General features: G+C 33.0%; 15 protein-coding genes and 1 long non-coding RNA gene across 30 annotated transcripts in view; 5 read left to right on the top strand and 11 right to left on the bottom strand.

Annotated features, from left to right (window-relative positions):
• Positions 1-7,511: 7,511 nt before the first annotated feature.
• On the top strand, positions 7,512-12,017 carry LOC109599284 (structural maintenance of chromosomes protein 1A). The gene is made up of 9 exons (XM_020015255.2): positions 7,512-7,682; positions 7,740-7,860; positions 7,913-8,012; positions 8,233-8,550; positions 8,607-9,500; positions 9,557-9,742; positions 9,801-10,871; positions 10,933-11,736; positions 11,794-12,017. Exons 1-9 carry the CDS (start codon positions 7,571-7,573, stop codon positions 11,857-11,859), a joined length of 3,672 nt encoding a protein of 1,223 aa, XP_019870814.1. The 5' UTR covers positions 7,512-7,570; the 3' UTR covers positions 11,860-12,017.
• A 738-nt stretch (positions 12,018-12,755) lies between these two features.
• On the bottom strand, positions 12,756-20,699 carry LOC109599279 (F-box/WD repeat-containing protein 7). 2 transcript variants are annotated; one of them, XM_020015251.2, is made up of 10 exons: positions 20,385-20,699; positions 19,815-19,976; positions 19,106-19,293; positions 18,936-19,052; positions 18,394-18,672; positions 17,899-18,336; positions 17,443-17,624; positions 17,156-17,381; positions 15,504-15,714; positions 12,756-15,449 (listed from the first exon to the last, which is right to left on the bottom strand). In XM_020015251.2, the coding sequence occupies exons 2-10, from the start codon at positions 19,957-19,959 to the stop codon at positions 15,073-15,075; spliced, it is 2,163 nt and encodes a 720-aa protein (XP_019870810.2). In that variant the 5' UTR covers positions 19,960-19,976; positions 20,385-20,699; the 3' UTR covers positions 12,756-15,072. The 2 variants fall into 2 exon arrangements, with proteins under 2 accessions (XP_019870810.2, XP_049819517.1); XM_049963560.1 differs by lacking the exon at positions 20,385-20,699 and adding an exon at positions 20,128-20,158.
• Positions 20,700-20,774: 75 nt separating this feature from the next.
• Positions 20,775-22,146, top strand: LOC109599272 (methylosome protein 50). The gene is made up of 5 exons (XM_020015234.2): positions 20,775-20,971; positions 21,023-21,177; positions 21,228-21,427; positions 21,478-21,602; positions 21,655-22,146. The coding sequence occupies exons 1-5, from the start codon at positions 20,836-20,838 to the stop codon at positions 22,017-22,019; spliced, it is 981 nt and encodes a 326-aa protein (XP_019870793.1). The 5' UTR covers positions 20,775-20,835; the 3' UTR covers positions 22,020-22,146.
• Positions 22,147-22,217: 71 nt separating this feature from the next.
• LOC109599268 (exosome complex exonuclease RRP44) lies at positions 22,218-25,898 on the bottom strand. The gene is made up of 13 exons (XM_020015227.2): positions 25,774-25,898; positions 25,555-25,719; positions 25,341-25,498; positions 25,117-25,292; positions 24,833-25,059; positions 24,519-24,780; positions 24,303-24,463; positions 24,101-24,247; positions 23,553-24,049; positions 23,256-23,499; positions 22,815-23,204; positions 22,607-22,762; positions 22,218-22,556 (listed from the first exon to the last, which is right to left on the bottom strand). Exons 1-13 carry the CDS (start codon positions 25,825-25,827, stop codon positions 22,311-22,313), a joined length of 2,883 nt encoding a protein of 960 aa, XP_019870786.2. The 5' UTR covers positions 25,828-25,898; the 3' UTR covers positions 22,218-22,310.
• A 125-nt stretch (positions 25,899-26,023) lies between these two features.
• On the top strand, positions 26,024-26,756 carry LOC109599271 (protein LLP homolog). The gene is made up of 2 exons (XM_020015233.2): positions 26,024-26,115; positions 26,269-26,756. Exon 2 carries the CDS (start codon positions 26,272-26,274, stop codon positions 26,647-26,649), a length of 378 nt encoding a protein of 125 aa, XP_019870792.1. The 5' UTR covers positions 26,024-26,115; positions 26,269-26,271; the 3' UTR covers positions 26,650-26,756.
• Positions 26,757-26,891: 135 nt separating this feature from the next.
• Positions 26,892-52,117, bottom strand: LOC109599265 (neurogenic locus notch homolog protein 1). The gene is made up of 9 exons (XM_020015225.2): positions 51,114-52,117; positions 28,614-28,742; positions 28,442-28,560; positions 27,959-28,066; positions 27,799-27,906; positions 27,525-27,746; positions 27,389-27,462; positions 27,218-27,334; positions 26,892-27,161 (listed from the first exon to the last, which is right to left on the bottom strand). Exons 1-9 carry the CDS (start codon positions 51,308-51,310, stop codon positions 27,030-27,032), a joined length of 1,206 nt encoding a protein of 401 aa, XP_019870784.2. The 5' UTR covers positions 51,311-52,117; the 3' UTR covers positions 26,892-27,029.
• Positions 52,118-56,774: 4,657 nt separating this feature from the next.
• Positions 56,775-60,845, bottom strand: LOC109599285 (protein artichoke-like). The gene is made up of 3 exons (XM_020015257.2): positions 60,662-60,845; positions 58,501-60,012; positions 56,775-58,338 (listed from the first exon to the last, which is right to left on the bottom strand). Exons 1-3 carry the CDS (start codon positions 60,674-60,676, stop codon positions 56,833-56,835), a joined length of 3,033 nt encoding a protein of 1,010 aa, XP_019870816.2. The 5' UTR covers positions 60,677-60,845; the 3' UTR covers positions 56,775-56,832.
• A 1,582-nt stretch (positions 60,846-62,427) lies between these two features.
• Positions 62,428-63,030, bottom strand: LOC126264684 (uncharacterized). Its single transcript, XR_007547349.1, has 3 exons — positions 62,849-63,030; positions 62,614-62,768; positions 62,428-62,551 (listed from the first exon to the last, which is right to left on the bottom strand). It is a non-coding gene; the product is annotated as an uncharacterized LOC126264684 (long non-coding RNA).
• Positions 63,031-63,133: 103 nt separating this feature from the next.
• On the bottom strand, positions 63,134-70,132 carry LOC109608056 (toll-like receptor 13). Of its 2 annotated transcripts, XR_007547344.1 has the most exons (3): positions 69,993-70,132; positions 67,967-69,377; positions 63,134-63,341 (listed from the first exon to the last, which is right to left on the bottom strand). XR_007547344.1 is itself a non-coding variant. In XM_020024497.2 (2 exons), the coding sequence occupies exons 1-2, from the start codon at positions 70,005-70,007 to the stop codon at positions 68,106-68,108; spliced, it is 1,287 nt and encodes a 428-aa protein (XP_019880056.2). In that variant the 5' UTR covers positions 70,008-70,132; the 3' UTR covers positions 67,759-68,105. The 2 variants fall into 2 exon arrangements, 1 of the variants encoding a protein (XP_019880056.2); XM_020024497.2 differs by lacking the exon at positions 63,134-63,341 and having other exon boundaries at positions 67,759-69,377.
• LOC126264682 (insulin-like growth factor-binding protein complex acid labile subunit) lies at positions 63,134-70,148 on the bottom strand. The gene is made up of 3 exons (XM_049963563.1): positions 70,033-70,148; positions 65,279-65,318; positions 63,134-64,742 (listed from the first exon to the last, which is right to left on the bottom strand). Exons 2-3 carry the CDS (start codon positions 65,291-65,293, stop codon positions 63,474-63,476), a joined length of 1,284 nt encoding a protein of 427 aa, XP_049819520.1. The 5' UTR covers positions 65,294-65,318; positions 70,033-70,148; the 3' UTR covers positions 63,134-63,473.
• Positions 65,746-78,571, bottom strand: LOC109604848 (lysosomal alpha-mannosidase-like). 7 transcript variants are annotated; one of them, XR_007547342.1, is made up of 10 exons: positions 78,330-78,570; positions 78,146-78,248; positions 77,483-78,093; positions 76,877-77,424; positions 76,629-76,813; positions 76,045-76,576; positions 75,655-75,980; positions 66,253-66,464; positions 66,051-66,175; positions 65,746-65,998 (listed from the first exon to the last, which is right to left on the bottom strand). XR_007547342.1 is itself a non-coding variant. In XM_049963555.1 (9 exons), the coding sequence occupies exons 1-9, from the start codon at positions 78,438-78,440 to the stop codon at positions 65,903-65,905; spliced, it is 2,865 nt and encodes a 954-aa protein (XP_049819512.1). In that variant the 5' UTR covers positions 78,441-78,570; the 3' UTR covers positions 65,746-65,902. The 7 variants fall into 7 exon arrangements, 4 of the variants coding, with proteins under 4 accessions (XP_049819512.1, XP_049819513.1, XP_049819511.1 ...); XR_007547340.1 differs by having other exon boundaries at positions 66,051-66,190; positions 78,330-78,569; XR_007547341.1 differs by lacking the exon at positions 66,253-66,464 and having other exon boundaries at positions 66,051-66,190; positions 75,443-75,980; positions 78,330-78,571.
• LOC126264681 (insulin-like growth factor-binding protein complex acid labile subunit) lies at positions 72,208-74,494 on the bottom strand. Its single transcript, XM_049963562.1, has 2 exons — positions 74,431-74,494; positions 72,208-73,770 (listed from the first exon to the last, which is right to left on the bottom strand). The coding sequence occupies exons 1-2, from the start codon at positions 74,443-74,445 to the stop codon at positions 72,484-72,486; spliced, it is 1,302 nt and encodes a 433-aa protein (XP_049819519.1). The 5' UTR covers positions 74,446-74,494; the 3' UTR covers positions 72,208-72,483.
• Positions 78,572-83,240: 4,669 nt separating the features above from the next.
• Positions 83,241-121,505, top strand: LOC109604852 (G-protein coupled receptor 52). Its single transcript, XM_020021398.2, has 7 exons — positions 83,241-83,251; positions 114,280-114,443; positions 114,537-114,782; positions 118,706-118,964; positions 119,022-119,337; positions 119,398-119,638; positions 121,244-121,505. The coding sequence occupies exons 3-7, from the start codon at positions 114,611-114,613 to the stop codon at positions 121,261-121,263; spliced, it is 1,008 nt and encodes a 335-aa protein (XP_019876957.1). The 5' UTR covers positions 83,241-83,251; positions 114,280-114,443; positions 114,537-114,610; the 3' UTR covers positions 121,264-121,505.
• On the bottom strand, positions 101,325-102,864 carry LOC109604847 (probable citrate synthase 2, mitochondrial). Its single transcript, XM_020021391.2, has 2 exons — positions 102,491-102,864; positions 101,325-102,438 (listed from the first exon to the last, which is right to left on the bottom strand). The coding sequence occupies exons 1-2, from the start codon at positions 102,834-102,836 to the stop codon at positions 101,369-101,371; spliced, it is 1,416 nt and encodes a 471-aa protein (XP_019876950.2). The 5' UTR covers positions 102,837-102,864; the 3' UTR covers positions 101,325-101,368.
• A 5,927-nt stretch (positions 121,506-127,432) lies between the features above and the next one.
• LOC109604851 (protein UXT) lies at positions 127,433-128,280 on the bottom strand. Its single transcript, XM_020021397.2, has one exon. The coding sequence runs from the start codon at positions 128,046-128,048 to the stop codon at positions 127,545-127,547; it is 504 nt and encodes a 167-aa protein (XP_019876956.1). The 5' UTR covers positions 128,049-128,280; the 3' UTR covers positions 127,433-127,544.
• Positions 128,281-128,369: 89 nt separating this feature from the next.
• LOC109604845 (roquin-1) overlaps positions 128,370-132,882 on the top strand; it is a 7,863-nt gene continuing 3,350 nt past the window's right edge. For 3 of the 7 annotated variants that reach the window (XM_049962484.1, XM_049962485.1, XM_049962486.1), the window contains exons 1-6: positions 129,959-130,387; positions 130,842-131,141; positions 131,200-131,709; positions 131,804-132,035; positions 132,097-132,544; positions 132,602-132,882. The exon at positions 132,602-132,882 is cut by the window's right edge and continues 136 nt beyond it. In XM_049962484.1, coding sequence (XP_049818441.1) covers positions 130,042-130,387; positions 130,842-131,141; positions 131,200-131,709; positions 131,804-132,035; positions 132,097-132,544; positions 132,602-132,882 — 2,117 coding nt within the window. In that variant the 5' untranslated portion in view covers positions 129,959-130,041. Of the gene's footprint in view, positions 128,436-129,957; positions 130,388-130,841; positions 131,142-131,199; positions 131,710-131,803; positions 132,036-132,096; positions 132,545-132,601 lie in introns of those variants that run through there. The other 4 variants (XM_049962482.1, XM_049962480.1, XM_049962481.1 and 1 more) reach the window with 4 other exon arrangements.

Below are 132,882 nucleotides of genomic sequence, written 5' to 3' on the forward strand. Positions count from 1 at the left end.
TGTCTGTACGTAAGTTTTCATTTTTATTTAATGCGGAAATTTCATTATGTTAACAAACGAAAATGTTTTAATAAGGATTTTGTTTTTAACGCGTAAAACGGGCGTAAAATTAATGACTCTAACAGAGGAAAATATGAAAAAGTAAGTTCGGTTTACGATCTGTACACAAGAGGAAACTGGCGTATAATAAAAAAAATTTATGTTGTTTAACTGGGAGAAATTTCCGCCCAAAAACAAAAATCATTACGAAGAATATCTCATAAATGTGTCCGATGTTTTCACCATCATTTTACATACGGTGTAATTCATGGATTCTTAGTGATTACTTAGTTCCATCAACTTCTGCGAACCGACAAGGCCAAATTCAGATGCACTATTCAGTAATTATATATACTAATTTTTTTCTTCTGATGAGAAAAATCAAGAAATGAAATGTCAGAAATATTTAAGAATATTAAACTTAGTTCTTACAAATAGTTTCAGTTTTAGTATCAACAAAATCATAAATTCAATTTTTTATTTTCTTCTCATCAACTTAATCATGAAATTAAATGTTAGTGTCCGTAAATATTAAATAGTTTTATTTTTGGTAGCAACATGATCACAACTTCAATTTTGGTGGAAACTCTATATTAATTTATCATAACAGTTGGACTGAAAAGTTCGTAGGCTAGCATAGAAAAAAATTGATAAAATTTGATTTTGTTATTCAATATAGTCTTCGAGGGCGTTCTTTCAGATCGATACAATTATTCCAGCGAATTTTCAACTTTTTGATTCTGTCCGAAAATTAAAAAAATAAGTCTGCATATTACTCCTCCGCGAGCTGAATTTTTTATTGATGAACCATCTTTTGAGGTTTGAGAAGAGATTATAGTCCGATGGAGCTAAATCTGACGAATAAGGTGGATGGGGAAGCAACTGGAACCTTAAACCGATGCTCTTGTGTGCCGGCGCATTGTCTTGTAAAAACAATTTTTTTTCGCATTATGTGAGGCCGTTTTGCAGCGATTTCGAACTTCAATCGCTCCAATAATGCACAATAATACTCGCTGTTTATGGTTTTTCCATTTTCGAGGTAGTCCACGAAGAGTATACCATGACAACCTCATCGAAGGGTCTACAGCTTCGGACTTCATTGGCAGTGGAGTTTTCGGCCACCATGAAACTTTCGAAACCAATATTTCACGGTGTAATCTGACGGAGCATTAACCCAATAATATTTTTCCAACTTTTCTTTTGTTTCCTTCGCTGTTTTGCCTCTCAAGAAATAATGTTTTATGAGAGAACGAAAATCATGACAAACACGTCGATCGAAAATCAACTGTCAAAACAAAACTAAGGGCTGTATGGCGCTGAAATTTGACCATGTCGACCTAAATATGAATGAGCTATAAGGCATCTTTTTCGCGATAGCAGCGCATTTTGGTGGTCAAGGTGGTTACTTTTCAGCCCACATGTTAAATACAACTTTGTACCCTCTATTCTCAAAAACCACCGAATAAAATATCAAATATTGACTTAAAATTAATTCACACAAACAGTATATTTATAAAAACCATAAATTCAATTTTACAGGGTCATTTATATTCACCAATTACAAATATCAAATTTTACCAGTCCTTCTGATTAAGTAAACTGTGAAATTAAATGTTAGAAATATCAAGGAATATCAAATATTGACTTAGTTGTTACAAATAGTTTTATTTTCAATAATAATAAGATCAAGATAAGATTAAGTTTCTTCTTTACCAGATTCTCTATATTCACTAATTAAATTATAAATATTAAAATATGCACTTTCTTAATTATGTAATTAAATGATAGAAATGTTCATAAACAGTGAAACACAGATACACAAATAATTTTATTTTTAGTACCAACCAGATTACAACTTCAATTCTGCTGGGTTCCCTATGTTTATTTAATATAAATACTATTTTTTTATACTTTTTTCTGATAAACTATAAAATAAAATATCAGAATTATCTTAAAATAACAAATACTAACTTATAATAGGTTCACACAAATAGTTTATTTTTAATGCCACTTAACTGATTTGATTTTTTTGAATATATTTGATACTTATTCCATGTGTTAGTTGTTCAGTAGAAATAAATACATTAGAAGAAGGTGATTTTTATCTGTCTATCATAATATTCATTAAAATTTAATTGTTTAAAACAACGTATATCATAAACAGACCACACTATAAAACCGGCGCATCCACCATCGTTGTAGATATAAAATACATGTGCCAAAATTTTCGATAACAGTAAAACAACCTGACTAAAACACGTCGACGATATTAAATTACAAATTTCAATTCGACAATTTAAATCAAGCGATGTGAATATTTCCTGGCGAAGGCTCGATTTCCGCAATAGAGTCAAACTCAGGAGACGGGGGCAAATTGAAATCAAAGCGCAGCAAATGTCACTGCGACTTTAATTAATAATTTAATGCACACGTAAAACGTAACTCCGAAAAGAAATCTTTGAAACGTTACGATGAAACCGTGGTATCGTGCCGGCTCACTTTAAACTGTATTTAGGTCATGTAATAATAATAATTTTTGCATAGTGAAACATTATGCACGCTACATACTTAAATCTACTTTTGCTACACGCCGAAATAAATTGAAATATTGCATTTGCTTTTGCGGAGATTTTAATGGGTTGCGCCGGAACGGCATGAAACGGGACGCAAAATTCCATTCGGACGAAATTCGAATCCACTTTGGCGAGAGTTTTAATATTAAAACGTTACCACTGCCAGGGTGGTGGGGCGGAGGTCGTGTGCCACCGGATTTGTCACTTATTCACCAGTTTTTGAATGGATGATTACGACATCGAGGTCTGATTTCCTGATTTAACCCGGAGGAAAGAAATTGATCAAGGACCAGGGAACGCTCTCGACAACGGGGGGAAGAATATTTGGAAGTCGGGACAGAAAATGGTGGAAAATCAACTTAATCTGAGCAAAAATGACACAAGGGTGGAGAACTATTTCGCAGAAAATGCTGAAGAGGTCAAGTGGAAATTGTGGAAATGGTTTAAATAATAGTGCTAAAATTGTTAACCATACTATATTTATATAAAAATTTTATTAATTTTAAATTAGTTATTTGTATAAACGGTTTATAAAATAGAATATTTCCACATAAAAGAAGCATACAACAATTACAAATTCTTGTTCAATATTTAATTATATTGTTAGTTATTGTTTATGTTTATTTTTTTATTATTTTGGTAATGTGCAGTAATCCAATCACGAACATTGTTTAGACAAGACAAGATTAACCAAATTATATAAAAATAAGTTTTTCAAATTTAATAATAAATATTACGTACAAAACGTAAGTTGAAATAAGTTAATAAAGTAGAATTATACATGAACAAAAATATATTGGTGGTATTTTCGTTTACCACATAATATTCTATATCTATATTAGTTAGGAAGTATACAGCATGTGTTAAAGTTAGTCTAGTTTGTGGAACCAATTAAAAGCTTAATTGCCGAAATATTAGTGGCACAATTTAACAATTCCAGCGACTAAAATCGTTAGTGCCGAGACGAGAATGTATACAAAGTGCACAAAACTACAATGTTGTCGGTTAAAGTGTGCAGCTGCGTGGACAACCCCATGAACCGAATGCACCCCCAAACCCACCGCCGTCCGCCGCCCCAAGAACAAAATCAAGACATAACCACCGAGTCTCTGTACTCACCTATTCGGACGACGTTTCGTAGGACCGGGGTCCACCCAGATCCTGAGCCTCGAGTTCCCGTGGTCCGGGGTAGGAGGGGGCGGCTCACATCCTCCGCGGCGGGACACAGAGCACACGACGCACCAAAAAAAAATTTAATTTCAAACAAAATTTTTTTTTCCTTTTACAAATTATGTCGGCAATTCGTCCGTCTGGTCGCACGTACGACGGTCCAGTGCGTCGCACACGGCTTCCCGGACACCGTGTCACCTGAGTTGAGTGTGTGTATGTTGTGGTGACGCCCCAAGTGAACGCCACAGTCACACAGGAGAGACACACACAGGTACGGGCTGTGGCTCTCTGTGCGCACTACTGCAATCAATAGCCCGCCGGGGCACACTGAGAGAGGGACCGGAGCGCGCCCGCTCCTTGCGACCGTTGCGGCGGCGGCTGTCGCGCCCTTCGTCTCGTTCGGGGGCGGTTGGTGAGAGGGCGCCACCGGCCGGGGATGTTTTAAAGGAAATCTTTAAGTGCAGATGCAATGGGGGATGACGAATATTGGACACCTGGAAGTCGGAAGCGGTAGATGGAGAAGGGTTCTTGTTTTTCAAAAATGTTTATTTCAATACTATTTTTTTAACCAATCAATTACTAACCGTTTTATTTATGTCCACTGATAAGAAAACTATTTAGCAAAATTACAATTAAACTGTAAATTAAATTTTAATTTTTTACGACAAAATTTAATTTTTAATTTATTTCTTGATCTTGAACTTCTTTCTTATTTACGTAATATTAACATAAGTCATATACAAACTACTATTAAAACCACACAATAAAATAAAAGTTATATACACCCCAACAATTGTGACGCATGAAATATATGGTTATAGACAAAATGTCAAGTTTTTCAGCCAAAAAGCAAAACCTACAAGATCATTTTTTAAACATGAAAATGAAGAAATCATACTAGCCATTTTTTATACCATATCTATGTAGTTACACCACTGGATTAAAAAAACTGTAAAAATAGGACAAATTATCTTATTCTTCAACAATATTATGTTATATAGAATATTATACTAAACTTTTTAATACTATTTTATTTACTTCCAACAATCCACCGTTCTATTTTATTTAATGCATTTAATTCGTGAGTACCTTTCTCAGTAGTTCTGGGATATACGTCAGTTGGTCATTGGATCATCCGGTCACTAGGTTATTTCATAATTTTGTCATTTATTTGTTTTGCTATTTTGTATTTTAATGATATTGTAGTACCTTTTTACGTTTTTAGTAACTTTTTATGTTTTTAGTGTTTTTTTTACTTTCCCAAATGATCAAATTACCTCATGATCTAACGACCAAATTAACTTATGTCCAATTTACCTGATGATCAAATTTACTTATGACCAAATTGTCTAATTACCAAGTTACCTCAAACAAAATCTACTGACCCATTTATTTAACAATCCATTTACCTCATGATCAAATTACTTAATGACCAAACAATATACATTATATATCAACTGTTGAAGATATGTGAAAAATGTCAACTATTGGGTCCAGATTTTAGTTACTTTTAACACTTTGAGTGATTTTTTGGGATCTTAAAACTTTTACTTTTTTTAGTGATATTTTGCGTCTTTTAGTAACTTTTTTATTTTTAGTGTTTTTTTTACATTTTTAGGTTACGTGTAGTGTACTGACTTTCAATATCTTCACCATCTTCACTACATTCACTATCTTCACTATATTCATTATATTCACTATATTCACTATATTCACTATATTCACTATATTCACTATATTCACTATATTCACTTTATTCACTATATTCACTATATTCACTATATTCACTATATTCACTATATTCACTATATTCACTATATTCACTATATTCACTATATTCACTATATTCACTATATTCACTATATTCACTATATTCACTATATTCACTATATTCACTATATTCACTATATTCACTATATTCACTATATTCACTATATTCACTATGTTCACTATATTCACTATGTTCACTATATTCACTATATTCACTATATTCACTATGTTCACTATATTCACTATATTCACTATATTCTCTATATTCACTATATTCACTATATTCACTATATTCTCTATATTCTCTATATTCACTATGTTCTCTATATTCACTATGTTCACTATACTCACTATGTTCACTATATTCACTATATTCACTAAATTTCTTGTGAAAGCAAAATTGGAAAAAAATTTCGGTCCTCTCGAACAATTTAGTTTCAAAGAAAATTTCACGTATGAGTGTAGATACTAATGAGTCATACTTTCGAAATTTCTTAGTAGCCTTAGAGAAATATATATACATACAATATATATATAAATATACGAATATACGAAAAACGTAAAAATTTACTAAAAACGTAAAAAACTATCTCAAAAATTCATTAGAAACGTGAGAAATTACTAAAAACGTAAGATGACCTATTCCATACGATCAAAATCCATACGATCATTTTCCATACGATCAAAATCCATGCGATCATTTTCCATACGATCAAAATCCATACGATTAAAATCCATACAATTAAAATCCATACGATCATTTTCCATACGATTAAAATCCATACGATCAAAATCCATACGATCATTTTCCATACGATTAAAATCCATACGATCATTTTCCATACGATCAATTTCCATATGATCATTTTCCATGCGATCAATTTTCATGCAATTAAAATCATAGATAATCATTTTATTAAAAGAACAATTCTTTTTAATTTAAATTAATTTTATAATTAACCACCTGTACCCGTGACTTCTTCTGGTTTATTTTTCTAAAATAAAAGTAGCCTAAGTTACTCATTACATCAGCTACCTGCAATTAAAGTCCCGTGCCATTTCAGAGATTAGCCGGAACAAACCGAGAGACAAAAATTGTAAAAAATATTATTTTGATGTATGTACCGTATTTATATTCATATGCATGTAGTAAAAAACGGTTATTTCAATATTACAAACAGACACTCCAATTTTATTTATATGTATAGTATTCACTATTTTCCCTATATTCACTAGGTTCACTTTATTTACTATATTCACTATCTTCGGTTATGAGGTAATTCAGTCATAAAGTCATAACGTATTTCGGCCAAGGCAAATTGGTCATTAGGTAATTTGGTGATACCTAACACTAACAGCTGAAATCTTTCTCCAAAACTATTCAGTTTCTCCTTTTTACATTTTAGTACTTTTTAGAACTTTTGAAACTTTTTATATATTTAATAACTTTCTGGAATTTTAATATTTTATGTGATTTTCGGATATATAGTACATTTTTACGTTTTCAGTAAAATTTTACTGATTTTTTGTGTTATATTAATAAATGACTACATTTATTTGAATTCAAATAAATTATTACATTCTTAATGAATTTTGTTGGACATGTTTTTAGTTATTTTTTAGGATTCTAGTATCTTTTTGGAATTTTAATATTTTAATTTTTAATAATGATGTGCAACGATATGACATATTTCAGAAAAATTTAATCACATACTTGTTTTTGGAATACTTGTTAATTGGAAAGTTTTTAAAAATAAAACAACAATTACTTGATACCAAAATAATATATTAAATGCAATTGTAATCTGTAATATTTAAAGAGTAGAATGATTCGGTTACTTCGGATCTTAGATACTATCCGCAAACCACTAATACGTGCGCGCCCAAATGCGTAATTTCAAATAAACCGCCACTTTCGACCGCTTCTACTCCCTCTTTTTGATGTTTGTTTGAGTATACGGTTGTTTGGCTCTAGAAAAAGTGATCGTTCTGAATCAAAATAACGCGAAGCAGCGAAAATGCCGCCGCGTTTGAAGCTAATAGAAGTGGAGAACTTCAAGTCCTATAAGGGTAGACGTAGAATAGGACCATTGAAACCGTTCATTGCGGTTATCGGCCCCAATGGATCAGGTGAGAATGGGACAGTATATATTTGAATTGATTTTTACTTATCCGATTTATTTGAAGGAAAATCCAATTTCATGGACGCCATCAGTTTCGTTATGGGCGAGAAGACGCAAAGTTTACGTGTCAAGAGGTTAAGCGACTTGATACATGGAGCTGCTATCAGCAAACCCATATCCCGAAGGTATGTGACAATCAATTTGGATGTATGAAATTGCTAACTGGTTTTATTCTAGTGCGTCTGTTACTGCTGTGTTTGTCATGGATGATGGCACTGAAAAGAGTTTTCAAAGGTCTGTTCATGGGTCATCATCTGAATACAGAATTGATGGACATGTAAGTAAAATTTTGTAATTTTTTCAAGAATTCTAGTTGTGTTACACAGAACAGTCTTGCTAGAGTTATGCTGCACTGTTTAGGCTAACACATAGATTATATTACACCTATTATCCAATGTGATACTACAGTAAACATAGGTACAAGTTTATCAAAAAAAAAAAAAAAATGTTTTTAATTAACAATATATTATATGTTAATATATTTACCTTTTATGCAGATCGTGGCAAACAATGAGTATTTATCTGAATTGGAGAAACTCAGAATAAATGTAAAGGCCAAGAACTTCTTGGTATTCCAAGGTGCTGTGGAATCTGTTGCCATGAAAAATCCCAAAGAAATGACGGCTCTTTTTGAAGAAATCAGCGGATCTGGCGCATTGAAAGAGGAATACGAAAAACTGAAGCATCAAATGCAAAAAGCACAGGAAGATGTAAATTTCGCCTACCAAAAGAAAAAGGGCATTAACGCCGAGAAAAAGGAGGCCCGAATGGAAAAAGAGGAAGCAGACAAATACGCCAGATTGAAGGACGATTTGGTGAGTAAACCGAATATTGATGTACTTTTGTTCATCAACAAACATCCAATTTTCAGAACGACAAGTTAGTAGAACATCAACTGTACAAGCTGTACCACAATGAGAGGGAGATGAATCAATTGGAAGTAGAATTGAAGAGCAAACAAAAGGAAGTAGAGAAAATCGAGAAGAAAAAGGAAAAGGCTGAAGAAACGCTGAAGAACATAAAAAAAGAGCAGGGAAAGTTCAACCGCGAACTGGCTAAAATCGAACAGGACATCCGTGAAGTTGAAGTGGACATCTCTAAGAAGCGTCCGCAGTTCATCAAGGCGAAGGAACGCGTCACGCACATGCAAAAGAAACTGGACAGTGCGATTAAAACGTTGGAGCAGGCTCGTAAGGCACACGAAGCACATATGAACGACATTAGAAAGCTGGAGAACGAGCTCGAAGAAGTGGAAAAGGCAAAGGAGGAGTACGAGGCTCAGATTGCTGGAGAATCGCAGAGTCAGGGTAGAGACATCCATTTGGAAGACGCGCAGGTCAAGGAGTATCACCGATTGAAGGAGGAGGCCGCCAAAAGATCTGCCAGATACATGCAGGAGTTGGATTCTGTCAACAGAGAACAGAAGTCCGATCAAGATAGATTGGATAACGTGCAACATATGAGAACTGATGCAGAGAACAAGCACAGACAGAAGTGCCATGAGAAGGAAGAAATGGAAAAACGTATTGAAAAATTGGCCGAACACATCAGATCGAGTGAACAGGCCTTGAATGAACAGAATAAAAATTTAAATGACTTGCAGTCTGTAGTTGGTTCTTCCAAGGATCGCGTAACTGAGATCCAAAAGCAACTGGATGACGTACAGGAGCAGCTGGGAGATGCTCGTACCGACAAGCACGAAGATACTCGCAGGAAGAAAAAGCAAGAAATCGTTGAGCGATTCAAATCTTACTACCCTGGAGTTGTAAGTTATCCGGTAATGTTTGTTTGAATAAAATTATATTAAATGACTTGTTGCAGTATGATAGAATGATCAACATGTGTCAGCCCATACACAAACGGTACAACGTTGCCATCACCAAAGTTTTGGGTAAATACATGGAAGCCATAGTTGTTGACACAGAACACACTGGTAGGCAATGCATCAAGTACCTTAAAGAACAGCGTTTGGACCCAGAGACATTTTTACCTCTGGACTATCTCCAGGTATATATTTAGCTTAGCAAATTTTATAATTGCCAATCTTACTGATCGATTTCCACAGACAAAACCGTTGAAGGACCGTTTACGTAACATTACCGAACCAAAAGGTGTGAAACTTATTTACGATGTCCTTCAGTTTGAGCCAGCAGCTATCGCTAAAGCAGTAATGTTCGCCACAAACAATGCGCTGGTTTGCGAAACGCCAGAAGACGCCATGAAAGTCGCCTATGAACTCGGAAGCAGGTTCGACGCTGTCGCCTTGGACGGCACCTACTATCAAAAGTCCGGAATCATTTCCGGAGGTAGTTTAGATTTGGCCCGGAAGGCCAAGCGTTGGGACGAGAAGCACATGGCCCAATTGAAGAACCAGAAGGAAAAGCTGACCGAAGAGCTGCGTGAAGCGATGAAGAAGTCCAGAAAGGAGTCCGAGTTGAACACAGTGTTGTCTCAAATACGCGGTCTCGAAACCCGATTGAGGTACAACAAGACCGACATGGAGAGCACCAAGAAACACATTGCGAACGTCGAGAGTGAATTGCAGAAACTGTCGGACGAGATGACTCGTTACGGACCTCAGATAGAGGAAATCGAAAAGACCATGCAGACACGCGAGCTTCAAATCGAGGAAATCAAGCTGAAGATGAACAGCGTCGAGGACGTGGTGTTCTCTAAATTCTGTCAGGAAATCGGTGTTCGCAACATCAGACAGTACGAAGACCGTGAACTGCGTGCGCAAGAGGAACGCAAACAAAAACGCTTGGAATTCGAAAAGCAGATCAACAGGATCACCAGCAATTTGGAATTCGAGCGCAGTCGCGACACCCAAAACAATGTGGGACGTTGGGAGCGCACCGTCAACGATGAAGAAGAAAAACTCGAGACGGGCAAAAAGCAAGAACAAAAACAACGCGACGAAATCGAGAAGGATCAGCAGCAAGTGGAGATGCTGAAGGCTCAGAGATTGAGGAAGAAACAGGAGGTGGACGGTATGGAGGAAGACGTTGGAAAAGCCAGACGCGACGTCGGCGCCATAGCCAAGGATTTGCAGAGTTGCCAAAAGAATTTGGTTGCACTGGAAGGTAAAATTGAAAGCAAGAAGAGTGAACGTCACAACGTACTTATGACGTGCAAGGTATTTTCTTGTATTATTAATGTTTTAACAGTTACAATAATGCTTTATATTGTTCTCCTAGTTGGACAACATCGCTATTCCAATGATAGTGGGAAACATGGAGGATATAATGGCTTCAGATCCACAATCTCAGTCGTCCAGTGATACGAACAGTACCACAGTCCAGTACGAAAAAGAATCCCGCATTAAAATCGACTACAACATGTTGAGCGAGACTTACAGGGATCTGGATGACAAGGAGGATATTAAAAAATATGAAAATAAGCTCATCAAATCCATCAACCATCTACAAGACATCCTGATGAAATTCCAGGCGCCAAACATGAAAGCCATAGAAAAATTAGAGCTGGCCCAGGGTAAATTGCAATCAACCAACGAGGAATTTGAAGCTTTGAGAAAGCAAAACAAAAAAGCAAAGGCAGCGTTTGAAAAGATAAAGCAACAGCGCTACGACAGATTTAACAGATGTTTCGATCACGTTTCTAATGAGATCGATAATATTTACAAGTCACTGGCCCAAAATCAATCCGCCCAAGCCTTTTTAGGTGCCGAAAATCCCGAAGAACCGTACTTGGATGGCATCAATTACAATTGTGTGGCCCCTGGAAAACGTTTCCAGCCAATGTCCAACTTATCTGGTGGTGAAAAAACTGTGGCAGCTTTGGCTTTATTGTTTGCCATCCATAGTTATCAACCGGCCCCGTTCTTCGTGTTGGACGAAGTAGACGCGGCCTTGGACAATACAAATATTGGAAAGGTGGCCAAATACATAACTGAAAAAACCGATTCCCTTCAAACAATAGTAATTTCACTCAAGGAGGAGTTCTACTCCCATGCTGATGCCCTGATTGGAATTTGCCCAGAGGTTTGTACAATATTTACTTTAAAAGATGCTTTACTTATGTATTCATGTTTCTTTCAGCCGTCAGATTGTCTCGAAAGTCAAGTCATCATTTGCGACCTCAACAAATATGAAAATGTTGGATAGCAGAAGGCCAAGATTAAAAGGAAAAAGAAATAATTTTAAGTATGTGTAGTTAGTTCTTTTATTTAATGTTTTGACAATATATTTTTTAAAGATGTTAACATCTAAATGTATTTAATTGTACGTTAATTTTAAAATCAATAAAACTTTTCAGATTCTTACTATTTATTTTTATTTCCGTAAATTATACATTATTAAATTTTTAGTGCTATTTTAAATAGACTTGAACACACTATATTTTTGAATTATTAAATTCTACATATATTTGCAAATAAAATGTTTATACTATGTCCTGCACATTACTCTACAGTTATTCATTTTTTCCACAAATTTTGAGATTGATAATCCAACTAAAATCTCTGTGTTAAACCGCCAATTTCGATGCTGGCTGGTTTATTTTTGGCATACACATTTACCAAAGACCATTTTATAAGAATCCATATCAGTACTCCCAAATTTTATACAGGGTGTTCGATATTTTCGTTTAATTTTGGGCAAACTTATTAATGTTTTAACATTAATAAGTTTTTTATTTTCAATGGAAAACAATTTAGGTATATTTAGTATAATTAAATTGAATATTAAAAAACATTTTGATTGCTATAAACATTCCCTATTTATAAAATGAATATTAACAAAGATTTCATTAAAAATGTAATGTCAGATAAAAAACAAATGCCATCGATAGAACACTTAGTATATGTGGGTGGATCACTCTGTATATATTCAATTTAATAGTAAATTATAGTTCATTGATTTACCTAAAAATGAATCACCAAGTCACATCAAAATATTTCAATACATTGTGTAATCACCAGTTGTGTGCGATGTCCCGTGCAGTGCATTCTTTGATAGGATTTCATAGGTAAGACCTCTAAATAAATTAAATAAAACACAGATTGTTAGGAATATTCGTTTTTATAAAATAAATACAACAAATACAGATTAAGAAATGATAACATTAACAACACCAGACTTTCAAAAATAATACAGATAATCACCGAATAAACTTGACAATCACTGCTAATTTAAATAATTTGCTATATATTCTAAACGTTACTACATATTATTTCCAAGTGAATGTTTCCAAACAGAGATCAAACTATACAAAACAATACAATTTATTGGCAAAATAATTGAAAACAATTTACAGGCAAGAGCAACAAACTAAACTATTCAGGGGAATGTTTGAAATTTTGTATCCACTTTTTGATAATCTAATTGATAGCTTAGTGTGTTTTGAGGCACATCATAGTTTAAAACTCAAATATTCATCCTCGACATATCGAAAATACATTAATTACTAAGCGTTTTCGACTTTTTACTCGTATATCTGCATAAAAATAATTACTATAAAATGTTATATTTCTCATTCACATTGTACAATAATCACCAAGTGTACTAAACTATTGTCGTTTTAAAAATGTTGATGGCTAATTAAACAAAATATTAAAATAAAACAACTAGATGTGATGCATTTATGACATGGTTAGTTGACTATTCTAAGTTGAGCTATGACAAGAAGTTTGAGCATGAATTGGACTCCCATGTAATATAAAGTAAATAATATTAAATAAAATTGATGTGATAATAATTAACGATTCAAATGAATTTTTACTGTATTTTAAATTAAATCAAATTTAGTTAGTTCTTGAAAATCCCGAGGTTGGACTGTAATTGCCAATTACAAATATGTAGTGAGTATAAGCGAACAGTCGCAACTGATGGACAAAAATACTAAGCCAAAATTGTAAATCAGTTGCTACTGCTATATCATCTACATAAATAATCTCAAGAAAAACAGACCCCATCGAATGTTGACCACCATCAAATTTAAAAAAGCAGTAACAATGATTGTTAAGTCCGGATTTCTCAGTCAACATTCTACTAAGTCAAACATTTTCAACCTATATTTTTTCTAACTTAAACCTAACAATCAGTCTCATCTGGTGCAAAATATACAACTATAGGAACAGAGATTCACTTTGTAGATTTAAACTTAACTAATGAAGGCTGATTAAGCTGTTCCCTTTTCTAATGAATAATGTTTGTAAATTAAGCCTAAAATTTAGTATTTTGATTGGAATATTCTACATACTTATTATTATATAGAATCTGTCACAATAAGTTTTAACAGACAAACAAATCTATTTAATTTTTAAAGGAGAAATTACATTAATATCTTTTACTAGATGATACATAAATAATCTGATACTGCTTATTGTGACATTTCTTTACAGACTTATTGATTTTGCAGAAATGCAAAAATAATCTCATATGACACAATCTCGTAAAAAACAATGAGTTTGTACTAATAATTCATGAAATAAATTTCAGGTGGTAATTTTTTCGCAATTGTAAAGCACCAGATTTATTTTTAGTAGCATTTCGCAAAGGTATTGATAAAACTAGTAACGCGATTTTCTCCATTTATCAGTTTAAATGCTAATAAATCGATAATCCACTTTTCCGACAACAAAAGGTAAAATTACATATCACAGTTTATTTGACATACTAAAATTCTTATCTCTCTGTACATACGTCTGGAAGCGACGTGTGCAATTTCACTTCTTCCACGTTCATCAACAAAAGAAAGATAACATGTAAGTGCGAGTAAAGCCGTGACAAAAAGTTTCTGAATTAATAGACAGATTTTCAATTGATGTGGGTAACAATAAATTCATTCAATAAATGTTGAGAGTAAACTAACGATAAAACAGAAACCAATACAATAAATTAAAAGTGAATTATTCCAAGTATTACCACTGATTGCCGCAAAACGTCAAAAACCACGCCAGAGAACGTTCACAAACAAAACACACTCACGCAATCGCAACACACTATAGGACAGACGCAGGCACGCGCACATAATTTTTTGAGTCCTTCGAAATGAAAAGATCATCGGACCGGTTCGTCCACAATGAAACGTTACACGCCCTAAAGCTGCGTCTCTACGTGACATTCGATTAAAAATGTATTGTAAATCGGTGCGACGCTGAACTTGAACCATACAAAATTAATACATTTGTAAGTAAACGGGGGCTCAGACATTCTAAAAATTTCGTGGCACGTTACAATAAAATATCATTAACCACTTGTATCAAATTAATTGGTGACTGGCAATCGGTAAATCATAGATTCAGCGGCGCAACACGGACCGCAACGCGGACGTGGACGTGTTCAATCGGGAGAACGGGGTGGTCCCGTGGCGATCGATTACCTGGACACGAACGCCGAATTGGCCGGCGCCTGCTGGGGCGGCCCGGAGGACTGGCTACCGTTTCCCGGTGAAGTCGACGCGGTAGACGGCGACGAGCCGGACGGTGCCGAGGACTCGACGTCGAAGTCTAAGACAAGGAGTTTTGTCTCTTCGGTGCCGTTGCGGCTGCCTACCGCGCACACCAGCTTCGTGTCGCTGGCGCGTATGCGCCACACGACGCCCCCCGAGCCGCCACTGTCCAGGGCAACGAGGTTGCGTATGAACTCGCCGGTGCGCACATCCCACAACTTTACTGTGCCGTCGTCGGATGATGTTATTACAAAACGGCTGTTGAACTGCAAACAGGTGACGGCCGATTGATGCTTGAAAGGTCCTGAAACATAAACACGTTAATATCGGTTACACCACATCTTTCTAAACTACTAACCAGAGAGGGTTTGAAGACAATGCCCGGTCACAATGTCCCACACCTTCACCGTGGAGTCTGCATTGCCCGACACCAAAATGTTGTTGCGGAGTTCCATGCCAGAAGTGAGGCTTTGGTGACCCATCAGCATGTGCTTGCACTGTCCAGTTTCCACTTCCCAAACACGTATGCTGGTGTCCAATGATCCACTTACTACATGAACTCCGTCAAACTGCATAAAAATGTGCATTAATTAAAAGCGTAATTAAAAACTATTTTATATCTTTTTTAATTTTCATCACAATCATCTGGTTTTGATGTCATTTGTCTATCGGAATTCAACCCTCTCGGTAAAGGAGGGGAACTCAACAATAGAATCAAACCTTTTACTAAGTAATCATGTTGCGATAACTATAATAAGGATAAGCACTGTTGTTTTATTTTATTTCAAAAACTTTCATGTCAAATATTAAAGCAGATATGTGTACATTAAAATCATCAAATTACACTTAAACTTATCAATAACACTGAAGAAGTATGTAGCAGATGTTAGCTTAACCAGAATAAATAATAACCCAATTGTTGTTTATATTGCTTCTCAGTTGTTCATGTTTGAATATGTATTCCCTAGGTCATTAAAACATTTATCCGTTTTATCAGTGAATGTATATTTTATATTGTGTTATTTATTATATTATTTTTTGAAAACAGCACACTTAAAATGAATAACTGAAGAAATATTATTAATATTAATAACATGTAATTTCTGTTGCTCAAGTTGTTTTCTGGTTGCTCATTTGAATATTTCATTTTATATTATTATTTCAATTTTCTTGTTATAAATGTTTTACGTATCTCAATTTCTAGTCCAATTTTGAAATATTTAATATATTTATATGTGTATTACAAAAATTGGCATATTAATTTTCCAAAAAATTGCTGGAATATTGAACATTTGCTTATATTCTGGAACTTTTTAGGAAATTACTACTAACTTATACATGTAAGCTTTTAAATAACACAGAGTTTTATTGTTTCAGAGTGGCCGCTACTCAGATGAGGCAGGTGAGTCAGTGCCTCACCTATGACTCTAGACGCACTTTAAATATACCTCCTTGCGCCAATTCTTGTCATTATTGCATGAGTTTTAAGGATAGGCTCTTGTGTCAATGATAGGGGAACTGAGGCGTGGATTCAGTTGTGGAAAGATTTTTAATACTGCACCTTTTTTTATTACAACATCAACCAGTAATAACACGAAGGAAATGCCGCTAACGTGGTGTTTTTTTATATTAAATACATGTGTATTTCCAGTTTAATTATGACAACAGTCCAATTCAATAATTTAAATACTTTTACAAAAATTCCGAATTTATTATATATTGGTACGTTAAATTTGATTGGCTAACGGAAAGTACAGAAATAAATTAATTATTTTGCTGGCCATGTCTTTTATTTTCAAAGGATAGTGAAGACATTTGCTATAAAAGTTTTTTTGTGTTTTGAAAATTCTATCTTGCCGACTAAATTTACACGACAAAAGATCTGATCATTCGAATTATGCGTAGATAAAAATATTGTTTTTTTGCTCTATATTTAATGGGCCTCCCAGGCTCAAATCTCACAAGTCACCACTGTTTTTTTATATGATAGTAATCTGACAAAAGACTTACCTGCAGAGAATACACCCTGTTAGTATGACCTTGCAATGTGTGCAAACATTCCTCGGTCTCAGGGTTCCACACCTTGACCGTGTAATCGTACGCCCCTGACACAACTAATCGCCCATCGTACTGCACGCATCGTACGGCCGCCAAATGCCCTACTAACACATGCAAGAAGCTGCCCGTCTCGATGTCCCATACACGAAGAGTCGCATCTCTTGAACCGCTCACCACCCTAAATTTAAACATTGGTAAATAAAACTTGAATTAATAGAAGAGTGGGGGAAGCAACTTACGTTTTTCCATGTAAATGCATACACCTAACAGTGGATGTGTGCCCGTACAAGGTGTATATGCAGACGCCGGTGTCTGCGTCCCAAACTTTAAGCGTTCTGTCTGTGCTGCCACTGATAATGGTGCTGCCGGACATTTGTGATGACCAAACACCACCTGTGTGACCCACTAACGTACGCAAACACTGAAAAATGCATGCACCTTTTTAATAACAAATATTGAACTAAATACAACCATCAAATTATGCATTTGTATCAGGTTGAAGTTTTTAATCACAATGTGATCATTTGGCAACATCGAAAAATCATCATACAATAGGTCAAACATTAAATCCCAAAACAATTATATAAGGATGATAAGATATTAATGTGAAACGTTAGTGAACTTATTGTCATATTGTTCATAAACTTTCAAACTTAAAAATCTCGAAAACTGTAAAATATTTTATAAATACGTACCTTCCCCGTTGTCGCAGACCATACTTTTAACGTGTTATCGTCCGACCCACTCACGATCCTGTTGCCGCAGAACTGAAGGCACGTAATCACATGATCGTCGTGTCCCTTCAGCATCTTAGGCGGTCGGATCGGCTTGCTCCTCCAATTGGCCTCGATCAGATTCTGCCTCATATAAGCAGCCTTCCACGGCGACATATTCGAGGGGCAACGTGGCGAGCAACGTTTCCTCGGCACGTCCTCGATACCCGCCTGCTTACATTTCTCCTTCCACAACAGGTTGTCGTCGGCCAGGAAGCGCCAGCTTCTGCAGGTTTGGGCGGCGCGTAGCAAATCTTTAGGGTCGAGAAACGACAGCACGTTCAGAGCCAGTTCTTTGGGCAACAACGAAATGAAGTCCCGCTGGAACTGGGGCTCGATCACCGCCATCATGTGTCTCACCTGAAAACACATCGTTTAATAAACTACACTATTTTTAACGCACAAACCGGTAATTACTTGAGTCGGTTCACAGCGAGCGATTAACTCGTTGATGGCCATGATTCTTTCGGCGTTCGACCAGGCCTGGAACTGAGTGAGCCAATCGGACATTTCGGGTGGAGGATTGTCCTTTGTTGGGATAACGGCGCGCGTCTTAGGCGTGAGGGCGCCGCAGCTTGACGGCGTACCACGTGTTGAGGCGGAGCCCGTGGGCAGTGGACAACTCTCCGCCTTACGCTCCGCAACCAACTTCTTGCTAGGCTGACCATGTTGTAGATCTAGTTTGCGCTTCTTTTGCTGAAAATAATTCACGTACAGAAGTCTGATTGTTTTCTTAACGAGGTGATTAAAGATTAATTAAAAATTAATCAGAGAGAAGATTAGACTTGAATCATTTTTTAGTCAACACCAAAGTGATACTAATTCATTTGGCAACATCAGTCATCATTTGCTATCAATAACTGTTTTTAAAACATTGATAAATATTTTCAATCTAATAAATAAACAAATTTCTTACTTATTTAAAAAACACGTTCATTCCGTTAACTTTTGTAACTTACCCAAACTCGATCTGAAGTATCTGAAGTACTCCTCCTTAACAGACTGCTCTTTGGAGTGGTTTGGTGACTGCCACAAGGCGCAGCCGCTTCTATCAGCTCCTCACAACTGCTAACATCCTGAAACGTCCATAAAATTTATAACAGACCACTAGATAAAAGAATAAACGTACATCATCTTGGATCTCCTCGGAGACGTCTCTGTTTATACAGTCGTCCCAATTGGGTACGGCTTCTTCGTCGCACTCGAACAACCCGAGTTCGCCCAAGAAATCGGTCTTGGTGTTTCTACCATCCTCGTCAGTCTTCAATTCTCCTATATAAAACTCGGACTCCACTCCTGTATTATCTTGTGACATACCTAGTAGAACAAAAATGATTTGACTGTTTAATCCTCCCCAAAACTCGGAAACTTTTACCGAACAAATACAGCATACCTAGTGAATAAATCCCCAATTGTGTTGGGAAATTTATTTTTTAAACAATTATTTAGAAGCTTAATACAGTTGAAAATATGTTCTCAGCATTACCTGTTAAAAATAGTGGTTCTTAAAAATCTAGAATAACCAAAGAAACATAGATATTTTATTAGACACCATGATTCAAAATGTAAAGTCATTAAATATTGAACTGATAACATAATTCATCTGTACAGTGTAGCATTACAATCTTATCAATTAGTAAATTAAACAAAGCAACTAAAAACAATTGCACCAACAGTTATATATTTTCACCATACAAATAAAAATTTATACTTTTGTATTTCATGCAGTTTTCATTACATTAACACAATGTTTATCTTCAATTGTTTTAATATAAATGAATAAACATTTTTTGTACCTGATTATCAAGTTTTAGATATGAAAAATACAATTTGCTTACTTGGAACATTGTGGGAGCAGATCGAGTCTAAGCATACAGTTTCAGTGGGGCTGGGGCTGGAACAGTCTTGTTTAGGAAGTTCTGATTTTATACTACAAATTTGACTTAGATTATGTTCTTCTCCATTTGGATATGACTCTTCCATTCTACTTTGTTTACAGTCTGCAACAGATATTATAACACATGTTAGACAGATGAATCATAACTATCTCTTATTTATAAGCAGTTGCACTTGAACAGATGTGTTAGATTTTATGAAACTTTCGTGTGCGTTTAAATATTAATGTGATAGAACAGCCAGTTTAATAATTACTTTGCATTTTAATCCGTCACGTTTTCTTTAAAATATAGGTAAAATGGATGCGTACTACGTTCGTGTGATTACAATACAAGGAGCGTCTAGATTTTTGTGTGTGAAAAAAACAAAAAAAAACTTTAGTTAATTACAGGTGCATTATAAAAATTGACCAAGCCTTCAGCAAAACAAACACACGAATTTCTGACGAAATTAATTTTGAGAATTCAGCAAAAACCTTTAATTCATAGTGGGAAGTAATGAAGGTGATTTACCTTTTCAGAAGCTATCGTTGATGTCCATTCTCGAATTAAAGCAAGTGTTTTATTGGCACCATTACAAATTTCTGGACGAGCTCGCAAATGAGGAAAAGAAATATTAAATTGAGTAGGTGAGGTTACGGCACCCAATTGGCCCACATAATTTTCGAATCGTTACACTTTTAAAACCACAACAAACAGCCACTCGCAAATAACCAGCATGTTTATCAATTATGCAATTGTTTGTATACACAATTGCAACAAATTGTCTGTTGAGTCGCAAAATATTTTTTGCGACTGACACGTGTGCCCGTAGCTTTAGACACGCGCACAAATTTATTGGGACTTTTACGAACATGCTCGGTGTACGTTGGTAATAGTTCATCGTTTCAGGAATTTTATATTTGTAACTAGGACATAACCTAAATTAAGATTTGAAATTTTTTGTATTTTTATATCATTCGAAATGACTCTGGAAAATAATTCCGAATTTGCGAATCTGTGCGTGTTCCCGCCGAACAAACCCATGGAGTCAATCGCGAATTTCTCTACAACTCCTGTCGTATACGATCATTTGACTTTCCTTGATAATAACGAGGCGGGTATGTAAAGAAATGAGGATTTTTTATGTTTTTAACATGGAATTATTACAGGAGAATGGATACTCGGCACGTCCTCTGTGACCGGCACGTTTTGGGAAGGAACTTTGATGTTTTTCAAAGACAGTGAAAAACTGCAAAAGTTTCAGCACTCAGCACATTATATTTATGCCACAACATCAGATGGTAGATTTATAAATGATAAAACTGTATGTTAAATATATAATATCACATACAAGTCTAACAATTTTGGTTGTAGATTGCACTGGCTGAAGACACAGGAGTATTATCCATTTTTAACATCACTGAGGACAAACTGGTTAGAGACCAACATTACAGACACAGTCAAAGAATTTCAGAAATTGCCCCGTGGAAAAACTCAAATAAGATTTTAACTTGCAGTGGATCAGTTTTGAGTATATGGGATATTAATACATCAGAAAATAACTTTCAATATAGGTAAATTTTAATAAAAATGTATGTATTTGATATTGTACATTTTATTTTAGTGATTATCATTTGGCTCCAGTAAATTCAGTGGATGTGATTCAAGGCAATGAAAACTTTTTTGCAAGTGCTTCTAATGATAGGAAAGCAGTTGTCTGGGATGTGAGAGCAGAACAACCTGCTTCAGGTAACTGAAAATGTAACAATTAAAAGAATAAATCAAAAATATTATTTTTTAGTGATTTACTCTAATGAATTCTCTTCATTAAAAAGTATCAGATGGAACCAAAATGATACAAACTATTTGTTTGTGGGTAGTCAAGCAGGAGACATTTATATAATAGACCAAAGGGAACCAAAGGAGTTTGTTTGTGTTCACCATTGTTTTGACAACAATATCCATAAAATATCTCTCAGTGATTCAAATAAAGTGGCAGTTTGTGGTGATACAAATGAGATCATTATTGCTGATTTGGAAGCAGCATCTTTCCAGAATGTTAAAAGTAACATAGAACATCAAGGATATGTTAGGGATTTAAAATGGAATAAAAATAGCTTGTATTCATGTGGACATGACAAACTTGTCTTAATTCACAATATGTAAAAAATAAAGTGTACATAAAAATAAATTTTATACAATCTAAACAATATGTATGAACATTTTCCAGATTTTTTATATGTGATAAAAACGAATCAATGTATTTCGAAATAAAAAATTAATGAATATTCAATCTATCTAGTTGTTATTTGGGAAGGGAAATCAATATATATATATATATATATATATATATATATATATATATATATATATATATATATATATATATATATACAATATTTTATTATTAAAATGAAAATCAATCAATATTTAAAAATACATAACTCTCAATTTCATTTATTTTCTCGTACGTTTTAGTTTCTTTTTTGGAACCTCATCAACCTCCATTTGTGCTTGTTCCTGTTCAGGATTCACCTCCATATTTGTATTGGAAAGGGGAGGTACACTGAAACCTTCCACAAAAGGTTCTACAAGTTCTAAGGCAAACTTCTCGTGTTGTATATTGCGTGAATTCAAGCTCACACGAACGATTACGCGGTCGAAACTGTGAATGACAATGTCACCTGCCTTTTGGGTTTGTGTCTGAAAAATTATTACTTGAAACTAATGTTTGATTGAATTAATGGACTTACATCTTCATCATATTCGAAAATATTCGAGGTTTCGCCTTTGGATGCCAGGAATAAGTTACATTCTAAACCATATTTCGGTATTAATATTTGCAAGGCGTTTTTCCTCACGTATAATACGTAACCTTCTTCGTCCTGTACCTTTCCTTTAAAGAACAACTACAAAAACAGTAATGTTAAATCAGTTTTTTGCATAAATAATCATCCTTACATGTGTGTTGAATGTGACGCTGGCTCTTCCTGCATACTGCGCCATTCTGTTCCTGTAATTCAAGTTTTGACACAGATTCAACGTTTTTTGTTTGTCCAGCAGATCTGGATAAGTACAATCAGCACCACATGTTACAGCTAATAATCTATGCACTATGATGTCCGCGTATCTTCTGATTGGAGATGTGAAATGGGTGTAAATGGGTACAGCCAATCCGTAGTGGAAGTACTCATCTCTTTGCATAGCACCACTTGGAAAATAGACTGCTTGCAACATACATCTTGTGGCGAGGATTCTCATCATAACGTTCAAGTACGGGTTTTCTTTGCACACGGCTTCGTCCAGAGATTTTGCAAGGTTTTTACCGCAGTCGATGTTGATTTCAAAGCCCTGAAAAGTTGAAATTACTAAACTGTGATAAGGAAATTTAAATAACTTTACTAAGTGCCGTCCAGCTTTGATTAGTGGATCGAAATTAGTACTAGGAGGAGTAGGATGTCTTCTAAGCATGGCACAATCGGGGAACTCCTCCAAAATTTTCGTTGCTACGCTAATATTGGCCAATAACATGAACTCTTCCACCATGGAGTTTGTTTCAAACAATTTTTTCACCTCTACATCCAGCGGTTCCATCGTTTCAGAGTCCATACGAATTTTGACTTCAGGTGAAGCCAAAACTAAAGCTCTGAAACAAATAAATGTTTAGTAAATTAAATAATTCAATGCTTAATTATTTACCCATTATCCATACGCCTTTTCTTAAGTATCTTTGCGAGCATATTAAGATTCCTTAACGACTGTGCTAACGCATCATTCTTTGATTTATCATCAATAGTTATCTGAGCCTCCTCATATGTCATAGCCCTTTTAGACTTGATTATACTTTTATGAAACCTAGTATTTAAAATATTTGCCTCCTTATCCATCTCCCAGACACAGGAAAATGCGAATCTTTCCTCTCCACCTCTCAAGGAACAAAGATTCGAACTCAAAAGTTCTGGAACCATGTCAATACGTTTGTTAATGAGATAAACGGTTGTGGCTCTTGACGCAGCTTCTAAGTCAAGTGCTGTGCCAGGTCTAATAAAGTGGGAAACGTCAGCAATGTGGACGCCCACTTCCAATTTATCACCATCAATTGGACGACAATGCAAAGCATCGTCGATATCGGTACAACCCGGAGGATCTACTGAACAAATATCCAAATGTCTTAGATCAACTCTCTTTTTCACGTCCTGAAATTAATTGAATTAGAACTAAAATTAGTGGTGAATGTAACAGCTTACCTCATCAGTTATTATCCAAGGAAGTTTGGGAAGACAATTCAGAACTTCCTGTGAGAACTGGCTATGAGGCACATCATGTTCAAGTAGTACTACCTCGTTTTCTGTTGCTTGCTTGCCAATTTCACCAAGTGCTCTAACAAAATGTCCCTAAAATGATCACAATGTAAATATAAAATAAATAAGAAAAAATATAAATACTTACATGTGGGTATCTGGAGTGTTGAGGCCAGGAATCAATTGTAACAATCAGTTTTTGTGTTCTTAAAAATGCTGCTTGACGAGTTTCAATTCGAATTTTTGGGATACAACTGTCTGCTGGTACAAATATTTGATACACACCATCATTGTTTCCTTGCAGAATTCCTATAATTAAAAAAATGACATAAAGGCTACAAAAAAAAAAAACATTTCACATTACCACAATATTGTCTCCATTTTCTCCTGATGATACCAACAACTTTCCCTGTAGGTTTAACCTCATCCTTTTTTTTCCTTTCCATTGCATTTTTTTTCATTTCAATTTCTTTTTTCCTAACATCATCAATGTTTTCTTCCAACTGACCCTCATCCTCCAGAATAATTTCACTAGGACAAATCCATTCAGACTGTTTGAAAATTTCCACAGTCACAACATCCCCATCAACTGCTCTGTTTAGACCTTCTCTGCCCTGTACTAAAACCTAACAACACCAAATAATCGAATGGTATTATAAATTACATACAAATTCTTACAGGTTCATCATATCCCTCCACACTAACAAATCCCTCCAAGAAATTGTCTCTGGATGCTCTAAATGTACCTTGATGTAGCACACCTTCTTTAATACCTATTAACATAGCACTTGTGGATAAATGTGGTGGGTATATAACTTGAGAATCTTTCTGAAACTCCACATCCTTTTTCTTTAGCTTATCTTGCAATGCCACATTTTCTTCCAAATGTTTAACATATTGTGTAACTAAAATATTTTATTCAAAATAATTAATAAAATCTATCAGATAGTTCATTCAAGTACTTGTAGTTGTAAGTATGTTGTCTTTAGAGGCCAGTTCTCTATTAGCATTGTCATCAGTTACCAGTACAAATTTTTTGTTTGGTAAATGCTTCATATACCACAAACATGCATTTCTGATTAAACGATCATTGTAATCATTCACCAATTCACCAGGATTTTGTTGAGCAAAAGTATCCCTGAAAGCTAACATAAACTATCTATACATTAAATCTTTAAATACATACTTGTGGTGGTCATTTGTGAATATGTAAAAGTGTCTGCTGGGATTATCAATAATGCTCATTAATCTTTTATAAGTGGGCAGACTTTGGTGTTTTACTTCTTTCAATACTGTATGCAAGATTATCACATTTCCAATAACTGCTTCTTCCAAAACATCAATCTAAATAATTAATTATTATAATTATTAAAGTTTGATTTATATTCTAAATCAATTACCTGGTCCAATATAATGTTTGTGTCCAAAATTAAGTAGTGATTGAACTTAAACAGCGAACATTTATTCACTTGAACTTCAGATAAATTTGAATCAATCAAGTAACATTTTTCGCATGAACTGAACCCACAAAATATATCATCTCTAATGTAATGTTCTCTGACATGCTACAATAAAATAATTTTAAATTATAAAAGAAAATTATTAAAAATATGTTATACCTTTAAAAAATTTCCAACTTTATTTTTTTTAATAAATGACTTTGTAGTAAACATTATTAATGAATATTTTAGTCATATGAATAGATAAAAACAAATTATTTTCAAACACGTTTGTTGAATAAAACGAGGTTAGGACACAAATTAATGAAAATTATGATACAAATATTATGATTAAATTGTGTTCTGTATTCCAACTATCCTTGGTGAAACTATCTGAAAACAGAGGACGCTTCTAGAAGCCTGATAATTTGATGTTGGTGGCACTGCTTTGATTTTGCGCCCTAACCTCAATTTTTGGTGTTTTTCTTTTAATTGTCATATCCAGCGTGTTAATAAACAAAAGTATGTTTCGCTATTGTTGAACATAAATTTTGAATAATATCAAATATTTTAATACTAGTATGGATTCAGAATTACATTATCAATTACTACTGTGTTAAATTAATATAAATCAACAGTTTTATTTAATTTTAACCTCACAATTTCGCGTTCCAGAAAATGGCAAAAAGTTTAAGGAGCAAGTGGAGGAGGAAATGCCGTGCCGTAAAACGAGAACGTTACGGTAAAAAGGAACTGGAGAGGCTAAAGAAAACTTTGGGCATTGATGACAAAGGTGAAGTGAAAGATGTTCAAATGGAAGAAGCAGAGCAAGTCATAAACTTCACAACTGCCGATGAAATAAAGAAGAAACAAAAAGAAGAGACAGCTGACGATGTGGTTACTGACGTTGATATGGAAGACATCAAAAAGAAATTTAATGCAAGATCTCTAAGAAATGCAAATGGAGCTTATCCAGTTTGGGTGCACCCCAGGAAAATTAAGAAAGCTAAGGCTAAGAAGGGAAAAGGCAAAGGAAAAGGTAAAAAGAAGAATTAGATAAACTTTCTTAGTTTTTAGTATAGGTGGAATTATATAAGATATATAATTTCAAATGTGTAATATAATAAATTTGTTATATTTCAATAAATATTGTTTTATTTTTATACATTTGTTTTAATGTTAAAAAAATGGTGTAATTTTCAATAGTATAGTTTCCTTTTGCATAAAATGTAATAAATTTGTGATAATAGTAAAGTATCTTTTCCATGTTAGGGGTTCAGTTAAAGAAAAAAAACTAATTTTATAAAATAGTTATATTTTATATATAAAACTTATGTTTTGTTGGCAGTGTAAATATTAAATAAAAACTAGCTTCTTAAAATTATTTTTTATAATTTACGTACATATACACAATGAGTTTGTTTTTCAGTCAAATTTTAAATAAACTTAGTTGCCCAATGTCTTGGTCCATCATAATGATACGAAACCATATCATTTACTTTATCAGCTTTTCTCTCTATATCATTCAATTTATTTTTAAAGGTATGCATGTCTCTTTTGTAATTCTCCTGAAAATAATGAATTAAGTTTTGATATATTTAATTATATTTTTAAGCAATTCTACCATGTCATCTACTTTGCTTTTTAATGCATATACGTCCTTTGACATTTCTTCAATGTCCTTATAGATATTTTGTATATCTGATTTGGAGACTTCATTTTTGTGGCTCTCATCCATCATCTAAAATATAAAAATGTGTAGTATCAAGTTTATTTTTAACAACAGTCATTTTACAGTTTCAAGTTTCGATAATCGTTTATCAAACTCCTCAAATTCCATTCCATTAGCCTCTATAGGGGTATCATTCTCTACAAACGATTAATTTTGACTTTTGGCATTTGACTCAATATATTACTGTATAATAGATTACCTTCTTTTCGACATGATTGCCCATCTGCCAATAACACAAAATCTTCCCTACATTGACAGTTATAACTTCCATAAGTATTATGGCAAATTTGATCACAAGGTTTCTCTTCTTTACATTCATCCATGTCGATTTCACAGTGACGACCTGTAAAGCCTTTGACACATTTACAGGTCTCATGTTTTACACAAGTACCCCCATTATGGCATCCCTTAGTGCAGTACGCTATAAAATACAAGAAAAATATAAAATAATGACCGATATTTGCGTTATTTACGTTTATTTAAGTTTATCTCGCATTGAGCGCCACCAAAGCCTCTGGGACAGCTGCAATGTTCGTTTTTGGTGCACCGTCCGCCGTTCTCACACCCCTTGCTGCAGACGGCTGGAAACATTAAAGAAAATTAAAGTTTCTTCTCTCATATAAAATTATTTACGTTTCCTATGTTCAATTTCGCATTGAACACCGCTGAATCCCTTCAGACATCCGCACAGCTCCGGCTTCACGCATTTTCCTCCGTTCAAGCATGGTTTCGTGCATTTCGCTGAAAACGATAATTTTTTTGAGTGTACAGCCGAAGCGTAATTATTTCGCATAAAAAACTAAGATTGTGAATGGCCTTGATGATTTCTTGTGGAATCCGTTGGAATCCGAGACAAAACGAACGAACACATTGCTTTGTCAGTGCCTGGTCTCACAGGCCGCAGAAATTTATGCACTTGCGTATGTTCGGCTTATGTGACAGTAATTTATGCAATTTGGAGGCAACATCTCGCCGTCTGCTGTGTTGATTGCTCCTTTCGGTTGACTTGAACTAAAGGTTAAACGCATCAACAGATTTTTATCCGGATCATTCTACCCTCAGGACAGTTGCCAAGTATGTTGAACTGGGTTTTAAAATAATGGGAAATTTGCTTACGTTTGTTGCAGCCGTGACTTCTGTTGCTGATTTGCGTCCAACCTGGACAACAGGAGTATGTGACTTCGTTGGTGTTTTGCGGGAGGTACACGTCCTTGTAATGGGTCTCATAGGACACTCTAGGAAAATATTTATTAAAATAATTTATTAAATCAAAGTACGACATATTTACTTGAGGGCTGTACAAAGTTGCGTGGTGCCACTGGCACAAGGAACAGTATACTTTTTATAAACAGGCTTGCAGAAGGCTTTCTGAGTTTTCATCGGCTGATTCTGTTTGTGATTGGGACACATGTGCCTCCTAAAAATAAAACAATCATTATTAACGTTTGATTCATCGTTAAATAACATGCAGATGAACGTTGGCAAAAATTCATGGGCAATGATTTATCGTGCCCACCTCCGTGATTTATCATCTGCTTACATAAATTTGTATAAATAACAGAACATCGATGCATGTCTTGCGTGCGGATGTGTGCATGTTCAAATATTAGAATCTTTATTTATGTCCGCCATTTCTCTTAAATGCTTACAAAAAGTTCATAAATCAGAACCGAAATAAGGCCAGCAAAACTTCGAGGCATTGCCATGTCTGAATTGAATTGTTTCGCTATAAATCATAAGGCAAAAAGTAAAAGGAGATAGTGTAAATTCGCCGAAAGGATGCCAGTACAAGGGTTAAAATCGCAGTTAGCCTTTTTAAATTACACGATATCCTGCAGGGAATGCACAGCAGGTAGTTGGTTTTGATAGAGACAAGATTATTATTATGGTGGGCTCGGAACTATCAATTATGATCTTGTTGATGTTTTGTCGGAATATACAATGTGAGGGAATGGCGAGACACAAAAACATTTTTTAAATGGTGACTCAAATTATGGACAAAGATTTCACGTATAGAAGCCACATAAGATCAGTCAGTTTGATGTGAGCGAAAATTTCTTTTTCTGCAGCTTGGAATCGTGGATTTCACAGTGGGGCTCGTCAATTAGATCATTATCGATAATTTATAGTCAAAAGGTTTCAATTATTCCCACATTAACCACTATAAAGTATATAATGGTACATAAGAAACGTTGCTTTAAGTGGCGCAATAAACATCTGTACGGTTAAAATGGCTTTATTGCGTGCACGATTAATGGATACCTGATACGATCTTACACCGAGGTAGAACTTTATCTATTTCCTAATGCTGTTTTGTCTCCTCATAGTTCATTTCGGTGCTTTAAAACGTGCCCGTGTGCCTATCCTATCTATTCGAGAAACACCCATTGTGCCAATATTCAATACAAAAAACCCAGTGCAAAAGGGAATCTTTCCACATTCAGTGATTGATAGACGTACTCTGTATGGCATGGAAGCACGAATGTGGTGTTGTGGAGTGAAAGTTAAATAGAGTTTCTTTGGTAAAATTACCACACGAGATCTCATCATAAAACATTAAAAATAGAATTCAATCAGGAAAGTCCGATGTAAATAAAATCACTAAGACAATCTACAAAAATAAATTAGAGTTTATTAACAAATCTATACGTGTCTCAACCATTGATATTCACATAAACCTGACTTGGAAATGTATTCAGTCCGTTCCCGTTCATAAAACCGTTGGTATGGAAGGAAACTCATGCTCTAATATTAAGTAACATTTATTCAAAGAGGCATTTACCCAAACTGGTCACGTATCTCTTTATTATAGCAGACCGACTTCAAGTTGACCAAAACTCGAATACATAATCTTCTCACGAAACTTAAAAGTCATTCGTACGAGTAATGGTACTCTATTACCTCTTATTTCAATCCACCAGTGCGAAACCATTAAGAAATAATAAACATTTCAGAGCATCGAATCGATATTCGTTCTGTTATTAGCAAGATGTATCGCTTTAGAGGCAAACTTGATCTTGACATTGGTTTGAGGCTATTCACACCCACTCGGGCACCTTTCCTAGGTCTTGTGTTTAACATAAAGTTTGTTAGCGCCGCGTTGTTTATATTGACTTTGTTTCTTCCATGCATCAAAACAAATAGCTTGTTGCAATGTGTTCCTAGCCGTGGCAAATTTGTTTGTGTTCGCAGCCTGGCGGCTATTTGTGTTGGGGCAAACAAAAACTCAATTCCCACATAATGAGGGAGGTTCAATTTTCTGATTATTTGCCTTAGCAATGCGGCTTTGTGGTTGGATTTCAATTTGAATAAATTTTTCGATTCACCATTAGGAGACGCCTCCGTGGAAGACAGTTAAGCCAGGTGGTCCATTCGCTGCCCACGTACATCCACCGGCTTCGTAGGTGACTGGATATTGATACTGCGGGATTCCGAACCGCCGTTGAACAGGTGAAATATCGCGATTAAATTACACTTAAACAGATTAGCCGAGCCGAGCCGTTCATTCATCAGATAACCATGTTGTGATGGCTCTAGGATTATTATTATGATTATTAATAGTGCCATTATCGAGTCAATTACCGTCACACGCTCACTTGGCACTGGCCACTCGAAGATGAATGTTTCCGGAAAACGAGAATCTTAATACTCCCAGTAATTTTATTTGTTTGACTAATCTGCATAAGCTTCGGAACTCAAGTTACGACGCATGAAAGAAATAGTAAGACAGCTCCAATAAAGTGCATAACTCGAGAAAGGTATTGTTAACCTTGTGTACGTCGGGCATGTGCACTTTATTAAAATTTATATCACGAATGTCAAGACCAGATGAGTGAGGACTGACGGTTAGTCATTTTTCCTGTCGGTCTGGTCGTGGTCGCGCCGCGCAATCAGATGCCGAGTGCATTTTATGGCCGCATCTCGTGAAACTTGCATTGTTAATTGAATGTGTCCATTAAACTAATTAGCCGGTCGTAAAGATAATATTCTGGAAAGAGGCGCGGACTCGTTAAGATTGAAATCTGCTCCGGTGTGAGGTAAATCAGATCGGACTTTTTTTGGCGAATTTGTTCCGGCATTTAATAAAACCGGATCCCGACGATGCCACCTTTGATTCACGATTAAATCGTCCGTTCTTTATGTATATTCATAACGGGGTTGGTTTTATGTAGTAAAAACAACAACAAAAAAAGTTAAGAAATTATCTGGTAATGGGCAAAAACTTCCTAATGCACCGAATTTAAATTTCTTTGTGTAATTTTTAATGACCAAACTTCGGCGGGTTACATTAGCAAAGTTTCTGCATTAAGTATTAATATTCCACGCTACATTTGTAAGTTGGCGGTCTGTCAAACAACTTTACTCAGCAAAATAAACAAAACCTTTTCAAAGTTTTTGAAACCTAAAACTACACTACGTTCATGTGACATGTTAAAACTTAATGATAAGAAAGTAATCGAATCTTTTGAAACAATCTTAGAGTTACGAATTGGAAACTTTAAAATTCTTCAAGTCACATCTCGTTCATGTTATGGATTTAAAATTTAACTAACAGAAAATAGTTAAACTTCTTGGAATTAGTTTAAAGTTGCAACGTAACTTTCTTTTAAATTGCACAAAATTAAAGAGCTTAAATTTATGCCATTGAGCTTAATGTGTGTGTCCTAAATTGTTGGTGACACACATCTTAATTAATAGGTACATAAAATCTTCGCCAAAGGCCACATGCATAAAAAGAGGAGTCTTTATGTGTACTCCAGTACTTTTTCCAATTTGTTACAATTTGCTTTACATGTGCTCGCTGACCATAAAAGCGACTTTAATGGTTCCCGGGATTGCAATCGCTAAAACTATATTAAGTTTATGGCCGCGGGTTTAATTAGCATAATAAGGCGGATCACTTCTTTAAACGCCACATTGAAATTAAGTCTGTAAAAATGTGCATTTGAACTATTCTTTGAACTTGACATTCGAACGATATGACCTCATAACATTCATAGTTTTAAGATGTTTATGACAATTGACTTTAATGGTATTGAATCTCGTTTAGATAAATGAAAGGATTGCCTTTTTATGAGGAACTATTAGCTCGGCGTGTGCAATTGTAAAACGCGTTTTATTGAATGTGCGATGTTTATCTTCCACATAGATAATCATTCATGAACTTGTTCAACGTCACATTAGAATCTCATTCAATAAATAATAAAGTAGAGATATATTTATGTAAATGTTGTACTTTAATAATAGGCTTGACATAATATGCACAAACATTCCATTGCCCGAATGAATTGTCTTGTTCAATTTGCATACAACAAATTTTAGATTTCCGTTCACCGTTACAGAAGAAATATTAGTGCAAGTGTTTCGTCGATGTTTAAGATATCCCAATGATTTTAGATAAAATACGTTACACACAATAACTCAAATATTTCAATAATTTGTGACGTAACCTTTGGATTATATCACAGTTTCTTTGGCATCTTTTCGGAATATATCAGTCTTACCAATGTGTCAACATGAATTTGTTGGTGTTCCTTCTATATGGTTTGAAAAAGTTCTTTTTTGCTTTAGATGAATTTTGTTGATGATACGACGGCCTTGTATTTCCCAAAGAAGCTCAATAGGATTTAGATCGGGGGACTGGGACGGCCATTCAAGCACAGTTGTCTGCACCGTTGTCTTGTCAAAGTATTAAAGGAAGTATGTATGTTCTTGTATTGAAAACGATCCATTTTAACCTCCACTTAAATCAAGAATCCTACTTTGGATCGTGAAAAGCATTCCCAACCATAATGCTTTCGCCACCATGACGCACGCACCCTTTTTATCTTTGATAGCATTGGTTTTATAACTGCAACACGGCAATAGAGTCTCTTCTCACTTTTCTGCTAACACCTAGATTAAATTGTGTCGAAATGTCCTCCATGATTTGTGTTGATGTTTTGCGAAGATTTTGGAGGGGAGCCTTTTATAATATTGTCTATATTGGAAATGTTTTTTTGTTGACGTCCTGGCTTGCGTCGATTTTCAACATCACCTTCAGTGCACAATTTACACAAAATCTTCGAAACAAATAAAATAATATTTAATGATATTGCCACGTCATATTGCGTTAGACCACTTTCACAAATTTCAACTACTCTTTTCCTAAAATGAAGTGAAAAGTACAACAGATATTAAATATCCGACAGTTCAAATTAGGTAAAATAGTTGGCCATTTAATTTAACATTTTAAAAAGTTGCATTATAATAACCACTGCTGTATATTTCAATAAGTAATCAACCATATTGTATATATAATACTTCATTTTCTTTCTGAGGAGGCTGGTGTGAGCTTTTTCAGCATCGGCGTTATAAATTACAGACAGTAGCAGGAATGTGGTAAATACCATAGGAGTCATAAGCAGAGTTTCACCTTCTCTTTCTCCAGCAAACGCTATTTTATTTGCTCAGTTAGTGAGTTCGACATGCGTTGTTTATTCGTCTGTTAGAGCTGGTCTTGAGACAATAAATTGCTTCGGTTTCATTATTTCCTCGGCAAAATTCATACACTAATCGTATATTATTTCTATTTGAAAATGCTCCTTGATGTTTTCCTTCCGTATATGTCGCCATAAAAAATGATAAATAATTAAATTTATATTGCTGAAAAGAAACATAGGTTATAAAGCAGACTGTTGATTTAATGGAGTCGTTACTTCTGAGCCACGTACATACGTCAAGACATAAACCGGGGAGCAGATCCTTTATTACGAACTTAAATGATGATTTATTTATTCAGGGCCGGTAAAAAAACCGTAAAGTTTTCTATTCAAAGTTGAAATTATCTTCACATACGTCCTCGTTGACGTTTTAATCTTTGCAAGAAAATGTATGCGACGACTGTCCTAAGAGGGCAATAAATAACGCATTTTTTTTATAAGAGTGTGCATTACAAAGGTCGAGTAAATATCGAGACGAAGTCGTAAATTCACGGCGTGACTTGAGGTTCAACCGTATTTTGTTTAGGAAATCAGTTTTCCAACACTCTAGTTTTTATTGACTGCATTCTTCCTTTTTGACGTGCTCATAAATCCTTCATGTTCTTATATTTTTGGACTAGTCATAAAAATCGTGTGTTACTTTCATGCTTTTATGGCATTAATTAAATAAGCTCCAACACTGAAGTAGCAGTAAAAATATTAGCAAATTACAACATCCAGTATCAGCCATGATCGCGCAATATTCATGTTCAATGGCAATAACTATATAAAGGATAATTATTTATATATCCCCAATAAACATCTCGAATTAACGAATCATAGGTCAGAGTCGTATATTTCATATGAAAGGCAGAACTTTAGCAATTATTTCCTTAATGCACCTTTCTAAACATGGACATAACGCGGATTGCGGAGAAATTAATGTGCGAAGGCCTTTAATTATAAATAATAATTATTAAATTTATGAATGCCTTACATTATTCGATAGGAATCGTAATGAGGCAATATTGTCTCAGGAACGATTAAAGTTTAATAGGTTGCCCGAGGTCGTTGATTCAACATCGGCTTTTGTAGGAATCAACTTTATTTTAATTAAAATGCTTTGTTTTATTATTGGCATTTATGAATTATTAACGTTTGCATTATCATTAGGTATTCATTTATTCTATTGACGTTTTTTTTATGAAGATGGCTCTTTACATGCGGATTATGGTACAAAGTGGGTGGTCTAATTAAAAGTGTTTGTTATCATGTATTCGTAGAATTGATCATTTTAATATTTTTTATTAATATTTTTATATTATATAGTTATTTAAGTGCAATTAATGTAATGAGTTGTTTATGAGAAGATGTTTTAGGGGATTAAATCACAAGATTTTAGTTTTGTCGTTTTAAAAGTGACAATTAATGCATTGAAGATGAATAATGTTATAGTCGTCTTTCCTGAAATCTGTACCAACAAAAAATTGAAGCAATATCTTCTACAAACTCCTCGGGCAACACCTCTAAAAATGAGTAACGTCTCGCCAAATAACTGAGGAAATTTTGGCAATGATGTAACGAATAAAACCGTGAGAAATCGACTAATGAATCGAGATCTTTATCCAAGAAACACCATCAAAAAACATTTGCCCTCAAAAATTGAAAGACCATAATGAATTTTGTAGAACATCTTAAGGAGACAATTATAAATGGAATACCGCCCTCTGAAGTGATGAATCGAAGTTCAACTTATTTGGTTCTGATGACCAACTGGACGAAAATACATATTTTTCACTGTAAACACTGGGGTTGTAGTCTAATGGTGTGAAGCCGTTTCTCCCGATGTGGCTTTGGTCTAATAGAACAAATAACATGTAGAATGGATCGTTTCTAATTTAAGACCATATTAGAAGACTCAAGATGGATTTATTAACAAGAAAGCACATCTCAAATAGGCTCATATTCCCCAAGAAACTCAAACTGGTTAATTCCATGCCAAGATGATACTAACCAGTCTAAATGGATATGCGACAAAATATTTAATTAAATAATTGTGTGTCCATACTTCAGACCTAAAAATATATTTACCTGCAGAACGTTGGCATTATGATAATGATGGTTATTTTGTTGAATAAAAGTTATTCTAGAGAAAGTTATGTTAATTTAAACATCACAGTTACTTTTGCCGGAACTTAATATTTTATGATGAGGTGGAGACATTTCTTGTCTTGCAGCTGACTCTGCTTGATCACCAGAAAAACCTTCGTATGACTGAATTTATGATAATTTATACAAAATCGTTGCCTTCAAAAACAATCACAAGCTCATGTTTTAGTGGCAATTGGTCAACTTAATATCTTAAAACAGGAAGAGTGTAAAAGTCTTGTTTACTTTTCTATATTTAACCTTAGCCTGAATAAAACCCATCAAACCAGCGAGTTATGGGAGTGTTAGTCATTGAAACAATTGTTGTATGTTCCTTTGTCGATTCGAATTTGATTCTGGAGTGGTTCTCAACAAGCTTTTACGAGTGTAGAATAATAACTCAGGTTTATTTAGTAACCTTACAACGGCCATTCCTGTAACGCAACAACGGCAGCCACATTAAATTATAATAGTCAAACGCAATAACCTATGTAACGTTTATCTCACCGTTTTATAAAAACGCTTATAACTTACGCCAGCCAACATTTCAAGTCGACGTCTATTGCCATATCCACGATCGTTTAGATAATTTTATAGGCAGTCAGAATAGGTGTAAATAACAAAGACCTTATACAAATGCAAATACAGGAAAGTATGTAGAATTTATTAAGCCGAAAAAATCAATCGTCTGGTAAGTTTGAATCGGCAGTTTCAGCCGCCCACTTACACCTGTTCCTCAATAATGTTATTCATGTATGCACGAACATCGTTTTTCCTAAATAAAAGAACCATAGCACACAATGCAATCTCGATCCAGGTGAGATTATATTACAGTAATCAAATGGCAATTTGCCAATAAATAATGTTATTTCGCGGCTCGTCCAGCATTATGTTTGTTAAAGAAATTACTGCTTTATCTGATGTTGAACTGTGTCTTTATTTTCTCTCTGACGTCGCGACCAATGATTGCACTTAGTTTTCTATAATTTCCCGGCAATTTCATAAATGATATCGGTAATTTCTCAACAAATTTAACAAGAGAAATGTCACGGATCAACTGACACTCGAAGAAATTTAACGGCAGCGCACATATAATATTGTTAAGGAAACAAAAGGATAAGTTTATAGGGTTGTTCAACTACTCGGCATCGTAAAGTTGCCGACGAGTAAACTAAATTTAATTTAGTGTGACTGCAGACGCGTCCGTGTTCAGAAATTCGCGGCAATGTGGATGCACCGGCGTCTTCGCCTCCTAAAGATCGTCCAGATCCAGACGAAATTCATACTTAGGGGCATGTGATGTGGAAAATTCGCATCTACAATGTGCCCATTTGGGGGTGAATGGGAGCATTTTCGAAATTGAAATTGAAGTGTGTTAAATTTACAATATTCGTTTGATGTTTCTTTGAATTTTGAAGCTTGACAATGATTGATGAGTCGGCCGAAGGCAAAAGAGCTGGACTCAACAAAATTCATTATGACTCGGGGAGACAGAAATAGATTAATTTGCAAAGGGCGTACTTAATTAAAATGCAACTTAAATGGGTCTCTTAAAAAAAGACGTCGGAGCTCCGCGTACTGGATAAAGATTATATGATGCATTGTAAATAATCAATCTTTCGAAATGGAAATGTTAGCCTGACATTCATTAATCAATTCGACTGAGAGGCATTGTGAGTTTGCACTGCCGATAATAAATATTAACCTTTCAAGCATTTATAAATCAATTTGTTAACATTTTAATCGTGAACCGATATCAAAACTTCATGTACTTGTAAGTGGATATTATATGTCGCTTAGTGCAGGCAAAAAAGGAAGCTTTTAGTGTTGGAAACTTTATCTGAACATTGTCCAACGGACGCGTCCTTTGTATTATCCGGCCGTCTTATGCAAATGGCTTAATTGAGCTGAATCACTGGACACACACCCACGAATTTGTTAAAGTGGTCGATTTTTTTTGATTAATGACTTGGGGAAATTTATTTTAGACAAACATCAGATTTTGTTATTTGGAAACGATGCCGAAACACATTAATCTCTTACTGTAAAATATCAAAAGTTTAATGCAATAATAAATTTACGTCTGTCACAATAAATTCTACTTTTAAGGAAGACAGCTTAAGATAAGCTTAATAATCTGAAACATAACCAACACAATACAGTCGGATGGTATTTTTTGTGTGACAAAAACTTGGAGTTATGAAGGCAAGTTAGAACAATGGCTGAAATAAAATCGTAGTGTACAAATAGGTCATTGAATAACTGTCTCCTTGCCGGCTCAATCCGATAAATATCACGAGTGGTCTGAGTGCTTCCACTTCGTCTACCACAACAGTATTCTTTATTCAAGACACGTTTGATTTGCCACAACGGACCAAAAGAATTCGCACAATGAGTCTGTTAAATGTTCACGAAATGTCACGCAGACCGCAGGAATATCTATGCGTTTATGTAGTTGTTGATTCTTGCGATTGGTTTATACACCTAAGATCGCAGCAACTGCGGATCTGTTTCTGATAGACATTCAATTTTCCTTTGGAGAATCGCCAAACTTTTCCCAGTCTCAAATATAATACGATTTTGGTATTTATTATGTGCTGCTTTTTGTACTGGAAGTTTAAGCAATTTGTTTTCTAATGGGATGTTTCTTGAAACTTTATGTGCAAAGTTTAATTCACAATGGACGACATGATTTATTGAAAATCAATTTAGACTTTAGTAAGACCATAAATTTGATTTTAAGGATTGGTAATAAATATACAGTACAGTCTAGCCATTTAAGATCAACACTCTTCTGAAGCTTTTTAATTTATAATTCTTCCAGGGTGTATTACTTTTTATAATTAAAAAATGAGAAAAACTTAATGTTCCACTCAAATTTGTATTCTTCAAAATGTTAAAATATTTTTCTTTTGGTCAACAATATCACAGAATAAAATTTTAAAAATCGGTAGCTTTTTAATCAATAACCCTACTTTGAGAAATAAAAGCTTAAAAGATTGACAATAAGATATTCTGTTAAAAAATGAGAAAAATTCTGAGAAAAATAAGTACTCCATTCAAAATGGCATAGTTAAAATTCACACTCTTCATCTGATCAACAATATCATAAAATAAAGTTTCAAAAAACTGTAGCTTTTTAATCCATAATCCTACTTTAACAATTACTAGCTCAAAAGATTGATAATAATATACTTTGTACAAAAGTTCAATCTTCTTCCAAAGTATGTTACCCTTTATGGTTAAAAAATTAGAAGAATTTTGATCAAATTAGCATTCTTCAAGATGGCACAGTTAAAACTCTTCTTCTTCTGATCAATAATATCATAGAATAAAGTGTCAAAAATCTGTAGCCTTTTAATCCATAACCCTACTTTAACAAAAAATAGCTTAAAAGATTGACATTAAGATACTCTGTATAAAACTTTAAAATTCTTTCAATGTCTGTTACTTTTTATGGTTAAAAAATGAGAAAAACACTGATCAATGGTATCCTTCAAATCACATTCTTATTCTGATGAACAATATCATAGAATAAAGTGTCAAAAATCTGTAGCTTTTTATTCCATAACCCTTCTTTAACGAATAATAGTTTAAATGATGCTCTGTATAAAAGTTAATCCCCCTTCCAAGGTTTGTTATTTTTTTGGTTACAAAATGAGAAAAACTCTGATTAAAATAAGTGCTCCATTCAAACTGGTATTTTTCAAAAAGGCATTGTCAAAATTCACATTTTTCATTTGATTAACATCATGGAATAAAGTGTCAAAAATCTATAGCTTTTTAGTCCATAACCCCACTATATAAAAGTGCATCCTCCTTCCAAGGTTTGTTAGTTTACCTTAAAAATATATTATCACCTTAAAATTTCAAGATATGTGTCATATTTTATATTAAATGGAAATTATAATTTACCTTTAATATGCAGAAAAAAAAAGTCAAATTTTTGAAATAAATAAGTATGTGATATATAAATTGTAATCAATTAAATTATTTTTTAACTAAGGTATGACGTTGTTTTTTCTGAAGATTCAAGACATATGTTATTAAGATCAATATACTCTTGAAGCTTTTTAATTTAGAACTCTTTTTAACGAACAATAGCACCAAAGATTAACAATAAACTGTATATAGAAATTCATCCCCCATCCAAGGAGTTTTACTTTTTATAATTAAAAAATTTAGTACTCCACTCAAATTGGCATTTTTCAAAATGTTAAAACACTTTTCTTCTGTAACAACTGTATCATAGTTTCAAAAATCTAAGTAAAATTAATAAGTATATAATATATAAACTGTAATCAATTAAATTAATTTTTAACTAAGGTATGACGTTTGCTGAAGACATTTAATATGGTTAAAATGCTTTACCCAAAAATATATGCCTCCCTAAAATTTCCAGATTATTATTTTTTTGTTTTATATGAAAATTATAATTTGTCTTTAAAACATGGGAAAGAAATCAAAATTTTTAAAAATATAAAATTTGTAATTTTTATGGTTAAAAAATGAGAAAAACTCTCTTTAAAACTCTCTTTAAAAAAAATCGGTGCCATTTTAATCCATAACCCTACTGTAACGAATAATAGCTCAAAAAAATGACAATAATGTACTCTGTTAAAATGTTAAAAATATGAATAAATGGTCATATATGTAAGAATTAAAATCAGATTGTTCATCACTTTTAAGGTGACAAACCCGTATAAATTTATATGACAGACAAAGGTTGCGTTCCAAATGTGTACGTTCTCCACACTTGTCCAGAAATTCATTTCTTTCCGCCGAGACCGATCGCACTTGAAACTATGTGTCGTTTCGCAGTCTTTAATGAAGCCTGTCCCTGACCAACGCACTAAATAACACTTTACGGCCCAGCTTTCGTCACCGTCACAGTCGACCGCAGAAATCTCATATTGCACGTTAAAAATAATTGCCTCGCTCGTAGGCGCTCTTTTGAAAAGGGCACCGAGAGCCGTATCAAGAAATTAATCATTTCGTAAAGGAAAAAAAAATCGAGAGAGTTTCAACTAGACCACAACAAGAAAGCATCACGGTGCTTTATCTTCCCATTTCCATGCGGCATTGTCCTGAAACGTTCATATGGAGGCAATAAAATGCCTGTACCTTGCTCAAGCAATGCCACGATATTAATCTCGGTTATTTGTTGGTTCATCTCGATACAGATACGCCCGCGATTCTGCAGCGACGAGAGACCGGGTAGAACAATGGCCCCGTGTGCACGAGATGCGCCTCCAGAAATTGCATAGTTAAAATTAACCGTCCCAAAGTCCGGCAAACCGGTCGCCTTAATTATTCCGCACGTAGGAATCGAGAATGAGAGAGAGGTTTCGTTGGTTAATTGGTTCGAGGTGGTTCTGATTATATGGGTGCAGGATCTTGATTGGTTTTCATCGGGGGGAAATTGGGAACCGTCGCTTCAGACGTTTCAGCTCGAACGTTATCTAATAATAATGCATTGCCTACACGTTGGTCTGTTTCATCGTGCCATAATCTGCATTCAGATCGCAGACAGTATCGATAAAACCGTCACTTCAGACGGTGCCATAATCATTTTTCCTTTGCACTAACGGGAACGTGTCCACATAATAAGAATGCAACGGGGTGACATGTCGGTGGAACACGAGATGGCAACGAGCCAAATGCAAAACTGCTTCCAACCGACGAAGAGATCGTTAAACGGTAAGAAACGTCTGGGGTGTCCGACGTTCTTAACTGGCCTAACAGGGAACATAGATTTAAGCCCACGGACGCTGTTGTCCTCCAAGCAGGACGAGATAAATCACACGCTTTTGTAGTGTTTTATTATGTGTCCTAAATTGGTTGATTGTTGTTGTTATGTATATTTCAACAACAAACAGAGAGTTATTGAAAATTAACCTTACCTTAAAAATATATTACCACCTTAAAATTTCGAGATAATAGGTGTCATTTTTTATATTAAATGGAAATTATAATTTAACTTTAACATGCAAAAAGAAAAGTAAAATTTTTGAAAAAAAATTATGAAGTATATAATATATAAATTATAATCAATTAAATTATTTTTTAATCAAGGTATGATGATATTTTTGCTGATTCAAGATGTACATTGTTAAGATCAACACTCTCTTTCAGCTTTTTAATTTATAACTCTCTTTTAAGGATCAATAGCTCCAAAGATAACATTAAACTCTATATAGACATTCATCCAAGGTGTATTACTTTTTATAATTAAAAAATGAAAAAAAAATAGTGCTCCTCTCAAATTGTATTCTTTAAAAATGTTAAAACATTTTTCTTCTGAACAATAGTATCATAGTTTCAAAAAAAGTAATATAATTATGGGTATGGGTATGACGTTATTTTTGCTGAAGATTCAAGACATTTATTATTGTTAAGATGTTTTACCCAAAAATAAATGCCTCCCAAAAATTTTCAGATTATAATTTTTTATTTCATATGAAAATATATAATTTGCGGTTAAAACATGGGAAAGAAATCAAAATTTCCAAAAATATAGTATTTGTATTTGTTATTAATTATTTTTAGTTAAGATGTAACAATATTCCTGAAAGAGAATCAAAATACTTGATATTCTTAATACTTTATTCCAAAAATTAATTTCCAAATATTAAAATTTTGAGATATATTTTATTTTAAATTGAAATCACTATGAAGGAAAAAAAATCAAACTTTCCAAAAATATATAAATTATATTAATTTAAATTATTTTTAGTTATATATAACAGTATTTCTGATAGAAATTTGTGACATTTAATATTATTAGGATACTTTACTCCAAAAATATATAGCTTGTTATTGAGATAATATATTTTATATTTTTTATATTTTAAATTGAAATCGTAATTTGCTTTTAAAATGAAGGGAAAAAATCAAACTTTCAAAAATATAATAATATTTATATTAATTTGAATTATTTTTGGTAATTTTGATAGAAATTTGAGACATTTAATATTATTAGGATATTTTATTCCAAAAATATATGCTTGTTAAAATTTTGAGATAATATGTTTAATTTTTATTATATAATTTTAAATTAAAATCATAATTTGCCTTTATAATGAAGGAATATATATATATATATATATATATATATATATATATATATATATATATATAAAAATAAACATTCCAAAAATATATGTAATTAATTAAATTATTTTTAACTAAGACATAACGATATTCCCGATATAGAATCAATATATTTAATATTATAGTTAAATATAATTATAGTTTTGAAAAAAAATTTGAGGCATATTATATTGTTGATACTTTACCTGAAACTTAACATTTTGATAAAAAGTATGCTATATATATATATAAAATATAGCAAAGAAGTCAATTAAAATTCTTATTTAATGATTTGCTAAAATTTAATTAATAGTAAGAATGTAATTTTAAATAAATAAATTAAATAAATTGTCAGTATCGCCATCTATATTTCATAGGCAACAATATTATCTCAAAATTTACCATAAATAACATTACATCTTAATTAATCGGAAATTATAATTTGCCTTTAATAAGTAGTAAAAAATTAAACATTCCAAAAGTATATGTAATTAATTAAATTATTTTTAGCTAAGATCTAACGATATTCCCGATATACAATCAAGATATTTAATATTATAGTAAAATATACCTAATTATATTTTTAATAAAGATTATATAACTATATAACTTCTTAACATTTTGATAAAAAATGTGCTATTTTTTATTTTAAATGGAAATTTAAAATTTACCTTTAAAATATAGCAAAGAAGTCAATTAAAACTCTTCTAATTCAACTAATACTATGTTACATTTAGTTAATATATCATAAATTTTACGCATATAAGTAAAAATATAATTTTAAATAAATAAATTAAATAAATTGTCAGTATCCCCATCTATACTTCATAGACAACAATATTATCTCAAAATTTACCACAAATAACATTATATCTTAGGTAAAGATACATAATTTTACTTTAAAGAAAATTCAACTAGAATTTTTATTAAAAAGAGTGTTACGTATATCTCTAAATTTTGAACAATATACTACGATACAATTATCTGTAGGTAGTTTTCATCAAAAAAATTAAATAAAAATCTGGAATGTTTTTTTTATGTTTTTTTAAATTTTTGATGTCCTATACAATGTATAAATCAATTAATTAATAATAGCTCAAAAAACTAGCAAGAAAATGATTATACTGAACATCCCCCGTAATAAACATTTATCTTAGATATCCTTTAAGGAACAACCCCTATTAAAAACATCTATTTGAACTCGAACGCGACAAGCCCCAAAATAAATAAAGCCCAATTACGTGGTGGCTGGGCTTGAGATTAAATTAGGCGTTGCAGCGGTGCACCAGAAGTCCCCGGAGTTCAGCCCTCGTGAACTTATCGTAAATAACGATGTGTTGTCGCTAATGCGAATTTAAGAATGTCGTACACATCGCATCTATCACAGTTAAAACGGACCAAAAGCAAGTTGCGCATTAAACGTCAGTTGTGTTTAATTAATATTTATTGGGCTTTTGAAATTTCACTTGCAAATAAGCCCTTGCCTGTCACGCGGTTTGAGAGGAAGACAACAAAATTGCCGTCCTTAAAATTAAGCGTTGCATGTGGATTCGCTTAATTAAGGTCGGCTAACGTGCGTCGAATTCGCCGCCGAAATGTAAATCCCATCAAAATTTTAAGCAGTTTGTTTTCTTTTTGAAATGTCCTGTGCTGGCTTAATTGACGGGTGCAGTTGATATGCTAATCGGAATCAGTAAGTGATTGTTTTATTTTAATTTTGTACGTGCCTCGACGCAGGTTATTTGTGTAGTTTCTTAATTAAATAAAAACGGCGAACTAATGGCGAGGGATGCAAATTAATTCAATTTGAGTAAGGGACAAGATAACATATTATGTTTGCATGCAGGTATGAGCATAATCCACGGGGTATTCGTGTCACTGTCGCTGTATGTTTACTTATTATGTGTTTATTGATTTACATTGTTGCTAATTGAAACATATTGCTAATGAGTGTTTGAACACCTGTTTACCGAAAGCAAATAATCAAAACCTGCAAATATTGGGCTCCGGAAAAAGTTATTTATGTTCTTGGTTGTCTTTTTATTCTATTTATTTTTTTCTACATTGTACTTACTTTTTTGGATTAAAAATGGTCAATTTTAAGGATTTGAAAATAATTAAAATTTAATTTCAGTTCATCTGGTCTCTATATTTATTTAACATGTAAAAAATAGTCTACAACATTACTTTTTCCAAACAATACAAACAGTATACAGTAATTTCAGAGCACAAGTTGAAAATTTAAGTGTTGTTTTAGATGCAATAAGGGATATTTTTATAGTTTTTCAACTAACACTTATACCTACAAGAAACTACAATGTGTGTTTTTAAGTTTAAAGATTTGAAAAGATTTAGAATCTAATTTCAAATCTTCTAGGCTCTGGTTACACTAATCAATATATATATATATATATATATATATATATATATATATATATATATATATATTATTTGTAAACAGTCTGCAATTTTCTTTTTCACTTTTTCCAAACAATATACAGCAATTTCAAAGTAGAAGTTGAAGATTTAAGGGCTATTATAGACGCAATAAGGGATATTTTTATAGTTCTTCAACTATTCTTTATACCTACATGGAACTTCAATTCGAATTTTCAGTTTTAAAGATTTGATAAGATTGGGAATTTATGTTTATGAAATGTTCTGATTTTTACTTGTAAATAATCTTCAATTTTCATTTTCACTTTTTTTAAACAATATACATCATTTTTAAAGCGCATGTTGAACTATGATGAATCAACCATTAGAAAGAGGTTTGATTCAACAAATTTGATCAAAAAGTTCATCAAAGCTTTTTATTTTTATTATAATTTTTAATTTTAATAATTCAACAAAATTTGGCGTTTGACATAATTATCAATTCTCTTTATCCTCGTAGGTACGGACAATGGGTTGAAGTTAATAAACCTAGTCGAAGACTTTTAACCCAAGAAGAATTTTGATAACTAGTGAACTACAGAAGAAATGTTGTTTAACTACCAAGAAACTAACTACTTTTTCCAATACCTATTTTATGAGGAGATTTTTGTTAAAATACAATTGGTTTAATTGTATTATTGTATCGCAGGTCTATTATTGAATTTATGATAATTTATACGACAAAGTTTGCTTCCCAAAAAAAATATGAGCTCAGTAAAAAGTTATAAATGTAAAGTAATGTTACTTTTTTTTGATTCTTATTTATATACCGTGCTACTTTTAAAGTGAATAATTTTGATTATTTTAAAAATCTGCATATCAATGGCATTATATTAGAACACATATATTATCAAAATAAGTTTTAATAAACAATGTAATCTCCTGCTTAAATAAAAAAAAGTGCACCAATAACAGAACTTTTAAACCAGGAATAGAACTATTATCACTAAATTTCTTAGAAGTTTAATAAATAAAAACTAATTGGAATTAAAAAGAAACATTTTTCTAATCAGTACTTTGTCGGTTTCCCTTGGCTTTCACTTTCTTTGACATACTCAAAATTAGTGAATTCTTGATCCATTGCTAGTCATCCTTGTCTAAGAGCATTAGCAGCCTCCTACAAATTTTTAGGCCATGTTTAACACAGTATGTTGAAAATATTTTTTAGCTCCAAGAGTAGGTTCATGCAATCTATATGAAGCTTGTATGTAGATAATGTTCAATTTTGTCTAACAGTGTCTTCTGAATGTAGTTCGTTATCGACCATCATGAAGTTTTCTGAAAACGATTTACTATACTTTGTGAGACATTATACATTTAGATTACTTAGATTACTTTAGATACTTGTTGTCACATTCCAAAATTGTATTTATAGTGGCAAAACCTTCAGAAGAAAGTCTTTTTTGATGCATTTTAAGAATGAACCGAATAAAATTTGTTCAAACTCACTAAATGCGTTCATTGCAAATAAATAATAAAATACTAACCGTCTAGAGCCGAAAATATTCAAATAATATTACATGTCACAATAACGCACATTGAAAATATTTTTAAATCAATTTAATCTACCAAATTGAAACCATTAACTTCAAAAGACTCGCAGTGTGTTTGAATTTCAAGATTTTAGCAACTATTTTATTAAGTTTTAAAAGTGTTGTATTTTATTTCAAATTATGACGTAATTTTTTACTGAAGTATCAAATTGCAGACTCCAACAGTAAAATCCCGGTGTGCATGTTGCTGTTATCTCCGCAGCAATAATGACTGATATCCCAGGAATTTTTTCGTAATTTCAAGATGAGATAGGACAAGGTTTTGGTCGTAACTTGAAATATTTAAATAAAAACGGCATAATTTATGCAAAATCCCACATCAAATGTTGTTTTTACGACCGAAAAGTGCACATAAAAGCCGAAGAAACTTTTAAATAAACGAAGTACCCCCATACGTTCGACGCGGGAGAACCAAATCGTATTTGCATGTTAATTTACCTTTGTCTGGAAATTCGGATTCTAAATAAAGAAAACTGAAATTTTATCCGGGTGTCTATTTATGTTTGGCATCCAGGTGAATGGGAAGTTAAATTTGACGAAATCAGGCTTCTGGGGCAAATTTAATCGTCTGTTTATTCAAGAAGATTGTTGCGATACCATTAGATTTTGGTTAAAATGTTATAAACTGCAATTAATTAAAGTGTTAAATGTACAGAACGAAATTGAACAGTAGATCAGTGCCGGTTATTCATATGCGACCAAACATTAATTACTTTGCCGTTTGACCTTTTGATCCCGAATTTAATTTGAACCGTGACAGACTCATATATTACCTCGGTTAAAATATTTGCCAACCAGGTAGACATGTCCCATTACTAATTTACATCACGCCAGTTTTAGTTTACCCAGTTTGCGGAATCCGACCGATTCGAAACATCATTCCCGATATCGATTATAATCGTATCCAGGATGGGGAATTGTTTCCGCTTGTTTTCCAAGAATATTAATCAAAATTTAACATTATTGACTAGAATCGTTCGTTTTAAGTGCGGACAAACCCATTAATTATCTATTAGCAATGCAAGTATTGATCTCGTTGGCCCCAGACAAGACAATTATTGCAAATAATTAATATTTACATGTAAACTGAGATAACCTCCATCCCGCAAACGTTTTATCGTTTCTCGCTAAACCATTAAAACCACGGAGTTAGTGACCCAGACATTGTGCATGGCAAATTCGTTCTGTTTTTATAAAAAAAAAACAGCGTTTCCGAGTTGGCCGGTCAACGGATTCGGTCCGGGTGGAAATTAACGGACCGGGCCACCCTCGCAACTGGAATAAACACAATGGAATTTACGTTTTGTGTGGCATGCACACGGACTCGTGATATATTGCAAATTGGAATCGTGGAATTACCAGATGCTGGAGCAAATCGGCGACGATCCAAAAGTTTCCATTCTGCAAACGTTTAATGGGCCAGGATTAATTATTATATACTGCCACCTGAGGAGGTGTTAACAACCCAGTTGGTTCTCAGGGAAAAAGCTACAATAAATAATGTATATTTCGAATGTCAAGAATTAATTAAACCAACTTGGAGAAAATTTAGTTAGATTAATTGAAATTTAGTTTAAGCACTGTGAGAAAAAGGGATGGGGGTTGGCCAGAGACCTGAAAAGAAATCCCTGCTTTCTAGTAAGAATGTGAAGGCCCAATTTCCATTTGCATAACCAATTGTGGTATTTAATAAAATATAATAAAAAAAATATAAAATAATAGCCATAATTATAATAACTAAATCAAATGTTTTAAAAATATGAGCTGTATTACTTGAATTGAATTCCATTATATCTAATGTTTATTGTTTTTTCTGTTATTTTTTTGTCCTATTGTTTCATTAAACAAAATTATAGCAATTTTTTACTTTATAGTATTTCAATGAACCGTATCAGATACTTTTTGCTTGAAGTCAAACTGTATCATGAGCTACAAGAAAAATTATAATTTTGCTTTATCAAGACCGAGGGAAACAAGTAGAGATGCTAATAGTTTAGAGCTAAATAAGTTAGCTCTTTCCTATTATTAATGTGATTAAGTGATGGGTCTTCATTTAATTTATTTAAAAATGGTGGTTAGATGTCTTACAGTGACAAAACTACACAAAATATTTGTTATAATGACTGTGAAACAGAATGGTGGTGTCACAATAATTTGCTTCCATATATTGAAGAAACGATGGTGTTAAATAATAATTTTCAACAAATACAAAATTGTGACGGATTGGTTAAAAGACCAAATCATCACTGTTTAGCAGTGGCCAATGCAATCTCGAGATATGAGTCCTTTAGAAAATATGTAGGATCATGTTAATAACCAATTCGTATACAAATTTAAACGCACTATTCACAGCAGTTCAAGAAGCTTGGAGAAATATAGGTCATATATTTAGAAATTGGTCGAGTCTACGCTTCGGTGATGTGTTGAATTTATTGAGCAAAAAGGATGTTGTACATCACATCAAGTTGGAGTACTTTAAGATCACTGAAACGCTTTAACCAATTTGGAACCTTGGCGTAACTTTTTTCGGGGTTTATTAGATCAGTAAGCTCATCATTAAACGGTAGTTCAGTGAACGTCACGACGTAAATCATCAACGTCGGTAGCAGGATCTGTTCACATCGAGCACGATTGATCTTGCAATTTTTATTATTCAGTGCTGCCAATATGCGGCAATAAAAACAGCCTCTGGGAGTGGTGCTACCTTCGAACACTGAATAAGGAATCGTATCGTATCATGTTTATGGCTTCAATGAAAAATTACTGTCGCCGTGATTTATTTAGGTTTGACACCTGTATATTCGAAAATGCCATGGAACTGTTATCAATGTACAATATTCATATCTAGACAACGAATTAATGATGCTTTTTATCTTGTTACGTCGTCTCGGGAGACATTTTTAGAACTGGTACACTGAGAAATGCAAAATATTATCTACAACGTTCCGGGAATTAAATTAATTAAATCCGTGGCGATTTCGAAACTGCTAAATCAGAGTAAGATTGATATCTTTACGAAGAAATAAAATTAATTTCCAGTGTCCGAGATAAATTGAAATTGTCTGTTTATGTCAATATTAAGATTTTTACATGACTATAATAGAGTGGTCTGGTCACAACCTAGTTTATTTATGACGCACCTTTCTGTGATAAAATGCGTGGGCAAAACGTAGATATTTGTTTATATTATACTCCGAACTACAAAAGGGAAATAAAAATCCGGTTTCGGTCAAATTTGGGAAAATCAATGCACTGATAAATTAAATTTTAAAATTCCAGTTTACGATTTATTAAATTTGCATTGTGTTCCACATCAGAGAACGTTATTTATTGCATGTCATCACACATTTATAAATAACTAAAATTAATATCCCCTCGGAGATAAATTTATTAAAACGTTTTTATCATCACCCACCATCATCACGCATTGGAAAAAAGCTCGATGTTACACAACGACTGATCTTCTGCCGTTTTATGAAAACTCCGCTCACCCAATTACTTTCAGAGAAACTTCAATTAAAAAAAAAAGCTCTTGTAATAGGTCGGTTGGGTAAACCGTACACGCCATTGTCGTCTACTTTTGCAAGATCGCATTAGATAAATTGCCCCGGGCATGTCTCCAAAAGTGACCTAAATCCAAACAGTCCTTATCGGGCGACACGGCCGATGTTGAAGGCGGTGCAAAATTTAATTGTTTCGCCAACTTTACACATTACACCCCGTTTTATTAGCAATTCAATTGAAAATGTCGTGATAAAATCTTTTAATGGGTTTTTACGGCGAGTCATATTAGTTGTGGCTGAGTCTGGGCTAAATTGAAATTCTATATTCTGTTGCATGAGAATTTTTTAATGGGCTGTTGTTAAGGGATGTCAACTGTGGGGGGGAAGTTTTTATCATTCATAGGGGTTATTAGCCCAAAATCATGTTGGACTGTTTGGCATATTTTCTCATAAAAGATTTTGGTACCGAATAATGAACAATTATCACTTATATTTTTAGAATGAGGAAGTCAAACTCGAGGAGTGTATTTTAAGAATAAATATAACGTCCTACTTGACGGTTACGGTACTTCAAGAGTGCTCACTGATTACCTACCCCGGATGATGTTTACTGTACGGATTGTACTGGATCCCCGTCTTCGCATCGACCACCACGTACTTGTCAATGTCCTGCACCCCCTGCGCCACTTCCCTGTAGCCGTGGCGATGCTGGCCGGCGTAATGTCTCCTGCACCCACCCTCGGCGACGGTCAAACACGCGACCACACCGATCAGCAGCCACCTTCGATGCATGGTGTCGCGCGTGCACCAGAAACGAGAGAGCGTCGCGTACTGATCGCACCACGTGGTACTTTCGCTCTCGACGAAGAGGCCGCTTCTTCGACCGATGCTTGACCGACCGCGGATCCTCGACTGCACCAAGCCTGCGATGGGACGATGAATGAGTGCCGCCGTTTCTTGTTGTTTGGAGACGTGGGCAAATACTGCATCGGGTTTATTTATATAATGGGTTACTTTTGGCGCGGTCCTTTAATTAGATGCGACGTACGCGTTGCACTAATTGAGCGTCTCGACCGGAGCGCATCATTAAGAATTATGGAACGACTGTTTTGCATAAAGTGGATGGTTACTTTTATAATGAGCATGGCTTTAACAATGCTTTCACTTTCCGTTTCAAATTTATATTTTTAACCTCCCTTGTGTGCACTCTTATGTAACGTTTTTAGTGCACCATATACCCGATGTAATATATATTTATAACTGGACTCAATTGAACGTAACTGTAAAATTTATCATTTATTACATACAGTTCAAGCTTCCTCCTGAATTATTCTCCATACGAAACAACTCAAACGGCCAAATAAGAACAGTACCATTATAAAAATACGAATACGTATTTTGTGACCAATAAATAACAGATATCCCATTCCTTTTGCAATCCGTGGTGCATTCCACGTAATTTATGGCTCAAATTTAAAACTTGTATCCGTAATTCTGATAAATATCTCCATAAACAAATTCCTGCTAATTCTAAAATATTATCTTCTAATGCATTCGTAACTCCATTCTCGCTACCTTTGAATTTATGGACGGTGACACGAACAGTGCTGAAGTTGCGCAATATTTCCAAGACCATTTTTGTGTCCTGGTAAATTTTAATTGGACTGGACAGAAAATAATAATTTGTCTGGACCGCTGAAATCAACCAATAATTATGGAGTTGAAAATTATAGGTTGTGTTTTTTTTTTAAAAAATATATGAGACATAATTTGGCTATTTAATCTGATGATCTCAGGTACAAAAATAATAAACTACAACACTGGCATTGATAAACTTTTTAGTGATACTGAGATTAGATAGAGTGTCTTCAATAAATCTCACAAACGATTCTCTAATTGGAGTTTAAGATAGGCGTTTTCACTTTTCCCAGTTGTTTATGGCCGTTTAACAAAACGGTGTCTGGAAAATACAAACATCTGTAGTGCATTGAATGGTCACACCCACAGGTTTCTTGATAATGATAAATAGTTAATAGTAAGAATTTGAAATGAACTGGTGGTAAATTGGGATTACTTACATAATCACCATCAATTTAATTGTACTATTATTTATACACAATAGGGATGTTATATCTGATGGTATGTAAGGTTACCTAGTAACCATACAGAATTACCCTTTAGTTGTAAATTTGTAAAGTAACCTATTGTTTTACATTATGTCCTTTCCTTTAGAATTTCTTCAAAATTACATTATATTTCATCTTAATATAAGTTAGTTTATATAATATATAAAAGTACTACTCATAGATATTGTCACCATTCAGCACTTGATTTTAAAATATTTATTTAAATAGAGACAAAGGTATAGTAATCTTGTATTGAATGATAATAGTCATCTAATGTAATGAAGGTTGTACAGTAATTATGATGTAAATTAAGTAATACTTAATAATATAGTATAAAATAATAAATATATACATTTATAACCATAATTATAGTAACTTATTAAAATGTGATAAAAAATATGAGCTGCACTATTTGAGTTGGATTCCAGTTTGTGTAATGTTGATTGTTTCTTCAGTTATTGTTGTGCCCACTATGCAGCAGGTCAATTTTTATTTTTATTCTTTAATGAAAACGTACAATTTTTATTTTTATTTAGACAAAATTATTTACTAATTAAAATTTAGATTTATTAAGACCGAGAGAAACAAGTAGAGATGCTAAGAGTCTATAGCTAAGCCTATCATTTTCTGTTTTAATACAAAATTAGAGAAACAGGGTAAGTGATAGAAATAAAAAATATTCAGGGATTTCGAAAAACTTGATAAGTAGATAAATAAATAAAATATTAAAAAAGAATCTAGTCTTATCGTTAATTCAAGTTAAAGCCAACCTGGAAAAAATTGGACTTGCTGAAATTTAGTTTAAGGAGTGTAAGAAAAAGGTTAGATGATGGGGGAATTGTTTGGCTAGAGTTCTGTAAAGAAAATCCAGCTTCCTACTAAGAACGTGAAGTGTCAATTTCGATTTACTCAGGATCACGTGCACTCAACCATAAAACAATGGTGATGGGTAATTTCTATGACATTAAATTTATTTAAACATGGTGGTTTAGCTTATGTCCTATAGGCACAAAACTAAACAAAACGTTTGTTTTACCCACTGCGAAATGGTTGCTTCTGATGTAAGCCTCCTTGATCATATAGAAGGACACATGAACCGATTTATGCACAGGGATATATTAAACAACAATTTACTTCGTTATATTGAAGAAACGATGCCACTAAATAACGTGTTTCAATACAAACACAAATTCAAAATTGTGAAGAATTGGTTAAAACATGAAATCATCAATGTTTTGCCTCTTCAGACGCAATCTCCAAGTACCAACATGAGAAGACATGTTGTTAACCAAATTTGACATACAAATTATATAAATTTAAACAAACTCTTCACAGCAATTCAAACTTATAGAAATCTAGACTCGTCATATATTCGGAAATTGGTCGAGTCTATTCCCCGGAGATGTGCTGAGATTATAAAACAGAAAGGATATTACTCTCCAAATTAAAATTGCTTTATTTATGTCCAGCTCAATTCAATAAAATAAATGTAACATATCATAGAATAAGATAATATTAGTTTTTAGAATAGAGTATGAAACAAATTTAACTAAAATAGTTATGGCCATAATACTTAATATGTAGTTTTATCCATAAAAAATCATAATTATTAAGGAAAAATAAGTAGTTTCAACAGAAGCAAACGTTAGTCATGTTTTTCTTGTCACACTAAATAATAAATAAAACGGTTTAACTTAATTTATAAGCGCTGTATTCTCTCATCTACAAGAAATCGTAATTAAAATCTTACGTCAACCGGGAATGTGTCACAGCAATAACAATGTTGAAGGATTGACGATGAACGATTGCGGATTAAAGACGATTCATCATCAAAACGAAAATCCCACAAAACAAACGGCCTGTGTCGTCGACGCTAACCGCATTAATTAGTTCGATGAATCAAACGCAACAATTATTAAATGATGTTCAGTTTGCGGTAACCACTCGGGACCGGGTTGTTATTGTTCCGGGTATCGAGTCAATCATTGATTACGAATTCTGCATTATTCGGATATTTCATTGAGTTGATTTTACGCTATTGCTTTTCACAGGAAATTTAATTTGACGGCTATGATTTCGATAGGTTTAAAGGGACTCTCCTCAATGAGATAATCCATCTAGATAATGGCAATCCTTTATTAATCGCTTCAAATACAAACATTTCAAGCTATGGTGGACTAGAAGATCGGATAAGAAATGAAAATCTTTTGATGGAAAGATAAATAAACTAATATTTAAATTTAGAAGAAACCAATAGTAGTCTGATATCATTCTTGTAAATTTGATAACTTCTTTCTTCTTCATTTATGTGTTGATGAAACCTTTCATCTTGTGCATCGTTTTAACTACCTATACTTTCTATAAGTAAACAATTATCTGAAGAAATAGTGATTCTCCTTCATTATACATCTTTTTAAATATATAAAAAGTAAAATAAATTAAATTTTTTAGCTTAGAATTGCAACTATTCCGATGGTATTACTGGTCAATATAAAATATGTTTACATCAATTTAATTTAAGAAATTCAAATTATCCACTTCAAATGTGTATATTAATCATAGAGTTGAAATTACAAAAAATTTCAATCAGCCAAAAATGTCAAGATTCAGCAGCATAACCGTCCTCTTATATATTCAATAGTAACATTTTTTTCATCCAATTTTGGTCTGCTTGGGGTTGAAATGTAAAATTATTATTATTAAATGGAAATTATTTATTGTTGAACATAAAATTGACAAAAATTACATGAAAGTTGAACTTTGAAATACATGAATGATTTCTATTTTCAGTACACGAATTACCTGAAAAAATATTAAAAAAATATATATTTCAAAAGTTAATTGTAAGCCAGTATTGCTTATTCGATTAAATAAATAATAATTAATATTTGTATAAATTATAATTGATATTGGTTCCATCTAGTGGTCGATAGATATATCTTAATATTCACAAGAAGGCAGCTCCTTAATCGTTAGAATCGATTAAACTGATCTATGTGTAAAAACGGATGTCGGTATAATTAGAAAATCCGACAGAAGGATATATAATACCAAATAAGGCTAACTAATTTAATTTAGGTATTTTCTAGCATTCACGTTCTTTATACAAAGTTGTCGGGTAAAACCTAATCTTTACTTTAGAGAAACGAAAACATAAATTTCCAAAAGAAAAGGGTTGAGTTCTTGACTGAAAATTAACAACCTCCCTTGTTCAACATCAGTTTTTCGTTCCCGTGGATGCAGTAATCTAATTAGGAAATTACAAAACAGTAATTATCTACTGCAAAGGACCCAAATTCCGCTGATACACAATGAAAATTCTCTTGTTTAATTAAAAAAGGCAAAGATAAGTAGCTAATGTAATTAGCTTGGCTGTATTCACGTATTTATATCAAAATATGGATTACGCGATGCATGTAGAGTAAATCAGCGATTTGTTTAACACTTCTTAAAACATTATTAATTATCTTTCTGGTTATCTTATCTCATTGTAAATACACACTTGCGTTACTAAGAAAGCTGTATACTTGATATTTCTGTATATCTTAATATATTCGCAAAGTTTAAAGACCCTACTTGACATATTTTTTTGTAGACTTTTATAAATAGAAAGTTTGCAATATAAATTTCTTTATATCTCTATCTGAGTAATTAATAACTGGAATCGTTTTTGAATAAACATAATTTAGAGATTAGTTCGCAGCGCCCCAGGTACCGGAAGATAAAACCAGTACGAAGTTAAGCCCGGGAGATCCGGCAGTGTAAAAATCCAATTTGTCATCCGGCCACTACCTGTGGGAGAGAGCCTTTGGTAACCGGGGCCGCCGGGACACCCTCTTAAGTCGCTCCCCGAATCCGGGTCAGGACGTATCGCACTTTCGTGGTGGAATTGGAACGCGCCGCCCTTGACCCGATTCGGTTGTGTCGACCAACCGCTCCCGACGTGAGGCAGTGGCGGCGTCCCATGCGAGGGCCCCTCTTGCACCTCTATCGATCGGGACCTGCACCCGCCGCGGCCCGATGCCGGATCCCGAACGACAACCGCCAATTTACATGTGATACTGGAACAACTCGTCGCATGTGATGTCATTTTTTTGTTTAACTATTCACCTGCAGTAATAAAAGTGGTGTTCGTTATAAAATATTTATTTAAATAAGCGTATACAATCTTTGAATCAACAAAAAAAATTAGTCTTTTAGTGAACTATTCGAAACTCCTGAGCTTCTAACCAAATTTATCGTTGACGTCGTTAAACCACGAATTCGTAGATGGCCTAAAATTCTGTTGTTCCTGTACTGCATGAACATGATCGCTGCAAGGAGCAACATCATTATAGAAATTAGCACGAATGCGGAAGTTTCTGCTGTGGTACTACCAGCTTCTGCGGTAGATTTATCTACCAGTATCTGAGTAATATCTTCCAAACTAGGTTTCCGTTGTTTTTCGTTAAAGCACATATCCGTTTCACCATCTTTTTTCCAAACAATATGGAAGTTATCATTGTTAAATTCAAGAAGTGACATTATTTCATTATCTTCTTTGCATGGAAATCGATTACCCTGTAGATCTAAGTAGGACAATCGGGGCATACGTGAAATTATGTTAAAGTACAGTATATCGTCCAACGAATTATAAGAAAGATCTAATGAGTGCAAATTGTGTAAACTCATGGTACCGGTGACTAAAACTTCATCGATTAAGTTATGAGATAAGTTAAGTTCACGTAAATGTGGAAGACCTGAGTATATGCCTGTTCGGAACAACGTTAGTTTATTGTAAGTTATATCCAACTTTACAAGATTAAACAAGCCAAAGAAAGTTCTTAGGAGTATGTCGTTTATGTAATTGTAACTCAAATTTAATTCCTGCAGATTGCTCAAACTGCTAAACATGTTTGGTATCAGAATGTCGATGGCATTTCTGGAGAGATCTAAGTGGGCAAGCGAATTACCCGGTTTCATGGTCAACATGGTTAAAGGACACTTCAGCTTGTTCCACGACAAATCCAGGTACCTCAACGATGTTAAATTGTAAAAAACATTATTGGGTAGACACATCAGATGATTTTGCCTGAGTCTCAAAACTTCTAAGTTGGGTAAATCAACCGATAAACCTGAGAGTTTAATTATTTCATTGAAACCTAAATCTAATTCTACGAGACTTTCAAGACCGTCAAATGACAATTCGTGCACGTTACTTATAGAGTTATTTGTGAGGTTTAACACCTTCAAATCTCTCAGACCCGTAAACGCGTTTTCTGATAGATTGGCAATTTTATTGTTGCTCAAATTCAACGTCTTAATTTTTTTTACTCCGAAGAAAGTACCAGTCACCACGTTCTTCAATTCATTGTTTGACAGATCCAAATGTTCCATGAAAAGCAATCCAACGAACGCCTGAGCTCTTATGGCTTCAATCATGCTCTTCTGCAGAATAAGATTTTTTATTTGATTTCCAGATAAATCGAAGGTGCCTGCTTCTAATACTGTTAATGTGCAATTTTTACAAACTAATGTTTCGTCTAGGTGGTCAAATGAGTACGAAGTAGTTTTGAAGAGGCTGGGGTTGGCATTCACACACGTGGCAGTCAAGGAACCTCTTACTCCGTAGGAACATCTTGGTATATCCATTGAGGTGGTTGCTGATATAAGAGTTGATATTGCCAGGACGGGGAACCATTTTAAAATAATTTCCTGTCAACAACAACAATATTAATTTTCTGTCTAGATCTGTTTTTATGTTCAGTACCAAGTAAAGCATTTATAATTAATACAATACATTTTATTTTATCAATTTTATTAAAATTAAATACAAATAATCAACCTTATCATTAGAAATATAATACATCATTCTTTAAGAAAATCACTATCTCCAACCTCAACATCAGAAGTCACTAAATTGACTCTGGACGTTGCAAATTCACTAGAAGGTCTATATTTTAATGCTTGGTATGTTCTATATTCTAAATAAAACAAACCACCAATCATCAACATCATGAGTGAGATCAAAACGAAAATCCAAATTTCGGCAGACCTGCTTCCCGTATTAGCGTTTTGTTCTTCCAAAGTGTCAATTACATTCTTCATTGCCTTTGGTATGTATTCCTTGTCAACACATTTCACTCCACCCTCCGACCAAAGGACGTATTTGAAGTTGTCTTCCATAAAATATTCATCCATGTCCTTTTCTAAATCACAAGGAAGTAAATTGTCTTGAAGTTCAAGATACGATAACCTCGGTAAACTTGACACCAACGAAATGTAGTCCAAATCCTCTAGTTTGTTGTACGACAAATCCAAAGCGTGGAGACTGTGCATGCCCAAAATTCCAGTTACCTCAGATTTGTTAATGCTGTTGTGGGACAAATTCAAATATCTCAGCTGTGACAAACCCGAAAACAAACCAGTTCGGAACGTTGTTAGGTTGTTGTATGAAAAACTTATGTTGACAACATTGTGCAAACCCTGCAAACTTTTTTGTGGAATTTCTTGAATGCTGTTGAAACTGAAATCCAAATTTTCAAGTTTTTTTAATGTATTATACATTAACGGGGTTAGATCACGTATGCTGTTATGAGACAGATCCAAATACAACAAACTATTTCCCGGAGATTCCACGTTCAATGTAATCGAAGGAACAGTAATTTGATTCCAAGATAAATCCAATTTTCTCAGTGTCGATATATTAAAAAATTCATCGCCGGCCAGTTTAGTAAGTTCGTTGTGTTGTAAATTCAAAACTTCCAATTTTGTCAAGTTAGTCCACGTCTCGTTATTAAAAGTTTTAATTTTATTGTAACTCAAGTCCAGTTCCAGTAACTCACTAAGACCATTAAACGAATTCTTTGCGAGGAACGAAATTGAATTTTCTCTAAGGTTTAGTTTTTTAAGGTTGATTAATTCCAAAAATCCATTTTCATTTAAACTTTCGATTTCGTTGTTTTGTAGCTCTAGTTCCTGGACCTTTTTTACACCAATAAAAGTTGTAGGATAAATGGACTTGATATGATTATTTGACAACTGTAGATGTTCCATAAATATCAAACCAACGAAAGCTTTAGTTTTAATGTTTTCTATCGAACTGTTCCTGAGGTCTAGAAATTTGATTTGATTTCCGGACAAATCGAATGTTGACGTTTCTAAGGTGGTCAAAGTACAATTAATACATCTTAAGGTTTCATCCAGGTGATCGAATCTGTATGGAGTGTTTTTGAAGTAACTGGAAGTGGCGTTTACGCATGTCGCAGTTAAGGAACCTCTTTCACCGTAGGTGCATTTCATCGATTCTAAAAAGGTGGTTCTTATAAACGATGTGCAACCAACGTTGATGATGATTGTGAAAATAACCAGGCATTGTAGTTTCAATGTCTGAAACAAGAGAAAAATACGTTTTTATTTTTTATAATTTTGGATTATGTTTTTAATGTTGCTCAACGTAATCAAATTTGTACAAAAGTGCAAGAAATATTATACTAGGTATTTTTGCAAAATCATCAAACTTGATATAATTAAAATGTGAAATGTATAAAACAACTTTGACGCTACATGTTTATAATCAAATAATGTTAATGAATTGTACACATTATAACAAATCTTTATTCAACACATAAAATATGAACTTTTGATCTGTGATTAAAACCTTATCGTTGCATGTATTTGTAAATACTAAACAAAATAATAATATAAAAATATGTTTGTTTAATAAATAAATCGATATCAAAACTAGAATTCATAAATGGTAAATTATATAATTTAAATTTATAATTAATTAAACTCACCATTTATGTAGTAAATTTAAATCACCCTTGTGCACCTTCCACTAACAGTCACAACAATCACTGCTCACTGAATTTTGAACATTAATAATCCTAAATTTGCATAAAAATTGTTTTATGCTGTTTCAATTAATATAAATATATATATACAAATGGTTTCTTGCATTTTCGTATATGAGTACTGAACATAAAATTTGTATTGGTTTATAATGAAAACAGGAAAAGTTTTATTAAATACTCACTTTATATCGATGCATATTGTAAGTGACTGATTAAACTTGCGCACCCTTGAGTTCACAAACGTTCTAATTAAAACAACAATAGATATGGTAACCGGATGAATGTTTCGGTATTGTCTTGATAGCACTCACGGACTGTGGAACCTATTTGAGCTGCTGCCCATCACTTAATAATTATGCATCTCGAAGAGCGCTTATCGACATTGGCTGTTATCTGTTTGTGTGTTGGCCAAACACATTTAAAGTTTCCAGGGTTTATCAATTTCATTGCAGTGAGACAAGGAGAATATTAAAAAATCTAATGTCAAGGGTCAATCTGGTACCATTCAGTACCTATCACGGTTATTAATTGTAAGAAATTATTTTGGACCACGCATATCTGTTTCTCTGGAAGAGTGCCATAATAAGAAAATATTAGCAACACTTTGAAATTTATTACGTTCGTAAATTTACCAAAACAACATTAAATTGTATAGTAACTAGATATATTTATTTAATTATTAGTTAAACATGATGGAAAAAGGTAAATAACATTAAACTTCACATTGGTTGTTAACATAAATATTATCTAATGTTATACCTAACCTCCCACCATTGCTGTTGTTGCCTAATTTTTTATATTTATACTGAATAATGTATTTTAGGTGATAAATTAACGATGTGTTGATCATGTATTAATTTAAAATATATTTTGAAGTATATATTTGTGTGTGACGTTGAACAATCATAAAACTTATTAAAAAGTTATTAGTTGTAAAAGTATTGTTGAAAAATATCACATTAAAATTAATATTATAGCTTCTTCTTTTAAAAAAGTATACAATATTTTAAACTCTATTTATGAAGGTACTACACATTTATAATTTCCTTTATGTAAATATGTAGTGCCTAAAACACTTAATATTGCTGCATGTGATAGTTATTGGAAAGAGAGTCTTTTTCCAGTTTCCATTTTTTGAAGTATTCTGTTATTGTGTGAAGATGTTTCTGAGTTATTTGTCTGTTTTTTTGGAATTGTGTCCTGGCGAAATTATGACAGTGTCAACTACGAATTGAGTTAATACGGTTTTTGGGTGGTTTGGAAAGTAAAGTTTGGGGTGGTTTTGCTAGGCTTGACATATTTATCATTGTGTGCTGCTCTCAAAAATGGTAAGAGTGGGCATAACCACAGTCGTTATTCAATTGATGACATCTTACCTTGGAAATACACCCTTCTGGGTCAGAATAGTTCTGGGGCCAATTCTGTTCAATATTTATTCGGCTGACGTTCCAAAGAACGGGGAAGCTGAATTTGAACTACGTTAGACAGACTACTCGTCTCATTTATTGTTGTTGCTTAGGTTTTCAATGATTTCGTTTGTATCTGGGTCCGGATATCCTTATAAGCCCTTCCTTTTTTCATTTTGTTTTGTTAATAATTTCTGGAGTTAACTGTGGGTAGTGTTGTTTTTTATTGGTTTCATTACTGTGTTTGAAAGTGATTTTAATATTGTCGTTTGCTTCTTCCGTGTGGTTAACCATGCTATCCAAGAAGGGGGCCGATTTCAGTACCAGTTTTTTAATTTTTTTTCCGCTCTCAGCTTAAGTGTAAAAGCCAAATTCCAGTCTTTTTAATTGTTTGGCACTGCTTTCTTGTTGAGCTGGTTTGTTGTATTAATTAATTAATTCTTTTGGTCATATTTTATTGAAGCTCTGTTTTCCGTAATTCTTGTTACTTTTGTATGAAATTCCTTGTAGTTGGTTATTTCGGTCATTATTTTGAATGGCTTGTTTTGGACTGTTGTCAGCACAACAGCAGTGCTAAAAAACATTATGGAACGTCATCCATTGAAAGTAGATTTCAGGTCTTCTTACAAGCTCCTGTGGGAGCTTTACAATCAGCCTAGAAAATCCCTACAAATCACCGTACTATGCACAAAAAACTATTTCAAGTAGTATGCTTTATTCGTTCTTACCTATAAATAAAACATCTACAAAAAGCCAACAACACGGATTACACCATCAACTCAACGAGGACGTAAAGTTCAACTAGGATAGGCGGCGTCCAAAAGTATTACACAAATATGGAACAAGCCACAGACAGTTGCCATGAACAACAGTATCGTCGAGTCTGTAGTGATTTGAAAATGTATAAAATTTAGCAAATAAATAATTATAATAAACATATGTTTTTTCCATCTATTCTCTTACTTTTTGCTTTTGAGTACTTTTACTCTTTGAGTACTTTATCGGCGTTCTTCACTTACGCAAACTCGTTTCTACAATTCTTCGGGTCGCGTTCTCTCATCAGGTCCATCATCCCGAAGTCCTCACTTTAAGTAAACACCGCGACGCAGACCCAGTACCTTTTTTCAGTATTGACGTTAACGAAACCAAACACATTATTTGTCACGTTTCGAGACACACGCATTACCCAAATCACCAAAAATACTAAATAATCGCAGTTGTCATTGGTAAACAAATAAAAAACGAAAATAAAAGTAAGAATGTTTATTTAATATAAAAATATGAAATTCATATAAACAGATGTTAATCTATAATGCTGCCACTATTTTTGTTCATATCATCATTCCAGCCCTTTGTTTTTTCGTACATCAAATATCCAAGAAAAGTTGTTTCTTGAATTTTACTAAACTATATTCTAAAGTCTATTTATAAAAGTACTACATGTTTATAATTTTACCTAACGTAAATATTATAAATAATCGCAGTTTTTTAAAACTTCTAAACAAATATAAAACCAAAAAAAAAAAAAATTAAAAAAGTTGCTGACGAATATTTACGAAAATCTAAATGTTAGTTACACTATTCCTTATTATTTCCTTTCTGCGCATTTCTCTCCACTTTTTGACCAAATATGGTATCTGAAGTCGTCATACATAAAATATTCATCCATGTTCCTTTTTAATTCACAAGGAAATAAATTGTCTCGAAGATTAAGATACGTTAACCACTGATGACTTGATATGAACGAAATGTAGTTAAGATCCTTTAGTTTGTTGTTTGATAAATCTAAAACGTGGAGGTAATATATGGAAGAAAATTCATCTATCTTACATTTCCTTATGCTGTTGTGGGACATATTCAAATACTGCAGTCCTGACAAGTCCGAAAACGTACGAATTCGGAACGTTGTTAGGTTGTTGTATGAAATATTTATTTTCTCAATATTGTCTAAACCTTGCAAACTTTTTTGTGGAATTACTTGAATATTATTGAAACTTAAATCCAAATTTCTAAGTGATTTTAAAGTTTTATACATAAACGGGGTTAGAACACTTATGCTATTATGAGACAAATCCAAATACAACGAAACATTTCGCAAAAATTCCACGTTCATTGTAAAGGCGGGAACAGTAATTTTATTCCAAGATAAATCTAAAAATCTCAGGGCCGACATATTAAAAAATTCATCGCCGGACAGTTTAGTAAGTTCGTTGTGTTGTAGTTTCAAAATTTCCAAATTTATTAAGTTAGCCCACGTCTCGTTATTAGAAGTTTTAATTTTATTGTAACTCAAGTCCAGTTTAAATAATTTACCAAGACCATTAAACGAATTCTTTTCTATAAATGAAATTGAATTTTCTCTGAGGTTAAGTCTTTTAAGATTGATTAATTCCAAAAATCCATTTTCCTTTAAACCTTCGATTTTGTTGTTTTGTAGTTCCAATTCTTGGACATTTTCTACACCAAAAAAAGTTAGAGGATAAATCAACTTAATGTGGTTATTTGCTAACAGTAGATTTTCCACAGTTGAACAACCAACGAAAGCTTTAATTTCAACATATTCTATCGCACTGTTCCTGAGATCTAGATTCTTGAAACAATTTCCGGTGGAATTGAATGTTCCTGTTTCTAAGGTGGTCAATGTACAATTAACACATCTTAAGCTTACGGTCTTGTTATCGAACATGTATGGAGTAATTTTGAAGTAACTGGGAATGGCATTTATGCATGTCGCACTAAAAGTTCCGTTTCCATCGTAGATGCATTTCATCGAACCTGAAGTATTTGGTTTTATAAAAGATGTACAATCAACGTTGATGATGATTGTGAAAATAAGGAAACATTGTAATTTAAATGTCTGAAACAATAGAAAAACATATTATGTATTTGAAAGATAATAATATTTTAAAAATGATAATAATTAATAATTAATTAAGCGAGTTTGATAGAGATAGAATAGTCGGCCTGGATAAGCAGACATTTCGTTTCGAGAAATAGCGCAGCATTTTAACAGAAATATGAGTATTGTAATACTGTTGGCAGAAGAGATAGAGCAAGAGGTTCCAGAAGATCAAGAGCTATTAGACAACACCGTCGTCTTAAATTACGTGCCCGTCCACATTTTACCAGGAAACATTAAACTTCCTAGAAGCCTTCCATATGTGTTTACTGCTTTGGACAGCCAGATCTTGGGACGATGCTTAAGGAATTTACAGCGCCCTCCACCGACTCTTAATGAACTAAGACGTCAGATTCAGATCCTTTAAGATTTATGTTTAATTTTTTAATCAACTATTATTCTGTGATAGGTTAGATTTTTCTAAAAAAAATTGGAAAAACCCAATTATATCACGGCTTTGTAATGAAACAGAAAATAAATTATAAAATACTCACTTTATATGTATACATATTGTAGGTAAATGATAAAATGCACCTTTGCGTTCGCAAACTGTCTAAGTAGAACACCAATAGATATAGTAGTAACTGGATGAACGTTCGGTATTGTCTTGATAACACTCACGGACTGTGGAACCTATATGAGCTGCTCCCCTACATTACTGTTTGTGGTCAAAAACATTGAAGATTTATCAATTTTAATGCACTGAATCAAGAAGAATATTAAAAATCGATATATCAAAAGTCAAATTGGTACTATTCAATATCTATCAAGGTTATTAATTGCAGGAAAATATTTTGGATCATACATATGCAAAAGCAAAAGCAACATAACAAGAAAATCTTAGTAAAAATGTAAAATTTAATACGTTTATAAATTCATCAAAACAATATATACTTACTTCATGTAAATATTATTAATGATAAGAGCTATTTAAGTCTTGTGAACAAAAGAAAAAGAAGAATAAAAATAAAACATTTTATTTGTCATAAAAATATAAAATTCATTTAAACTTCTACAATGAAAGTTCTAATTTGCATAGGTGCCAATGTTATAGTGCTGCCACTATCTTTGCTGGTGTCAACATTCCATCCTTTCGTTTTACGTACATCAGATGCCCACTAGAATTTAGGAATTTCAGAGAACTCGTCCAACCATTGGTTAGCAGCCAAAGTTGTTTCTGGAATTTTGATAAACTGTATTTTTTCAAAAATATGCTAAAAATGACGCAATTAGTAAATGTGTAATTGTTAATTTTACTACACTTACATTTAGATCAACAGTTGCTACATTCGAATTCTCATCGCTTTTTTAAATATTTTCAAGCCTCAAAATGTAGCTGTTATTTTTCATGGTTCCAGAGTCAAAACGTTCACATTATCAGGAAGACTTTTCTTGATAGAAACATACTAAACCAAAACATTTAACAAATAAGACATAGACTCTTGATGAACCTTATCTCAGTACTTACTTCGAAATTTATTTCATTTACTTCATTCTTCGTTTTATCGGTCGACCCAACAAGCACCAAAGGTGCCAGGAGTTTTCTCAAAGCCAACTCCCTTTCAATAACCGCCGCAGAATTTCCCTCTTTTGGAGAGATTTCCCCAAGTGTAAGGTAGTGCGATCCCCTAACCACAACACCTTGTCCAAATTCGGTTTCGTTCAAGTTCTCGTCGACACCTTTGTAGTCGTCATGGAACAAATGTCTGTGCACCGTTCCAATTCTCCGTTGTCCAAGCTTGAACCAGCTTGGGAACGATCGTTCAAAACGGCCACTTCTAAATTCTTGGCTTCATCTCGCATTAAAATTGTGGAAGTAACCGAGTAGTAATTGCTGGCGATCGGTTCATAAGATGGGTCGTAGATGTAATCGGTTTGTTAATTTCACGTCTAATCAATTCCCTGCCATTGGAGTCGGTGTAGAAAACTTGGTCGTTGTCGAAATCTGAAACTGTGAACCTTGAAATAAATTATATAAATTATGTTAACTAAGCAATATAATATAATATAAACCATGCTATCTAAGAAGGGGGCCGATTTCAGTACCAGTTTTTTAATTTCTTCTCCGTCCTCAGCTTACGTGTAAAAGCCAAATTTCAGTCTTTTTAATTGTTTCTGCACTGCTTTCTTGTTGAGTTGGTTTGTTGTATAAATTAATTAATCCTTTTGGCCATATTTTATTGTAGCTCTGTTTTCCGTTATTCTTGTTAATTTTGTATGAAATTCCTTGTTGTTGGTTGGTTATTTCGGTCATTATTTTGAATGGATTGTTTTGGACTGTTGTCAGCATAACATCAGTGCATGACATCAGTGCTAAAAAATATTATGAAACATCATCCACTGAAAGTAGATTTCAGGTTTTCTTACAAGCTTCTGTGGGGTCTGTACAATCAGCGAAGAAAATTCCTACAAATCACCGTACTATGCATAAAAAACTGCTGCAAGTAGTATGTTTTATTCCTTCTTACCTATAAATAAAACGTCTACAAAAAGCCAACAACACCGATCACACCATCAACTCAACGAGGACGTAAAGTTCAACTAGGATAGGCGACGTCCAAAAGTATTACACAAATATGGAACAAGCCACAGACAGTTGCCATGAACAGTATCGTCGACTCTGTAGTAATTTGCAAATGTATAAAATTTAGAAAATAAATAATTATAATAAACATAAGTTTTTTTCCTTCTATTCTCTTACTTACCTTTTGTTCTTTGAGTACTTTATCGACGTTCTTCACTTACGAAAACTCGTTTCTACAATTCTTCGGGTCGCGTTCTCTCATCAGGTCCATCATCCCGAAGTCCTCACTTTAAGTAAACACCGCGACGCAGACCCAGTACTTTTTTTCAGTATAGACCTTAACGAAACCAAACACATTATTTATCAAGGTTCGAGGCACACGCATTACCTAAATCACCAAAAATACTAAATAATCGCAGTTGACATTTGTAAACAAATAAAAAACGAAAATAAAAGTAAGAACGTTTATTTGATATAAAAATATGAAATTCATGTAAACAGATGTTAATCTATAATGCTGCCACTATTTTTGTTCATATCATCATTCCAGCCCTTTGTTTTTTCGTACATCAGAAATCCAAGAAAAGTTAATTCTTGAATTTTACTAAACTATATTCTAAAGTCTATTTATAAAAGTATTACATGTTTATACATTTACTCAACGTAAATATTATTACGTAATCGCAGTTTTTTAAAACTTCTAAACAAATATAAAACAAGAAAAAAATTAAAAAAGTTGCTGACGAATATTTACGAAAATTTAAATGATAGTTACACTCTTCCTTATTATTTCTTTATTATGTTATCTTTCTCGCACATTTCTCTCCACTTTTTGACCAAATGGCGTATCTGAAGTCGTCTTTCTTAAAATAGTCATCCATGTCCTTTTTTAATTCACAAGGAAATAAATTGTCTCGAAGATTAAGATACGATAACCACGGATGACTTGATACGAATGAAATGTAGTCTAGATCCTTTAGTTTGTTGTATGATAAATCCAAATCGTGGAGGTAAAATATGCGAAAGAATAAATCTATCTTACATTTCCTTATGTTGTTGTGGGACATATTCAAATACTTCAGTCCTGACAACCCCGAAAACGTACGAATTCGGAATGTTGTTAGGTTGTTGTGTGAGATACTTATGTTGTCAATATTTTCTAAACCATGCAAACTTTTTTGTGGAATTTCTTGAATATTGTTGAAACTTAAATCCAAATTACTAAGTGAATTTAAAGTCTTATACATAAACGGGGATAGAACACTTATGCTATTATGAGACAAATCCAAATACAACAAAACATTTCGCGGAAATTCCACGTTCAGTGTAAATGCGGGAACAGTAATTTTATTCCAAGATAAATCCAACTTTCTCAGTGCCGACATATTAAAAAATTCATCGCCGGACAGTTTAGTAAGTTCGTTGTGTTGTAGATTCAAAATTTCCAAATTTATTAAGTTAGTCCACGTCTCGTTATTAGAAGTTTTAATTTTATTGTAACTCAAGTCCAGCTCCAGTAATTCACCAAGACCATTAAACGAATTTTTTTCTATAAAAGAAATTGAATTTTCTCTGAGGTTAAGTTTTTTAAGATTGATTAATTCCAAAAATCCATTTTCCTTTAAACCTTCGATTTTGTTGTTTTGTAGTTCCAATTGTTGAACATTTTCTACACCAAAAAAAGTTAGAGGATAAATCAACTTAATGTGGTTATTTACTAACAGTAGATTTTCCACAGTTGAACAACCAACGAAAGCTTTAATTTCAACATATTCTATCGCACTGTTGCTGAGATCTAGATTCTTGAAATAATTTCCGGTGAAATTGAATGTTCCTGTTTCTAAGGTGGTCAATGTACAATTAACACATCTTAAGCTTACGGTCTTGTTATCGAACATGTATGGAGTAATTTTGAAGTAACTGGGAATCGCGTTTATGCATGTCGCACTAAAGGTACCATTTCCATCGTAGATGCATTTCATCGAATCTGAAGTATTGGGTTTTATAAAAGATGTACAATCAACGTTAATGATGAGTGTGAAAATAAGGAGGCATTGTAATTTAAATATCTGAAACAATAGAAAAATATATTATGTATATGAAAAATAATAATAATTAATAAGCGAGTTTGATATAGATAGAATAGTCGGCCTCGATAAGCAGAAATTTCGTTTCGAAAAATAGTGCGGCATTTTAACACAAATATGAGTATTGTAATACTATGTTGACAGTCATGGAGAGAAAGGGGCAGAAGAGATAGAGCAAGAGGTTCCAGAAGGTCAAGAGCTACTACAGAGTCACGACATCGTCGTCTTAAATTATGTGCCCGTCCACATATTACCAGGAATACATTAAACTTCCTAGAAGCCTTCCAACTGTGTTTACTGTCTTAGCCAGCCAGATCTTCAGACCTGCCCCCAATCGAACATGTGTGAGATATTATGGGGCGATGTTTAAGGAATTTACAGCGCCCTCCACCGACCACGGTAAATTGATGAGTATCTTAATTAAAAAAGTGGTCCGACACATTAATAGTTTCCGACAATTTATGCTTTAAGATTTCTGTTTAATTTTTTAATCAATTATTATTGTGTGATAGGTTAATACTTTTCTAAAAAAATTGGAAAAACTCAATTATATCACGGCTTTGTAATGAAATAGAAAATAAATTATAAAATACTCACTTTATATCTATACATATTGTAGGTAAAGGTTAAAACGCACCTTTGCGTTCACAAACTGTCTAAGTAAAACACCAATAGATATAGTAACTGGATGAACGTTCGGTATTGTCTTGATAACACTCACGGACTGTGGAATCTATATGAGCTGCTCCCCTACATTACTGTTTGTGGTCAAAAACATTGAAGATTTATCAATTTTAATGCACTGAATCAAGAAGAATATTAAAAATTCAGATATCAAAAGTCAAATTGGTACCATTCGGTATCTATCAAGGTTATTAATTGCAGGAAAATATTTTGGGCCAGACATATCTTTCTTCAAAAGCGGCATAACAAGAAAATGTTAGTAAAAATGTAAAATTTAATACGTTTATAAATTTATCAAAACAAGATATACTTAATTATTAGTTAAACACGATGGAAAAGTCTATTTATAATAGTGTTATAATGTTTATGATTTTACTGCATGTAAATGTTATTAATAATAACAGTTATTTAAATATTGTGAACAAATGAAAAAGAAGAATAAAAATAAAACATTTTATTTGTCATAAAAATATGAAATTCATTTAAACTTCTACAATGAAGGTTCTAATTTGCATAGGTGCCAATGTTATAGTGCTGCCACTCTCTTTGCTGGTGTCAACATTCCATCCTTTCATTTTACGTACATCAGATGTCCACGAGAATTTAGGAATTTCAGAGAACTCGTCCAACCATTGGTTAGCTGCCAAAGTTGTTTCTTGAATATTGCTAAACTGTATTTTTTCAAAAATATGCTAAAAATGACGCAATTAGTAAATGTGTAATTGTTAATTTTACTACACTTACATTTAGATCAACAGTTGCTACATTCGAATTCTCATCGCTTTCATAAATATTTTCAAGCCTCAAGATGTAACTGTTATCTTTCCATGGTTCCAGAGTCAAAACGTTCACATTATCAGGAAGACTTTTCTTGATAGAAACATACTAAAACAAAACATTTTACAAATAATACATAGACTCTTGATGAACCTTATCTCAGGCCACGTTTAAATTCTTAGCTTCATCAAAATTGTGGAAGTAACCGGGTAGTGAGTGCTGGCGATCGGTTCATAGGATGGGTCGTAGGTGTAATCGGGACGTTTGTTAATTTTACGTCTAATCAATTCCCTGCCATTGGAGTCGGTGTAGAAAACTTGATCGTTGTCGAAATCTGAGACTGTGAACCTTGAAATAATCTCATTACCCATGCCAGCCTGTTCACCATTGAAAATTATATAAATTATGTTAATTAAGCAATATAATATAATATAAACCATGCTATCCAAGAAGGGGGCCGATTTCAGTACCAGTTTTTTTAATTTCTTCTCCGTTCTCAGCTTACATGTAACTGCTTTCTTGTTGAGTTGGTTTGTTGTATTAATTAATTAATCCTTTTGGCCATATTTTATTGTAGCTCTGTTTTCCGTTATTCTTGTTACTTTTGTATGAAATTCCTTGTTGTTGGTTATTTCGGACATTATTTTGGAAGGATTGTTTTGGACTCTTGTCAGCATAACATCAGTGCTAAAAAACATTATGAAACATCATCCACTGAAAGTAGATTTCAGGTCTTCTTACAAGCTCCTGTAGGAGCTGTACAATCAGCCAAGAAAATTCCTACAAATCACCGTACTATGCATTAAAAAATTGCTGCAAGAAGTATGTTTTATTCCTTCTTACCTATAAATAAAACGTCTACAAAAAGCCAACAACACCGATCACTCCATCAACTCAACGAGGACGTAAAGTTCAACTAGGATAGGCGGCGTCCAAAAGTATTACACAAATATGGAACAAGCCACAGACAGTTGCCATGAACAACAGTATTGTCGATTCTGTAGTGATTTGAAAATGTATAAAATTTAGCAAATAAATAATTATAATAAAAATATGTTTTTTTCCTTCTTTTCTCTTACCTACCTTTTGCTCTTTGAGTACTTTATCGGCGTTCTTCACTTACGAAAACTCGTTTCTACAATTCTTCGGGTCGCGTTCTCTCATCAGGTCCATCATTCCGAATTCCTCACTCTAAGTAAACACCGCAACGCAGACCCAGTACCTCTTTTCAGTATAGACGTTAACAAACCAAACACATTATTTATCTCGGTTCGAGACACACGCATTACCCAAATCACCAAAAATACTAAATAATCGCAGTTGACATTTGCAAACAAATAAAAAACAAAAATAAAAGTAAGAATGTTTATTTGATATAAAAATATGAAATTCATATAAACAGATGTTAATCTATAATGCTGCCACTATTTTTGTTCAACAATATCAAATATCCAAGTTAAGTTGTATCTTGAATTGTACTAAACTATATTCTAAAGTCTAACGTAAATATTATTAAGTAATCGCAGTTTATTAAAACTTCTACATAAACATAAAACCAGAAAAAAAAAATAAAGAAGTTGTTGACGAATATCTACAAAAATCTAAATGTTAGTTACACTCTTCCTTATTATTTTTTTATTATGTTATCTTTCTCTGCACATTTATCTCCACTTTTTGACCAAATGGCGTATCTGAAGTCGTCTCTCTTAATAAAATATTTATCCATGTCTTTTTTTAATTCACAAGGAAATAAATTGTCTCGAAGATTAAGATACGATAACCACGGATGACTTGATACGAACGAAATGTAGTCTAGATCCTTTAATTTGTTGTATGATAAATCTAAATCGTGGAGGTAAAATATGCGAAAGAATAAATCTACCTTACATTTGCTAATGCTGTTGTGGGACATATTCAAATACTTCAGTCCTGACAACCCCGAAAACGTACGAATTCGGAACGTTGTTAGGTTGTTGTATGAAATACTTATGTTGACAATATTTTCTAAACCCTGCAAACTTTTTTGTGGAATTTCTTGAATATTGTTGAAACTTAAATCCAAATTTCTAAGGGAATTTAAAGTCTTATACATAAACGGGGTTAGAACACTTATGCTATTATGAGACAAATCCAAATACAACAAAACATTTTGAGGAAATTTCATGTTCAGGGTAAAGGCGGGAACAGTAATTTTATTCCAAGATAAATCCAATTTTCTCAGTGCCGACATATTAAAAAATTCATCTCCGGACAGTTTAGTAAGTTCGTTGTGTTGTAGATTCAAAATTTCCAAATTTATTAAGTTAGTCCACGTCTCGTTATTAGAAGTTTTAATTTTATTGTAACTTAAGTCCAGTTCCAGTAATTCACCAAGACCATTAAACGAATTCTTTTCTATAAATGAAATTGAATTTTCTCTGAGGTTAAGTTTTTTAAGATTGATTAATTCCAAAAATCCATTTTCCTTTAAACCTTCGATTTTGTTGTTTTGTAGTTTCAATTGTTGGACATTTTCTACACCAAAAAAAGTTTGAGGATAAATAAACTTAATATGGTTATTTGCTAACAGTAGATGTTCCACAGTTGAACAACCAACGAAAGCTTTAGTATCAATATTTTCTATCGCACTGTTCCTGAGATCTAGATTCTTGAAATAATTTCCGGTGAAATTGAATGTTCCTGTTTCTAAGGTGGCCAATGTACAATTAACACATCTTAAGCTTACGGTCTTGTTGTCGAAGATGAATGGGGTAATTTTGAAGTAACTGGGAATGGCGTTTATGCATGTTGCACTAAAGATACCGTTTCCATCGTAGATGCATTTCATCGAACCTGAAGTATTGGGTTTTATAAAAGATGTACAATCAACGTTGATGATGATTGTGAAAATAAGGAAACATTGTAATTTAAATGTCTGAAACAATAGAAAAACATATTATGTATTTGAAAGATAATGATAATAATTAATAATTAATTAAGCGAGTTTGATAGAGATAGAATAGTCGGCCTGGATAAGCAGACATTTCGTTTCGAGAAATAGCGCAGCATTTTAACAGAAATATGAGTATTTGCAATACTTTGTTGGCAGTCATGGAGAGAAAGGAGCAGAAGAGATAGAGCAAGAGGTTCCAGAAGATGAAGAGCTAGTACAGAGTCACAACACCGTCGTCTTAAATTATGTGCCCGTCCACATATTACCAGAAATACATTAAACTTCCTAGAAGCTTTCCATATGTGTTTCCTGCCTTGGCCCGCCAGATTTTCAGAGCTATCCCCAATCGAACATAGAGATATGATGAGGCGATGCTTAAGGAATTTACAGCGACTCTTAATGAACTAAGACGTCAGATTCAGTTCGTGTGGGATGAAAAAATGTTGATAATCTCTTTAGATCGACGCTACAGCAAGTCGATGAGTGTCTTAATCAAAGAGATGGTCCGAACTTCTTACAATTTATGCTTTAAGATTTATGTTTAATTTTTTAATCAATTATTATTAATATTAAAAAAAATGGAAAAACCCAATTGTATCACGGCTTTGTAATGTAACAGAAAATAAATTATAACATACTCACTCTATATCTATACATATTGTAGGTAAATGATAAAACGCGCCTTTGCGTTCGCAAACTGTCTATGTAGAACACCAATAGATATAGTAACTGGATGAACATTCGGTATTGTCTTGATAACACTCACGGACTGTGGAACCTATTTGAGCTGCTCCCCTACATCACTGTTTGCAGTCAAAAACATTGAAGATTTATCAATTTTAATGCACTGAATCAAGAAGAATATTAAAAATTGAGATATCAAAAGTCAAATTGGTACTATTCAATATCTATCAAGGTTATTAATTGCAGGAAAATATTTTGGACCAAACATATCTTTCTACAAAACCGGCATAACAAGAAAATGTTAGTAAAAATGTAAAATTTAATACGTTTATAAATTTATCAAAACAAGATATACTTAATTATTAGTTAAACACGATGGAAAAGTCTATTTATAATAGTGTTATATGTTTATGATTTTACTTCATGTAAATGTTATTAATAATAACAAATGAAAAAGAAGAATAAAAATAAAACATTTTATTTGTCATAAAAATATGAAATTCATTTAAACTTCTACAATGAAGGTTCTAATTTGCATAGGTGCCAATGTTATAGTGCTGCCACTATCTTTGCTGGTGTCAACATTCCATCCTTTCGTTTTACGTACATCAGATGTCCACGAGAATTTAGGAATTTCAGAGAACTCGTCCAACCATTGGTTAGCAGCCAAAGTTGTTTCTTGAATTTTGCTAAACTGTATTTTTTCAAAAATATCCTAAAAACGACGCAATCAGGAAATAAGTAATTGTTAATTTTCCTACACTTACATTTAGATCAACAGTTGCTACATTCGAATTCTCATCGCTTTCATAAATATTTTCAAGCCTCAAAATGTAGCTGTTATCTTTCCATGGTTCCAGAGTCAAAACGTTCACATTATCAGGAAGACTTTTCTTGATAGAAACATACTAAAACAAAACATTTAACAAATAATACATAGGCTCTTGATGAACCTTATCCCAATACTTACTTCGAAATTTATTTCATTTACTTCATTCTTCGTTTTATCGGTCGACCCAACAAGCACCAAAGGTGCCAGCAGTTTTCTCAAAGCCAACTCTCTTTCAATAACCGCCGCAGAATTTCCCTCCTTTGGAGAAATTTCCCCAAGTGTAAGGTAGTGTGATCCCCTAACCACAACACCTTGTCCAAATTCGGTTTCGTTTAAGTTCTCGTCGACACCTTTGTAGTCGTCATGGAACAAACGCCTGTGCACCATAAGTTCCAATTCTCCATTGTCCAAGCTCGAACCTGCTTGGGAACGATCGTTCAAAACGGCCACTTCTAAATTCTTGGCTTCATCTCGGATCAAAATTCTAGAAGTAACAGGATAGTAATTGCTGGCGATCGGTTCGTAGGATGGGTCGTAGGTGTAATCGGGACGTTTGTTAATTTCACGTCTAATCAATTCCCTGCCATTGGAGTCAGTGTAGAAAACTTGATCGTTGTCGAAATCTGAAACTGTGAACCTCGAAATAATCTCATTGCCCATGCCAGCCTGTTCACCACTGAAAATTAAATAAATTATGTTAATTATACAATATAATATATTTAGTTTTGTATATCTCTTACATTGGTAATGGTCCAACAAGCCAGTCAAACTCAATGTAGCTATGCTCAACGTTTTTGTAGACACGGATGATTTGTGTAATGTAATCATTGAATACTTGAACAACCTCATCTACATTATCAGTGCTCCTGACAGATTTAATTTTAACAGATTCAGAGAGTGATTTAGCTGTTGTGTTAACTTTTGGGCGGAATAGATATGCGCCAGACCAAATGCCGCTTTCAGCACTTTCGTAGTATAAAAATTCTTGTGTAATTTCAACAGTTTTTCCTTGGATGGTGACAGAACTCAGCAAACCTGTCGTAGAGTTGATTGTGAATCCGTTGACATTATCTCCGTAAGTATATTTTAATTGTTTATTTTCAGATTTTGGTGTGGTTTCACCAGATTTTTCCAAATAGTACACTTGGAGACCAAAAGCAGGAATGCTTTCAGCTAGAAAAACTAATTCATTTGGAAGTGGAGTACCGACTTCATTTGGGATATAATCGAAACTTGAGATGGCTGGCACAATGTTTGACTTAATTTGAGTAGCTAAAAAAATGGTATTAAAATCACCATAATTTAGTAATTAACTAATATTTACAGTCAGATCCAGTTACTATGTAATCTCCGTCGGCAACTGGGACACGTACATAATGAGATACTGGTCTAGATAGAGGATTGTAAACAACAATAACATTGTTTCCTTTTTCAGTACTGCAGATACTAACATTAGCAAGAAGGCAAGATTGAAGATTAACCCCATCCAATTTAGCTTCCAAAAGTGTTCTAAAACAAACAAAAAATAAAAAAATAAAGTTGGAAATTCATCTTGAAGGCTGCTCTACTTACCCAATAACTTCATCCAAATGTTCTTCAGCATTTCTAATTCCTTTGGTTAATCTTCTAACGTAGTCGGAAGTTACGTGTTGCTTTTCAGTACCAGTAATAGCATCGTGATGTTGCATAATGCCCATTTCTTCGCGCAAATCGTTAACATCATCAGTGTAATCCTTTCCACCAGAAAGTTTTGCTAATGCAGTGAGTTGTTTTGTCGCTTGCAAGATATTGTTTCCTGTCCTTTCAAATCTCTTGGAATTGGGTCTTGATGTGAAGTATCCCGCCCAATATTCATGGTCGCTGTTGCCATATGGGAAGAAGTCATCAGTTTTCAATTTAAGAGTCGGGTTAGCATCATATACTGCCTTCAAGTAACACGATGGTGTGGAATAGATGACATTGATATCAGAATTGTTTTCAAAAATCTTGATGAGTTTGTCCATGTTCAAAAACTGCATTTCAGCAGCCTGATATTGGAAATCACCTCCCATTGGGAAAATGATGTTGTTCGTTGGGAACCAGTTTTTGTACTCATCGATCGTTTTTTTGACGCTAGTAAGCTGAAGGCATACAATAATTATTTAATTATTAATATTAGTTCTCTAATAGTTCACTTACGAATTTAGGAACATTGTAGTCAGGACTTTCCGGATCATCGATGACCGGATCATCGGTAGCACCAACATCCCAGTTAAGATCATTGGGAGGGAAATATAGGCTAGTAGGGAAGATGCTTCCGAAAATCTCGTTGTTTTCCAAACTGGAACTGCCTTGCCACAAGAAATCGAGTCTTCTGTTCTCCTTCCTGTTCTTCCTGTCGTTCTCGTCAAGTCTCGAGAAGAAGAATCCGTTGAAACCGAACTGCGTGAACAAGGAGGCCTGCTCCCTGCTGTGTCCGAAGGGATCGATTTGCCAGCCGATCTTCGGGATACCGCAACGTCCCAAAGTGTCGTTCAAGAACCTCAAACCCCAGGTGAACTGATCGATGGTCGACATGTAGTTGGTGCAAGCCTCATCGTTCATGGCGATGGCGCCGTTGATCATTTCGATCTGGCCGTTGTTTACCAGATCTCTGAAGTCCTGGCGAAGGCTGTCCGACGCTTCTTCCCACCATTTTTTAAAGAACTCCGTCTCCACCTGGATGAACCTTCTGTTTGGATTCGCTTTCAGTGATTGAACTGTGTTGGTTATGATGTAGTTGACTCCGGCACTTTGGATGTTAGTTTTGGCTGTGATGGAAACGGATTAATTGATGATTAAAGTTTTAGTTAAATGTGTTACCTCCAAAGAAGTACTGATCGACTGTTTTTAGCCAACCTACGTCGTCGTGTGAGTGAGGTATAAGATGCACATTTATTTTTGTATTATCCACGGGGTGGCATGTCTAACAAAAGGAAACAAAACATGATGTTGATGTTAGTTTAATCTAATTAATTTAATTAAATGAAAAAATGTGGTGACTTACCTCGTAGCCACAAGAGCTTTCCCTAATTTTTTTCGCCGGTTTTGCACTAACGCACAAAACACAAAGGGCAAAGATTACCAGTAGGTTCCTCATCCTTGACTTATGCCCCATTCACAACTGTGAATCAATATCGATGTCCAAGTGTTTTTATAACGACGAGGTACTTCTAATAGATGAGATAATAGATTGATAAGAATTTTCCACATGCGACCAAGTACTTTTTGTACAAAGCAAAATCTGTGACGCACTTCTTGTCTTTGTTGTGGACAATTGGACGTGTTTAGTTTGTAATAAAATGTATGCATTGTTGTGGGAGACAATGTATATCAAAACAATGCGCAAACAATTTTATCACGAAAAATGTTTTGAGTTACGTGCAGTTTTTAAACAGTGCCATTTGAAACGAGACTTTGGAAATAGTTTGTAAACGAATATGATCAATTACTCATACAACAGTTATAGATATAACTATAGATATAAAATTTTACTAAAGTAAATAAGAAAGAATTGTCATTAAATTAACTTAAAGTAAAAGCGAGATTAATTTAACAAATATTTAACTTCCGATAAGCCAATTGTAAATATGTATTAAGTTAATTATATGAAGACCTAGCTACCCCTTTAACGAGATGATATTATTTTATATAAAATCCAATTTAAATTATTAGATGAGTAAGCTATAATTTGTATATAAAGGTTTTCTAAACAAAATTTTTAATATTAATTTAATAATAACATTGTGCAATTCATCTTGTTTATTTTTAATACCTTGACAACAAAATTGTATCACATTCACAAGATATAGATAATTTAAATTGTTGCTAAGAGTTAAATTATCCAAACTTAATTATTAACCTATATTTTTGTTACATTTCCTTAAATTTTTTATTGATTAACACTTCAATATTATCTACTTGAAATCAAGTGTCATTAATCTTGGAATGACAAATACAAAAACAAAAAATATTATTTCAAGATTAAACAGATTAAAATCAACGAAAACACCCAAAAAAACAGATAGTAAATATCTACATAGAAACAGTATTCAGGTCGTTTTTCCACGTAGTAAATTTTCATTTTCATTTTTATGTCGTAGCACGTTGTGTTTATGTAAGGATAATCAAAGGGGACGTGTAAACCAGGAAGTCGACCGACAAACAGATCCTTTATAATGCATTCTTGAGCACGTCTCCCTCAATCAAAGTGGATTCAATGGACTGTTTATAGGCTGAACGAGCTTCAGAACAAACCGAGGAAAACTGACCACAAACACGAATTATCGTGTATTTTGTTTTGCCTTTACACTACAACACATAAATAATTGTTATCAGAACACAATTCTAATATACATTGGATTATATTTCACTAAATAAATATTGAAAGGTCAAGTGGTATTTATTCTTTTTAATGGTTTAAATTGTAATTTGAAATCATCCACAGTTACAACTCCTGGAGGTGCAATTGCATGTGTTTGCTGAGTTTATTCGTTGCATTGTGTAAATTCCTGCTGGTAATATCGGATGTAATAAAAGGTCCTGTCCTATTCGATAGTGATATTATGGTAATTTAAGGATTTGAATATCCATTATATTGGTAATGGATATTTTAATGGCGCCGGGAATACGTATTAAGGCAGTGCGGGGTAAATTCAATTTGACTTTGAGAAGATGAGTGTATTAACCGTGGTGGGAACGTTCCCTTCTTATCACCTTTTAGATAGTTGAAGACTAAACATTGATAAACAATAACCGAAAAAAAAAATCGAAACATGAACACAAACTGTCTCATAAAGAAATAAACCAAATTGTTTGTTTACACTTTTTTGGTGAATACTCTGCCGTTTGGATAATTACATTGGACCGAATCCAAATGGCACGAATGCGATAAACCGGAAACAAATTTTACTCGGAATGGATTTGTGCAAACAAAAAAGAGAAAACACACTTCTGCCCAACATAAATCTTAATAAACATTAAATGGGTTTTGCTGCTAAATAAATTATACGGTTTTTAGTTTACTTGTTCTACCTTTTGACGTTTTATTTTCGAACTGATGTTTTGTTTCAGTCTGTAGATGCATTGTTTAGTTCCTTCCTGATAAGCTGCGGAATATTATTAAACTTATACTAAATTTAGCGTGCTTAATATTTTTTTGTGTTTTTTTAACGACCACCAAGATAAGCACTTATTTGGAATATTAAGTTCCTTTAATGAGCTCATTGTGCTGCACTATCTATGCACTTACTTATCTAAAACAACATATATATTTTTTTTAAAATAAACATAGTACCATCAAAATTTAAAGAGCAATTAAGTTCACTTGTCTATCATAGAGATGTCATGAAAATAATATCCTTAAAGAGATTAAAAAGTAGACACACAAGGAAATTTTTATCCTGTAAATTGGAAGTTCTGAATATTAAAGTATGTCGTACAACCTTACTTGTTTTTACGTAGTACCGTGTATCATATTAATGTTGAACTAGTTCGAGTGATCTACAAAAACATTTTGTTACCTCGAAGGTGTACTTTCAATTTACTCCAAAATTCTTAGGTTACCTCTTGGACGCATTAGATTAGTGATACAGTTTGTGCACTAATACCGGTAGTGCAGTGCTTTACACTACTCTTGAATAATAACATATAAATTTAGAGATAACTCAGACATATAACAAGTTTCTGGGACAACAATGTACTACCCATTTTCCTGTTTTTTCTCCTCTGTGTCATAACTCACTATATCTATAATTACATCATCGTTACACATTTGTTTTACTGAAAAATGAATCATCAAAACTTTCGGCATTAAAGAGGAATTAGTTAGTTATAAGTAGTTCTCCTTTGGGGTTCTAGGAGCAAATACAAGTGAAAAATCATAAACGTTGTATTCTCAATCAGATTAAAAAGTAAAGATTAAATGATTATCTTTCAAACTGAAAGATCAGAGTATTAAGTAGTCTTCAATTCTTTTTTTTGTGAGGAATACCTGGTCTATAATAATAATATGGGACAAATCTGAATAAGAGACCTATCCACTATATATATCTATCGCCACTCAAACCCATAAAGTACTTCTGGTTTATTGACTTTACTACTCAAAAAACCGTATGTTGCCACGAAGATGCTTAAGATTAGTGATATAGTATATGCAGCGTCATCGGTGGTAGCTCACTACTCTTGAATATAGGCTCAAAGAATAAATCATTATTGGAGGAACTGAAGGAAAGGACACCATTAAATGGATGAAAATTCAAAAGAGTGTATAATGTAACGTAAAAATGAGATATATAAAAATATCTCGTAAATGTATGTGTATGTAATTGAACGAGCTTCTGAAGAAACCGAGAAAAACTGACCACAAACACGAATTATCGTGTATTTTGTTTTTCCTTTACAGTACAACACATATATAATTGTTATCAGAACACAATTCTAATATACATTGGATTATATTTCATTAAATAAATATTGAAAGGTCAAGTGGTGTTTATTCTTTTTAATGGTGGTGAATATAGGCTCAAAGAATAAATTATTATTGGAGGAACTGAAAAAAAGGACACCACTAAATGGATGAAAACCCAAGAAAGTGTATAATGTAACGTAAAAATGAGATATATTAAAATATAACATAAATGTATGTAACTTCCTTCTATTTATTTTTTTATATCTTAGACATATAGCAAGTTCCTGAACCAACAATAACATTTTTTTTTTGCTACTTCGCCGGGTCTTAACTGATTACAGCCTTAGTAATGAATTTGATAACCTTACTATATTTTATTTACTACTAAATGAACTATAAAAACTTTAGTCGTCAGAGAGGAATTAAGTCTTCTATTGGAACTGGAAATTCGGACATCTAGAGGCTCCTGCTAGACTAGTATTTTTTTTGAGGTGAGGCATTTATGATACTGTATGTCACAGCCACAGGCTTAGTTTGTCCTTAGATACATTATTTAACTTTTGATAAGCTGCTGAAAGAGCAATTAAGTTTCTACCGCTTCTCCTCCTCCAGGTTATAACTGAGTGCATTTATATGTTCACCATTATTATGCACTTCAGTGCTAAAAAATTATTCTACTGAAAAAATTATATCTTCCATATTTTCATTAAAACGACATCAGAGAGGCATTAAGTCTACATATTAGTGATAAGTAGGTCGCGTATGCGGTTCTTGGAGCAAATCCAAACGAAAAGCCATGAAAGTAATATCCCCTAAAAAGGTAGACACACAAGGAAATGTTTATCCAGTAAATTGGAAGCTCGAAGTATTAAAGCGTCTCCTCCAATCTTATCAGACACAGTTAAAACGGGTACCCGTTCGTTGCAAAACCAGGCGGGGGATACATCGGACAGACGTCCCCCCACCCCAAAAAGCAAAACGACCGTCCGCGTAAAAAGGCAGCGCCGACGACCGTAAACAAAACCCGTCCGTTGGAGGACCGTGGCTGAAAAAAAAAAAGGACGGAGATCGTATCGGGGTGAATCGCTGCGGAGTTGTCCAGGACTGGGGAGCGACGATACATCCCGCCGGCCTTGATCTCCCATTACGGGGGATGGTTTTCGGTGACGTATCAGTCCTCCGACTGGCGATGACGTCACCACGCAAGCGCCCTCCCGGACCTTATTCACGGTCGGCAAGATCGACTCCGGCGAGCTGAAACCGGGGGTGCATCAGTCACCCGTGAGCGTCCCGACGTTGTGCGTCGTCCACCCCGCATCGCAGCCTGGCATGCACCCATGCGAATTGCATCAACCGGCCGAGGGGTGATAGCTCGATGGTACGGCCGTCCGCGGAACGGAAGCGCGCCCGAATCGACGTCGATTGTCATTCATGATTGGCGCGCGTTCCTGCCGCTGCTGCTACCCTCTCGTCGCGGTCTGATCGCGGTCAGACCGCCTTCCTGTACGTCGATCTGAAAGGTAAATAAATGATCAAGACAGTAGTGTAGAATCGCGGTACGGGTGTACCGGGCTCGCATCACACATTTCTGCACGAGACTGGTTTAGATTACATTGAGGGTCGGCTGCGGATTGACCAGTGAATGGACAAACTATGCGTATTGACGTATACACAGAACAATGACATATCAATAAAAAGTTTTTTGTACACAACATTTCGATTTATGCATTTTATCGCTTCGTTGTCGTCGTTTCGTTCGTCTGGCTTTTTATGTCTGTATTTTTCAGTCAAACCAAAGCTGATAATTCACATAAATTCAGTTTTTGGTGATCTCCATTGTGACAGACTCATTGATAACAAACACCAAGATAATAAAATAATGAATCAACATCACATTATAATACAAGATTATTAATGTATTAATAAATCGTCATAAATTCTTGCAGTGTAGATTTAATATTAATTTTAATTGAGATAATTAAAAATGACTTAAAGACTTTAATAGAAAAAAATTAAATAAACATTTATATTTCAATATAAAAAATTTAAATACACTTTCAGAGAAGAAAACAAACTTTAAACTTACTAGATTTTATGAAAGATCGATACATTATACATAATGTGGCTTTCCTCACTTTTCTAACTTATATTATAGAGGAAATTAGATTATCGTCGATGCAAAATTAAATAGAAATTAATCATTTTCAACGAAAAAAGTTATAAATTTAAAAATGAACTTTCAAACAAAAATATACTTAAATTAACATCATGAGATAAAAATAACCCTCTTGATAGAGATTCAAATAATAGTCGATATGAAAATATTGGAAAAATTCAGGGAAAAAATCAATTTTAATAGATTTTATAAGATAATAAAAAATTAAAATATTGTCTATAGATAATAATTAAAATTGAAACAGAAATTTTTAAGATGAAAATTTTCCATAATGAAATATTTGTGTATTGTATTATTATTATGTATGTATTACAATTAACATATTTCATTAAAAACAACCCACTTTCAAAATACTTCCCTCACATTTTTGGCAATATATTAAAAATAAATAAACTTTGAAAGAAAAAAATAAACTTTAATATTAATAGATATGAAATAAAATTGATTTATATAATCTAGCTTATATGCAGAAAAATAGGACATAATTAAAAAAACAGAAATTAATCATTTTCAACATGAAAATTTTCAATTATGAAATAATAGTGTGTTGTCCATAAAAAAAATTTATTAAACCTTCTAATAAGAATTTTTTAATTGAAATCTGTTAATTTCATGAAATATGAACGATTTTCAAAATGTGGTTTCACTCACTTTTTTGGCAATATATTAAAAATAAATAAACTTTGAAAGAAAAAAATAAACTTTAATATTAATAGATATAAAATAAAATTGATTTATATAATCTAGCTTATATGCAGAAAATTAGATTATAGTTGATATGAGGACATAATTAAAATAAAACAGAAATTAATCATTTTCAACACGAAAATTTTCTACTATGAAATAATAGTCTGTTGTCCATAAAAAAATAATTAAACCTTCTAAAAAAATTTTTTAATTGAAATCTGTTAATTTCATGAAATACGAACGATTTTCAAAATGTAGTTTCACTCACTTTTTTGACAATGACTGTTCCATATATTAGATAGATAATTAGATTACAGTCGAAATGAGGATAATATAATTAAAAATAAAGTAGAAATTAACTATTTACAAAGTGAAAAGTTTCATATATAAAATATTTTAAGAAAATAAACATTTAATGAAAAAATTAAACCTAAAAATTTTATAAAATACCGCTGAAATATTTAATATTAATTTTCTTACTTTTCTCACAACTAACTTAAATGTTGGATGAGAAATTAAATTATATTCGGTATGAAAAAAATTGAAAATTTTAACAGAAAGAAAATAAATTTTAATACATTTGTTGTCACTTTTACAACAACAACTTCCTTAAATATTATATCGGAAATTAAATAAAATTGATATAAGCCTATATGTAAAAATATAACAGAAATTAATCATCTTCAGAATGAAAACTTTCAAATATGAAATAATAGTGAGTTGTCATTAGAAAAAAATTGAATCTACAAATAAAACAAATTAAATATGAAAAAATTTAAAAAATAGTAAATAAATTTTTAATGTAAACTATTAAATTAATAGAATTCATGAAATACAACTGATTTATACAGTAAAACTTCACTCACTTTTCTAACAATAATCCCCTTAAATATTAGGTAGGGAATTAGATTAATTAATATTATATCAATGATTAATATCAATAGTTAACATATTAATCAATTTTAAGATGAAAAGTCTCAAATATGAAATACCAGTGAGTTGTCTATAAAAAAATTAATTAACATTCTAAAAGAAAGCGAATTTTAATGTTAATGATTTTATAATTGGGGAGTTTCACAATTCTCTGATAATAATATCTTAAAATTAAAAGAAAAATTAGTTTATACACACACAATACTAGTGAGTAGTCCATAGAAAATTTTAAATAAACTTTCTAGAAATAACGAAAACTTAATCATTTTTATATTTGAAAAATTGAAAAAAAATCACATTTCATAAAATACAACTGATTTATACAATGACTTCTTTTACTTTTTTAACAATAAATATCTGAACATTACATTATAGTGAATATGTAGATACAATTAAAGATATAACAAAATTTCAAAAAGAAAATCTTACAAGAAGAAGGTTTCATGAAAGACTCACTTTTACAACAAATCTTTTAAATATTGTAATTAGTTTAATGGCGATATAAAGAGTATTATTAGATTAACTTTATTGTTTTCAATTTAAAGTAAATTTTCAAAAATGAAACATAATCTAAAATTAAGCAACCCATTTTTATAATGTGGTATTTCTATCTTTTTGAATAATGACCATACTAAACTTAAATGGGAAATTGGGTTAAATTCGTTATGAGTACTATTATTAGATTAATTGAGGATAATCTGTGTATGTTAAACTCTTTCATATCCATTATTACTTCTTCCTTAATTGCTGAAGAAAATATGCTGATTATTAAAACTTTATAATTAATGTATGGTCTTAAATGATTAAAATATTAATATACAAGTATAAAGCACTGATTAAAACTTTGTTGGGTGGCAAAGTTGTTGTGTTCCCAAAAAAAGCTGCGGTGTGACGCAAATCCTTCCCACCTAACTTGAAACTTCCAACCGCAAAATTAACAAAGTTTAGTTCGATGATCCGACACTCGAGTCAAACTGTATCAATATGGTAGATTGAGCGGTTGACGGAAAGTCGCGTCTAAGTGCCCAAGAAGTTAAAAAGTCCCGTGGCAAGATCGAAGCGATCGTGTGTCAACCGTCAGCCTGAGGGATTATTTAATCCGTGCGTCGTGAACTTTTCCCACTTTCAGTCGACTTTTTCCTTCCTACCGGAATAAAATGAAAAAACAATTATAGAAAAAACCCTAGTTGGTTTAAATTTACGGCATCATTATTTTATGGTATTGTTCCACCTTTTATATACCGCTAATATGTTGTTTTCATCCAAACAAAGCGAAAAAAAAGTCCTTTTACCTCCATATTTCTCGCAGCTGCATTACCAGTTTCAAACGGGAGCCGTTCCGGCATAAAGGAATATAAATAGAAAAAGCTGTGCACCTTTGCCAACGCTGCAAAAATATTCGATGTGCTTACGGTAACGTTTTGCCAACACAGGCATTCACATTTTTCCTCCGGCGAACCTTTCAGCCACGCAGATGTTCCCCTTTTTAATATTTACTGTACTGGATACAATTTCAAAATCCAATATTTAGAAATGGGAAAGCCACCTTCGAGCATACTTTAGGGGGTTAAATCGTTTTTAAATCTTAAAATCAATAAAAAGTTGGAATGTCAAAGTACAATTAATCATCGAACGTCGTCATAAAAGTGACGTTCAAAACTTACCGGTGAGGCTCAGCCTAAGTGGAAATATTTTAGTTTTGATAACGGTAACGGTTTGCTTTTGTCTCCTGAAATTTATGCGCCAAACAGGAGCCCAGGACAAAAGGCCGGCAACTGGAAGTATTTGTTTGAAAGGCAACATGGAAATATTATTCCTTTGTTGGGGCAAATTCTCCTGAAATATTAGACGGGGAAGCCGTTCAATTTTTAATTCGCACCGACTCGAAACGAAAACGTCCCTAAAATAAAGAAGGTCCGTCTTGTGTGTTTGGCGGAGCCGTTTAATCCTTACTACTTAAATAGTACCGCGACACTTGCAGTCAACTTTGAAAACATTGACAAAAATGCCATGCCTGAAATTTATGTTTAAGATTAAAGAATATTTTTTCGCCGAATGGAACGTAAGTGGATTTTTCTATTTGTCGTGGAAACGGCGTCTGGTGGGCATAAAGATAAATTCAATTTCGGTTCGTGTCACCGAAAGATATTTCTGTATCGAATGCGGAACTCGAATGTAATATCATACTTTATGCCTTATCATTTTTCTTGGCTCTCGGCTATTTTTGGATGAGCGGGAGTAAAAAAAAATTCATATCCCTTATCTCTCATTTAAAATAATTGAAAGCTTTGTAAACACTGGCGTGTAACAGAACCGTGTCAAAGTTTATGAGCTAACCGGCACATTTGGTTAAGTAATTACGTGCTCGTTCCGTTAATTTCGAATTTAATTAAAAACGTTTTTTGCAGCCTCCCTTTTGAAAATTTCGTGAGAATTACGAACGAGCTTTTTGCACGCCTCTCCTAGAAATAGTTTTTTTTTAATGTGCATTGCCTGCAATTTACTGAAATAATTATAATTCAGTTTGCGAAAACAAACTTTGTTATTACGAACTGAATTTAACGAGCGGAATTTTTTTATAAAGATGAAAGAATAAAGGTAATGTTCATTAAGGTTTAATTACACGTTTTCAGTAAACTACGTAGTTTATTTAATTCTTTTAAAAGGTAATCAAGTTCATTACGAAACTTATGTGATGGAAAACAACTATTGAATGAAAACTAATGAGAAGAAGATAATGAATGGAAATTTAATTACTTAGTTAATGTTTTGACTTAATTTTGTAAATAAATGTAGTTTGTTATTCATGTTATTATATTAGTTGGATAAATCATGAAGAGGAAAAAGAAAGTGTGATATAATAATGATCTCTATAGAGATAATTTCGTAAAAGACAATCACTTTACAAATTGTGGCTTCCCTCACTTTTCCAAAAATAGTATTCTTAAATATTAAATAGGAAACCAGAATATAGTCAATATATAGATTAATTGTAGGTAATATTCAAATATTTATAAATTATTATTAATTCTTGCTGGATAAACTAAATTTTAACAATTTTATTTATATAATTTGTTTATATGCACATGCAAATATTAAAAATAAATTAAAAATTAATTAATTCCAAGGAGAAAAGTTTAAAATATGAAAAACCAGTTTGATAACTGTGTAAAAAATTAAATACATTTTCAAAAATGAAATAATCAAACTCATTAGAAATCTTTTTGATAGATAAAAAATATTACTTGACAACTAATTATTGAAAAAAGTTAAGTAGAAACATATAATTATTTAATTAACGTTTTTATTGATGTCACAATATTAGCTTGGCAATTCAAAAAAGCTAATAACTTTTAAATAAAGAAAATTCCATGAAAGACAATCAATTTATATATGCAGTTTTCCTCAACTTTCAACAATCATTTTCTTAAATATTAGAAAACTAGAATATAAGATATTATTATAGAATATAGTCTATATGAAGGTTAATATTATGTTAATTCTAAATAAATTATTATGAATTATTCCAGAGTAAATTCTAATTCTATTCATTTTACATAAAAAACATAAATTAATTAATTCCATAAAGAAAAGTTTAAAATATAAAAAATCAATATGGACAAAATTAAATACATTTTCAAAAATGAAATTTATAAAGTAACCAAACTCATTACGAAGCTTTTAAGATGGATAAGAAATATTAATTAAAAGCTAACGACTGAAATAAGACGTTGAAGGAAAACTTAATTATTTAATTAAGGTTTTCATTTAATTTTGAAATAATATTATAGATAAATATATTATAGTTTGCTATTGATGATCTTGAAATAATAATGATTTCTGTAGAAATATTTTAAATATATTTTCAAAAATTTTCAACCAATTTATAATATGCGGTTTTCCTCAATTTTCAACAACAATCTTCTTAAATATTAGAGGGAAAACTATATATAGTTTATATAAAGGTTGTTATTATTGCATTAATTGTAGATAATCTGTTAATGTTTATAAATTATTACGTATTTTTACTGAGTAAACTCCAATTTTAATCATTCTGTTAAGTCAAACTCAAAGCTTTTATGATGGATAAGTAATATTAATTGAAAGCTAATGACTGAAAGAAGATGTTGAAGGAGAATTTAATTACTTAATTAACGTTTCCAAATTATTTTGAAAGAATATTATAAATTTATGTAGTTTGTAATGGACGTTATAATATTAGCCGGGCAAATGAGGAAAAAGAAAATATTAAATAATAGTTATTTCCATAGAAATATTTTAAATAAATTTTCAAAAAATATAGCTGCTTTTATACTGAAAAGATTTCAGACATCATTAACCTTCTCAAATATTAAATATGAAACCAGAATGTAGTCGATATAAAGGTTATCATCAGATTAATTATGAACTCCACAAAAAAAAATTAAAATATGAGAAACGAGTAAGATAGCCATTTATAAAGTAATCAATGTGGTGGATAAGAAATATTAATTGAGAACTAATGAAAAATTTAATTACCTAATTAATGTTTTGATTTTCAAACAATATTAGAAATTAATATAGTTTGGTATTTATATTTGCTGGGCAAATCAGGAAGAGAAAAATGAAAATATGAAATAAAAATGATCTCTATAGAGGCAATTTAAATAAACTTTCAATAATGATACCAGTTTGAAATTGAGAAAACTTTATGAAAGACATCAATTTATAAAATTCTCTCTTTTCCAACAATAATCTTCTTAAATATTAAATAGGAAATAAAGGTATTATTAGAATAATTGTAGACAATATACAAATGTTTATAAGTTATTATGAGTAAACTAATTTTAATCACCTTGTTTAGACGCACAAGAAAAAATTATAAATTAATCAGTAATTAATTAATTCCAAAAGGAAAAAGTTTAAAACATAAAAAGGAAATATAATAGACATCGGAATAATTTAAATAAATTTTCCAAAATGTAATTTGTAAAGTACTAATATTCATTATAAAATAAGGTGGTTGATAGGAAATATTAATTGAGAATTAATGAATGAAAGAAGATATTAGAGGAATTATAATTACTTAAGTAAGGTTTAAAATTCGTGAGTAAATTTTCTAATTATCTAATTTTATTCTTCTTGTTTAGAAAAAAAAAAAATGAAAAATAATTAAAAAATTAATTAATTTCAGGGAAAGAAATATGAAGAAATGGTGTGACAGCCATGGAAAAAATTCAAATTATATTTCAAAAAATAAAAAATTATATTCATCAAATTCTTGAGAATTACACCTAATGAACGAATGATGATAAGAAAGGAAAATTAAATTATGCAGTCAACGTTTTCATTTAAATTTGAAACAATATTGTAATTGGATGTAGTTTGTAATTGAAGTGATAATATTAGCTAGGCAAATAATGCGGAGGGAAAACTGGATGTTGCAACACTTGTAAATACCTTCGGCAAAGTAGAAATCATACAAACTTTTGGAGTGCTTAACTTTTACTACAAAGGATTTTACTGTTACGACTGCGAACAAACTTGAATGGAAACTTTCTAATTACTATTCGTATTGAATTTAGCTTGCCTCTCCAAATTTTCACCGTTTCTCATGTACTTGCTCATTCAATCGCATAAATTTAAAATGAATTGGTCCATCAGTGTTTGTTGTTACTTGGGAGATTTTCATTATCTGTTCTCCGTTGTTTTAGGTTCGTTTCCAATTCTGTGCTTCAGGTAACTTTGTTGTTTGCGTGTATCGGCTTTGTTAAAAACGCATAAATTGATATATTCTAGTTTCGAACTACCCCACTACTGAAACCGAAATAGATAGGGAGCCGGAAGGCGTCTTTATCTCGCATAACCGGGTCAAACAGCGTGCCATTATTCTGTCAGTCTTCCACACACAAAATCGACCTGATACGTTGGCTATTGATTTGGAGTTGGCCATGCGATACTGTTTTTAAATTGACCTGTAAGCCAAACCAGACTTTGGCCCAGACTTAGCGCAACGAAGCGCATAATGAACAAAATTAAAGACGTCCAGGGGCACTTTAACTTGATGGCTGCACTTTGTGGCATGTTGTTCGGGCCGTTTCGTCGCCCAAACAAAATTCAATTGCGATTCAATGACGGTCGAAACTAACTAGGCGACGTTAAGATTAATTGACAAGAACTAAATACACAAAATAATGAAAATGGAAAAAGTAGTTCAACACGTCGTGTCAATTTATAAATAACTATCAGTCTCGTATGTCGTAAAGTGGGTCTTGTCTTCATGTTATTTATTCACCATTCGCTATCGATTAAATAATAGGTCGGCCTGTATACAACTAAATAAATAAAACCGACTAAAGAATTTAATAGTATCAAGGAACGCGTGTCGCATAAAAATTTTCGTGTATGGTACGCGGTACACGGCAACGGCGAAATCCTAATCTCACGTTCTCGGTTCTCGTCGAAAGACCACGCAGCGAATATAAAAAAAAATCGTCGGATAAAAGGGAGACCTCGCGAACCTGGAACGCCGAATGGATTTTTCACCGGGAGTATATTAATGCTGTATTATTGTTTGTGGGGGCTTGATTTAGAATGGGGAAGTTTGTTGTTGTCGTTCTTAACAATGGTGCAGCCGTTTGTCTTTGTCTAAGCGGGTCACATGCAAAAAGCAAATAACTGACAACTTCGCCTTTACCCAAACGATAAATTAAACCCTCGTTTATTTGTTTTGAACAACAATGAGCAATGTGGAAAAATGACTGACAAACTACATAATGGGAATGGGGGATGGGAATTCCTCCATAACTATTTTGTTTAGAAGTCGATAATTAATTAATAATGGCTCCATGGATTCCATAAAACTTGTTTTGTTGTGTCATTCAATCGAGGTATGGATCAAGAATTTTTCGTTCACTAGTTTTGAGTATGTCAAGGAACCTTTATTTGGTTATTATTAGTTTCATTACTGGTTTAAAAGGTCTGTTATTGATGTAACTTTAATTTAATTTTAAAAATGTTTAAAAAGCTATTTTTACTACAAAGAAGAAACATGGGGGTGATTCAAAAATATATTAAAGAATAAAAAAGGTTAAGTTTTTCACTTAATAAATATATTTATATAAAAAATTTTGTAAAATTTAATGAAGTGAAGAACAAAATACAGCAGATAAATTTAATGAACATATTAATCATGTATTTCCACAAGACTGGAAAACTGATCAGAGGTCTGATCTGGTTCGTGTCTCTTTGATATCTGATAGATAACTTTATGACAATTTACTGTGTGTATATTTGAAAAAACTTTGTAAAATGTGGTAACGAACCTGCTAGTAAAATATTGTGACAAATATAATGTAATCCAAAGCAATCAAAGTGTTTTTCGTAAAAGACACTCCTGTCACAATTATTTTGAATGTATGTGATAAATGGTTTAGTGTTTATACAAAAATAATTATTCAATAAAGCTTTTGGTGGAACTATATATAATTAAGTTTGAAAAATTGTGTACCATCCGAATTAATAAATGAAATTGGTATTCCACAAGGAACAATGCTGAGGTCTATTTTGTAGAACTTATACATATAAGTATAGGTAATATGTTTGAAACTGTAAATCAGTGATTTTTGAATACATCTGTGATAGTTTAAGTATAATTATGTTTTGAAAACAATTAGTTCTTATGAAACCAATTTCAGAAACTAAAAAATAAATAAATGAAGATAAAGAAGTAATTAAATTCTGGATTATGAAAAAAGAAGTCTAGACTCTGCACCTTCATTCATCAATTATAAAATATTGGATATCCTAATTCAAATATAACTCTCCAAACAGTTTTGATGAAGATCGCCATGTCTCCCAAATGAGATTATCACTTCAGAAATTCCATCACATCGTGATAAACGATCGAAAACTAAAAGTGCATGAAATTGTTAATACTGTAGGGTACAGAACATTTTAAGAACTCATTTGGATTTGAAAAAGCTTTTCGCAAGTTGGTTACCAAGACTGCTCACTATTGATAATAAAAACACATCTGCGTCAACTTTAAAAAAATGTTGGAATTCCTCGCATCCACCATAGTAATCTGAGAAGCCATGAAAAAATGGCTCGACGAAAAAAATGGTTCTAATGATGGAGTTGTTGAATTATTGTTGTATTTTGAAAGGTTAGAGCAATCGTTTTTTTAGAGGGAATATAAAAGATGTTGTATTAAGTGAAACAAAGTTGAAGTTGAATACGAAAATTAAATAATAGGAAACTTATTTATATATAATTAAATGTCATTTATATTTATACTTTTATCATCAGACATAAACACAATTTAATAAACACAAATCTTATCACTTCCTTTTCCCTTGTTTATTTTTCCGCTTCAAACAGGATTACATAAATGATGATTAACTGAGCGCCAACTTCCGTTATCACAGAAAATCGATTCGATGTACTAATGAAGGAAATAAACTCGACATGCATACGTTAAACCCTTAATCACATTAAACGATGTACTATATAATCTTCTATGACAGTAATCTTGAATGTAATTGACAAAGACACATAATATGGAGGGTGTGCCCTACAATACTACAAAACGCATATTTTTTAAACATTTAACGGTAATTAGAATTGTTCAGTACGACAACATGGTTATTAAATAAGTTTAACAAATAATCTGTTAAGTTCCCCCTCGTGATAACATTGAAAATGCTAATGGCTCTATTTCTAGATAGCTGGCACGCTTGCCTGGATTGCATTTACGTAATATGCATTCCGGTATTATGCATTTTATCACCGCAAAATGTGTTGCGTGATTAAATTAATTAAACTTTGGATACCTTCAGCCAACATTATTTAAATGATCGCAGTGAACAGGTCTAATCGCACTTTAATACAGGCGAATTAACGATAACGATTGCTTCTTTCAAAATCGACCGACAAAGCCGACAAAAAACGTGTTCCAACTCGGACATAAATATTTCAGTTGTGTGTATGTGCAAATATGGATTTCGGTCAGATGTTGAGGCGTCCTTGAAACACACTAATTGCCTTCGAACTCCGGAGCACAGTTGGTGGTAACGACTCCGTAACACGAACTCCGGTCCGTCGGAGAGATTTAGTATTTTCCTATAATGATTGGTTCAGGCACAATAACGATCAAAACGGGACGCCTTGACCTCCGAAAACCTTTTTGGCACACGGTATTAGTTTGGCCTGCGATATACAATCAATTATCGGGTACGGAAATATGGAAGTTTCAATCTTGGCCGTTGAAAAGAAAATTCACTTGAGTTGAGTCCGTTAGATCCATTGAGGGTGCCGACTTCCAACCCGACTCCATTCACGAGTTTAATTCGCACCAGGTATTAATAACAGTGGGCCGTGTCCTCAACTTCCTATGCGACTTTATAAATGTCTTCTATATTAATTACTTTTTTAATTACTTTCTGCTTAAGACTTTTCTATTTATTATTCTTTGGAACAGGGATTAAAGTGAAGCTCGAGCTTAGGCAGACTCTATTAAACTGCATAATAACTCTTTTTAATGATAACCAAAGCGTGAAACAATACCTGGAGCAAGTTGTTACAGAACTTAATTAGTTATTAACAAAAGAATGATAATTTCTGTCGCACAAAGCTTTGATAAGCTTTTAAAAACTTTTAAGCGGTTCAAGTAAATACAATAATTGTGCAGCTCCACAGGCTTATTTACTATAAGATATTACCAGGTATCGATTGGACGGAAAAAGGAAAAAATGTGGGTCACCGAGAAAGAATTATTTCGTATTTGCCGAAACTGGGTCAGGTTTATGTCGGCGGGGCTGGATGACAGAATAATATAACAATTTATTCGTCTGATTAGGATTCGCCGTTAAATTACGACTTCTATTTAAATATTTCGGAGTGTGGTTTCTTTCCCACGATGATTTACGTTTTGTTTTGTAACCCGGATTACGTGTGGCTGATTTTATTCATTTTATTTACGTTTAAGGGAACTTCCATTATTGTTTTTATAATTAAATGCGGTTTAATTAGGGCGCCTAAGGGATTTAACCCCATTGTCTCGTGCAAACGTTCCACTCTCATTAGTGGAGTAAATGTGATGGCTTGCATAATTGCGAACTATTTTTTTGAGGCACCATTCTACATAAAATTGTTCGACCTTAATTAACCAAGATACTCCGGTGACCTCCTTATCGCCATTACAAATACAACAGCACAATAACCTAAGGTTATTACATCACCAATTAGAAATTAATTTCGCACTAATTACTCATTACTGCAACGACCTGGGGGAGCACCAAACAGTCTGTTTAATTTCAGTAACTGCTCAATTGAGAATCGTCAACCGGATTAATTCTCAGCAGCCTGTTAAACCGCACGATTGACAATCCAGAAAAACTACTCTGGAACAACCACGACTCCTCCAATATAAATTTCATGGCCTGAAATGTGGTCGGCCGAATTAATGGTTTCCAATATGGAGTTGTTCCGTGACATCCATTGTGTTTGCATTATTGACTAGGATACAAGGGCCTGGGGGGACTCTTACGTCGAATAGTTGCTGCCCCAGCGAGAGAAATTCTCCAGACGAACTCTTTCCACTTCGGATTCCCTCGAAATGTAAACTCAGCTCCAATAGTCAAGCTCCACCCTGTGAATTATAAATTTATATTAATTTAAGCGGTATATTACTATTTCTTTTTCACTAAATGACTCCCAATTAGTTAAATGTTAAAACACTTCAGGAGTTCCTCACAGATGTGAAGAGTCAATAGTATAAGGGAGACCAAAAATAATGTCGCTTTCTTACATTAAATTCAAACGAATACGTTTTTAATAAATCTTTATTTTATAATATAATCAACCTCGTTATTAACAAGCTTTTGTCATGTACTGGGTGAATTTTCAATGTCGGACTCATAAATTCAATTAGTTTTTGAGTAAAATATCTCAAGATGGCATTTTTTAGATCATCCAAATTTTCAAATTTTCACTAAAGGAATGTAATAAATGGAAATCCGAGGGTACAATATCGGGTGAGTATGGTGGGTGGAGCAGTACCTCCCACCCCAATTTATTTCCAATGTTTGTCTTAAATAATGTGGTCTTCGCCGGATACTTTTCGACTAAAAATTGATTCACTATTGAATTATTTAGAAGTGAACAAGTCACAATAACTTTAAAATGACTTTAGCACACCTTAGAGGCATACAATAAGGTGACAAATGACATTCAATATCGACATGCGCAGAAACGACATACTTTTCAGTCCCCCTAATATAATAATGTATTTGTGTATTTTTTGATTAATTTATAAATAAGTGGTGATTATTTGTAGTAGCTGCCTTCATGTTTACAACCCACCAAACTAGAGCTTGGGATTGAGTAAAATGCATGTCTCGGAGCAATATCCTGAGTTAAACAGGCAATTTACATTTAATCTTGCTATCGCCGACACTTCGGATGTTTGTCCCTTTGTTACCGACGTGTCCTTTCTTAGATAATCAAAGACCCTCTCCGAGGACGCCTTCCAAATACCAAATCGACTTCGCACCCATACCATCCAAAATTGCCAATCCAGTCGACTACAAATGGAAACCATAAACATTATCAATCTCTCCTAAATAAATTTTTTGCGGTCTTTTGTGTAGGACGGGACGCTGAATGCGTTGCGGCCGTCGCCCGTAATTAATTAGAGCACTCAGTCAGGCGAGTGCCAGAGGCACACGGACCTGCCAACCCGCCTTTCCACCGTCGCATTGACATTTAATAGACACACGGGGATGGAAACAAATTAGTCAAATTTCTTGCTCAATCTCTCGCTTAATGCACAGGAATCTTCGTCGACGTCGCAGCGTTTCCACTTTAATTTTCTCCACCGGCAAACAACGAGAAAACACCCCACACCCCGCAACGTCTCGGAGACATGTTATCGCGAATTGAGCGGAAGCTGTTAGAAAATTGCATTGTGACACAAATAAAAACGCAATTGGAAAGTTTCAAAGGAAAAACATGAGCTTTTACAGAAATTGAATTTGTTCGCCCTTTGTTCGTGGAATGAAGCCAAGATTCTCGGGAAGCACTGCCGAAAACTTCGACCATGCAAAATAGTTTCGAGTACGTGTTTTACGGCCGATTCCGTTCCGAGTATTCCGTCTGCGGGATAAATCTTTCGAATACAAACAAAGTTTAAGATTCATTTTTTGCATCTAGGTGTTTCTGCGGTTGATATTGGAATGGTGGTGTGTTATATTCACATCACGCTATCGAAAATATAAATCTTTTATTTATAACCGTTTAGTGCTGTAATGCTCGTTTACGGGTCGTTCGGCTGGTTTTTTATTTTGTTTGGGCGCCCGCGAAAGCAGATAACAAGAAAATGGAAAATTGCGGCCAGAACTGCGGACCGAATGTTGCCGAAATCATTCCTTTAATCATTACGGTGAGCTCGGGTAGACCTTCGTTAAGGTCTTATCGTTTTTTTTTTGTACTCCGCCATTCTTACATCGTCGTACTAATTTCGATGGTTGAATGAGACTCCAATTTATTATGGATTAGGTGGAATCAACTAATTGTAGGAAAGAAAATAAGAAATCTGCTCCTAAACACAAATAATTACACTAGTTTACAAATTAGAAAAAAAAACTGCCTTTTAAGTCCCTCTAGGATTTTCGTATAAATTTTAGTACACTAGCTAAATATCACCTTAAGGTACTTAAACATATAACGTATATCTAGATGGCTAAACAAGCATAAAAGTTAAAGATAAATGAAAATTACTATATACACTGCTCCAATAAATTAACTAATAAATTAAAAATGTTAAAAAATAATAATAAAATAAAAAACAATGTGCATACTCAAAATCTGGGTTCGAATTTCATTTTGGTCCAAATTCTCCCAAATTTCGAGTAAAAGACGCTCCAGATTCTCTAAGTTATTCGGACGGTTAGAATGGTCCCTTAAACGTCTCCCAAGAATGTCCCAGATATGTTCTATTCTGTTAAGGTCTGGACTGCGAGTTGGCCAGGTCATAACATTAATCTCAACGTCAGTAAGATAATTTCGGACAACATGGACTGTATGTGGTTGAGCATTAGTAAAAAATATTGTATCTATCAAAGGAGCATATGGCATGACATTTTCTTCTAGAATGTTCAAAATGTAACGCTCATCAATAAGGTTCCCATTATTTATCACCACCAAGTCGGTACGTGCTGTTAAAGAAATGCCTCCCCACATCAAAAATGAGCACCTACCAAATAACGCATCTATTACATGTCTTCAGATATATTCATCTGAAAGCAAAATTAGTTCCCAATTCGTTTCTACCCAATTGATGTGCTATTTAGCAAAATTTAGCCGGGCCCTGCGATGAGCCACGGTTAAGGTGGGGTCTCGAGCAGGAACACGGTGTTTTGAAAATTATCTTCCCTAAGTTGTTGATGACTATTTTCAATACTTATTCGACCTCTTTTACATTTTTTAAATGGGACAGTAAACTTCTTGTAGTCACACACCGTTGTTTCCAAGTCTCAAAAAAAAAAACGATCTTGAGCAGGAGTTATAGAACAATGATCACCAGTCTCCATGTACCGTTATAACATACGAGAAATGGATGTATGGATCATATCAAACCTTTCTGCGGTAACTTCATTTTGGGATACAGCCATGATAGAACATTACATTTGGTATCTCATACGGGAAACAGATTAAGGAAGCAATTGAAAATTTTGAATAAAAAATGCATTTGTTTAACATGAACTTCCTATTTAAAACGTTAAAATTCTCATAAAAATTGACTATAGCAATTCGAATTGGCGGTTACAATAATTATACTCTACTAATTAACACATGATTTAAATAATAGCAACTTGTTAAGGCTGCGATATATTTATTAATAATAGGTACCAAAAAAAGTAATTTACGTTTTTAATTTTTCTCTTAAAAATATCATATCATTTTTTCTCTAATAAAATAATCACTACTCTAATCAATTATTTGTAGACAAAGTTCTACAAATAAGTTAATAATGTAAAATAATTTTACATTCAAGATAAGAAGGTTACGTATACTCATAAAACATTTAATATTTCTTACAATCTTTAAAATTAATATAATAAGAGAGTTAAATATCCTTATAAGAAATGAAAATGTCAAAAAATTATAGAATTTATTCCACAAGAATTGAAAGTTGCAGATAAAGTTGTAGAATCATAAGAATTTAACTTCTTAAATTAAATATTAATATCAGAAATAACCAAATTTAATTTTACAAGATTTAAAAAATCTCAAGAATGAGTCTTTTCTGTCAAGATGTGGGAATTTCTAAAAATTATAGAATTAATCCTATTTTATTCTTCTATGATGTAAAAAGTTCAGAGATGAAGAATAAAAAATCTTCAGACTTCAATATTTTTTTCCAGCTTCAAACTCAATATAATTATGAGAATTAAATTATTCTTATAACAGATGGAAATATTAAAAAGTTATTGAATTGAGTTGCCGATAGAGTTTGAAAAATCATGACATTTTAACTTTTCTTAAATTATACATTAATTAAAATAATCAAAATTTGTTAATAAACTGAAAAAATCAAGAATTTATCTTTTCGAACAAGATGTCTGAATAAAAAAATACAACATTTATTCTATTTTATTCGTTTAATATTTATAATAAAATCATTTGAATTCATTATTTCTTACAAGCAAAACTGATATAATTATGAGGAACAATTGTTGTAAAGTTTTCTTACCATATGTGAAAATGTCTATTAAAATATATATAAAAATTAAGATATTGTCCCTGATTTTATTATAAATGTAATACAAAATATCTTTTTCAAAATTGATTAATGTAAACATAGTGGAATAGTGGCGTATTAAAGAGTAATAAATAAAAAAAGAACCACAATTTTTTATAATAGTGTCATCTTACGTACAAAAATTGAAAGTGGACGTAACTTTGTGATTTCTATTACTTCCAGTAAGATATTGATATTGATTATGAAATTATTAAAATCATTGATACCGGAACTGCCACATTAAACTCAAAACTATATCCATAAAAGTTGTAGAATGTTCATTTGTCTTAAATTTGAATACTTATTTAGCCAAATCGGTAAATTGGATCCCGAGTTATACTCAAAAATGTTAAAGCAACTCCTAAAATAAAAAATTAAAAAATTCGTTTTTAGAAAATGTTTCCATAAAAAAATTGTGTGAATTTCGTGTTTAGTAAGCAAGTCTCTCGGTTGAATAAGAAAGGTAAAACAGTGTTATTTTCAGGAGTCACCATTGACGTATACTTTACAAATGGGCATAACCATTTCCGTTTAAATCTGACAACGATTTAATTAAAAAATAATTGGCCACCGAAGGCAACAGTTTCCATGTATCCGCGCATTTCAGCTGAAAAGCTCGCTTCGGAATTCAATTAAAATAAAAGCCGTGAAAATTCCGAGCCGCTCCTGAATGATGGATTCATTCAAGGAACGGAGTGGTGGAGGATGTGAAATCGATTTCTCTATTCATGGAAATCTCAGCGCTTCCACTGAATACAAACACTTAGATGCTAGTGATTTCAGCCAAACCGCGTCGTTCTGCTGAAAGAAAAATGACTGTGAAATTAGAGTAAATGGAATCGTGGCAAATGCATTTTTTATATAGACTATAATGGCTGATAACGGACATAATAGTCTAAGAAATGGCTGCTCCAATTCATTCGAAATGATATTCATGAGGTTAAAAATATTTTACTTGTGTAATCAATCTGTAAATGTTGAAAGCCGTCTGCTTGTATTGATAAAAACACTTGAATCAAACTTATTTGACACATTTTATTTGTATAAGTGCTTAATTAATTATTTAGTTTTAACCAGTCTCATTAAGTCATCAGTAGTTATGGACTTGGGTCTTTCAATGGACATACCGAGAGCCCTATCCCAAACCAGACTAGCCATAACCCCCAACAATCTAGAGACACCGAAAAGCACAGTGTAGAAGCTCATTTCCTTCATTCCGTAATGATACAGAATGACTCCAGAATGGGCATCAACGTTGGGCCAAGGATTCTGAACTTTGCCCAGTTCGGTTAAAATCGGTGGTACCACTTTGTTAATTTCAGCCGTCATGTTAACCAAGGGGTCATTCTTGATGTAAGCGGCGGCGAATTCCTTCTGGCAATCGTAGCGTGGATCGGTCTTCCTCAAAACGGCGTGGCCGTATCCAGGGACGACCTGACCCGACTTCAGTAGCTTCCAAATGAAATCTTTTAGGGCTTGCTCACTGGGCTTATCGCCTATCTCCTTTTGAATTTTGATAATCCACTCCAAGACCTCTTGGTTCGCTCTGCCGTGCAACGGGCCGGCCAAGCCGTTCATGCAGGCGGCAAAGGCCAGATAAGGGTCGCTCAAAGCCGATCCCACCAATTTGTTGGCGTGAGCCGACACGTTTCCCCCCTCGTGGTCCGAATGGATAACCAAGTACAGTCTCAGGAATTCAATGAAGTCGGCCGAATCGTAACCCAACATTTGGGAAAAGTTGTAGCTCCAGTCTTTATCCGGTTGCACAGTATGTTTCGGACGTTCTAAGTTTTTGAATGATCGGGTGTAGATCATCGCGGCCACGGTTATAATTTTGCCAATCAAATTCATGGTGTCTTCATAGACGTACTCCCAGTATGTACTCTTGTGGATTCCTTTAGTGTACGCTTTCGCGAACAAACTCTCGTTATTTAACAGGCAACAAATGGCTGACAGTTGTGCCATTGGATGGGTTTTCTTGGGAATTTTGGACATGAAATCGTAGCAATAGTCGGGAAGCTTCGACCTGGCTGCCCATTCTTTCGATACCACATTCACCTGTTCCTTTGTTGGCATTGATCCAGTAATCAGCAGCCAGAATAATCCTTCAGGCAGTGGCTGTGTTCCACCTACGAATAATTCACTGAACATAATAATTCACGGGTTAAATTACGTAATTACCTGCAGCAGTCGGTATCAATTTTTGACAGTCCTTAATGGAATAACCTCGAAATCGTATGCCTTCATTGGGATCCAAAAGCGAAGTTTCGTAGATCAAGCCCAATATTCCTCGCATTCCGCTGTAAATCATGTTAACCGTAACTTTGGATACAACCGTGTTACCGTGTTCTTTTCTGAATTTCTTTATACGGTCAATTTCTCCAGGTATTTTTGAAGCTAGGATGGCTTTCAAGTCCGTTCCAGTTTCTTGTTTAACATCCTTGCTTTCTACTGGTGTGGTTTGATTGAATTGTCTTATAAACCTCATTGGGATGGAGGATTTGGTGAAAAGATTTCTCGGGAACATGTCGGTGAAATTTTTGTAAATGACAGAAGAATAGTTATGACAACTTGTCATAAAACTAAAAAAATAGAAAGACCATAGACATAACACTTTGAAGAACATACTCATAATTTAAAATTCGATAAAAATTACTGCGATCTAAAAACTTTTGTGCAATATGCAGAATTTATAAATCTGGAGCACAAACCATAAATAAGCTAAAATTAGCCCGGAAATAATTGAAAGCTTTAAAATTTTATAGTTTCCATGTATAAACTTGGTCTAATAAAAATGATGTAGTGTAAAGTACTTCATAATTCATTTTAAATTAGGAAACTTACTTCGAAGAATTTGAAATTAATTATGAAATGTGCGGAGGCAGGCGCAATACGACATGACTAAACACTTTAAACATGTCGATTTTTGGAACAGAGTAATTTCCAACACATCACAGCCATAATTACAACCATTTGTCATGAGGAGTTGTTTCACTCCCAGACCAAGTTTGCGTAAATTACATGCATTGTTCAATTTCTGTTACAGTCTGAAATAGGATATTGACTGCCGTAACCTGTCGATGTCATTAAATCATGCAATATTCACACCAAATTTATCAACTGAATTGAGGAAAAACTTTCATTTCACCGTTGTTTGAATGAGAAAGAAAATAATTGGCTCATCTTAGTTTTTTTAACTCCATTTGTTTCATTTCTGTGTCATCTACAACCAGAAATTCCCGATTTATTTCGCTATCCAACCACAGCTAACAGGGACGAATATAACATATTCAAACACCACATAAACCCGGATAAATATGGCCGCAATACAAACAGCGGGCTAACTAAATTTAAAGGGTTGAAGCCCGAAAAAAGCATGGTGAAACTTAACGGTGTTTAAGGTGGGTTAATGGTTTCAGAGGGAAATATAATGGATAAAGAAATATTATATCCCCAACATTCCGGTAATGCCGCCGAGAATTAACAGGCAATTTACGACACGGCTGTTTTAGCTGTAATATTCATGTGGATACAAATTATGCCCAACAAGGGCGCTTAAACGTTGGGCCAGTTTTGCGTATTAACACGGATTAAGTTACCACTTTAATTGCTTCAACCCAGTTTAAAATAAAAATTATCGTGTTGTGTTTAGGTAATGTTTGAACAAAATGTGGGAAACACTTATAAGTGTCGATTGAGTTATCGAGGTACATGAATGAGCGATGAAAAGGAATTCGTAAAAAGTTACTATAATAGACATCAAATATCCATTTATCCCTTCGGTAGTATTGAATCCAAGCAAAAACACTCGAATTAAAAGGTCTGAGTCTAGACAGTTTTTAGCGTCACGACAGCACGATTAGATATTCAACTCTGTGACACTTTATTCAACGAGAAATCTCATTAGAGCCAATACTTTCGATAGTATGTAAATTTACAGTATACATCTATAATGAATCCCTAAAGTGTTTTAACATTTACCATGTAGAGAATAATTAAGGTAAAAAAGAAATAATAGTAGTCATCGACGAACTTTTTTAACAAAAACGATATCAATATAAATTAACAATTTAATTAAGTCCATCATTGCATTATATTATAATAAAATATTGAGACTCCTTATTAGATTATCAAAAAATTATTGAGGGATATTATTCCATTCTTCAACTGCAGCCTGTATTTGGTTTGGGATACTTATAGGAGGATTTAAACGATGCCTAATTAATTTGGATAAGTAATCCCATATTCCCATATTAGACGAAAGTCATGGCCACTCCATTCTTTGCATTTCACCTTCTTTAAGAACGTTCTTAAAGGCTTCGATACGATGTGGGTGAGTGTTGTCTTCTATAAATATGAAATTGAAACCACCACCTCTCATATTGGTTTTACAATAGTTTTAGAATTATAAGATCTATGTAAATTTGTCCAGGCATTGTGACAGAAACATCTATGAAAGTAATTTTTTCTGATACTAATTTATCACCCTTGGACGTCTACTTCGTAGTCTAGTTTCTACGGAACCCGTTTCATTGCATCCTTGAATGACCCTTGTAACCGTACTGTGATGAATGCTCAATCTTTGAGCAATTTGCTTCTGTGACAAACTTCCCCGTGAATAAATTCATTGGTTAATAAAAATCTTTGTGTTTTTACAATTTTTAAACTTCATGTGAAGTGTTTGTAAATTGTTATAAGAATGAAATGATTTGGATTGTTTGCTATCTTTTAATTGTTTTGACACAAAAACAGTTAAAGGTAAGTTATATAAACTACTTGAATCAAATTTTAACTAAAAAGTGATTTTTGTTATAAAAATTATCACTATCCTAAGGCGAAGTGAAAGAATATTGATCCCCCGGGATGCAATTTTGATATATTACACTGCAAGACACTTTATTTTAAAAACAAAATATCACATCAGCTACGAGCAATCTTAAAAAGTAAAAAGTCGAGTAGCCCATTTTCCAAGATCATTCTCCCATTATTATACCAAGCTTTATCAGAGAATAATGCAACGGTTTATGTTAACTCAGGCTTAAACTACTTGTTCGTCGAAGGTTTTTTCAGAAGAGGGAGTAAATTTCCAGAGTCGTGTGCCGTAAAATGATAAGGGAGAGGGTGGATCAGATCCGAGGTTGAAAAAACAGTTCGGAACACTGATCTTGAGTCAGTCATCTAGATGGAAATTTTTAATAAGGCGCAATCGTTTTATACTTTGCATCGGCGACTAATTCCTAATTGGATTATAACATCAGCCAATTTTCTAAAAATAATTTTAGCATAGATGTCAACAAAATATGAACCAATTTCGTTTTAAATGCGGTTTCGCCAATACCCCACCGTTCGTGATTTAAAACTATTAACCGAAAATGAACCTCGGTTCCACAACGGTGTTTTTATCAAGATCGTCATTTTCCTAATGCATTTTCTTCCTCATTCAATGCCTAACCATTTTCCGACGATATATGGAACATAATTTATCAATACGTGTCCGTAATAAGTATTGGCAACGGATCGAGCGATAAAAATAAAAGGTGATAGATAGTGCTATTCATCATTGATAGTCAACCAACTGGATGGAGATAGTGGCTTATTGGCAACGGTAACCGAGGCGGATGGAAAGTGGAAATGTAGCAGTTGTCGCGACCTTTAAAACAATTGAACTCTAATTAATTAACTTCAAGAAAATATAACATATAACAAAAATGAGTAATTGCCTATTAAGTTTTCGGGCATGAAATAGTATTTCATTTTTCAATTAGAACATTCCCCATTAATCTCCGACAATGTCATAACGACATGGCTCTAAACTTGGGACGCTCATGTCTGCCGTGTATGCGATTTGCATTTAGACCGATGTTTAGGCCAAAGTCCCATTCAAACGTTGGGATTTATGGGCCGCATCATCGTCGCTAAGCGGGCATTAATGCCGGACTGTGCCATTACTAGATGTAATTGCAATTTATTATAATCCCACCAAGCACTGTGAATAATTCAATGCGCTGATGGGGTTGAACGGCACTCGACGCTGCAATCGAAAATAATTTCAATTGAACGGCTAATGCAGGTCCTTTGTTGGCGGTAAATATTTATTTGATTCGGTTTTCGATTTGAATTACTGTGGAGCGTTTACGTGATTAAATTTTGCAATAGTGGGATTCATGTATTTTGTATTAATATACAATCGAACCCCGGTTGGCAAGGAAAGTATTTTATTTATCAAGCTTTCAAAAAAACTACACAATAATAATGAATGACAAATAATGGAGGTCATCAGCCTTATATATCAGAAACTACTAATCAAATATAGTACGTATAGTAAAAAATAGTAATACCAATGAAAGTGTCCCCCCTAATGGGAAACGTAAGGAAATATAAGTTTATTAATTTCCCGCTAGGGGGCTCAACACTACAGACTTTCTTTCCAATTTAAAATTAAAAGGCATTGAAGTCATAATTATATTTTTTTGCTATGTACCTCAAAATATATTAATAACACGTTAAAACTTTCAACAATTTGGCCACATCTTTTTACTTCATGTTAGAAAGACTAATATGACCACACAAATTTTGTATATTTTGTGACAAAAAATATAAGGTATTCTAAATTATTATTTATTCAATTGCAGTCCCATTACAATATACAGAGATGGCCAGAAAAACACATTACAATTAATGTTAACTAGAACACCTTTATTTAAATGTAATAAAAATATTTTATATTTTATTAAATATAAGTATATTCTCCTTATTTAATATCAAATTATAAAATTTTTTTTAAAAAATACACAAATTAGACAAATTTTTATGTAAATTTTCACTAAAATCGACAAATTTAAGAAAATTATATTTATGAAAAAATAATTTATGCTGTTGAAATGTTGATATATATATATATTAATATAATATATATATTTTATAATTATTAATTTAATAGATAATACTTAAATTATATAAAAACTAAACAATTTTTTTTGTTTCTAATTTTGTTTGTAAAATAAAATGCGAATTGATATACGATGTAGCCGCTTTTTCATTGTCATTAAAAATGACCAAATTACCTAATGACCAAATTACCTATGACCAAATAACCTAATGACCAAATTACTTAATGACCAAATTATCTAATGACCAAATTACCTATGACCAAATTACCTAATGACCAAATTACCTAATGACCAAATTACTTAATGACCAAATTACCTTATGACCGAATTACCTAATGACCGAAATCACTAAAAGAAAATGAAAAATAGTTAAAACTATAAATTTTGGAAAAGAATTGGACAAATTGAAGTAATTTAAGAATCTGGAGAATCTATATCTTTAGTGATTTTTTACGAACTTAGTGAATAAATTACAAAAAAAAAAACGAAAAAATCACTATAAATGTAGAAAATTATTAGAATGTCGAAAAATCACTAAAAATGTAGAATGTATTTAAAATTAGACGATTTTTTATGTAAATTTTCACTAAAATCGACAAATTTAAGAATATTATATTTATTTTTGTGGATGAAAAAATAATTTATGCCAGATGTTAGTACATTATAATATTTTTATAATTTTTAATTTAATATAATTAATTTTAGCAAAATAAAGATAACTTAAATTATATAAAAACTAAACAAATATCTTTGTTTTTAATTTTTTTTTTGTAAATGCGAATTTATATATAGACCTTGTTTCATTGTCATTAAAATGACCAAATTACTTAATGTCCAAATTACCTAATGACCAAATTACTTAATGACCAAATCATCTTATGACCAAATTATCTTATGACCGAATTACCTGATGACCGAAATCACTAAATGAAAATGAAAACGAAAAAATCACTATGAATGTAAAAAAAAATTAAAATGCCGAAAAATCACTAAAATGTTGAATGTATTTAAAATCCAAAAAAAAAAAAAATATTAAAACATAAAACACCATACACCAGTGTAATTTACTAAAATTCCAAAATGACCTAATTGCTTAATGATCAAATGACCAAATGTCTAATATGACGAAAAATCGCTAAAACGGGAATTGAATGAACAATTTTTTTTATGCGTTAGTTATTCAGAGAATATCCTCCGCGTATTGTTGAAATTGTTATTCAACAATAATACTTAAAACGATTATTTAAATGGCAAATATTAAACTAATCTTAATTAATATCATTTTGTTTTTATTTATTATTTTAAAAAATAATTATATATTAAACTTCAGACATAATCGCATACTCGTTTCTTCACTACTATTTTTTGTTTCCAGAAACAAGACATTTAACAACTATTTTTTATGAGCACCAAAAAACAAAAGCAATCAGTTCAACTGGTAACCGAAAGCTTTAAAAATGGATGAACCACCAAGAGTCTAGAACAATTAAATATTAATTAAAAACCAGTAATGTCATTAAATCAAGGATAATTATGTCACGGCCACCGTAAACTCGTTTACAATCGAGTAATTTCGTTTTATTGTGCCTTACACTTGTTATTGTCCAATTCAACTTCCAGTCATCATGAAGGGTGTCCTGCCCTGTTGATGTGTCGAAACCTTTTCACATAAGGATGAAGTCGTTAATAGGACGGGCATAAAGGCGAACGTGTCCCATTCCCACGTTCAAATATTCATAAAACAATTCAATAAATCAATTTATCGTAACACAAAGTAGTATAGAATAGTATAGAGTCATATATTCGTCGCGGAGCATCCGCCGCGTTTATCTACGTGGGCAGTCGCAGGAAATTACGGCGCGTTCTGTAATGTATGATGTGATCTTCTTCGTTGCGCTGTTCCTTTTCTTGGTGGTGGTGGTGGTCTACGTCATGTTGAAGTTTCTGTGAGTTTTCTAACAGCGAATGTGTCACCGTGCACCGGAACGTATTGACGGGTAAATTGTTTGGCGACACGTGATCGAGACACGTTCCGTCGGTGGTGGCTTAAATTTAATTTGAATTGATGAACGGGTGAGAAAAAAATCTCTTTGCAAGATTAGGGGCTTTTTTGTATGACGATAACAAACTGCACATCATTCTATGGCTAATATAAGAACATTTTAACTAGATTACCCAAATAAAATTTAGTTTTTTAATATAATACTGGTTTACACCTTCTTAATAAAATTTTAAATGATTGATGGCCCAATTTCAAGGCAAGTTGTTAAAAATATTCTAATTTAAATTATATTTTAGTGATCATTCTTAAATGTAACTACAGATTTAACTACAAATTTTTGAAAAATTATTAAAAATTATGAATTAACTCTCAAATTCCTGCTATCAATTTATATACAATAGATATTAAAAAAGTTGTTAAAATATGTCAATAATAAGTTATTTCTTTTAATAATTAAAGACTTTTTGTTCATTCTTTAATCATCAAAAATAATGAAAGTACCTTCTCATACGTAACTTGATTTTATATTGTATGAAAAACGTTTTAATCTTCTCCAAACATTAATCAATTTTTTCATTTTAACTGTGCAAAATATATAAAAAGCTTAGTTTAAAAAAAATTCAGTGATATAAAAAATAGGAAGAAAATAGAGGGGAAACCCTCTGAATCTACACTATTATTATATATTTATTAATTATAAGCATACAGTATCGGACAAAATTAAAGCGATTTTCTTTTTGTTTAAATTCTAAACAGTATATACTTATGAGACTGATTTTTGTTCCATTAAATAATAAAACACACACATATTTGTGTGTTATTTAATGTCGAATATTTCGTTCAGTATCCCTTATTGGCTATAACATACTCACATCATATTGGTGTAGACGAGATTGGATTGGAAATTATTTCTTCGTCTATATTGCTCCAAATATTTTTAATTTGTTCAAACAAATTTTCTTTATTTGTGATGCAATTTGCTCTAAACTGATCCAGAATCTTTCTATTGAATTAAGATCGGGAAATTGAGCTGGCCACTTTAGGACATTGATTTTTTGCTGAAATATCTTTATCTTGCTGAAATATAAATTTTGTTATTTCCCATTCCAATCCCACAAAATGATCCATTTTTCCTTCTATTTTGTGAATCGGGTCCATATCGTAAGCGCAAAAACATCCCCTAATCATAATACTGCTACCTCCATGTTTAATAGTTGTCGCAACATATTTTGGATGAAGTCTAATATTTTAGAGCAATGAACAAACTGTTCACCATCACTTCCGAAAATATTAAACTTTGATTCATCAGGAAATAGTAGTTTTCCCAATCTCTTGAAGGCCAGTTCCGAAACTATGAGCGAAAAGAAGTCTTGCTTCTCGATTCTTTTTTGAATGACAGGGTTTTCCTGGCCCTTTCTCCACTAACCGACACTGAATTGTCCCCGAACTAATTTATTTATTTCTTAAATTTGAGTTGCGGACATCCTTGGATTATTTATAATAAGCATTTTTATGTTACTATCTAATGCTCTGGAGATTCTTCTGTTACACCCACCTCGTTTTCGATTATCCACACTTCCACGAACTCGAAACACAATATTCACGTATGAGAAATATAAATACGACTGAAAAATACTCAAGTCGCTTTAATTTATAATTTCTAAGACTGAGGAAAACTGATAAATATTGCTAAGAGTTTATAGCCATCAAAAATTATAATTTCGCCTTATCAAAACTGCGAAAAATTATAGTTAAATAAGTCCTGTATGAATAAAACATTAAAAAGAACAGGAAAAGTGGGAGCTACGAAAAATATTCAGCATGTTCGAAAAACATGAAAGAATCGATAAATGAATAATTCGAATGTCAAAAAATAATCCATTATTATCATCAGCTCAAATTAAAGCCAACCTGGAGGAAATGAGACTGAAATTTAGTTTAAGGAAAATAAAGTTAGAGGACAGCGGTTTGTTCGGGTAGGCCTGTAAATAAAATCCTGCTTTCTGCTAAGAATGTGAAGGTCCAATTTCGATTTACTCTGAATCACGTCCACTGAACTACAGAATAGTGACGATAGGTTGTTTTCTGTGATGGCCTACATTTAATTTATTTAAAAATGGGGTTTTGCTTCTGTTATATGTCCTACAGGGTTAAATTTACACAAAATATGTGTTAAAGCTATTGTAAAACGGGGTAGTGGTTTAATTAAGTTATGGCAATGCATATCGGGCTACGCCAGTAGCCTTGCCTTCACATATTGAAGAAACGATGTTAAATAATGTATTTCAACCCGATAACAATCCTAAACACCAATCCAAAAACATCACTCATTTGGCCAATAAAAGTTTCTTTCAAAATTATGTCCAGCTCAGTTGAGTACAATAAATGTAACAATTTATATCATAAGAAAATATTAGTTTTTATAATAGAAACTAAACCATTAAGTAGATTAATATTATCTTAACAGTTAACATTAAGTAAAATAAGTATGACCAAAATATTGAACATTTTAAAAAGTTGCTATAATAAGGACTACTACTGTATATTAGAAATACAATCCAGAAATATTTAAATAATATTATTCAAATAAGTCATTAACCAAAAATGTAAATTACATTTTCCGGTACATAATAGATTATTAGTTTATATTTATTTACTGTTTTCCATTCAGCATTATTTAATTTTATGGCTCGAATATTAAAAGAATTTAAATCATATTCAACAAAAATATCGGCAAACCCAAGTCGTAAATTATCCATTGCACAAAAATACATAAATTATATTGTGTTATTTATAAATCGCATTCTAGTGTATTTATTTAGTAACTATCAATTCGCCGCATTAAATTTTCAAGTAGCATTATCTGCATAATATACGGGTAAGTGAGTAACGATTTGAAATTTTATTGCGGAAACCACTTTGCATTTTCATATTTACTATCCAACTCTGGCAGGAACAAGAAACACAATTTATGGTAAAAATGAAAATTGACCTGGAAACAATTCCAATCTGCATATTTTAAAACCCACACGTCCAAAAGTGCACGGCACTTTTAAGCACAGTCCGCATATTATCGGCATGCGAGATTTTTTTTAATATTATTTATGTCGCAAGGACGACGCTTCAATTTTTAAACGTTCATTTTTTGTGTCGTGTGTTTTTCCAGTCCCAATGTTGGCGTTGAAAACGGAGACGAAACAGTAATTGTTTTATTGTATCAGCAATTGAAGAAAACATAAAAGATGTGGACTTAAGGAAAGTTTAGGACTAGACCGATATATCGGCATCGGCGACAATGGCTCAAAAATACCACCATCGCCTTTGCCATCGGCAATATTTAAGCCAATATCATATATCGGCAGTTTTTTTGCCTTGACTTATTTTATTAAATACTTCTTTTCTTCTTCTGTGAACTGAAATGAAAATTTAAACGTCTAATTTATTAAAATATTCAATTGTACTTAATAATTCTGCAGTCTACAAAGACAATTCTCGCTTCTGTTTTTCATAAACTACATGTAAGATTTTTTTTTCTAGATGTAAATAAACATTTCATTTATGGAGAACGGAAAAAGATATTGATTTGAAATTTATATTTTAATTAAAATAAATTAATTATTAAACCCGGAAATGAAATTTTGTTGAATCGAAACAAATTGAAAAATAATTCAAGGCAAGTTATAATTACTATAAAAATTTGAAATCAGTATCTAATGAATAAGTTGAAATGTAAATAATAAGCAATGCTCTACATGTTAATATTTGTCTTTTTTATTTTATCAAAATAATAAAATAATATAAATTATTAAATTTACCATTATCTTTAGTTTGTTAAAGATTTTTCTAAAATTTGGTGGGTAGACCTTATCCAGTAATGAAAATAATTTATTATAAATAGATTTAGTTTCTCCTGAGGAAAATACGTCCCAATTGTTTTTTTCTCATACTATGGTAACTTTTGGTCCAGTTGTGTTTAAATTTGGTCTTTACTATCTTAAAATGTATATTCAATATGCAATGTAATAAATAAATAAAAATAATTAATCATATAATGTGATTGGTTCTAACGAATTCAAAAATATTATGGTTGTCAAAAAATAATATTTTAAAATTAAGTAGTATCTATGTATCAGTGGTACTAAAACTTCTATGGAAAGTCATTATATCATATTGTAAATTTTATTTTTCTACAGAAAAAAATGCATCATAATTCCTATTTCAAGTATGAAACCAAACTTTTAACCATATTGTAAATTTTACTGAATTTTATTTTCTACCAAAAAAAAACAAATGGTCATATTATAAATAGAAGAAATTTTTGTCAGCTTCAAGAGGGTGCAAACAAGTGGTAATGACACATTAAACTTTATGTATTTATGCAGCTCTACTAAAACATTTGAGGATTGTATTAAAAGCTCCAAGATTTTAACTGTCTTAAAATATATGTATTATATTTTGGAAAAGAAATTTAATTTAATAATTTTGTTATAATTATGTTAAATTTTAAAGATTTTTATATTAAACAGTATTGAAAGTCGGATATATTCTTTAAAATATGCTATTTTTTACAGTGTATTTAAAACTTTTTTAGTTCAGATTCAAGAGTGTGCAAAAAAGTGATAACAAGGCATTAAACTTTATGTACAAAAACTTTTAAAATATACTAGGTTCTAGTTTAGACCTATTAGCTGCGTGGAAAGTTATCAAAAGCTCAAAACTTTTAACCATATTGTAAATTTTACTGAATTTTACTTTCTACCAAAAAAAATCAAATGGGCATCTTATAAATAGAAGAAATCTTTGTTAGCTTCAAGAAGGTACAATCAAGTGATAACATAAAATTTTATATGGCTTTTAAAATAAACCAGGTACAAGTTATAAAAAATATTACATATTTTCCGTTTTCCATTATAACGGAATATTTATTGGCAGTAGTATATTGATACATATGTAAACTAGAACCCGATTTAGTTTATTGAAATGGCAATTGGCAAATTAATAAATTAAATCCTTGATAATTATAATAAAACGGCTTAATTAAACTCGATCAAATCAGTTATATTTTTCTTATTTTTCAGACTATTGATGGTCTTGATCCCCAAGACAATTTTCAATACCAGGTGATCAGTGATCGTCAAGATATCCATAATATTGGAGTGTGAAGATCAGGAATGGACGGGAGGTGGGTGAAGGAGACTGATATAATAACTCTTTCCACCAATCCAGTGAATCCACGGAAACGGTGAGCATCCCATCAATAATTCCAAAACAATCTTGAACAAAACATAAACGCCTTAGCCAAAATATATAATAAAAACCATTTAAATTGTTGCAGGGATTCGCTGTTCGACGTAGACTCGCGACGGTGGTTGCGTTAGCGTTCGGCTCGGTGTCCCGGGACATCCCGGCATGTTGCGCACCAGGGACACTTCTACTATGATCATTTTCAGCGATTCGAACGATGACACGGAGATCGTGTTCACTCTGGAGTCCCTCACGCAGGCCGGCCTCATTTTCATCATGGCCCTGGCCATCGTCATCACCAACGTCCTTATCATCGCCACATTTCTTAATTTTAGAGGTAACGAGCAAATTTGTCACGGTACTAATTAGCTAACATTAACGATTAAACAACTGATCACGAAATTGCTTCGCATGACGGAACTGAAATATCACTTCGACAACGAACATACATCAAAGTGTCAATTAAACACTTAATAGTTTATCGATGCTCATCAAGTAATCCGAAACTGCAAGCCGTGGCATAAATCGAGCGTGAATATCAACCCACCCCCCGTAACACCCCGATCCGTCAGCATTACGACCCAATAAAATTTTATTAAGGAAACAGCATCGACTTCGACATTATTTTGCGAAAGTAGACCCATTCACTTTTACACGCGGCCGATATAATTTTACGAGACGTGAATTTTCGCTCGACGGGCGCCGTTTTAGGGTTGTCTACATCGAATTTTTAATTTTTTTTTTTCGCTACGCTCAGTTCGGGCAATGAGCGTTTATTATCACTTGGCATGCAAGACGTCGGATATCGAATTGGGCATTTCCGAATTGTACGGAACGTGGTTTTATGACTGCCAACATGCGGAAATCAATTTCTATTTGATTTAATAATTCAGCGACTGCGGCAGATTTTCCGCCATCCGCCGAGCAAAATAAATAATTCAGTTTGAAACTCACATGAAGTTTCAGGTGGTTCAATTTAGTGTTTAAAAGGGTTGAATAATAAAAAATGTCGGATCAAATTGGGTCTGTTCCATTACTGTTATTTAACAGTATACCACTCATTTGCTAAAATCTATGCATCTATGCAATCTATGCACCGAAAAAAGTAATTTATTTTTCATTTCTAGTTTGATTGAACATTTTTTATAATCATATTATATTTTAACATTTTTATATTAAAACCTATGATTTATTTGAAAGCTCTTTTAAACTCATTTTAAATATGCTATTACTTTTTTTACACATTGTATTAGAGAGAGCAGAAGATAATATCGTTTCTATGCTTGTTGATATTTGATTGTCATTTGTCAGCTTATTGTGTATCTCGAAGACGTATCAAAGTCATTTTGAGGTTATTATAACTTGTTGGCTTCTAAATACTTCAATATTAAACTTTTAGTTAGTTATAGTGAAATGGCCATCTATATACCAAAAAGCCAACATTGTGTGCTCTTAGAGTTGTAACGAGTTACCGATGATAATTCAATTAAGTCTTTTTGAAAGACTCGTTACAACAGGTTAAAGGAAGCGATTTATTTTACCTAAGATATCTATGATGTTAGACTATAAAATTTTCATTCAATAATTAATTTCAATATCACTAACCTTTGTTTCCGTTGAACAGATCTTCTTCAACTAATGTATCACATTTAATACTCACATTTTGTACCAAACCGAAATATTAGATAATTTCTACTCACTGTTTTACTATTCTTAAATTTATAGTACGGGACTAATTAAAGCTCAGATTAAAACAACCTAACTATATTAACAAATAAATATAAGAAAATAAAAAACAAAACAAATAAAAATATGAAATTGAATGATTTAGAATTAACTTGAACACTTGGCAAAAAGTTTGAACTTAACAAATATTTATAACCATTGATTCGACAAACAGTAAGTAAAAAAATAAAAGAACTTTGACCTTGAGAGTTGAAAATTCTGATGAAAATCAGATGAACTACACAAATTTTCCTTTTCTTAACATTGTTGTCAAACTAAATTAAGAGTTTTTATATAGAGACCCTAATTTATATAATAATGTACTTGGCCTAAAAAAACCTTATTGCAATTCAAAATAAAATACAATACATAATTTCAATACAATTACAATTCTGATTTGTTTGCATAAGGAAAAACCATTGTACTTACAAATATTTTCAGTCATTTAAAAATCAATTCATTAACTTAAGTTTACTAATTTTGAAAAACAAAAAACTAAAAGAACAGTTACAATTCTCTCAAAATTTCATGTTGGTGTAAATTATTAAATCTTACATTAATTAAATTAATTTAATTTCTGAATATTTTGACAATTAGTTCTACATAAAGACACGTAGAAAATCAACCATTTAAACTTCGAACCCACTGTGCGACCAGACCCTGACACTCGATAAGGGTTCGAAAGAAATCATACTTGTTAAAAATCAACCAACGTATAGATTAAGATAAATGTATTTTGAAATAAATTTTGTATGATTTTACGACTATTTAACGATTAACATATGCAAGATTAATTTTAAGAAAACCCATCAAAAATCTGAAAAAATTCGTGAGAATCTAAACAAAGTGGTAGTCTAAAAATTCTCCCACGAAGCAATTAAATAACGGTTTTCTAGCTCTTATTACAGAGTCTCGCAAGGATAGTAAGGCAACAATTGTGATCAATAACATTTGCGATGACGTTCTTAAATACCAAAGATGGTTTTCCAAGTTCAGATCTGGTAATTTTGATCTCTCTGACTCCTATCAGTCAGGAAGACCAACAACATTAGACTAACACATGCTAAGGAAGCAAATCCATATCAAACAATCGATGAACTATGAAATACTTTTAACCAATTGTACTTTTTGCAATTTTAATATTTTTGACACAAAAGCAGTTAAAGATGTAACTTATACTGCATATATTACATTGAAAATAGTAAATTCATCATTTACGAGGTGGGGCAAAACTTTTGAAATTAAGTTTATATAAAAAGCTTAATGATTAGAATTAAAATAACCTGTTATTATTATTGAAAATAATTTTTTGCTACTTACATGTATATTCTGGTGATTCAAATCACTGTAATTAATCAAATGAGCCTCCTTTTTCACATCGAAGTTATTCACAGCAATTTAATAATTAACTTCTAAAATGCATGAACTTATATGTCGGTGGAAAAAATATAAAATATGTAAAAACATGCTATTATTATTCTAATTAATTTTTTGCAACTTACATGAATATTCAGAACATTCAATTCACCGTTTAAAAACGTTAATTAACAAAAAAGAGCACAAATTGGGTCAGTTCAATTTTTCATACCTAATTTACATATTTTTCATATTGTTTTACATAATTATTCACTGTAATTTAATAATTTACTGTTAAGATACATAAAATACAGAATATAATTTAAACAACATAAAAAGTTGTTTTCTATGTTAAAAATTTTACTGCCTGTTTAATTTCCTGGAACACAGACACGCTGATGGAAGTGGATAAATTATTAAGAGCCGTCATTAAATTACTGAAATTATAAAGAGCCGATCCTACAAATAATCTAGTACATTAAATTCATGGCCTATAAAGCGATCAATAATATACCAGCAGCGTAGATATATTTCTACAAATTTAATAGCTATCATATTAACTCGCCGAAGTAGTAAATTTTATTGCCGCAGCAACAAAACAACTTGTGCAATTGTAAATAAACGCCATTACGGGGGTGTTTGCCAACATAAATGAACGTGTCAGCTTTTATGAATTCAATTACGGTCTGCCATAACGCGTCCATTAACTTTGGACGCGATGAGATCAGCCTATGTTTACCCAATGTGCGAATTACAATAAAAATATTGTTAAATTTGGCATAAATATAATTGGAAAACCGTGTTTTAGAAACACTGAAATAAATTTACATAAAATACTCGTGAATGTATAAACAATTCTTGTTAAAATATTAAACTGTTTCGAATGCAGTCGACGAACTTCCAACGGGCTGAATTAGTTGCCGGTTTTAAAGCTTTTTGTTCCAAAATACCAGAAAACTACTTCGGTTAAAGAGTAACCGAGTAAACGAAGCATGAAAGTTAAATATTATTTTTGGCTAGATTGGATTATTAAATTTGTGGATGAAAATAGGGCAAATCGTGAATTAAGCTAAACTTAAACACTGTTACTCCATTCTATTTTGAGGCGCATTTAACTCCGAATAAAATTGTTTCAAAAATGGCGAATGCTCAGGTGTTATTTACATGTGATTTTTGCAGGTCCGTCGGAGGTGATAAACTGTTACTTGTTATCGTTGGCGGTGGCGGATCTGTTGTGCGGCCTGTTGGTGGTGCCACTGTCCGTTTATCCCGCGGTCGTTCGTGACTGGGTGTACGGTGACATTGTGTGTCGACTGGTGGGCTATTTGGAAGTGACTCTGTGGGCGGTTACCGTCTACACCTTTATGTGGATAAGTGTCGATCGGTATCTAGCCGTCAGGAAGCCGCTGAGATATGAAACGGTACAGACCAAAACGAGGTAATGTCCTTTCAAATCTCCATGTAACAGGACGTGAGCCGATTTGATTTGTTTCAGGTGCCAATGTTGGATGGCGTTTACGTGGATCTCGGCAGCGATGCTGTGCTGTCCACCGCTGCTGGGATTCAATAAGCCGCTATTCGACAAGGAGGCCTACATCTGCATGCTGGACTGGGGCAGCATGGCGGCGTACTCCGTCACGCTCTCCATCCTCGTGCTCGGCCCCAGCCTCATCACCATCGTCTACACCTACACTTACATCTTCAACATGCTGCGCAAACTACGCAGCGGCTTCCCCTTCCACGACAAGGAGTACGCCACCGCGCTCTCCGAGAACCTCTCCAACCCCAGCCATATCATGAGTTTTGCTTTGGTAACCTCCCGCCATGTCCCCGTTAAGTTCAACGACTAAACAACACAAACAAATTTGCAGGTGATCGCTTTTTGGTTGTCCTGGTCGCCGTACATAGGGGTACGCCTCTACGAGTACTTCACGGGAATAAAACTCCAGATCCAGTTCTTGCATTTCGGTATCGTGTGGCTGGGCTTCCTGAACTCCTTCTGGAAGAGCATGATCCTGATCACGCTCAGTCCGCAGTTCAGGCTGGCGCTTCGCATCTTCTGTATGACGATCTGCTGCCGGTACAAGGGTCGCATGCAGGCCGAACTAATAGGTACACTCTGGTTTAGTTTTTGCTTCGACACGGTTTTCTGGCTTTCAGATGCGGCACCGATTGGATATAACACACTGCACAAAGTCAATTTATAACTGATTACCTTCAAGCACTTTCAAACACACTTGTCTCTGTCTAAAAACTACTTGAGTTAACTCAACGGAGTGGTTGCAGAACTTGTGGAAGTTCGTTGTTTACTACAAATCTGATACTAGAAACTTAAATAATGAATGAATTTTCTGAAAATATTATAACTTTTGTATCATATTTATCAAATCATTGACTCGAGTAGGTTTTAGACATTCCATAAACAGCACACCAGATTTTATCCTCACTTTAAACTAATATTTCGATACTCTTTCATTTTCTAGATAATTAATTACATAAAATGGATAACACAACACTTCATGTGACACTCGTACATGGGCTTTATACCATTACATTTGAGTGTGTTTATTCTATTTCTTTAGTTTTTTAACTGAGAAACGTATTATTGACAAACGTAAGTTCTTAGCTAGACATGTAGAATAGTAAAACTTTAATTACAGATAAAATAAAACTGGTGAAACTTAGCTTAAGTTCCTCATCTCTTATTTAAATATTTATTCATTTTCCACAGTTTTAAACATCTATTAAAACCTTCAAATTGTTTTAATGTAATAATTAAGAAATGCCTTTAATTACAAGTCATCTTTTAAAACTGATAACTTTTTATCGTTTTACAATCTATGCTAATTGGACTTTATAGTTTGCTGTTAAACAATATTCTTAATTATGTTTAATAAAAGTTTTAATATCTCACAGAACGGTTTCTTGATTAAAAGCTAATTAATTTCATGGAGTTGCATTGAAATTGTACGAACTTTATTCATCATAAATCTTAGAAACATAAAAGTTGTTTGAAGTATTGTTCAGTTTTCAATACAAAATGTTCTGTTTATATCGGCCTTTTTATGAATATTATTCTTTTTGTTACTGAACACAAACTTTCCGCATTTAATTAACTTTTTATCATTAAGTCAATCTTTTTTATAGTGAATTATAAGATAAATTAAAAGACAATAAAATAAGAATTAGTGAAAACATCTTTAATATAGATGTGGATTTATTTATTTAATATTTGTGAATATTGATAATGTTCTGCACTGTTTGATGAATTTGATGAATACTTTGTATGTTTTGTAATCAATCAACGAATAACAGTCTTCCATACTTTGCACAGTAGTTGTACATCACTTTATTCTTGTAATACCTACTCTTGCATTCTTACAGAAATGTTAATGGATAGAACTGATATGTTATAACATATTCATGAGGAGGAACCAATATATATCAAAAAACTTGACAATAAGAAGGTAACCAAAATGAATTCTATATAAAAACCAATTATCAGCAAAAACGTTTCTTAAAATATACTAAAATCATTTTCACGTGGAATGCAAGACTGTCCAGATTGTCAGTGAGTAACAATTTACAAACATACTAAGTATATTTCACTTGTGCTAACCTAAACGTGGAAGTTTCTTCAAAAATGTCAGAATAGAAACTTTTCTGTTGACGATTGATGGGGCGTGGAACGAAAGTAATGATTGATTTGTTGTTTAGGCATGGAGGCAGACGACTGACTACTCTTTCCTGTCGCGGGATGCTGTTTTCCCGGTGCCCGGTTCCCGTTCACGGGACTGGCGATGCGCGACTTCGACTACTTCGTCGGCAAGATCAGAAGATATTGGTGCCAATTCACGCGCCACGGACACAACCAGTGACCGGACGTGCGTCTCCCGAATGCTGAATGGTCTTTTAGAATCAGTAAGCGCCCGTTGCCGTCGCATGGTGATCGTACGTTTCCATTTTTTGATTTGATCTGTCGGGGTACTGTTGTTTAAATGGGTAGATGTACGTTGAGGTGTGCATTGTTTTAATGGAACAGTCAATTATATTAGCCATGTAGGTGATGTTTATTCAATAAGTGGAGGCACGAGGTGAAATTGTTTGTTGGGTGTGTTGTTTTTTATTGTTGGATCAATTAATTTAAATTTAAAAGTGATTTTCAACAATCAATAATGGTATCGTGCTTTATTATATTATAACGGCAAGTTTATAATGGCTTTGCTGAAGGAATTAGATTCTCTTTATCATTAATCAAGTCGAGGATAATACAAAAGCAATGGTTTTAAAATAAAGTTTTTACTAACAAACATTTTCTAAAGAGTATTTTACATTAAAACTTAACGTTTTTATTTACCAATTTAAAGCACTAAAAATACACATTTTATAAACCAATCAATTTAATTAAAAAATCAGTTTAAAGTCAACTAAAATCCTAATTAAATAATTAGTAAAACAACGATAACAAATTGTTTATTATTGAATAAATCTACATCATAATTAAAATGAATTTTAATAATTAAATCACCAATAACAAAATTATAATTGTTCCAACCTATCACAATATATCAAACAAAACAGTTTCAAACAGTGCCGACAATTTATTTAATTTTCTAAACATAAACGTGTATAATTTACAACATGTAAAGGGGACTAACGGTTGCGTTGTAAATTCCAATCGAACATTCGAAACATATCGTTGAATAAGCGTTCAACAAAAACTCGCACATTTTACCTTAAAAGTGGCGATTTTTCGTTGTCGCATCATATCATGAGGGACACAAGGATGAATTATTTTTGGAACGTAAACGCCGATTGGAACTTCCAACGCAGATTTGCTTAAAAGACGAAACGTCTTTTCGTCTGGACCTCGACTTCAACGACGTCGCAACCCCCAAACTACATGTGTGCTTACTCTATAATCTATATGTAATCAAGATATAAGCCTTAACACCAATCATAACTTATAAACGTTGCCGCTGTGGTGTTGGTTTCGGTAAGGGTAATATTTTTCAGTAATGGATGAGTTCACGTTCGTCGAATCTGACTTTATGGCGGCAAGCATTAAGCTAAGTGAGATTTTAAATGTAAAGTTTACAATCAAAGTGTTAGAAACGGTCGTTACTAGCTGGTATTCAATGATTCCAGTACTTTACTCGGTTTAATTGCCACCCCCCCCTTTTAAAAGTTTTTAGACATTCCACGCAACGAAAGTATTAAGTAAACAATATAAGAGTTTTAAGTGTTTTTAAAGCAAAATTTAATTTTAAGCTCTTGAGTTGGTTATGGCGGAATCAACAGGGTGCGTTGGAGATTTTAAAATAATTAGTCGTGTCAAGTTTCAAGGTTTCACTGCCATTATAATGAGTGAAATCATAATTTTACTTCGGACTTCTTGAAAGTTTTTTTGTTTTAACTTTAAATTAAAATTTAACTTCGAACGCAAAAGTTTAAATTGCAAAAAAAAAAGTAATCTATAAAACATTAATTAATTATTAATTTCGGCGATGATCAGTCACGGCTGTTGATTTCACCCATAAACACTCAGTCAATTTTCTTTAAACTATTAATTCTAATACTACTCAGGCTAAGTAGACTAGAACGTTAACATTTGCCCCAAATGTACCGCAATAGTTATTTATTTAATATTTCGGTGTAATGACAGTATCTTCGATGAAAAATTGACGACTTCCCCTAATGTTTTTTTGATTGCGCCTTTTAACTTTTATCTTCGTAATCCATGATTAGGCATGTTTAAAAATATATTAGGGCAGTCTTGTAAGGTTTGCTCAAATATACGTAAGGATACTAGTCATTATTTTTGTTTAAATATAGCACATGGCGTACATACAATCAAATGTTTTGCAAACTCTAAAATCTTAAATTTTAATCAAAAAATATATAAAAATTTTTACTAAAATTCAAAATTTTATACTCCAACAATACGTCTTTCTCTTTCTCTAACTTGAAATCATGGAACTTACAGTTGTGTTAAAAAATCAAACAGATTAATAAAGACTCTCAAACTCAACACAATAGACGACCTTATTTTATATGAAATATGTGTGATTTGAGACTGTAATAACTTAGGTTTAGAGACTTGTAAATAATACACGCGCTTTGATCTAAAAACAAATCTAAAACTTTATTTCTTAAGTGTTGTTAAGTGTGTATAATAACCTAATAAAGGTTATATAGTCCACATGAGGTTGTCCAGACTTAGTCATAATTTGTTTCCATTTTATTCTCGCAAATTATCTAATATCAAATATTTATAATACATAACTACTATTTACGATTAAAGCTGGACACCCCGTATAAAATTCAATATAATCAAAATATGTAAAATATATGTAAAAAATCTAATATTTTGTGCAAAGCTTACATGGTTTCAGTGTCTACAGTATCTATCTATATCTGCAAAAAAGCTTATCAACATTTAGGTTAGTATATTATAGCCGTGTATCGCATGAAAAAATCAAGCCTTTTATGTCTCTTAATGCTCGCGAAACGTCCCCGTTTGTCTATCGGGAAACTTGAAAAGGCTTATCAATTTCCCGCCTGGCCGAGTCCTGATGGGAACCGCCAGGATTTCTACAATTGCCCCGGAAAGCCACGTCAATCGATCAAACTGAAAAAAAAACACGGTAATTCTTTAAACCACACGCCCGGAAATATTCCCTTCACATTGGAACAATATTTTTTAATGGACCGGGTAACAAATTGTGACAGCGCCAGTTCATCCTATAAAACAGTCCTTGCAACATCTGTTCGAACTTTCAGGACGCCGATATTAATAAACCTGTCACGCACTTTTACGCAAATAGTGTCACGAACGATAAATCTTGTAGTCGGCGTGCGACCCGGGGATAAGTACCCCGGATAAAATACGGGACTCTTGGAGGTGTGAATTTAGAAAAAAAATTAACGACTATGTTCCGGAACACCGCCGTCACATCCAAAGCATTAAATCACATGGTGTAATATAACTGGAACGGTATGTGCCTCGGAATTAAGTTGGTTGGTTTATGAGGGTAATTTTGGGTGGTATTTTTCTGTTTGTTATCCCTGATGTGCTGGAATTAAATTAGAGATTGGGATTTATTTGTTGACTGGAATTATCAATTAGGAGTTCAATCGGATTCTTTTTAGGATTAATCGACATAAGGATTGAATTTAGGAATCAGCTAACTTGAATGATGTAAATTTTATTCAAAAGACTTTCATTTCCAGAACAAAATATTTTGAATTAAGAAGTCTACGATATTAGAACTAGTAACCATTTAAGGATCAAAGATTCCCTTGCGATCTATTGTTGTGTTGATTGACTTTTATATTAATTACTATGGCAATTAAGGTATATAAAAGGCATTTCGAAAAATTCGTTAGTCGTATATAACTCTGCAGCAGCATGAGTCGGTTGGCAATTCTGCTGAATCCAAGGTGCAAGCGGCGCATGTTTCCATATGGCCTACTCGAGTCAAGTTGGCACAGTGCACTTGCCGATTACATAACGCAAGTCGCTTGCTTATTTTATTCAATGTACAGTTAACAAATATTGCAATTGATATAAATGACAGACGTACACTTTTGAACGATTTCAACAGTTGGTTCACAAATGTTCAGTTATTTCGAGTTTGGACAGCAATACCTTGCTTGCTTGTATATTTCATGTTACCATCTTTGTGATTCCCCTCACTTTGACTAGAACTGCATTTGAATTTGCGGGGTTGAACAAATATGGATCTGGAAGATGTGACCAAGTGAGATGTTGGATCAGCACATTTCAAACAAGAAGTATCTGTTCGAAAAATGAAATTTAAAGATTATAAAAATTCAATTTAAAAAGTTGATAATAATTATTTCTTACAGCAATAAATTATAATATATTTTATTGTTTAAGCACACAAACTCAATTAGATCCAGGAGGTATTTTGCATTTGTTCCCAACCAACCGTTTAAATTGTACAAAGTAGAATCTATCAGTATTCCATGTGTTGTTATAAATAAAAAATCTTAAATCTTATATGATACGTTAATTTTTTGATTAATGAATTAGCTGTTGTCCAGACAAATATTGTATAAATACACAACGTAAAGTTGTACGATTAAATTATAAAGAAGATTAAAGTATTTTAAATATAAGATCTTATATCTGTCTATCTCAATGGATGTAGAGAAATAGAGTGTAGTAATACTTATATCTGCAGCACAATACAAGAATACTTGGCATCGAACCTAAATTTTGCTGTAATCATTGGTGTCAAGTATTCTTAATACAATTTTAACAACAGATTTAATTCCAATAATATTTGAACTTGGGTTTTACGCGTTAACTTTACTGGTTAAATTTTATTTAACATAAACTAATGTAAGATTGAATCAAATATAGATAGCACACCTTATTTAGCTCAATGGATGTGTAGTCTACAAATATGATAACATTAATTGAAATATTCTAAATAAAGCAGCAATAAATTTTGTATGTACTTAAATCCATTGAGATTAGAAGATAAAATCAAATTGTGAACTATTTGGTGCAGATATCGATTTAAAAATTATTTTTAGACGTTATGATCATACGTTACTTTTGGTAACATTTACTATTTTAGGTAGTTTAATCTTAAGGAAGGACAATTATCTATTACACATTAAAGATATAAAATCTGCATAATTGTGGTTATTTCTACTTGAAATATCATTTAAAGATATTTTAAAAAACTTAATTTAAATAGACAATTGTTCACCTTAGTCATAAAAAGACTGAATAATTTAAATATCTGCATAAAATAGATTTAAGTATGTTAGCCAAATTTTAAATGTAATTTTTTCTCAATATAAATGTGCTTTTGACGTACACAGTAAACTGACCTAAACTCTTTCTAATTTAAGTCTTTATTCCCATAAATTAATATAGTTACGTTTCGTCATTTTATTTAATTAAACTGATGAAGTCAGTTTATTGATGTAAATTTTCTAGTTCTAGATGATAGATGAACTTAAGGTCAACTACTTGTAATATGTTACAGTCAGAGTGAGTTTATAATAGTGTATTTTAATCAAAAAAATGAAAATTGTAAAATATTTGTTACACACACAACAGTCTAATTTTGTACGTAGTTCGCTAGTTTTATACCATAGTTTTATAATGTAAATGTAAGATTGACTTATTAAAAAAGTGTTCACATGTTGTGTAATAGCTTAAATTTAAAATATTTTAAAATAAAATTGTTTTGAAAATGTTTTGTTTTTATTTATATACACTGTCCCACTTTTGAAGTTGATTTATTTAATAAATATATTATATATATATATATATATATATATATATATATATATATATCAAAATAAGTTTTAATAAACAATTCACCTGTACAAATAGAACAAAATTCAACAATCAACAACAGAACTTTTAAACAAGGAATAAAACGAAATTTCTTATGAAATAAAAAATAATTAAAATATAAAAAAACAAAATATTAACCGCCACATTTTTCTAATCAGTACTTGGTCACTCTCCCCTTGTTGTTGGAACAGCTACAGAACCTCTTTGGCGTACTGAAAATTAGTGAACAAATAAATTCTCCATTCATAGTTTGTCATTCTTCTCTAACTGGTGGTTACCTAGACTCATCTGTGAACAATTACACGATTACGCCACGCTCTGCGGGCAACCTGAAGCTTCCTGTTTGACAGATAGTGTCAAAAACGTCTTTTCGCTCTAAGGCATTTTAAAAGTATAAATAGCATTACTGGTCAAAGTAAAACATATTGACAATATTTTAAATTTTAAATTCAAAATTCCACCTTTAAAGATAAGCAGCACAGTTGTGTTATAAATTCTTTTCCAATTATATATACAAATGCAATTTATCACAAATAAAGCATCTTAAAATAAAACTAATATTACAAGATTAGTTTTTATTATTAGTTTTTATACATATATAATATGTTTTAAATATATCACTTTCCAATTAAGGACATTATACACATTAGGTAACTTCATATTTTCTTTTACTTAACACTGATTTTTAAGTCTTTTGTCTGGCTTTTTAGTTAACCTTAAAAATGACTGTAGCTCATTAATAGCAAGTAATGTTAATTTAATATGTACGTTAACTTGCACTGCCAGCTTACGATAATGGTCAATCTCCCTTTTCAACCCATTTTTTCTAATTTCCGAATATTTATTAGCTTCATGACTGTTCATCTCTAACAAATAGCCCAAACCAATGGACACATAAGTGTTTTCAAAGTCTGTTATTTCACCCATTGCATATATACCATTTCCTATGTCAACTTTCAGCTTCATGTCGCGATCTTTTTCACTGAATTCGTCTATGGTTTGGATGACTTCCTTGACTTCTTCCCATTCTTCATACTTCCGAACTTTCTGATTTAACACCGTTTCAATTTCTTTAAGATCGTTTTTTAGTTTATGCTCAACAAATTCTTCGTACTCCCTGATTTTTTTCTTGACCTGCGAGAGTGTTAGAACGCTGTCTAACTCCATTGAAACCATTGGGATATTGTTTCTAATTAATTATTAAACAAATATAAGATAAGAGTGTCAAACTAACAACTAATACATAACCTAACTTACAGCGCGCAGTCACAACTGTCAAAATTCAAATGATTTTAATATTTAGCGTCCAATGGATAATTTCATAAAACATACACAAAAATAATTTATTGTAAAAACGCTACCATTTTTGTTAATTACAATTTCGTTAACAAGTTATTTAACGGTTAAATTTATTCGATTATGGATTTTGATCGGTACGTTTTATGACATTTAGGGTTAATGACTGGCCGATCACCTCATTGACGTATGACATTCGAGAAAGATTTCACAACAAATGTGTATTGTGTGCTTCATGATGTGATGTTATTTTGTGCATTAAATAAGGTGAGTTTGTTTAAGTATTGCAAAATTGGACGGACCGCATAATTTATGGCAAAAGGATTGTCAAAAGTGATATGAAAACCGGAATTTTCCTTGGATTTTCGCTTTGTACTTTGCCACATTGGCATATGAGTGTCATCACCTGATTTTGACAATTAGAAAATGATGATGTTAGCACAATCTTTAAACAGATAAAGTGATTTACGGAATGTTTTCAGTCTCGGAAATAATTATTAACACTTTTGAGGCATTTCCATCACAATCTTAATCAATATTGCACACTTTTAACGGTCAATTTTATCCTCCATCAACGGGAATCTTTTTTGGGGAAAACCTGCTAATTCGTCATAAACAACTGAGTTAATGAGGTGATACTTGCACCGTTCGTTGCAGTTCTCGTACGTTTCCAACCTGTGCAGCACTCATAAGTTTTGTCAAAGTACAATGTGTTTACATATGTCCATTTTTTTTAGCCGTGACGTTCGTCTTGAGAACGTAAACAGCCTCATGGCGAATGTGAATGACAAAGTTGTAGTAAACACATATATTGTTTTGAAATTGTAGAGAATCCGACTTACGTAATTTTATTTCGGTAAACAGATGTTTCACAATCAGACATGTTTATTCAAGGAAGTGATAGCGAGTTTATCGCAAAACAAGAAAAATCTTGGCATAAAATTTGTTTTATCACGAGTTTTTTATTAGAAAAATCGTCGATATCATCTTCCATAACATATTTGACGACGTGAAACAACTTTCTCTCAGTTGCTGATGGGGCCTCACCTGGATTTAAATAATAGAAAGGAAAATCTATAAATTAAGATGGAAATTTTCTACGGGAAATTTTTACTGCATAGGATTAAACAAATTCTTATCAAGCAAATCATTCCATTTCTAAAAATAGTGGGCAATAATGATGTGAAATTAACGTAGTCTGAGAGTTATTGGAATTTACAAATCTCTAAAACTGACATTTAATCTATTATTAGTTTAGTGTCTATAGAAGCTTTGTATGTATGTTACAATAAGGTTTTATTAATGTTTTAAAGTAAATATTATGAGCTCTACCTTTCATAAATATTTTATTGTTATTTTTCAATTCTAATTTGAATCAAGGAACCCTTAAGCAGCTATAATGTGTAATTAATAAAATCGGTACAATTTTCTCCTATGTGTAAACTGTTTATCTATTTAATTGTAATACATGAATTTTATTTTATATTGAAAAAATCCCAGACTGATAATATTCATACTCACTTTTCAGAATTGATAAAATATGTATTGTTGTAAATCAGTGTTTTTGTTAACGTAAGCGAACATTTTTTTCATTACGAATATATTATAGCTTAATTTATCATCTACGTTTAATAATTTGAATTAACAAAAGTTTTATGTCCAGATTTTGAAAAAATTGCTAATTGTTTCAACACAATTTTAGTTCTGTCAATTTTACAATTATTGCAATCGCGTTTTTATGCCTATAATCTATCAGTCAAGTTTGTGATATTGCCTTTATTCAATTTATTGCATTTTTACAATATTCGATTGATCAATACTGATTTAATTTTGTCGTGTGTTCGTTGTTGTCAGGCTAGACCCGTGAAATACCATGGTGATTTCCCTTTACAGAATGCCCATCCAGGCGCCCCAGTGGACCGAATTCCTGTCGTGTCAGGTGTGCTGCAACCCATACGACGACAAGCAACGTGGCCCCATCTCACTAGGCTGCGGCCACACAATATGCAAGGGCTGCCTCGCGAGCCTGCACCGAAAACAATGCCCCTTCGATCAGACGACGATCACGATAGACATCGACGCGCTCCCCATCAACACGGCGCTGCTGCAGCTGATTGCGCCGCAGGGCGGCGTCGCTGCTGCACAGCCCGCTTGTACAGAGGATGAGGCCGTCGTCGATCATAAGATCGTACCTCGGGAATACTTAAGACAATATCAAGGTACATTTATCTGTGATTATAAGTTAGATAAGTTGATAATTTCTCACAACTGCATTCCATGTTTTAATATTGAATTAATAGATAAAAGTATTTATATATTATATAATTATCTATTTCTATAATTTCATATGTATTTATTGTCAAAATATATTAATTTCAAAATTGACAGGGAACTTCATTAAAACATAATCTTTAAGCTGATTTATTTAATAAATAACTTGATTATAACGGATTAAATGGTGACATCAACAATCTTTAGACTGGTTTTTTCAACACAGAATCAATGTAATGAAGGTTAATTTATGTATAAGAATGTCTGGGTTCAATTTCTAATTCTAATGAACTAAATCTACCTTGTTTAATTATTATTTAAAGTAATAAATTACAATTACAGCTGTTCGTATTTTTTAAAAATATGTTAATATATATTTTAATTGTATTGTGTTCTCTTTAGACTCTAAAAAATGTGTAGAAGAACTAGCGACCTACCTGAAACCCCATCCGCAGGGCGGCTCGTGTAACGCCGGTGGTGGCAGCGTCGGCATCTTGTCGCGCCCCATGCAACGCAAACTGGTCACCCTAATCAACTGTCAACTGGTGGAGGATGAAGGACGAACGAGAGCCATGCGAGCGGCCCGATCCCTCGGCGAAAGGACGGTCACGGAGCTCATCCTCCAACACCAGAATCCCCAACAACTGTCTGCAAATCTTTGGGCTGCTGTCAGGGCTCGAGGTTGTCAATTCCTTGGGCCAGGTAAGTAAACTTCCAGTATCTCTAGATCAGTTATCTAATTCATAGTTTCTGTGCACAGCTATGCAGGAAGAGGTATTGAAACTTGTTCTGCTGGCGCTGGAGGACGGTTCCGCTTTATCGCGCAAAGTCCTCGTCATGTTCGTCGTACAGCGACTCGAGCCGCACTTCCCACAAGCTTCCAAAACTAGCATCGGCCACGTGGTGCAGCTGTTGTACCGCGCCTCCTGTTTTAAAGTTAGCAAGCGCGAGGGTGACTCTTCGCTAATGCAGCTGAAAGAGGAATTCCGCACGTACGAAGCGCTGCGCCGCGAACATGACGCCCAAATAGTTCAGATTGCCACGGAGGCGGGGTTGCGTATTGCCCCTGATCAATGGTCGGCCTTGTTGTACGGAGACACGGCTCATAAAAGTCACATGCAGAGCATAATTGATAAGCTGCAAACTCCTCAATCATTCGCGCAGTCCGTCCAAGAGCTGGTGATTGCATTGCAAAGGACTGGTGATCCCGGGAAATTGTCCGTACTGAGAAATCATCTGGAGTTACTAGCAAATATTGATCCCAGTCCAGGTAGGTCACTTATTTACATTTTAAGCTTCAGATTAGTTCAAATAAAATTAATTATGACTGGTTTTCTAAAGATCATATTGTATGTTAATTTTAGAATCATCCACGCCGTCTTGGAATGATTGTTCCGAGTGTTTGGAAGCCGTGCGACAAGTAGTGGCAGGATTGGTGGAATTTATCCACCAACATGGCAGTAGAAAAGTGCAGGATAGCGGTCACTCCCAGCATACCAAATACAAGATCAACATGTGCCGCGATTTGACTCTCAGAGGCAGTTGTCCCAGAGGCACCAATTGCACATTTGCTCACTCCGCGGATGAATTAGAAAAGTAATTACTAAACTTCAAATTCCTTCATTTTTTCTTGTAACATTATATTTTCTTATCCTAGATATCGTGCTAAGAATAGGAAGATAATGAACCGCAACAAGGAGCATCGTATTGACAACCAATCGCCCACGGACAAACCGTACCCGACGTCTTCCGACGAGTATTACTCCTCGCCGAACACAACGGCCGTTAGCCCGGTGCCAATTCATGCAGTCGTTCCCATGCCCCGCTATGACGTATCGCCTTTTGCTACAGCTGCTCCACCTCCGCCACCTCCCTATGCGCCCTCGCCGGCTGCCTATCAGTCACCACCTTACATCGCTCAACCTCATTTCCAACCTACCGCTCAAGGTATATATCAAACTGCGACGCCCGATGCGGGCAATGTTGTCCTGACGGCGACAAATGGTGGCGGCTACTACGCACCGGCCCAAAGTGAGTACGGGAGTGTGAGTGGACAGTTGCATCAAGGCGTTGGAGATTTGACTAAAGGAAATTACTGGGATCCGGTGAGTACTCAATACACTATGTTGATGTTAGTGGTGTGTAACTAGCTAATTTTCTAGAAGAATCAGAACTTAACCACCTCGCAGAAGCCTCGTCCTAACCGCACTCCAACGAGGAGTTTGGCTGAACTACAACAACGCAAAATGGAAGTTCTGTCTCAACTAGAAAAGGTCGTGGGCAAGAACGCCGCCAATAAAATTTCAACCAACGCCTCGACACTGGCACGACAAGAATCAATGCAAGATTTGGACAGTCCGACGTCACCGTACAGCAGTTTCTTTTCTACACATATTTTTAACACAGGGCCGACGTTTGTGAGGTCCGATTCGATATTGACAGC

This window comes from Aethina tumida, chromosome 2 (genome assembly GCF_024364675.1).
Source record: "Aethina tumida isolate Nest 87 chromosome 2, icAetTumi1.1, whole genome shotgun sequence".
NCBI lineage: Eukaryota > Metazoa > Arthropoda > Insecta > Coleoptera > Nitidulidae > Aethina > Aethina tumida.

Excerpts from the sequence above, each read along its gene's own strand:
- LOC109599284 (XM_020015255.2), top strand. The coding sequence starts at position 7,571 with ATGCCGCCGCGTTTGAAGCTAATAGAAGTGGAGAACTTCAAGTCCTAT. Across the intron at positions 8,013-8,232 it reads AATACAGAATTGATGGACAT|ATCGTGGCAAACAATGAGTA; the intron begins GTAAGTAAAATT and ends CCTTTTATGCAG. Across the intron at positions 11,737-11,793 it reads TGATTGGAATTTGCCCAGAG|CCGTCAGATTGTCTCGAAAG; the intron begins GTTTGTACAATA and ends TGTTTCTTTCAG.
- LOC109599279 (XM_049963560.1), bottom strand. Across the intron at positions 18,673-18,935 it reads ATACTTCAGATCGAGTTTGG|CAAAAGAAGCGCAAACTAGA; the intron begins GTAAGTTACAAA and ends AATTATTTTCAG. Across the intron at positions 17,382-17,442 it reads ATGCATTTACATGGAAAAAC|GGTGGTGAGCGGTTCAAGAG; the intron begins GTAAGTTGCTTC and ends GTTTAAATTTAG.
- LOC109599272 (XM_020015234.2), top strand. The coding sequence starts at position 20,836 with ATGACTCTGGAAAATAATTCCGAATTTGCGAATCTGTGCGTGTTCCCG. Across the intron at positions 20,972-21,022 it reads CCTTGATAATAACGAGGCGG|GAGAATGGATACTCGGCACG; the intron begins GTATGTAAAGAA and ends GAATTATTACAG. Across the intron at positions 21,178-21,227 it reads GATTTATAAATGATAAAACT|ATTGCACTGGCTGAAGACAC; the intron begins GTATGTTAAATA and ends TTTTGGTTGTAG.
- LOC109599268 (XM_020015227.2), bottom strand. The coding sequence starts at position 25,827 with ATGTTTACTACAAAGTCATTTATTAAAAAAAATAAAGTTGGAAATTTT. Across the intron at positions 25,499-25,554 it reads CAAACATTATATTGGACCAG|ATTGATGTTTTGGAAGAAGC; the intron begins GTAATTGATTTA and ends TTAATTATTTAG. Across the intron at positions 24,464-24,518 it reads AAAATGGAGACAATATTGTG|GAATTCTGCAAGGAAACAAT; the intron begins GTAATGTGAAAT and ends TTTTAATTATAG.
- LOC109599271 (XM_020015233.2), top strand. The coding sequence starts at position 26,272 with ATGGCAAAAAGTTTAAGGAGCAAGTGGAGGAGGAAATGCCGTGCCGTA.
- LOC109599265 (XM_020015225.2), bottom strand. The coding sequence starts at position 51,310 with ATGCATCGAAGGTGGCTGCTGATCGGTGTGGTCGCGTGTTTGACCGTC. Across the intron at positions 28,743-51,113 it reads TACAGTAAACATCATCCGGG|GAGGCACATGTGTCCCAATC; the intron begins GTAGGTAATCAG and ends TTTTATTTTTAG. Across the intron at positions 27,747-27,798 it reads CGAGATAAACTTAAATAAAC|CGTACTGCACTAAGGGATGC; the intron begins GTAAATAACGCA and ends TGTATTTTATAG.
- LOC109599285 (XM_020015257.2), bottom strand. Across the intron at positions 58,339-58,500 it reads TTGGAGATAGTGATTTTCTT|GAAATTATTTTAAAATGGTT; the intron begins AAAGAATGATGT and ends TGTTGTTGACAG.
- LOC109604848 (XM_049963554.1), bottom strand. The coding sequence starts at position 78,440 with ATGGGGCATAAGTCAAGGATGAGGAACCTACTGGTAATCTTTGCCCTT. Across the intron at positions 77,425-77,482 it reads ACTACAATGTTCCTAAATTC|CTTACTAGCGTCAAAAAAAC; the intron begins GTAAGTGAACTA and ends GTATGCCTTCAG. Across the intron at positions 70,772-70,823 it reads TAGCAACTGTTGATCTAAAT|CATATTTTTGAAAAAATACA; the intron begins GTAAGTGTAGTA and ends CGTCATTTTTAG.
- LOC109604847 (XM_020021391.2), bottom strand. The coding sequence starts at position 102,836 with ATGTTCCCGAGAAATCTTTTCACCAAATCCTCCATCCCAATGAGGTTT. Across the intron at positions 102,439-102,490 it reads ATTGATACCGACTGCTGCAG|GTGGAACACAGCCACTGCCT; the intron begins GTAATTACGTAA and ends AATTATTCGTAG.
- LOC109604852 (XM_020021398.2), top strand. The coding sequence starts at position 114,611 with ATGTTGCGCACCAGGGACACTTCTACTATGATCATTTTCAGCGATTCG. Across the intron at positions 118,965-119,021 it reads ACGGTACAGACCAAAACGAG|GTGCCAATGTTGGATGGCGT; the intron begins GTAATGTCCTTT and ends GATTTGTTTCAG. Across the intron at positions 119,338-119,397 it reads ATATCATGAGTTTTGCTTTG|GTGATCGCTTTTTGGTTGTC; the intron begins GTAACCTCCCGC and ends ACAAATTTGCAG.
- LOC109604851 (XM_020021397.2), bottom strand. The coding sequence starts at position 128,048 with ATGGTTTCAATGGAGTTAGACAGCGTTCTAACACTCTCGCAGGTCAAG.